The following is a 136,042-nucleotide window of genomic DNA, read 5'->3' as shown; positions in this document are numbered from 1 at the left end:
CTGCCAGACCTAGGCTCTGTAGCGTTTAAGTTCAGAAGCTAACTTCAGAGAGGCCTTGCAGAATTTTCTAGCACTCTTTCAGGTAGTGTAGTGCAGAGGGTATTCTTGACAGGAATTTTTCATCCCCTAGAGAAGGAGGTAACACATCGTTTATTTTGAAGAATTTCAGCATGGATTGACAAACCCAAGGGGCATACTGTATGGTAGCAATCCCCCAAATTGAAAAAAATGTGTTACGGTACGCCAAAACCAAAGATCAGCTTGTATCAAATGCAACGTTTATCAGTGTCAAATCGCTCATCCGGATCTCTCCTCATCGATTGTGACCTCACAGTCCTGTGTTCCGCTGCTGAGTTGTTCTTTCCGTCACTTCAAAGTCTCCAGAAATAGTCAGGAACAGTTCCAGATTGTCATCACCCACTCATGGCGGAGGAGAAGGTAGGTCACCTCTGGTACATGTTAGCATTTCACCCCCACATTAGCAAAACACAGGGCCTCTCAGTGACCTGACAGAAAGAGATTAATGGGGTCTAATGCCATTTGTTATTCTTTCCAAAAAGTTAAATCTACTGAATCGTTTTTCAGTATGCCATCAACTAGAGTAGTCATGAAGCTGGGACACCCCCAGCATGCTAGCAGGATACAATACTGGAGCCAGGAAGCCTTGAGGGAAACGACAGTTGAGCTGTGACCGTCTCTTCCCGTGCTTTTTCTCTCTTTTCAAGCGTGGCAGCCCTCGGCCAACACTGTCACTCCGGTTAGTTTAAGACGGAACAAAGAAAGAATTAAAACACCTGTATTTGACTTCCCTCCTCTCCTGAAGAAAAGAAAATGCCTAAAAACAACACAAGCCAGGAGAGGACAGCCTCATTACTCATCAGAAATGAGCTTTTTTTTCCCCGTAGCAGACAACCGCTTGCCAGAAAATGACAACTCACTTTCTCCTCTACATGTCTGGGCTTGCCCGCTGTTGAGAATTAAGTATAAGATTCGGGGGAGGTATACTCCGTGCCCTGGTCAAATAGTTTACTTCATCCTGTTTTCTTTTTAGACCCTGCTTGGAAAGAGGTTCACAGACCACATGGGAGGCGCTACACAGAGCTAGTCAGCCCTCCACTAAATGCGCCCTTTCTACAGAGGCATTGCAGGGCCGGTGCCTATAATCTACTTCAGTGATGTGGTCACTCGGAAAAAACCCTGGACGGGGTCAGTTTACTCTTTAATAGTAAAGGTTTACAAATTTAGGAAACCACCCTTGCCTAACGACAAGAGTTAGCCTCCTGAGGGGAGTGAAGAGTTTCCAGCCATTTTCAAATCAGCTTCTGGAAAATGTCAACAAAATGTCCCTCTTAATTAGCTTAAGTTCTCTATGCGGCATATAGTCACGGGTGATACCATCTGCAGAGGAACAGATTCAAAGCAAAATGTCTATTTATCTTGACATTTAATCTAACTATCCTGTTGACCAAGCCAGGAATTAGAGGTGGCCCTTAAATATCTTTTTAAGTCGGAGGCGATTCGATTCCTTTTTCCCGCTTAACTGCAGACAGGTATTTTAAATTCAGCAGTAAGTGAGGCTAAAATAAACGCTGTTATCACACAACCTGTTAAACCCTGGAGGGTCCACGGTCTGGAACCCGGGTCGACCACGGGGGCCTTTGGGGCAGACAGATCCATGTTTGTTTGAGCATACCATTGTTTATGAAACATCCTGGCGGGTAACACACTTTGAGGAGAAGCCAAAGTCAACACACACCAAGTATTTGCCAATCTCTTTAACCAGGTTTTATTCACATTGTTTTTCCCCACTCCATAGCACTCTTTGTCAAAAACATTTTAACATGTTTTTTTTGTTTTTCGGGTGAAGTTTCTCTCTACACAACTGTCTTATCCACAGAGGACTGTCTTGTCCAGGGGGGCTTTTACTTTGAAGAGAATAAACCGCCAGCTGTGATCCACTCTGCTGTTGCCGAGTGAGATGTGCTTACCTGCTGGGTCTGTCTGATTCACACCCACTGTTCAGATGGTAGAGGAGGCTGTGTGTGTGTGTGTGTGTGTGTGTGTGTCTGTGTGTGTGTGTCTGTGTGTGTGTGTGTAGATGTCAAATTAGAGGGATCTAATTTTATTGCAGCAATCTGTCACTCTGTTCTAAATGGCTTTGGACTGCAGACTCTGCTGCCTGTAACATTGTCTTTATCTTGCTCTGCAACACCTAGTTGAAGATTTCTAGAAAACAACTAAGTCCCACCTTGATGTGCTTCCTTAAATATATTTACACAATGTAAAATGGTGCTCTGAAGTTTTGCTACATTTTCATTATTTTTTTTATTATTATATTTTTATTTTTTTAAGGAAATGCACTGAATTTTGGTGAATAAGAGGACCTAGTTTATTTTGATGCACATATTTGTACATTAGCGGGAATGTAGCACAATATGGATGTGATCATTAATCGTGATCTCAATATTGATCAAAATAATCGTGATTATCATTTTGGCCATAATCGTGCAGCCCTACTTCATCCTCATCAATAAGTCTCAGGTACTTAATTGGCAATAATATTCTAGTTACAAGTAGGATATCATGGATGTGGGGTCATGCTGGATCTGCCCTCTAGAGGTTTTGACGATGAATTACACACAGAAACAACACAAGACTTTAAGAGCAGGGATTCATGTTTGACATTGACCTTTGCCCTCACTTGTTGACCTTACTTTGTTGCAGTGACCATTTGAAACAGCATGAAGCCTCGTCCTTAACCACACTCTCCTGTCCTCAGTTCATGTCACTGAAGTCAAGTTAGTTATCTCGATTCTTCGTCTGTCTTTGATGATTTCATGATCAATGTCGAAGGTACTCATCTTTTCCTGATGAAAGACAACGTTTTGATCCTGTGAGATATAAAAAATGGCAATTTCATTCTACGTACTTATGGAGTAGCCTTTGATGTAAAACATTACTTCAGTATATAACATTCAGAGCATTTATAGACCTTCTTGGTCCCTGTGGGCTCAGACAATTGAGTCGGTACTTAACGTACTGTACGGTCTCCAGAGCATATCAAACTGTGTTGTCCTCCTTATAAAAACGGCTTTGAAGTCTGTCTCGGATCTGCAAGATCAAACATTCCAATATAAAGCTGGACGCTACGTATGCCTTATCAAAAAACTTTTATCCTCCATTGCAGGGTTCTGTGAAACCTCAAAACCTCGGTGTTGCGTCCCGCGCGGTACGCTACTTAAGCAAGAGATGATTTTTAGAATGTGCAACGAGTGCTGGTCTACACAGATGTCTGATGGAACATTCCATTGTGGATTATGTTGTCATCAACACACGGAATAATAGCACAGCAAAAATAAAACGAATTTCTTTGGCCTTGTCTCGTAGGTCATTTATTCCTGGCGAGAGTGTTCTTCCATTTTGTGAATTATGATATCTTCATGTTTCTGACCATGTCACAAGTCTGTCAAATTGCATTATTTTCCTCCTTTTTTCTCAGTCATACATCTGTTGTTTATTGTCTGTTAAGCTGTTTGTTTATCCTGGCAGGATGTTTGTTTTAGTGTTCAGTGACTTCTCCAGATAGACAGGCTGTGTATGGCATATACTGTAAGCTACATGTTATAAACCTATTTGCACAACGAACCATTGTTTTAGAAATGGTGATGTCTGTCTGCTAACATTGTAGTGTTGGGACAACGCTTGAAATAAAAGTGGTTTTGAATTGTGGCCCTTAAAACCATGTTGGTTTCCTGGCTTGATCTAGCCATGGATGCAATTTTGAGTAAGTGCCCTCTGGATGAAAAACAAAAACCCACAAGTGTTGAAAATGGTCATTTATCCTGCCAGCTTTGTCCGCACGCACAGTAAAACTCACCCCCTGCAAAGAAACAACAAGTAACGTCACCTCTCACCTCGCACCGTGTCCAGACTCTCCAGCTTCAGACTGCCACTACACCACAAGAAGGATTTTCCCTTTCAACTAAACGCATCTGAAGTTAATGGGCCAAACAGGATGGTGGCACACACCTTAAATCCAGGTTGTAACTGCTTGAATTACATGCTTTTTATTGGCCTCAAAGTGCCTGGCTCATAGTGAGGTTAAGATGAGTTGGCATTGCTCATGGCCTCTTAAAGAGCTTGTGGTGCCGGCTTCCTCACCAGCTTAAGAAATGAGTGGCTTAGTAAACATCTCAACCACTCTGGAGTAAATTACCTTCAGCCCAATTAATAAAGCCTTCTCCCCTCTCCATTTTGTGGTTTTCACATTGATAAATCCCACAATCAACACCACTGTTGCGAACCGCAGGTCACATTAGAGAAAGCTGCATCACATTTGAAATATTATTTAAAATTAAGGAAACCATTTAGGTTTTGTTTTTATCTCTTCCACTACATGTTATGCTTTTCTCAAGGGCAGTATAAGTAAACTCTTATAGCCCTTAGAATTATTACACAAAAATGTGTGGTATTTACAGCCTAAAACGTTGTTTTTAACACAGGGTTTATTTAGCTTTGTAAAAATGGTCTAGATATTTGCAAAGTAAACTTGCCGGGGGCAGATAAGATCAGACTGTTTTCAAGATGCCAGAGGAAGAGAGGAGTGTCAGTCTGACGATCATTCTGGATGATTGCTGATGGGGGTTCTCTCAAAACATTTTGGCGTAGAGATCTCACTCAGGACTATGGAGAGGTTTATCCTTTGATTCAGCATTCAGGGCTCTGACGGGGTCTGCTAAACAGGGATTACCTTTCAGGATGTCAGTTTCAGATCCCAGGATGGAGACTGACAGCCATGAGCACTACAGCAGTCTGCCTTGTTTATCGTCAGAGTTTGGCTGGGATGTGGTGTTTAACGTACAATCACACCGCTCGTCCTTCATGATGAAAACCCTCAGAAACTTACCTGCTGAGAATTTAAATTATTAATGGATTTCGACTTTTCAAGGTATATTATAAAGTGAGTTTATGATGAAATTGTTATACTGTATATTGAACTCCTCTTATGATGAACGGTGTCATATTTTATGCACTTTAAATCATCATCTTAGAGAGCTTTAAACCACTCCTGTGTGGCAGATTAATAATATCACCTGGTGCAAAGACACCAGGCATTTCTAGACACTGCAGAGATGAGTGGGCCAGTGGGAACAGGAAATGGCTCATTTGAGACGATGTTCTGTTCTGTAGACTGTGGGGAGATGAACAGATGAAGTAAAGGGAGTAAGTGAAAGTAATAATACCCTGAATCTGAAATACCTGAAAGTATTTTGAGGTTCTGCGTCTGTTACAGTCCCTCTTAATTTTTAATAATAAAACGAAACTTGAACCCACTGTTGATGAAGATGTTTGAGGGAGATCTGGTTTCCAGATCTTGTGTGTTGAATATTATATATATAGTCTGAATATTATATCATTTAAACTGATGTGGTGTTACTGGCTGATACACTTTCAACTGGACGTTTTGCGTAACTTTTCGATTGTTTCAGGGAAATAGGTGTTTTACTACATAACCTTTTATTGTGTTGGGTGTTCTTTAACATCCAGGAAATGCATTGATTTCACCAGGCAGCCATGGTTCCTAGGACCCTGTAACATCCAGGAAATGCATTGATTTCACCAGGCAGCCATGGTTCCTAGGACCCTGTAACATCCAGGAAATGCATTGATTTCACCAGGCAGCCATGGTTCCTAGGACCCTGTAACATCCAGGAAATGCATTGATTTCACCAGGCAGCCATGGTTCCTAGGACCCTGTAACATCCAGGAAATGCATTGATTTCACCAGGCAGCCATGGTTCCTAGGACCCTGTAACATCCAGGAAATGCATTGATTTCACCAGGCAGCCATGGTTCCTAGGACCCTGTAACATCCAGGAAATGCATTGATTTCACCAGGCAGCCATGGTTCCTAGGACCCTGTAACGCTCCTCGTTGGGAGGAAGAAAGCAGAGAGAGAGAGAGAAAAACATGTAACTCTTCCAGCTCTGCCACATGTTGTTGTTTTTCTCGAGCTATGAAATGAAATTGCCGGAAAAGGGAACTAGCCACTGTAACAAGTGTACGCCAAACCCCAAGAGAACAAAGTAGAGGCAGGACTGCTTCATGAGGCTGGGAAACATCTGTACAGGACATCACCACTCACTGCCCCCTCCCACTCCCCCAACCCCGGCCCCCCTTCCACTCCCCCAACCCCAGCCCCCTTGCCCCCCAGCCTCCTCTCCCAACCCCCAACCCCCTTGCCCCCCAGCATCCTCCCCCAACCCCCAGCCCCCTTGCCCACCAGCCTCCTCTCCCAACCCCCAACCCCCGGCCCCCTTGCCCCCCAGCCTCCTTCCCCAACCCCCAACCCCCTTGCCCCCCAGCCTCCTCCCCCAACCCCCGGCCCCCTTGCCCCCCAGCCTTCTCCCCCTTCACACCCAGGCCTCCTCCCCCACATACCCAAGTCCCCTCTCCCACACCCTGGACTCAACCCCCCCCCCCACACACACACACACACACACCCTTTCCCCCACACCCAGGCTTCCATCCCCCCCACACCCTGCCTCCACAGCCAGTGAGGGGCCCCACAGGGCCCCAAAGTGAGGCCAACGCCACCACAGTCGTTTTACAAGTTTTAGTGTTAAGAACCTTGTGGGAATGGTGCTGGACTGCCGAGAGCTGGAACTGGAAGAAGATTAAAGAAACTAGTAGTTGATTGGCGTGATTCATGAAATGTTTTTATGAAGCCTTGATTGAACTCGTTAAAAAATCCCCATTTCGGTGAAGACTAATGACATTGTGTGCTGACACAGACTGTGTGGTCTTTCCTGGTTACAACCGAACACTGAAATCAGTTTAATCAGAGCTCTGTCTAAGACCTGTCCCACATGTCTGAAACACTGACCCAATACTTACATATACTCAATTTCCAGTCTCTATACCATCACTGTCCTTCCCAGCATCAAACCAGCAGTGAAAGAACAGTGAACTGATGGATGTTGACAGAAAGCAGGGGACGTAAAACGAATATCCTGAGGAGGAGGCAGGGAGGTCTTGGTGGTTGTGCACAGTTGGCACAGGGACAGGGGAGGGAGGGGAGTGGATGGGGGAGGAGGAGGGAGGAGAGTGGATGGGGGAGGAGAGGAGGGGGGAGGAGGAGGGAGGAGAAGAGAGGAGAGGAGAGTGGATGGGGAGGAGAGGAGGGGGGAGGAGAGTGGATGGGGGAGGAGAGGAGGGGGGAGGAGGAGGGAGGAGAAGGGAGGAGAGGAGGGAGGAGAGTGGATGGGGGAGAAGGAGGGAGGAGAGTGGATGGGGAGGAAGGGGGAGGAAGAGGGAGGAGAGGAGGGGGGAGAAGGAGGGAGGAGAGTGGATGGGGAGGAGAGGAGGGGGGAGGAGGAGAGGAGAGTGGATGGGGGAGGAGAAGGGAGGAGAGGAGGGGGGAGGAGAGGGGCCATTGGAGATGAGGAGAGGGGGTAGAGGGGAAGGTTTCCAACCGAGATGCCAAGTGGTCCTAGACTCAGCCAAGGCCTGGATGAATCGGGGTGACAGGCCGTGCAGTTCCCGGAACACGGATCACAGAAGGTACGGCTCGTGGGGAACCTCACTAAATCCGCTGGTGGGAAACAGTCCCAGTTTGGTCCCGGCCCAGAGAACCGGCTGACCAGGTCTGCATCATATCTGGTGTCTTTCATTCCAAATCAAACGGCCTCTCTCAAGTTCCAGTCAAGCAACAACACTGACACATCTGTGGCTGAAACCGTGATCCTTCCTCCGGGGGGGGGGTGATGGTATCCAAACAGATGCCCAGACTCTGCTCTGCCACACCCCAAACCACCAGACAGGACACTGAAGGAGATGATTTCCGATCCTACGCCTGCTACATAAACAAGTCCAGAGAGTTGACCGAGGCCTTTGACTCGCCTGCGCAGAGACGGTTCTGTAGATGTGAAGTGCTTGGGTCTGCTCTCTCTCTCTCTCCGCCCACCTCATCTCCTTGTCTAGACAGATGATGCTCTCAGAGCTGGAACAACACTGAAGCTCTGAACAGCCGTTGCCAGGCAGTGAACGAGAGTGCAGGGGTACGTCCACACAGAAGCGGGTGACCAACATACTGTACCGTAAACCACACGGGTGAAACACATTTACATTTAGTCATTTAGCAGACGCTCTTATCCAGAGCGACTTACAGTAAGTACAGGGACATTCCCCCAGAGGCAAGTAGGGTGAAGTGCCTTTCCCAAGGACACAACGTCATTTGGCACGGCTGGGAATCGAACTGGCAACCTTCAGATTACTAGCCCGACTCCCTCACCGCTCAGCCATCTGACTCCCTGGCACGGCTATAGAACAATGAAAATCACAGTCACATCGCGTCGCACATGAAAACACAGTGTTGGTCATGAGACCACTGTGTGTAGGACGGAAGTTGGGTTGTATGCTACAGGAATGCAGCCGCATTCTCCGGTCAAGTGGAGCAGAATGGGACCACGGGGGGTTTGTGCTGCTGATCACAGCCATGTTCAAGAGGCAGGCAGGCGGAGAGAGGCACCCACGTACCCTGCCTGATGCCGAAGCTGCTTCCAAGATACGGTTGCTATGGAAATAAGCATTCTGGGTAACACACAGGGGATACGGTCTCTATGACGAGAGTTATGCAAACAGCTCCTTCTAGCAGAGTGTGTGTGTGTGTGTTTGTGTGTATGCGTGTGTGCATGTGTCCATAAATGTGTGTGTGGTGCATGTGTGTGTGTGTGTGTGCAGCATCAGGAACATGCCTGCAAAACTATGTCACGACAGTGTGTGTGTTTGTGTTGCGTGTGTTAGAGCGGCTTGCATGTTTGTCTGGAGATGAAAAACCTGACACCACCTGATGGAAGATGGGCGGGGCGGGGGCAGGGAGGGGAGGGGGCGGGCGGGGGGGGGGGGGCGGGGCGGCGACCACATTCTGCATCAGATGATTGAGTCACAGTTTTTTCAAAGATTTCTTCACAATATGATAACGAAGGTTATTCATTATTTGTGATTGTAGATTCTATTTTTGATCAAAACGCATTTTCTTTCATCATGAAGTCATTTTCTTTCAATGCTAAATCATTTTCTATCTCAATTATATTGTACTAAAACGATCTTTGGACCATTGAACATATATTACATTTAATTACATTATGGGAATCCAATGATTGCTGTAATGGGAAATTCTCTCCCAATATGAAAGTTTTAAAACACACACTTGAGTAAGCAGCACTAACCTTCCAGTGTCACAATCAACTTTAAAATGTTTTTCTATTTCTAGGTAATGTCAAACAGCTTGGAGTTTAGTATACAAACCAAAAACAGAGCAACTTTTTAACAGTTAAACCCCCAAATGTCAATCAAGCCAACAGCAGAAAAAATGTGTTAAGTCTAACACCCCACTTACCCACATGCATGGCCTAGTATGTTGTTAGTCACTGCCGTCTATCGGGGTGAATCAGATTAAAGCACTCGAGGCTGCAGGTTACCAGGGTTCCCTGTGCAGGATTGTGAAGCACAGCTTTTCCACCAATATCCCCGTTTATCTCATCTCTAATGGTGACGCTGTAAGCAATCTGCCATTGTAAATAAAACTCACTTGTGTGGACACAAACACTTTGTAGTCACAACCAAATATATTATTGCAGTGCTCAGTGCGAACAGTCCCGTTTATGGATTCCACCACATGAAGCTTTACGAGACTAACGCAATAATCATCTACCACTGCCACTGTCTGGACACTGGCTTCAGCTGCCAAGCTTTACCCTGCAGAGCTGAAACGGGGTTATATAGTCAGTCTCCACTCTCTCTCTCTGAGCGTGTTTGAGACAATACGACAGGTTGCCAGGCAACCAGACTGCGAGCCCTTGGCACAGCGTTTACCAGAGAGACACACGGCTGTGTTCTATTCACGGGGGCGGAAGACGATTCAGGTCATCTTCGGTAAACACAGAATTTCTCATGGCAGGTTGTTGCCTATACTGCAGTGGGCCTACCTGCGGGAACATGGATGACCGTGGGTCAGTTGTCATAACGTGCAGTGGTAGTGTCAATGGTGTGTGGTGCCACTCTCATTTTGCCTATTATTACTTTTCCTCCCTAAGGCAGTAGGTGACCCCAGATGTGATATATGGACCTAATCAGTTATCCAATTTGTGTAAAGACAATATTTGCAAACAGGAATGTTGCCTCCTATCTTTATGTTCCACAAATCCCACATGAGAATGGATGGCAGTTTCAATATCCGTTTTGAGATTCCGACACAGGGAGATTGATCACACTGTTGGGTTTTACAATGAACCACTCATTTCCCTAGCCAGGGACATCATCAACACTGCCAGCATATCGGCGGTTGTTTACAGCCACCGGCTATTTCAGTATCATCGCTGCACGGCCATTTTCAACATAGCTCTTCGTGATATTAGTTTTTAAAGAAGAAGAATATAATGCAGGAATGGTAGTCTAGGCTACAACAACACTACCATTAATATCCACGTAAAAAAGGATCACCAATTTACTGTGTTCCTTGCCTTTGCTTGAATACAGATCTCAGACTGCTTAATTGAGGCATTGTGATACTTTTTTGTTGATGTTCAAAACAAGCTAGCCGGAACAATACCGCAACCTTTAACAGCATAACGCATGTGCTTACAGGATGTGTGTTTACAGATGATAGCGAACCGTGACTCTTAAACCTTGTCCCTCTGACCCCAATTACTCGTCGGGAAAAAACGTGCACACAGCATTAGGCCTAGCTTACATGAAATTGTGTTGGCCATTACGCACTATTTGAGCCAGCCCTTGAGGCACTATTTACAAAAATTGTGCATGATGACGTTGCGTTGGTACATTTAACCTACAGATTGACCGGTCATTCTGCAAAACACTAGAACATATAGCTAGGCTAGGCTATGGCTACAGAACAGTGGCACGGCGGCCTAAACGTTTTTAAATAACATAGCCTACCTTTGATGAGCTTTGGTTTTCTGCACAAAATTAAGTTCTGGTGTAGGTCTTCCTTTGCCGATTAACTCTAAATTCTCATTAAAAGTCAACTTTGAAAACGGCGCATATAACAAATGTGAAACAATGTCTTCCAAACTAGTGGGAACGTTACTCGCGGCTGAACTAACAATGTTACTGTACTAGCTAGTTTATTAGCTTGTGATCGCGTTCCCCACAGCGAGCGGAACGTGTCATAAAGTTAGAGATAACAAAGCCCACCCATTTAGAGGGAAGATATGATTGGTCAATTTTACTGTCAATGGAAATTAGTCTTTCATTGAATAATTAATCGGCCCTCTATAAATTCATAGCTGGACCACCAATCACAGATCTGCATAGCATTTTCCTCCCAACAACGGAGGCAGCAAAATTGTGATAGGGTGACAAAAGGGGATCTTTTCATTTAACTCTTCACATTCCAACACAAACTGAATAAGCAGGATATAATGGTTTATTTCAGAAACATTGTCTTTAGATTAGAACAGATTAGATTTAAAATATATATTTTTAGAATATATTAGGCCCTCTCTGAGTGAGGAACTGTCAGGGCCCTCTAGGCCTATATAGCACAACCTTGCCCGAGGACTGAACAATATGTTGTGATGTTTATCGTTCAGAATGCACAAAATGTTTCTCATGTTGTAATTTTATAGTTGTATTCAGTCCAGGATGAGGAGCTCTTATTTGGTTTTGTGGGAATATGTTGTTATGTTGGGAAGAAATGGGTAAAAAAGGAGAATGAAATGGTTGTCTGAAGGATGGACGTTCGAGTGAATAAAGAGTACGAACATCAGTTTGTTATATTGGAGTTGGAGTTTTTTCTTTACACATATTCTCAGGATGTTTTCCCAGATAGTTAATGAGATTATTTATTTGACTAAGCTCAAATCATCATTCACAATAACCCAAATTAAGTTATCACCGAACGAGCCCTGCTTAGCGTAGCGCTCTCAGTGAGCTGGTGGTCGAGGAGGAGCCAGGCAGGTGACGAGAGGAGGAGGAGGATGATGAAGTACCTCTCACTTCCTGTCTGTGTTGGTGGCCCCAGTCTTGCAGCAGTGCACCTGGCCAGACAGTACCTGGGATAGGGGCCGTACAGGCCTGCCCCGGGGGAACAGCACAAGAGGCCAATTAGGTTGTTATTGTCCCCCCTCCTCTCCTTCATCCTCTCCTGGCCTTCTTAACAAGCTGCAGGTTTACAGTGTGTTTGGTAGCTGCAGGTTTACAGTGTGTGTGTGTGTGTGTGTGTGTGTGTGTGTGTGTGTGTGTGGAAACTACAGGTTTACAGTGTGTGTGTTTCGAAGCTGCAGATTCACAGTGTGTTTGGTTACTGTAGGTTTACAGTGTGTTTGGTAGCTACAAGTTTACAGGGTGTGTGGAAGTTGCAGATTTACAATGTGTGGAAGCCCCAGGTGTATCATTTGTTGTTTTTTTTCTTTCTCCATGCAAGTTGTAATGGTGTCTATTCAATTCCATGCTTCCATTTCTGAAGATATTAAGTGATCTGAATAACTAAACAGATCATGCTCAACAAGACATCCTCACTAATGTTTTAACGCTACACTGAGACATGTGCAGTACTGTATGCTGTATGTTTGTGTTTGAGTCTTTGAACACACCCTTCTCATCCATCGGAGGTTGGGAGGGTCCATCAAAGACCCTGTTCTCCCTTCCTTGTGACAGTCAGCAATGAATAATACAGCTCTCTCTGAACCCAGCCTCTCCCGCAAACCAGGCTTCTGGATCAAAAGAATAACTGTGGGGATCTATGCATGAAAGACTAGAACCTAACTAGTCAGAGTGTGCGTGTGCTTGTGTGTCGTGTGTGTGTGTGTGTATATGTGTGTGGTCTCCTTCAACTACCCTTTGGGGGAACAGAAATCCCAACAAGGATAGTAAACTGAGAAACAAATGATCTTCTGAGGACATTGTCTTGGGCTCCACAACTTCAAGTGCTGTTTCTAGATGTTTTGGAGGGGGTTAGGGTTAGGGCAAGGGTTAGGAGTACTGTTAGGGTTGGAATTATTACCACCCTACAACCTCAAGGGTTAAGGTTAGGGGATAAGAATACTATTATTTTGAATGTGAGTTACTTGTTGGTCCTTACTAGGATAGTAAAACAGACCTGGGTGTGTGCAGTATGTGTGGGTGTGTGTATGTGTAAAGCGTGTGTGTGGGGGGGTGCATAGGTGTGTGGTTTTGTGTGTGTGAATGAATCACATCAGACAACTGGGTGGCATGGTAACGGTCTGACTCCGACTCTTTAATCAACACGATTGGTTCCAGTAAACCATTAACATCACCAGCTATCAAATTTCCCCAGAACTAGATGCATGACGACATGCATGGATAATGGTTTCTGCTGATGCCATCTTTCACATTCATCTCATCCCAACCCCTCCTGACCCGCCACCCACACCCCTCACCTCTACACCACCCACAACACTACTCCACCCACATCCCTATGTCTCCCTACCCCACCCCTCCTCCACCAACATCCTTACCCCACCCCACCCCTCCTCCACCAACATCCTTACCCCACCCCACCCCTCCTCCACCAACATCCTTACCCCACCCCACCCCTCCTCCACCAACATCCTTACCCCACCCCACCCCTCCTCCACCAACATCCTTACCCCACCCCACCCCTCCTCAACCAACATCCTTACCCCACTCCACTCCTCCAATCACCTCCGTACCTCACCCTTTCTCCCCACCCCACCTCTGCTCTACCCACCTCCACCCACCTCTCAAGAAGAGAATGCTGTGAATGCCATGCAGTCCTGAACTGTGCAGTCCAAACGTTTTGATGTGTTAGAGAAGGTACCCACACACATTATTGCTATTGGTTGTCAAACCTCTATAAAATTAAAATAAAAAATGTATCAAAATTATATATTTTTCATTGTTTCACACAGATGTTCCAAGAGTGCTGCAAATGCTCCAGTTATTCTGAAGTCTGAATATCTGGAGTGTTCCATCCTGTCACTTGCACATTTTTTGCTTTTATCTCTATTCTTACTGCATATCTGTATTCCGCCTGCAGTCCGCACCTCTCTTTATCACCAGCTGTCTCTGGAGGATGGGATCCCTCACTGAATATCTCCTCACAACGTTTCTATCCATTTTTATCTCTGAGTTTTCCTTGAGAGTTGTAGTTTGGTTTAGGTGCAGTGCTTTGGGCGTATATGAAGCCCTTTGTTATACGGCTTGCCAAAAAGCTATACAAATCAAATTTGATTTGATTTGTGTTTCATGTTTTGCCACAAAATGGTCATTTGAGTCTTGCAAGACTAGGAGGATGTATCAGATGTCATTCAAGCAGCAGCCTTGGCAACAAGCCCACACTTTTTCTTCATCCGAGGGTGAGTCATTTACAAGGGACAGACACATCTAAATCAGCTTTCACACAGACGCTAACAACCTCGCCTAGACGTAGAGGTTAGTTGCTGGGAACAGATCATTATGTTCTGGAGACTACTAACAACATCTTGGGATTGATAGCTTCTTGTCCTACATGGTAATCGTGTCATCATTTACATCCAATTAGAGGAATCACGAACAAATTAGCATGATATCAAGAACTACAGAGATTCTGAGAAGGACGCAAAGCGAATGTAAATTCAATGTATACGAGACCTCATCTTCCTGGTTCAATGTGACATGTAATTCATGAGCATCTTTGGGTTCCCTGCTCGTCTTCCCTCCTCTAGACACAGAGGACACATCCTTTTGATTTGGGGAAAGAGGTTGGGGGTCCTTCTGTTATAAAGGCCTCATCAAGTAGAGCTAACCGGAACAGAAGAAAACACTGCCACCTAGAGGGAACGTTAAAAACACGATTCAATTCTCAGCAGCCATTTTGTTTGAAATCAATATCTCTTTTTTTTTTTCTTTTCTTTTTTTTTTTAAACAAGCTATCTGCTCTGTCCGTGTTTCCATCCCACCGTTCAAATCCATCGACCGTGAATATGCAGGGTGACACTGTCCACTGAGTGAGAGTGTGACAGCGCATTAGACAAAGAGACGGCGGATGTCACGAATGCTGTCCTCTAGCCGTGACATCGACCCACGCCAAACGCCTTGGTAAGGTCACGCCGGTATCACAACCGCACGGCCCATTAAGGAGCCCTTCCTCCCCCAGAGGGGCCTCCCCGTTTGAAAGGTGCAGTGTACACCGTGCTCGTTTGATGTGGTAAATTGGCCCGGAGCTGAGAGGGGGAAGTGGCGATTGCGTGACCTCCGCCGTTTACGTAGATGAAACAGAGTTCTCCAGGATGTTTCCAGCAGAGAGGGTGAACAAGAAGGACATTCTTGAGGAGGTGTCGAGAGAGAGGTGTGTGGGGGTTGCCGGGGGCTGCCCTCTCCCCTCCACCATGTGTGCCGGCATTCATGCTGCTGGACCCTCCGTCCAAAATTAACTGTGGAACAATAATCAAATCTCCTCAGTCCACTCCCCTGTGTTCCTCGCTGGGACAGAAAAAACAATATGTACTTTATATGAAATGCACTTAGACACTCCTTAGATGTAGTCTGGGAAATCCCCTGCATGTGTGTGTGTGTGTGTGCTGTATGTGTGTGTGTGTGTGTGTGTGTGTGTGTGTGCTGTATGTGTGTGCTTGGGGAAGGTGTGGGAGATGAATGAGTATACGCTTCTACTCATTAATCCTGGGGAGGCAGAAACTGGATACATATTCTCCGTGATACACTGCCATGCAAATACGTATCATGATAGTACAGACATGAGGAAGGGATATTTAGCAGACATACAGTATTGAACTAATGCATCAAACGTGTCACCAATGTTCTGGAGCTCTTATGGCAGATGTGCTTTTGTCTCAAAGCTGGTGTCTTTGAAGGTATGTTTCAAACGATGTAGCCTTATTTATTTCAGTCTGGCAACTTGCTTATACCATCAGCCTAGCTTGTAGCTCTTTGTATACCTGTCTGTGTTCAACTTCTCTGAATTCATTTGGATGGTTATGTAAACAGCAATCAGGAACCATGGCAAACAATCATACTTGATTTTCCTGTTTAGACACATCAAAATAGTTATGTGCTTCTGATCATATTGATAGCAGTCGTTACAGGAATACTATACCTGACCAGTACAATACAAACAATCAGATGTTCCTTGGTGCCTATAGAGGTCCTGATTTCTGCTTGTGTCTTTGAAATCACAGTTGCATAGCAACACATATTCCAACCGCTATTCAACTGTCACTCCTGCTCAGCAGCCATTTTCCACAGCAACTTTCAGATGACAAACGCCGCCACTCTGCGAGGAGGAATCTGATTCATCCCTGAATCCTTTTCGGAGGTGTCACCATCTTCCCCACATCACGTCAGCAGTTTGATAGAGTGTATTGTACGTGCTCAGAGGCAAATCACACTTCTATCAGTGGGATCTGTACATGTGTGAGTCAAACTGGGAAGGTATTGCTCAGTGGTCAGAGAACTTGACCGTAAATTATGGAGATTAAAGGTTCAAATCTCCCGGGGGGGGGGGGGGAGGGGACAGGGACGGGGGGGGGGGGGGACATCTGTTAAATCAACGTGTCAGTAGTCTAGCTACTGTACTGTATCTTCTCTAGCTTCTCCTATCAACACTAACTACCAGCAACATTCTGAACAAGTCACAAAGATATCCCTTAATGTTCCTTCAAGAAAGGGACATTGCCTCTGCTTGCAGAAGATGTTACCTTAGTAAATTGTCCAAGTCTCCAGATGCTTCTGTAGAGAGTTGCAATCTGAGGACTCGCCTCAGACACGTGGTCTCATGCACCTGCGTCGCCATCGCTCATCTCTACTCTTTCTCCCTTCTGAGGCTGGAGTGTTTCCAGAGCCTGTCTACACGCCTGGTGACTCCATCTGGGAGAGGGACAAAGGAGACCTACAGATCTGGGAGAGGGACAAAGGAGACCTACAGATCTGGGAGAGGGACAAAGGAGACCTACAGATGTACAGACGCATGCAGCTCTGCTGGCCAGCTGGCATTGCTTTGCTGCTCCAGTGTCCTAGTCCTGTGCCTACCAGACTACTGCACCTCCCACAGTGATGTTTTGTCAGTGCTTGCGTAACAGACAGGATCGTGCCTGTCCGTGAATGTACCGTTGGAGGTACAGTTGCCCGGCGTTCGCCCGCACCCAGGATTGAACCCGTTACTTCAGACTACCCGAGAGCGACCACTACCAGCTACGCCAACAAAAAACTAGAGAATTACTGGCGCGAGTGGCCTGTATACATACCTGAGGAGTAAATTTAACCGATCTACTCCGGCTACACTTGAGTAGAAGTATGATGGTGTTGATCTTGCAGACAGGGGTAGATTATGACCCAGCTGAGAGACTATAGGGGTCACAGAATCGTTTTCAACACGTGCATGAGTTGGAGGATATACAGTACATCCATGCATTGTTGTTTACAGTAATGTTGGCGTCTGGTGGAGTGTGTGAAGGGGCATATTACACTGTTCTGCATCTAGGGATCAATTGCATTTTAATTGCCTCGAGGAGCCCAAGCTTCAAGTGTTCTACTTTCCCAACCCACCAGCCTTCCAGGGAACGAGGGAACATTTGAATATGAGTTATTGCTGAGTTTCGGATTTTTAGGAGAGGACAAGGTGGTTCACTTGGCTGGAGAACATGTATCAATTTTTTATCTGGCTCTACAGACCCTTCTGGTTGGTAAAACTGCAGCGCAAACATATTGCAGCAATTATAAAGGCAATTCGGGCAGAAAATCCTGTGACGTTAATACAACTTAAAATTCGTGTCCGTTTTTGGGATATAGGGGACGGCTCAATTAACATGGCGAGGTCGTGACAAATAACATGTTTAATTCATGAGAAGGTCGTCCTGATATTTAATTAAACCATGGGCGAAATATAGACTATGCTAAATCTACAATTGGTGTTTGTTCAGTCATAAATTGTGTTGATTATTTTGGCATCAAAATAGTAACACGATTTTGCAATTAATTCCAAAAAACTTATTGAATCTTCTAGCAAATTAAATTGATAGCATCATTCACTACTACCAACATATTGCCAACAGCGGGTTAATTAACGTGAAGATTGAACAATATAAAACGGTTGGCTCTGGTGTGGAAGGAGAGACTGAATCATAGTGGAATGTGCTGTAATTTTATTGAAGAATCCGGACATAATGAGACACCAAGAATGATGCTTTGGCGCCCTCAAGTGAAAAGAGTCTTTATCAACGCTGCTGCAACTGTCTACAAATGATCGTTTTTAACCTGGATATAAGGTCTTCATTTGGAAAATAGTCTGGATTCAAAAAGTTATTTACATGTCTGTTCAAAGCCCTCCCAAATACCCAGTTACTGTACTTAAGTAGATTTTTCTGGTATCAGCACTTTACGTCACAATTTATTTTTCTGACAACTTTTTACTTTTACTCCTTATATTTTTTTTAAACAAAAATCTGTACTTTATATTTCTTCCGTTTTAAAACCAGGTTTGTTACTTTAGTTTTAGAGATGGACGACTTGAGTGAAGGATGTGTGTACTTTTGCCATCTCTGTGCTGTTGTTACACTGTCATTACACAGTTATCATGTTGTTATTACACTGTTGTTACACTGCTGTTACACTGTTGTTACATTGTTATTATGTTGTTATTACACTGTTGTTACACTGTTAGTCAGCACTTCAACTTTTATTTTTTTTAAACATTAGTATCTGTACTTCTACTTGAGTGAAGGATGTGTGTACTTTTGCCATCTCTGTTCATAACAGTCATCCAAACAATGTAGTCCACCAATGGGCAGTTTGTTTCAGATTCAAACCTCTCAAACACTATGTTGGTGCAGTCGGCTAATTAACGTGAAGATTGAATGATATAAAACGGTTGGCTCTGGTGTGGAAGAAGAGACTGAATCATAGTGGAATGTGCTGTAAACCAATAGGTGGCAGCATAGCATCGTTCAGCATATTCTGACATTCGTTGCTAATTTCACCACAGAAACGTTAACATCAAGTTGCCAACCTGAAATTTGGTGGGGCAAGTCCCCCACAAAAAATTGCAATTTGAGAAAATTACAATATCTTGTCCATGTTATCATTTTGGAAAAATGTATTATACTTTACATTTACATTTTACATTTAGTAATTTAGCAGACGCTCTTATCCAGAGCGACTTACAGTAAGTACAGGGACATTCCCCCCGAGGCAAGTAGGGTGAAGTGCCTTGCCCAAGGACACAATGTCATTTGACACGGCCGGGAATCAAACCAACAACCTTCTGATTAATAGACTTACTTGTAGTAATAGGCCTACTAGTAATTATAGTTTGGTCTGTAATTCTCATTTGTGTGAGGTCATTTTTTCTTCTTCCACCAGTCACATGATGGTGTGACTTTAAAGGACTTTGTAACATGTCATATTTCACAGACAGCATCTTTATGTAAAAACCTGAGCTAAAAATTTACATTCTTGTGTGTCACGTGTATTTTTTCACGATGTACCAAGGTTAAAAGGGGCACGCTTTTTCTGTCAACATGAGTCAACAGACACAAATGGTGCAATAACACAGAGGTCAACGACACTTGTTCTCAAATTGCACAAAACAACACAGTCTTGTTTTTCCACTTTGCCTATTTTTTATCTTTATTTGATCTTTCTGGACAGTGGACATCCTTATTAATCTAGGATACGCATGACATGCTAACACCATTCCCTACTAACCGTACAATTAGATGGACTGTGACTCTAAACGTTATTCATCTAAAATGTACCCAGAGATAACACTTCACACCTCACCTTTGACCTGATCTGCTCTGCTCTCATGACAGGTACAGTCAGGTCTGGTTCAGGTAAACTTACCTGTCAAAGGTAAGTAAAAAAATATTAGTTAGCTTGCTTATGCCTGTCAGGTGTAGAGTTTTTGCAGTGTATGTAGAGCCCACGCTAACGGTATACGCTAAAGCTACTAATGTGCTTAGTGAACAAGGAGGAGGCAGTGGCTGAGTGGTGAGGGAGTCGGGCTAGTAATCTGAAGGTTGCCAGTTCAATTCCCAGCTGTGCCAAATGACGTTGTGTCCTTGGGCAAGGCACTTCACCCTACTTGCTTCGGGGGGAATGTCCCTGTACTTACTGTAAGTCGCTCTGGATAAGAGCGTCTGCTAAATGACTAAATGTAAATGTCTGCTAAATGACTAAATGTGCTGGTGGAGTCATGACCGCTAACGGTTGGCTGGATAGCGTTAGTGGGGTAACAGCGGTGTAACTCTCAGTACACTATGCTCACCCGCGCCATGGCAACGCGCCCTTTTCGGTCACGTAGGTGGTTGAAGCAATGTTTATCAAACGTGGTCAGTTTGTAAGTCAGAGGAGGGATCGAACCTTGCAGGGTTCAAGGAGGCCATGTTGACAAGCAACAGTGTGTCTCCTGGGACAGTGGCAGCGTATGATAGCAGAGAGCTAGCCACACCAAGATGTTCTCCGAGTACCAAGTGACATATATGAATACGAACATGTCATTTTCGTATTCACATACACGCCTCATCATAGCACTATGAAGATTATGTGATTGCACTGCATTACAACATGGTATCTTGTACATTTGTATTTTTTGTATTGTATTTTTGTATTTTCTGTAATATTTGTATTTTTGTATTTTCTGTAATATTTGTATTTTTGTATTTTTATATTGTAACGGCAACTTATATTTTATTGTATATTTAATTCTATTCTAATCCCACTTAGTACTGCTAGTTTATGTACCCTTAGTATAGTTAGTCCACATATTTAAATTTTAGGTATATGTTTATTGTATGCACCTTCCTGCCAAAGCAAATTCCTTGTCTGTGCAAACTTTCATGGCGAATAAATAAATCCCTTTCTGATTATTAAATGACATGAAGTGATTTGACATGTGCACCCTGAAGGTCACATGGAGGTAGATGCAGACTTTCACCTGAAGTGCTCACCAAGCAGTGTCATGGAAACCGTAGGCTAAGAAGGTCATGTTTACATTCTGTGTGTTTGCAATGTTTGTGCTTTGTCAGAACGTGCTTCAATGTGAACATGAACCCTGTAAGACCCAGTTTACAATTACAACATCACTTTTAGCTATCAAAAAAACACATTTGTAAATGTCTTTGTTTTTTTGAAAGACAACATTTACATAGCCAATGGGTTCTCTTGTCTTTTCTTGCAATGCCATTGGATAAATGTGGTCTTTCTAAAAAAAAAGAAATTATGAATTAGAGAGCTAAAAGTGACGTTGTCATTTTACAACTAGGGGTCTTACAGTGTATACATCTCCAGTATACAAACACATTTCAGTGCAGGAAGTGGGTGAAGGTTTCCTCCATCATAAAGCAATCACCATGTGACTGTCAGCTATCAAGGTTATGTTTGCATTCATATACTTTATTAAAGCATTTACACATTATAACATGCCAGAACATCTTTGAGGATCTCCGTTTCATAGAACAGTTAGTCCGTAATACAAAAAGCATTTCACCTTCTACAGTACAATAAGTAATGGAACAGTAGTGATCATCACAATTATTATGTATTTACAGCTATTATATATTTTCTGCATAAATATAGTAGAAAATCGTATTAACACTATATACTATATATAAACGGTATATATACTAAATAACACTTTTTTACATACACTATGTACATATTTAGTTCCTTTCACTTTGTTAGTCACACACGCCAGTACTGAACTTGAACAGTAACAGAGAGACAACAGCACCAGTGGGACTCAAGCTTTAGGAAACATCCCACTAGTCTAAAATGTCTTCTTCTCCATAAAACCTATTTTTTTGTTGTTTTTTTCCACCGAAAACCTGACAGGTGGAAAACAGTGATGGATGCTGTATGTTGGGCCCTCCAACCCACCACAAACACACACACACACACACACACACACATACACCTACACACACCTACCCACAAACACCTACCCTCACACACACACACCTACCCACAAACACACACACCTACCCACACACACACACACACACCTACCCACACACACACATCTACCCTCACACACAGACACCTACCCACGCACACACCCACAAACACACACACACACCTACCCTCACACACACACACCTACCCCCCCCCCCACACACACACACACCCACACACACACACACACACACACCTACCCTCACACACACACACTTACCCACACACACACACACTTACCCACCCACACACACACACACACCCCACACAGACAGACCTCTCCCCCATACACCTACATACCCCTCCCCCCCCTCCCTCACTGCTTTCCCCTTGTGCTGCGTTCTCAGATCGAGGACGGAGAAGAAGCCACATCGGACCACTGAGATGCCCCCTAGTCTGAGTCTTCACTGCTGCAGTAGGAGCTGTCGCAGTACTCGGCCGTGTACAGGAAGGTGTGGACGTTTGGGTTCAGCCTGGGCACCCAGTGACGCGGCACCAGGAACGTGGCCAGGTTGAACAGGTCCACAAACACTTTGTAGCGATCGCTGCATTGGGAAACAGAGAGAGTTAACGTCACTCGGGTCACAATCAATTCAATAGAAACTGTGGCGTTGTCGACTGTTGTGAAAACGAACAGGTCTTAGCGTGGTTTCCCTGGCAGTGAGTGTGTGCTGCTGTGCTGCTGTGCTGCGCTGCGGCGCTGTCAGAATGATGAATCGTTCCAGTAAAGCGTGAAGGACACACCTGACTGTGGAGCGCAGGTAGTGGTAACCAGATGATCCTCCTGTCCCTGCCTTGCTGCCAATCATCCGGTGCACCATGCATACGTGGTTATCTAGGACACAGGAGGCAAACGTGGTTATCTAGGACACAGGAGGCAAACGTGGTTATCTAGGACACAGGAGGGCGTACAGTTCACACCCCTTTGGATCAATGAGTGACCTGGGAAATACTTTTCTTGAGCAATCGAATGTCAAAGTGCGTTTTCTAGTCAGGTTTGTTGATTATGTATTTGTTTGAGGGAGGTTTAGTACTTTCAACAAGTTGGTTTTAATGCTTTTGCTCTTTACTTTCAGGAGGCACTTATGAGTTGCTTTAGATAATACTGTCTGCAAAATGACCGTATAATGTGGAAATTCAGGATATTCTCTTACATCTCCATTTTGTCATGAGCATGTCAATGTCCATCAGGGAGGTGAGGAGCTGGAAAGGCACTTGGAACCTGGGTTCCTCTCTGAGTCAAAGGAATGTTACAGAATGTTATTGGTTAAAGAACATTCTAGAACTGTACTGGTGAAAGGATGTTCCAGAATGTAAAGAACATTCTAGAACATTCTGTCTGTAGTGGTAAAAGGATGTTCTAGAATGGTAATGGATTAACAAATTAACAGTTCCAGAATAGTTTTGCCAACTAAAACTGTGGCAAAATGTAACCCTAAAAACAGTAAAACGTATTAAAAAAACGGTCACCTGTAGAAGTAGATCATCAGAGCTCCTTGGAGAGCCTTGTAAGACAGGCGCCTGTCACCTAGGAAAACACAGAAAACCTCTTGTATTTACTCACAGCATGTAAACCTGCCACTTAGATTATGGTGTTTAATGAATGCATCATTGGTTAGGAAAATTGGTTGACACCGGATAGATAGGAGAAAAACCTTTTTGCTTCAGAAACTTTGGGACTTTCCATTGATGTACAGTGTTGTATAACAATGGAACTGTAACTACCCATAATGCAACAGGTTTAAAACCTCACCTTTGCTCATCAAGTGCTCATGTATCTTCTCATCAAACAGAGAAGTGAAAAGTTCCTTCTTCTTGGTCAGTTCCTCCATCATCTCCTCCTTGTCCTCTAAATCTTGTACTTTCTGTCGAATTAAAAATATCTTAGTCTCGGTGCGAGCCACGGGTAATGTGAGGAGAAAAGGTGCATTCTTCTTGTCAATAACTTTCGATACCAGTATAAGTCAGGATATACCTCAATTTTCTCTTTTTCCAGTCGCAGTCCATCGAAAATGTTGATTTCCAACTTCTCCCAAAAGTTAAAGCCATCCTCTTCTAGACCTGGGGTCCTCTCGAGCCATTGCTGAACAACAATGAAAAGTATTAATCCCATTTTGAAAACACTGAAACTAAAGTTGTTGTTAAATGGTTTGCTAACCAACATAGTTGGAAACATTTACTTTTGATCATTGGTCTTCTACATTTCCTGTCTGGCTCTAACACTGACTGTCCAATAAAGCCATAAAAGGCAAAAAACAAATATTTTTAACAAAAGCTATGAAGTATGACAGAATATCTACCTCCACTAGTTTGAGTAGCGTAGGTTCCTTCTCAGAGCACAGCAACATCTCGCTTTCACGGCCTTTGAAGTTGTCCCTGTAATGGCGCCTGTTGTAAGGAACCCTCAGGTTGTCTGGGACCCCAATCTTGTTTTCCAACAGACGGAATTGTAGACTCTGAAATCCGGAAGCTGGGGTCAGGTACTCCCTACACACACATAAGCACACACACAGACATACGCACACACACAGACATTAAAATTGAGCTTTAAGTGCAAAATTGTAAAACTGTCAAAAAGGTTTATGGCATGATTATTTAGGTAAAGATTACCAAAGGTTATCTGTTTTCTCACCTAAAGTCAAAAAAATCCAAGGCTGTCATTGTCTCTAAGACTGAGAACTGGTCGACCAACAGTCTGAAGATCATTACGATCCTGTGTATACGAGTGTTGACCTTCAGCATGTTACGTTCATCACGGACCTGGAACATTAGGACAACCATCAAACAGTTAGGAAACAATTTGTTCCAAAAATAAGACCTTTGTTGTTAAAAAAAAAAACGACTTTTGAAAATGTCAAAGGTTTACTTTAGGGCTAGACTAACATTCTGGTTTCAGTTGAGATTTAATCAACTGTTTTTGAGGGAGGATCAGTTTCTTAACTCATTAAATTCTGCTAAACATCTTCAGACATCCAGTATTTATACACACATTATTGTTAAGCAACTGAAATTCCTGTGCCTCTATTGACATATTTCTCAGAAATGCCTTAGTATACACAACTCACATGTCCACTGATGAAAATTTCTCGTACTGAATCAAGCTCCCAAAGAATCTGTTTGAACCAGAGTTCATATGCTAAAATAGGAAAACATACTTGATGTTAATATTTTCACAAAAAAGAATGGATAGACTTGAAAATAGTTTCGTTATAGCAAAGTAAGCAAAATTGTTCTCACAACAGTAACATTGCTTCACCTTGATGAGTGACGATGAAAAGATGTTCATCGTGGATCTTGTTGCCTTTCAGTTCACTCTGAAGAACCTGGGCGGTCACCACCTTGTCCAACTGTAAACATACAAACATCAAACTTACTACAACTCTGCAAACTCGCTATTCAATCCTGTTGAATCCTGTAGAGTTTAGTAAAAGTTAGTTCAGGTCAACGGATGTTGGACAGGAAGGGTGTACCTGTAGGTAATCCCCGTAGATGATCCCTCCTTTGCTGGCGTTGTTGATACCAGCCTGAGAAGAATCATCTTCTTCATCCTTATTGGGAGGCTTGCTTTTAAACAACCTGTTGTGAGAACAGATAGGATTCATAGGTCACCTTGGTGTGTTTTCAGCATTGCCTCCTTCTACTATAATAACCAGTAAAGACGATGATTTGAAGCAAGTCACTAAAGTTATTGCAAGGTGTCGGAAAGCACCATTGATATTTTGTCAGAATTTTGTAATTATCAACAGTGAAAATGAGTTACTTCTTAAATAAATACAATGATTTGATAAAGTCATGATTATATTACATACAGGTGCCTCTTCTCCAGATATGGGCATCCACTCATGATCCACAGAGATAAAAGTGTTCCTTAGCCTTCGGTTTACTAAGGTCCTCTCAGAGACAAGTCATTTAAAGGCTCACCTCATCCAATCAGGCGTCGGAGTGTTCCACATCCGGCCCGCCTCGATATGCACCAACCACGTCTTTATTTGCTTTCAGGACATCCAGATGTACTTTGTTTTATTTGAGAAAGAGACACAACAGAAAGAAACTCTCCACATGCATCCAATGGCTTCCAGGTCACGCAGCATTTTTATACTGTATCTGAAATCATTAGTTTATCTGACTGGAAGATCAGACACTGTAGAGCAGTCCCTAACATGTTGATACCATGACAATAAACATACAAAATGACTGTACAAATAATTAATCTTATTTATTTTCTTATGTCCTCTCCATGTTTATTGTTTTCCTGTTTGGTCAAAAGACTTCCCTCTGAGGTTGAAGGTATTATTTTAAATATTATTAATACATTATTTTAATCCTATTTAATCAACCATAATTGAACAATAATTGTTTCACATGCAACAATCTTATTAACTGATAATCATCTATTTGTCAACAACAGGATTATATAATTCTCGTTTTTGATGCAAAGATAACATCAGGATCAAAGTCAAGAGTTGTCAAATATACTTATATAATGTCCCTTAGCCATGTCGTGTCTTTTATTGACTTAATCATGACTAAAACATACTCATTTGAGGACTATTGTGGACATTGGCTGTGTACGAATGATTTGCGAATGTTTGCCGTTTGGTTAATATGTATTCTTTGAGTCTCTTGACTTAGGAGGTTAACACAGTGCCTCCTTGTTTATTATGTTTTGTTTTCTGAGAATTGTCAAAACCTTGACAATGTTGCACCATCGACCCACTCCATTGATTGAACGCCACATTTTCAAATCATAACTTTCATATGAAGTTTGACACCATGTGTCATAAAGTACAATTAAGAAAATGTATGACCATGTTTCTTGTCATCGGCCTTTGGTAAAAAATGGCAGATCTGCCCCATGTACCAAGTCTCCCCTAGAGGGGGACAAGGTCTAAAGAATCACATTTGGGTCTCAAAACGGTCAAGACCAAGAAAAACGCTCCCAACTGTAGGTTAAGAAGGGATGCAACCAAAGTCAACAACAGTTTATAAAACACCCTCAGATTCCTCTTGCACGGTTCATTCCGCCAGTCAAACATCATTTAGTTTGAAAAGCATTTAACCCAGTTCCATCCGTAGGACACACATCGCACTCTAAACTCTCCCTGAAATCATTAGCTCTCTTGTTTTCACACAGTCTCTTTGTAGCACCCTTGGTGACGCGTCCCAAAGTCTAGACTGTCGTCAGAAGATCAGAGGGATGGTAACAAGCAACTATTTCTGGATCTGGACTTTGTGCAAGCTACATTTGATGTTGCAGAGGCAGCCTTAACAGAGGAAGCCCAAAATACTTTGTTCTTGTTCCTTTTTTGCTCCAGCTCACAAGCAGACACAGTCATTAGCAATGTGGGGTAAATTTTCAGACAGAAACCTGACTTAGTAAATTGATTGTCAACCAGGTTGTCAGATTATCCAGGGTTTGGTCATGCAGTGTCATTTTTGCTGTGGCATAATTGTTTACAATAGAGATAGGTCACCATGTTTGCACATATGATTGTCAAGGCATAAATCTGTCCCCATTTAAAAGAAAAAAGGACTTCAGCAGTGTGTCTCAAGGACGTGCGCTTCAAAGACAGCTTGCCAGCAGTGTGGCAACACCGTGTCAACACACGTCATGCAGCTCATGCTGTTTTGCTACCAGGTTGTGCTCAGAATACGTACTCTACAAAAACCTTCTGTGAAGTTTCTCTGGCCATGCAGGCTTGTTTCCAGATCAATGTGCTTCTTTAACATGGATGCCACTTGACAGATAAACACATGCTATGTGTGGGGACACAGAATTTGAAGGTCTCGAACGACAGGTGAATACACTATTTAGACACGTGTGTTGTGTTTTCAAATCACATGGAATATTACACAATTGTCCTTAAAACGATCCCGCTTCTGGAAAGTTCGATATCTGACAAAGCTCGCAGCTTCCCCCCCCCCCCTTGTGTTTATCTGTCATCAGTCAGAAACCTTGTCATCGGAATAGATGGCTTTCAGGACCTTGTGTTCAGACAATCACAAGGGTGGTCAGTATGTCAGAATGGTGGGAAAGGACCAGTGATTACTCTGCTCTGATAAAAGCTTTCAGCCGCATGCATTTGTCTCAGACGAAAATCATCCCTGATCTGATTATTCTACCAACAGGTCCTGGTCTAACGTTGTGTAAGCTTTCTGACAGTTCCACACAACTGATTTTGATCAGTGCGTATCTAAAGCGATGGGCAGTCTTTCAGATTTTTTCTGCATTCAAAAGGAACAACAGTCCACGTACAACAGCAGCTTAATGGAAGTCCGGGAGTTGAGTTGGGCTCCTGCAGAGTTTAAATAAAAAACGAAACTGCTTTCTAAAAAACCTTGATGGCAGTGAACCATGCATGCACTATACACCTTGTCAAATCCTGTGGTCTTTATTCAAATCAATAGGTGGCAGGTTCTATTGTGCGGAACGATCTCCAACGGTGCGTCGTGAATGACATCTGATTCCTAGTGTGCCTACCTTCGTGTTTGTGTCTGTAATGAACGCGAGTCAGATCAATAGAATTTCAGAACACGGGCGTCTCTCTGCTTATTGCATGATGCTGCCAGTCTTTGATGTTTTTGCAAAGTCGTGCCATTGCTTTTCCACCGCCTTTTGAAGTAGGCCAAGTCTCAGTGTTGTGATCAAATCTGCTGGTGCTTTGAAGGTGTCAGCTGTGGTCACAGTGTGAAACTGCAGTCGTTAGGATGAACTACATAGATGATAATTTTGGTGATGTCAGTTCTAGGACAGTTCAGCTATTCTCTCTGATGTTCACAAACATGTCCATAGCTGTAACGGTTTGATGTTGTGTCTGTTTGATTCTATATCTTCTGTGGTGATAGTATGGCACTGTAAGACTGGATTACTTAGGTTTTGGGCTGCTGTTAAATCAAAAAAGAAATCGATATGTTTCATTGTTTAGGGCAGTGGCTCCCAACCCTGGTCCTCAGGGAACACCTGTCCTGCATGTTTTAGATGTTTCTCTGCTCCAACACACCTGATTGCCCTGAGGACCAGGGTTGGGAACCACTGGGTTAGGGAATTAACACATTATGATACATAATGATTCCTAATATACTGTGCACAGATCATACCTGTCTCTTCTCACTAGTCTGTGATGCAGAGAAGAGAGACCGCTGAATTCCTCTCTTCTCTGAAGGTTTTCAAAGTAAAGTTTCAAGGGAGTCAGGTGGCTGAGCGGTGAGGGAATCGGGCTAGTAATCCGAAGGTTGCCAGTTCGATTCCCGGTCAAGCCAACTGACGTTGTGTCCTTGGGCAAGGCACTTCACCCTACTTGCCTCGGGGGAATGTCCCTGTACTTACTGTAAGTCGCTCTGGATAAGAGCGTCTGCTAAATGACTAAATGTAAATGTAAGTAATACCACCACTAGGGAGCATCAGAGCGCTGTTTAGCAAACTATCTGGGAAAAAATACAAATACAAATAAATGTAGATGCTCTAATATGATACATTTTGTGGATCAAGTACTTATGTGACTAAAATCTAGGGGGTTTCCACTAACAAGCAGAGCTCCTACTGACTGTTTCAGTCAGGGAATACTTTGGAGGTGACAATGTTGGATTAGGCTCAAGCACAACGACAGTTAGACAGTTTGTATTCTGTCATCTGATATAAACTGTTGGTCTTTGATCAACGGGTAATGACATTAGGGAGTGGAAGCAATTATTACAACCTCAAATGTAATTAAAAGTTCAGTTGGAAATTTTCCACAGAGAAGCTTATACCGCGAAACCCTGGGATTATGAGGATAGGCCCTCTTTTAGGAACTAGTCCTGTCTGAAATACAGGTTTGCAAATCGGTTCAGTCACAATTTACACATTTTAACTCAAAACAGCTTCAAGCCGCTGACTTCAAAGAATTCAAGGATTTTTCTTCAGTAGCTTCATAGATTTGATGACGTCATCTTAATCATTTTAAGTAAATTTTGGGGGATTTGGTCATGCAGAGCATTTTTGAAAGACACATTAGTAAAAGTAAACATGTTATTTTCCTACTTCCTGAACCTGTAGGAGAGACTTATTATAAAACAACACACACTCCCCCCTTTCACTTATAACAGGGTTTTTCTGAAAAACAAATCACAAGTCCACACTCTGGGATCCTCTAATAAAAAACAATGAAAAAAATTATGATTTTAATCTAGAAGTGCATTCATGATACAAAACACAAGCAATGGTAATAACCACTAACAATATACATATGGGTTCTATATAAGGACATCAAACACGTTTGTGTGATATGGGGGTCATGAAATATTTGTGTTAATCAATCATTCATCAGACAGGAAGCCAAGCGAGTGTGATAAGCATATTTAGAGTTTAAAGGTTCTTCTGAATGTTGTCTGACATTGAAATCTTACAGAACTGTCCACGGTACTTAGTTTGTATGTGTTGGGTTCTTGGAGATTGTATCTCGTACGTTCTTCCTCATCTTATGAGGGTATAAACACATTTCAGGCAAAAACTCTAGTTTTACTTCCCACTGTATATATCTACTATGCAGAATCAGGTGATCACAAATGAAAGGTAAACTAATCACTCTTGTATGTTTTATTTGTAACGTAAAAACACAACCAAAATTACTGCTTTTCTGACTAATAATGGATGGTTCTTCAGTATTCTTTTATATATATATATATATAAAAAAAAAAACGTACAAAAGCAAAATAACACACACTCGCACTTGCATAACTTACAAAACATGGTGTCCCTGTGCTCTGCATGAAAAATACTGTGTTGTATCTGAACTTCTGTCTCAGGGTGATGAGATCATTTAAAATGTCCTTGATTAGAAGGATCCAGACGATTTCTCATTAACAAAAGAGATACATTGGGCATACAAATCAAGTGAGTTATGTTTTTTTTTTAAGAAATTCAAAGGAAAATCCATCGGTTTGTATGTAGCCTATGGAGTGTTTCTTAAATTCATAGCATCAAGATTCAATGTCCTCAGTGAGACCAACCCTCAAAATCAAGGTTACTGAATTAAGACAAATATGTGTTACCTCTCACAGACCTACATTATTATATTTCCAGAGAAGTGCAGATATATGCATAATGTAAACATTTCATTTCATCCTTAAATATTTTCTTTTAAGTGTGCAACTTAAAAGACTGCATTTTTTTTTCGTAAAAAGAACAAACACCTAAATACTTAACTTTTCCTGGAAAATCCACCTATTTCTTCAGTCTCCTTTATCAAGAGTCCGTTTGTGTCCCTTTGTGCTACAGAGTGAACTGTCATGTCACTGCCATATTAAGCCTGTAGTAGTCATACAGGAACTCTGTAGTCTTTGCTAAACAATGCACAGCATTGCTTTCCTGTTCCATATACAAAACACACACACACACACCTCACTGGACACAAGTCACATGGACGCCTTCAACCGCGGCACAACCGCTCTCATTCAACCGCTGATCCTCCTTCGAAGTCGCCGCGTCGGTGTCTGCGGGCAGCGCATGCTCGAGAGTTCGTTACCTCTTCCCAATTTCACTTTGACGAAGGAAGTGAATGTTGTTGGCGCTGTCGGCCAGCTCAGGGTACTGCTCGATAGAGAGCACGTAGTACCCGTCGTAGCCCAGCACCTTCCCGCTGCTCAGAAGCTGCCTCTTCTCCCCCTCCGTCCATGGACGGATGCCCTCCTCCCCGTCCCGCACGCGCTGCTGTTCCCTGGCCCAGGCCCTCGCCAGCGCCCTCTGGCGGGCCAGCTCCACCACACGGCCCTTCTCCTCATCCACCGTGGAGCCGTAGCGCACGTGGAGAGCCAGCGGACCGCGGCGCACCTCCACGTCCGCGAAGCGGCGGGTCCGGCCGTCGACCACAGCGGTGGACTGAGACACACTGACGTTGACGCCGTTCTCCAGGGTCTTGTGGCCGCTGGTGAGGTGCAGTGCCGCCAGGTCGCCGTCCGGCAGACCCGGTTTGACAAAGTAATGCGTGTCGCGGCCCTCCACCGTGAAGTGAAGCTCCTCCAGATAGAAGGCGTTGTTGAGGATGGTGGCCACCTTGATGCAGTCCTCGTTGGCCACGTTGAGCGTGTGGGTGTGGGCGCTCCCTTTGTAAATGGCGAACATGACCGCCCTGCCAATGGGCGACCGGGCCGTGGAGAACCACAGCCAAGGTTTCTCCCCTCGGCGACCTGGACTGATATGGACCTCTGGTAGTCGCTCGAATGACAGAAGGGCTTTTGCCTGTCGGGTGACTTCCTGCTGGACCCCAGAGATGGACTGTGGAGAGAGGTCAGAGGCATGTGAACAAACACGGTGCCTCAGGACTCCTTTTAGGTGTGGCAGAAAGCTGCGTTTTCCCTCTTGAAAGAGGATGGTGCTTTCAAGCTGTGTATTCGTGAATAATATAGATTTTTTTCTTTGTCTGAGAATCTTGCATTGAGGGTCTGTGACATCACAGTAAGGTCTCAGCACCTTTGTAAGATGTCCAAAATGATTAACAGCAGAAAATGACCACACATTGCTATACAGTAAGAAACGAAATAAAATAAAAACAGAACTATTAAATAGATAGAGCCCACTACTTGTTTATCTGCAATGTTCTCTAATTAAAACTGCTGTGCTATACTATGGGATACATTGTAATCCAATTAAAAATAAGTGGTTATAGCAAAATATCGATCTAAGAGAAAGCTATTTTAGTGAAAAAACATTCTTGGCTTTGTTATCTCCTAGAAATGTATGTGTGTGTGTGTTATCACTTGTTTAAAAGTTTGGTTTCAACTATTAAAATAACCTAAGGTCTTTGATAACGCACCTGACATTCTTCATGTAACACAATCACACAGGAGTGATAAGTCATGTACGTTTCTTGATTATTACTAACCGGCAGATCATCCCAAAGTTGACTTTTAGTCAGTTCGTAGGAGGGTAGGGTCAGATCAAATTTCGGTACAGGAAATCCAGGGATGGTGTTGTGCAGATGGAATCCAAAAGTCACCAGCCAACTATTTACATCTGGAAGGGAAAAACATTGTTAAAATTTCAGTTGTAAACACATGCAGAGGCAAAAAAAACAATCTGTTTGAAATTCTCTGGCATCACGAACATCGTGCTGGTTACTCATCACAGCTAACGAGGCCTTACCTGAAACATACTCTCTGAGCTCATGCACCTTGCTGATGGGGTTGTTATTTCTGAACATGTACAGGTTGAAAGGTCCGGGTTCCTTGCCCACTTGTTTCCAGGTGGTGATGTCAGGGACGGTCCACCTGGCGGGCATGATGTCATAGTCCCGCTCCCCGAAATGCAACAGCTTGGTCAGAGGATCATAGAGGCCTCCGTGGAACCCCAGAACCAGCTGGAAGTCTGGGTTGGAGTCAAAGTACACTTCCCCGTAGGCGGTGTATTGGACCTGTTTGACCAGGAGCCCGTTACTGGTGAACACGGCCAGAGGAGTGCCTGTGTTGTCGCAGGCGATATAGAACTCCTCCCCACTGCTGATCTCCATGGCGAACTGGTGACCCTGCAGGTCGTAGTAGAGCGATGTGATCTCCGACGAGGAGTGATTGTAGACATGCGTGATCCGGCTCGGGTAGCTCAGGTCGGCGTAGAAGTACTGCAGGTGCTGTCCGAGGCTGGTTTTGGTGGACACTCTCCGGCCCAGCCCGTCATAGCGGTACTGGATGGTCCAGCCGTTGCCCTTGCTGTAGACGCGTACCAGGAGGCCCTTGGAGTTGTACTCAAAGATCTCAGACCCCCGCTGGCGGAGGAATCCGTCTTCGTCCATCCGGTACTGGACGTCTCCCAGACGGGTGATCCGGTCCCGCAGGTCATAGCGCAGGGGCAGCAGGCGGGCGCTGTTCCCAGGGTTCAGCAGGTGGAGGTTCCCGTTCAGGTCGTAGGTGTAGCGCCACGTGACCTTGTCGTTCAGGAACACCGTCTGCAGCTGCCCGTCCACGTCGTACTCGTAGCCGTACTTGGTGGTGTTGGCGAACGGGCCGATCTTGATCTCTCTCTTGGTGACCCGGCCCACGTCGTCGTACTGGAACGTGATCCAGTACATGAGCGAGCGGAAGATCTCGTACTGGATCTCCTTGATGCGTCCGTGGGCGTCAAAGTGCTTGGTGTAGGTCATGACCGCCGTCGAGATGATCTGGTTGATGTCGTAGTAGATGACGCCGAACTTCCCGAACTGTTCGACCTTCCCGGAGATGTCGTCGAACTGGTATAGGTCTATGGGCAGTGGGGTCTCGTTGATGACGCCCTGAACGCTGGTGACCCTCAGGCTGCCGTCGTAGGTGTAGTCGAAGCGGGCGTTCACCATCCCATCCTCGCTGAACCGGAAGATCTGCCGGTCCACCAGCGGGCCTACCTGCCGGTAGCGGATGGAGCAGATGAAACCTTCGCTCTGCAGGTTCACCGTCTTCAGCACACCCGCCGTCTCGTCGTACGTGAAGCTGACCCGCGTGCTGTCGTACAAAACCTCCCACAGCTTGTTCTGACGGCGGTACTTGTACAGAACGCGCCGGCCGGTGCCGAGGTGAGCCACGCGTAGGAGGAGGCCGTCCTCGCTGTAGTCCACGGCGACCGAGGCGTTGCTCTCGGGCGGGTGGTAGACGTTGCGGTAGTAGCCCACTGAGCGGATGGTCTGCATGGTGTAGCGCGCCACGCTGGGCATGGTGACCGCTGACAGGCGGTCCAGGGAGTCGAAGTCGAAGATGTACTGGCGCTGGCTGTGCAGCAGCAGAACCATGGACTGGAGGGGAGGTAGGAGGGGGAGGTAGGAGAGAGAAACGGGATTTGTAGGGGTTGGATTTAGGTGGCATCAAAGGAGCACTGACGTTTCAGAAATAGGTGTGTATACTCATTTCCGATATTGTGGTGATGGTTACATGTGAACAGATGGTGTTGTACGCTCTCTTGTTTGGTGATACAGGAAATGTACAGCAATGTTGTTTTATACTTGAAACTCAAAACGCCAGGGTTCAAATATACATATATACACAACTTAAATGTTTGTTAAAGAATTAAATGTTTAAATCAGTGTTTCTCTCCTAAACAGACATTTATTGGTTATTTAAAAGAGCCGAAGGCTGCATCTCAAATATATCAGACCTGATAAGAGTGTGTATACTATTCTTGGGAGACGTTTTCCATTAATTCATAATAAGCATTTTGGTCTCCAGAAGTGCTTCCAGTGGTTTGCCACCCATCCTGTGAAAGTGTCCTGGCCAGTCATGCGTTGTCACCGAGGTTAGCTCCCAGAGCTCTCACTGTGCCCCATGTTAACAATGTTGACATGGCATTTTACGGTCACGCAATGAGCACAAGGGCCAAGTGCTGAGAGATAGAAAGAGAGAGAGGGGGAAAGAGAGAGAGAGTTACAGAGAGAGAGGGGGAGAGAGAGAGAGAGAGAGGGGGGGGGAGAGAGAGAGAGAGAGAGAGAGAGAGAGAGAGGGGGAGAGAGAGAGATAGGGGGAAAGAGAGAGTTAGAGAGAGAGAGAGGGGGGGAGAGAGAGAGAGAGAGGGGGGGAGAGAGAGAGAGAGAGAGAGAGGGGGAGAGAGAGAGAGAGGGGGAAAGAGAGAGAGAGAGTTAGAGAGAGAGGGGGGGGGATAGAGAGAGAGAGGGGGGGATAGAGAGAGAGAGAGAGAGAGAGAGAGATACTTTGACGAGCTATGAAACACTCTGTCCTGTCACACTGGCAGATGTTTGCATGGTATTTTAAGTAATGAAGAAGTAAAAGAGTGGGCTATATGTTTGAGCCTGCCTGTGTGTTTGTGTCTGGGAAAGAGAGAGAGAGAGGAAGTGAAGAGTGGGACTGAAAAAACGACTGAAGGAGTGAAAGTGTGTCTGAATAGCCTGCTCTGAATAATGCACACCCCTATCCACATCTGAACGCTGGGTGCACTCTTTAAAGTTACAGTGGGCGCACTTTAGCACCACATTTTTCACCGCGAAGTGCTTGGCTGAGTGTTGATTCACGGACCCCCTTTCACAAAATCACTCGGCTGTAATCCACCAACCGCCCCTCACCTTTTCCAGGTAAGTGTAGCTCCAGGTCTTTCCGTCCGCAAACACGCGCGACACCAGGCGTCCTTGTGCGTCGTACTCGACCCTCTCCGTGGTGGGGCCTCTCTGGAGGGCGCTGATCTGACCGCTGCTGCTCCGGCTCACGTTGACCGGGAGCAGCTTGCTGCTGGGCTGCCACAGCACAGGGTGACCAGCCCCGTCGTACAGGATCTTCAGCAGGAACTTCCTGTGGTCGTCGTAGATCTTCTCCGTCCTCAGAGTGCGGTCGTAATCAACCGACAGGATGTTCCGGCCGTTCACCTGCTCGCGCGACGGGCGTCGTTTGGGGTCAGAACGGAAACAGAAACAAACATTAAGGGTAAGGGGGGGGGGGGGGGGGAACAAACGTTTGTGTCACAGAGGCAGGGCGGTAGCTTGTTTTGTCTTGCCACCTCTTTGAGGTGCGTTTAGTGTGACTGCTGCTCCCTGGCAGCCCCTACAAGAGCTTCATTAAACTGAGAGACACTCTGGCAATTGCTCAGGTGCTTTTAAATCAAACATCCCTAAATTTTGTTGGAGGCGAAAATTGCTGTGAAGGGAAAGTAAGTACCCATGTTAAGTTCATAACGTAAACCGTAAATTTATATGTCGAATTCAGAGGAGCAGCGGTAACATAAAAACGGGGGTTTGCTGAAGAAGCTAAGATTTATCATTTATCATTTATTTTGATTGCTCCTCTCACACACTTAACAAAAACATACACACAGTCCACATTAATAGCAAACAGATGCATCAGATTTAAAAAGAGCACAATAACTTAAAAATTAAAAATTAATACTCTGTGTAGTTGGATGACTCAGACTCACTCTAAGCTTGCGTCCGAACACGATGACTTTCCCCCGGGCCTGTTCCTTGCGGAAGCGCCACTCCACCAGGTTCTGCCCGCTATCCCCTGGCAAGCTCATGTTCCTCCGTGCCACGGTGGGGTTGGCGGCGCCCGACAGGATGTGCGGCTCTGTCTGGTAGTGGGTGTCCATCCCGTTGGCATAGGTCACCCTCAGAGAGTTATCGTAACCCACCTGGTAACTGCTCCTGCACTGGTCTGAAGACACGGAGAAGGCTCAGGATCATAACTCACGATACAGGGCGTTGTTATTGTGATGGAGCAACGATGCTCGAACAACTGATCAAACTAATCGCCTGCCGTGAGAAGCAGTAAAAGGTTACGGATGAAGAAGTGTCGTCCTCAACTCCACGATGCCGCGTAAACATTTCAAGTCTGCTACTTACCCCTGACATTCACCCCAGACGTTGAGGGCATAATCATTTTCCCTGTCAAACCGCCTACGATGATGCACTGCTTAAGCTTACTCAACATTGCTCCTGTGACCCCAGGGACGATGACAAACAACCGCCTTCGCAGGTGCTGCCTGAGCTGAGAGGTGACTAGGGGCCCAGAGTCGGATGGAGGGGAGAGCTGGGAGAGGCCTACCCTGAGCAGGATGGAGGGGAGAGCTGGGAGAGGCCTACCCTGAGCGGGATGGAGGGGATAGCTGGGAGAGGCCTACCCTGAGCGGGATGGAGGGGAGAGCTGGGAGAGGCCTACCCTGAGCAGGATGGAGGGGAGAGCTGGGAGAGGCCTACCCTGAGCAGGATGGAGGGGAGAGCTGGGAGAGGCCTACCCTGAGCGGGATGGAGGGGAGAGCTGGGAGAGGCCTACCCTGAGCGGGATGGAGGGGAGAGCTGGGAGAGGCCTACCCTGAGCAGGATGGAGGGGAGAGCTGGGAGAGGCCTACCCTGAGCAGGATGGAGGGGAGAGCTGGGAGAGGCCTACCCTGAGCAGGATGGAGGGGAGAGCTGGGAGAGGCCTACCCTGAGCCAGTGTGTAGAAGGCCCGGATGGAGGAGGCGTTGGTGGTGATGCTCAACTCCTCGTCGGTTAGAGAGCTCTCGATGTCCACCGTCAGAGCACTGTAGACGTCTGTGTAGAGGTTGCTCACCACTCCGGAGGGGAAAGTCACGTTCATCAGCCGCCCCTCGCTGTCATAGCTGGGGAGAGGACCGATGAGTCAGGGACAGACGGCACCGGCATGTCACAGGAACTGTCACTTATGTTCCCAGAGCATTCAAATCAAACACCCATTTAGTAATTTGTTATTGTATTATTATATGTTATATTATTGTACAATAATACATGAATATTAATTAAGATTACTTAATTATTATTTTGATTATGATTATTAATTAATTAATTAATAACATTAAGCTTAGGAACTAACAACTCTAAAGAGTGAGTATCCGATTTGCTGAATATAACTGGGTGAGAAATGATTGCTAATGCTTTTTCTCAGACCCAACACAAACCCACAGCCTTACTCATAGAAGGTGGTCCAGCCGATTTCCGACGTCTTGGTCGCCAGCAGGCCGTTGTTGCCATGGTAAGTGAGGAGAACCAGCTCCTGCCCTTGGGTCGTCAGAGTCTTCAGCCCTCCGTTGGTTCCCATGGTGATCCAGATGACCTGGTTGTCGGGGGCGACGATGCGTACGGGCATGCGGTTGGGGTCTCGGCGTACCCGCAGGGTGTTCCCGTTGCTGTCGGTGATGGCGGTGACGTCGCCCTCGGCGCTGTAGCCGAAGGTGTAGGTGAGGTCGCCAGTGAGCAGGCTGGCCGTGTGCTGGTGGGTCCCGTTAACGTCGAACACGTACAACTCCTGGGCGTCAGGGGACGCCACCTCGTAGACGCCGCCGCTGGGCGCCAGCGTCGGGCCCCGCCCGCTGATCGCCCGGATACGGATGTTGCCGAGGTCGGCTACGTAGAGGGTGTCGTCGGGGGCGACCACCATGGAGGACGGCCCGTTCAGCCGGGCGTCTTTGGCGTAGCCGTCGCCCGTCTGGTAACAGTCGCAGTTGTTGTCGTTCTTGCAGTCGCAGTCGGTCGGCGCCCCGGCCAGGTGGGTGATCTCTCCGTCGTCCGACACCTTTCGGATGCGGCTGAACTTCCTCTCGTCCGTTTCGGCGATGAAGAGCGCGCCGTGGTAGGACACGGCGATGGCCACGGCAGACTCCAGCGGGGTCAGCGCCGCCCTCTGGCCCCCGGCGACGCCGCGGTCCATGGCGGCCAGCGGACAGTGGACGGGTCGGCCCGCTGCGATGCTCACCTGGCCGTTCTCGGTGATGCGGAGCACGATGTTGTTGTCCAGCACGAACACGGAGTTGTCCATCGGGCTGACGGCCAAGTCTGTGGGCCACTCCAAGATCACCTGCACATTCAAACACCGTTCAGTATTTTTTCGTTGTTGCCATTTTTCCTGCTTTATTGGACAGTATTTAAGTGAAGTGTGACAGGAAAGGCAGGGAGAGAGAGGGAAAGATCACAACAAGACATGCAGCAAAAGGCATAATAAATCAGAGAAAATCAAGACAGCACCAAGGTTCATCCTGATGTTATATGGAATCGTACTGTGGTATAATCATGATCTATTCTGTCCTAAATAACGTACGGCCACTCATTCAATAGATGTCAATCCTTGAACTGACAGCGTTGCATAAACACACACCAACGATAGCCTTTTCTGTCTAACTTTAATCTGTGCTTCACTTCCTCAGCAGTAATCATAACAGACTTAAATCATTGAAGATTTTGTTTCCTTCAGAGGATATTCTGCCTTTGGAAAGATCCAGGTAATTTGTTCGTACACTGGCAGCACTGCCACTCCACGTGATGTGTCCAAGCTGACACGCTATCATAAGGATTCAATTAGAAATGACATTAGTGACAAAATAATGCAGCTGCTACAGATAACTACCGTCCGAGACAAACCAAACTGAATGTGTAATTTCTCCAGGAAGTGAATAATAATAAGAGTTGCCCTTCAGGCGACTCGCCACGTTCAGTGGAGCGCTGTGCCAGGCAGTGAGCCTGCCAGTCTGCCTTATTAATGGGCTTCTCTGCCTGGGGATCATGTGGTCTGGCCAAAAACACGCCTGTGTCGGTTTACACCATTGAAATGCCTTAATTAACAAAACGCGACATGCTTAATCCTTCGGCTTTCTTCGGTTCGAGGTTGTGTAGATGCTGTAGGGAGGCTGATAATGGCTAATGAACACGGCCAGTCTGGTCCAAAACGCTACTGAGCTGGTAGGAGGAGGGCTCTTTTCCCCAGGGAGAATCTGACTCAATCCCCATTCACTTCACATATACACCACTCAGACGCTCCCTAAATACACTGTGGAGTAAATGGCCGTGCATCCATTTTAATAAGATAAAAGCTTTTCATCGTTTTTATTTTCTTCATTATTCATTTTGTGCTGTGTGAGAGATTGGTCTGTATGTTAATGGAAGGTTAGAGAAAGCTATAAATGATTGAGAAGAGGAAGCCCGAGTTATACCGAGTCAGTGTCTTGGTTTCATAAGGCTTTAACGTAGCAGCGTTGGAGTGGTCCATTTATGAAACCTCATCAAGAGGCCTGGATTCATGTTCATGTTGGCCGAGCAACAATCCTCAATTTGACATACACATCACAGAGACGATGGCAGCTGGGGGGATGTAGAGACTGTAAATTATTTTCAGTGAAAGCTCCAAGTCCTCATTCTAAGAACTGGTGAAGTTCTAAGAAGCGGTTTGCAGTTCCATTAGCTGCTTCATTCTTCATGGATTTTTTGATGACTCAAAGACAGCAGAGGAGGAAGGCAGGAGGGGGGAGTCGTCTGACACCAGCACAGACGGAGCAGAGATGCTTTTAATGGGAACCTGGAAATATGACAAGTCACCTGATTAATGTCCATGCTGATGTCGCAGGTGAGAGGGCGCGCGGAGGTGAGGTCGTTGGACCCCAGGATCGTGGAGATTATGCCGTTCTGGTCGATCTTACGGATGGTGGTGCCGTCCACAAAGTATATTAGCCCATTCTTGTCCACGGCGATGCCTGTTGAGGAAGAGGAGAGAGGGGGAGGGGAGTTAAAAAATGGGACCCAACAGAAGTGATAACAGATAGACGCAGCTGATGCGAAGGTTCCTCACTTGCATGACTCAATGGACATAACACGATGGATACATGTGTTGAGTTTGGCTTCCCATTATTCAGGTCACTGCAGAAAGCACCCATCAATAATTCATATCCTGCTTTTCTGCTCCTAAATAATTTGTGATGGAGAAGTGGGAAAGGCTGTCTCCCTCCCTACAGTGTCCCTGGTCTCCCTCCCTACAGTGTCCCTGGTCTCCCTCCCTACAGTGTCCCTGGTCTCCCTCCCTACAGTGTCCCTGGTCTCCCTACAGTGTTCCTGGTCTCCCTACAGTGTCCCTGGTCTCCCTACAGTGTCCCTGGTGTCCCTACAGTGTCCTTGGTCTCCCTACAGTGTCTCTGGTCTCCCTACAGTGTCCCTGGTCTCCCTACAGTGTCCCTGGTCTCCCTACAGTGTCCCTGGTCTCCCTACAGTGTCCCTGGTGTCCCTAAGGTATCCCTGGTCTCCCTTCATTGTCTCTGGTCTCCCTACAGTGTCCCTGGTTTCCCTACAGTGTCCCTGGTCTCCCTACAGTGTCCCTGGTCTCCCTACAGTGTCCCTGGTGTCCCTAGTGTCCCTGGTCTCTGTACAGTGTTCCTGGTCTCTCTACAGTGTTCCTGGTCTCCCTGCTACAGCACTGAGTCTTCACAAAAGCGCAGACTCTAAAAACAGACCTCAAAAAGGTCCAGTGTCAATGAGTGGTGCGTTTTGAAAATTGCAGCTTCGACACCTGCAATCATCAACAATCTTTCCTCTATCTGTGAAATGGATGGACGGGGAAGAGGCGGGGTGGATGACGGCTTTGTCCAATTTCAGCGGAAAAGGGGTGAACGACAGGCAGTTTCCATGGTGACGGCGGCGGACTGATTGAGTGTCGGTCGAGGGTTCCAAGTTTCAGCCTCTGGTGAGGAGCTACCGTGGTCGTTTGTCCCTCACTGGGGACAATACATTAGCAAGCACAACCATACTCCACATCTCTCCATGTCACGCCACTCGTTAAGAGACCAGCACCTGTGGGGATTCAATTAAACCTCACATGAACTTGGGTTTAGCTTTTTTTTCCAATAACCACTTTAAAAACGGACAGAGAGAGAAAAAAAACTAGAAAACTGTTTTGATGATTTTTGTTTCGCATCAATTGAGGTTTATCACAAGTAATGTGCCTTATAGCATGTGTTTTAGTATTCTGTTCTTAGGACATTATGGCTTCAGAGGCTTTCCTACCTCTCTTCATCTCCAGAGTATGATTTCTCTTGGAATAAAATCTTTAAGAGCAGGCATGAGAGGTGAGTGGTTATATTTGACCTGTGGCTTAGTCTGCAAGATTGCTTTCTACTAAAACATTAAAAAGGCAGGGGATTTCACCATGAATTCTAGGGGACTGGCTATTTGACAGTCTGGGAAATTCAGACAGATAGAACGTGTCCCATTTGAGCATAGTTCAGCAAATGTCTGAGGGGGAAAACCGAGCCATCTGCTGTTTCTACGCCAACCTCTTCCTCCTCCCACTCGACAGTTATATTCACTCTTCCAGACTGCCTTCATTCAAAGCTCCTTTCAAATGCAGCTGAAGCCAAGCCCATTAAAGATGGCGTTCAGATCTGGCACCCAGCGGCTGAACTAAGAATCTGTTGCTCATCAACCAGAGACTCCTGAGAAAAGACAGCTTCTTCCCCAGAGGTTCCAAGAGCAGACAGACATCACTGTGGACTGTGGAGACAATATCCTCCTAAACAAATTGAAGACCCTAATTTAACTTTAACTAAAGTTACTTTTAAAAAGCGGTGTGTGTGCGTAGGTGTGTGTGGGGGTAGGAGAACAGGTGTCCCAATGCTCTACCAGGAAGTTTGTGTGAGTGTCTGTGAGTGTGTGTGTGTGTGTGTGTGTGAGTGTGTGTGTGTGGGGGGGGGGCAGGAGGACAGGTGTCCCACCACTGCACCAGGAAGTGTGTGTGTACAGTATGTGTGTGGATGTATGAGTGTACGTATGAGTGTGTGTGTGTGTGTGTGTCTGGACAGTTTCGAGGGGGCAGGCAGACCCACCTTTGGGCCCGGTAAGCAGTGCCTCCACAGCCTTGCCGCCGTCCCCACAGTGGCTCTCGTCGAAAGGGAGACAGTGCTCCCCGGTCCCCGCTACCACCTCGCCGTTCAGCTGCAGGTCCCGCCCCCCGCCCAGCGCCTTGGGCCGGTAGATGTGCCTGGAGTTGGTGTCCGAAATGTACAGCTGGCCTGATACCGGGTTTGTGGTCAGGTAGTAGCGGTGGGCGGGGTTGTTGCTGTCGGAAGGAGAACAACAGCGTCAGTCCTGTTGGAGCGCAACGTTTGAAGACGGGAAAGTAAACATGAATGGGTGGTGAATCTAGTTTAAAACACACTGCACGGACAGCAAATGTGACATTGGAAATGATAATAGAACCTGAGAGAAAAAATATAAAAAAGAAAAGAAAAGATGAAAAATGTATATTTTGTCATTGTGAATGTCCCATAGGGATTACGAGGGTGATGTTTGAGAATCGGAAGATTGACTGGAGGAAAAGAGAGTGAATTTAACAGGATACGACTGGATTTGGAACCGACAAAGCGCCGGCGACAACTTCCAAATGTGCCAGATCATTTCAATCATTATCACTGTGCTGTGAGAAGGAGCCTCGGGAAGTTACCGGAATGATGGGTTTATGTTAATGACAGTCAACAACTGATGGCATTTGATCAGGTTATGCTTATTTGCATCAATTTAAAATGCCTCAAAAAGTGTCTGTCTCCTTCAAAATGCATTAGCAGATGTATCGTCAAGGCTAGGGGGAAGAATTACACCCAGCTTGGAATTATACATGTGCACATTGGCTTCAAAGCCAATTACGCTGTCATTTCTCAACTTCACTTACAATTAAACCTGCCAGGTACAATAAAACATATTGAATCAGTCCACATCTTCTAGGAAGCAGGATAATACAGACACAGTACGAACCAGGGAGGACTCAATGAAACCACACACGTGTTCAATGTGAACAGGCATTCCTATTTCATTTAGCTTCACAAAATGTACTCATGTTTAAATGTTACGCTACTCAATATCATTAATCCTGACACTTGGGATCCAATGTTTTGTGTGTTAAAGTATAAATGATTAAGTTAAAATTAAAACACTGCTGTGGTACTAAAGTTAGACAACATAATGACTTTATGAGTGAAACAAGATGCTTGAATAATGCTCTGGAGAACATTTAGCATAATCATTCTCTCTTCCTAATACATTAGGATAAGAAAAAAACAACTCTAATGATGATCAAACATCATGGGTAACAGCTAGTGATACATGTATCCATTACAAGACATGCATGAACATGAATAAGCATTAAGACTTAGAGTAAGATGCAGGGCGGCATGCACTTCAGAACCATGCTTGTACCGTACCTGTGTCTAAAATCTTTATTTCTTCGGAGAGGGAAAGAGGGAGAGAGACACACAGAAGGATCAGTCACTTATGAAAAATGTTTAGACATTTTTTAAGAAAAACACAATCTGAAGTAGCGGGCCCTAAAGATTTTAGGAGCAGGGAAGGGATCTCTCATAACTCACAGAAACCATGCGCTAAAACCCTCCTACCGCAGGAATCCAATACTGCGAGAATCCCCCCACCCCACAAATCAGAATATCGATTTTGCCTCTTGTTATACAAGGCAACAGATAAATAATAACTTTTATTACCGAAGGCAGTGCACACAGGAACACGGGGAGAGGTTGTGAGACTGAACATCTGGTAACACAAATGTGCCCGATTTCATAAAGAGTGTTTTTACATGTCAGCCTGGAATTATTCAGAGGATTGAGCCTGTACCTAGGCAGCAGCTCATGTCATAATCTGAGAGGGAGAAATGGTCCCACACCCATGGGTCTACCACCCATGGATACACGGAGACCTTTCGTACGACTCCCAAATAAAAAACAATATTAGGGACGAGGCTAACTAGGTCTCAATCAGCCGCTATACAGGCTGATTATGTAGCTGGCCACGCCACCCAACTGAACTCAACGGATATGAAATGACTTCCACTGTGACTTGCAAATGACGATTTACAAACGTTTCAGAGTGGTTCTGGAAGGAAATGTTCCACACTCAATCAACATCTGCGGCGTCGTTCGTCTGCCAGTGTTGGCCAAATGAGGCTTATTAGTGAAAGAAGCAGAACTTGGCAAGTGTAAAGTAAATCATCTCTCATTACACAGTAAAGACAGGACATCTCATCTAATCATTGAGATAGATAGGGGAACCATGCCATAATAGTGACGTCTGTGTGTTTGCCAATTCGATCTCTCGTTCTACAATGTCTGAGTATGAGTTTTATGACATCCCTCTGAGATCTGAGTACCGCATATTCAAAGTTTAAAAAGACCCTTGAAAGTAATTTCACCATCATGTTGGTGCTCTGCTGGGTCGTGTAACGGGGCGCTCTGCTGGGTCGTGTAGCGGGGCGCTCTGCTGGGTCGTGTAACGGGGCGCTCGGCTGGGTCGTGTAACGGGGCGCTCTGCTGGGTCGTGTAGCGGGGCGCTCTGCTGGGTCGTGTAACGGGGCGCTCGGCTGGGACGTGTAACGGGGCGCTCTGCTGGGTCGTGTAACGTGGCGCTCTGCTGGGTCATGTAACGTGGCGCTCTGCTGGGTCGTGTAACGGGGCGCTCGGCTCGTCAGGGTCGCTTCCTCCCCATCCTTCCCTGGACTGGTACTCAAACTCAGGTCCCCTGACAAACGCGACCACCACCCCTTTACAAACACCCCTTTAACCAGCTACGCCACCCAAAAGATAGCTGTTCCGATGCCGCAGGTGGGGGGTACGAAGGAGCAAGTTTTTTTAAATCAACTCGGCTACAGTCGCATTAACGAAAAACGAAGACAAAAATGACTAAGCATAAAAAAATCTCTGCGTTGACATCCATATGCAGGAAGTAAAACAGGAAGTTAAACAGGAAGTACTGACCAGCTGACCAGACAGCCTCACTAACCTCAGCTCCATGACACTGGTCACGTTTCCGGACGGGTAGATCCGGCGGATGTAGTTGAAGTCTCCAACATACAGGCTCCCGTCCACGCCCCACGCCAGTGCCACGGGCGCCAGCAGCTTGTTGCCCAGGGCCTGGCCGTTGCAGCTGGGGCAGGAGATGCTCCGCCGCCGGCCGTTCCCCATGATGGTGGAGATGACCGGGGGCTGGAGGGAGATGAACTGGTTCTCCCCGCTGCCTTTGTAGAGAATCCCTGGGACACGAACACACGGCACACAGGAAATGAGGCGTTTAGCCTGCGAGGTTGGCGTTGACTTGGCGGCGCTGTGTGTTCTGTGGAAGATTTGTTTAGGAGGTGCATTCACTCATGTCCGTCCTGCTGCTACAGTAAGATCGTACCACGGTCACAATAGAATTCGATGGTGTTTTTCTATTACGTCTGCCCTGTTGTGTTTTGTCAGTCATCAATAAATATGAACTTTGTATAATATGAACTTCCTACTAACCCTCTGCCCCCCCCCAGAGCAAGGGAACATGAACTCAGCTCCACAGTGACACATTCCATGAGTCATTACTTATAAATATTTAAGCGGGTTGCAAATAAGGCTTTTTTCCTATAGCTCCCTTCGTCAGTTGGGCGCTTGTTTGTGTGTTTGTGTGTGCCGCTCCAAGAGAGAGGGGAAAAAAGATACTTCAAAAGGGCTGAAATGTATGCTGGGAGCATTTAATTTCTCACATCCAGCATGTTTGAATGCAGTCCCTCCTTCTGTTCTAATGACCGGATCGATGACAGTGCCGAATGCTAAAGCGACGCTGCTCCCAAGACATTGCCCCAACGTCACCGCAAATCTCCACGCATGTGACATCGAGCGCGCCGAGCCAATCGCCCATCTCTCTGATTGGTTTCTCTCATTGATTCATTGATTGAAGGGCGAGATCAAATGAAGACATTCTTTAGGGAGGCTCTTGGCAGGAGAACCCAAACGATCCGTCTTATGAAAACCACGAGCATCGCGAATGCTCGGCTAACAAAGACGAATTGGTTCTGGGGTGGCTTCCTGCGTGCCGCCAGTCAAATGCGCGACCTTGGGGCTTTTTTTAAGTGTGATACCATCCTTCTTCCCCGCTAGTGAAACCCACCACGCAGGGAAACTGAACACAAGCGTGACTGAGCAACCAGAATCTCCTCACGACTAAGCGATAACTGCCGCACGTAATCAGATCAAATCAATCAAATCGCTAAAAGCTCGACTTGCAATCAACAACAAACAACACTTTTAAGATAGCGCTAACCTACACGCCTGCGCATCAAATAAGACTAGCTGAGTAAACCATCGTGTGCAGTCCAACTTCCAAGTGAGAAAGTTAGGTCAGGTCTCAGCTAAAAATATCCATTTGATAATGAGGTCGTTTTGGCACGCTGCCCTTGCTAACCACCCTTACATTTCAATCTCAGTTTTCCTCATGAAGACAGGCCTTACCGTAAGCTATTAAGGTAGCATTCAAACACACAAATCAGTTTCAGTCTCTCCACCCCTCATTCTCTCACCCACGCACAATATCCTCACAAACAGTATGTAGGCTATGGACTACAGTAAATACCCTCTCTTTCTCTTCCTCACCCACACAGAGAACTCACAAACAGTATGTAGGCTATACAGTTAACTCTCTCTCTCTCTCTCTCTCTCTCTCTCTCTCTCTCTCTCTCTCTCTCTCCCTCCCCCACACATACTGCATTCACAAACTGTACATACACTATAAACCCACCCACCTCTCTCTCTCTCTCTCTCTCTCTGGCTCCCTCCCTCACCCACACACAATCCCTGTCTTCCATCTCTCCTTCTCCCTGATGCTGTATTCCCAAATTGTTACCTCCTCTCTCTCTCTCTCTCTCTCTCTCTCTCTCTCTCCCCCACACACACAAGCGAGGAGCACATACGGTTGACACCTGTGTGCACCCGGGCAGAAATATACCCATGACCTTTCTAAAAGCTCTGCACCTTCAGCTGGCATACTGAAGGCATTCATCACTTGATTAGCATTTGAAATCCCTGGGCGAAATAATGATATAACTTCCTTAAGTATAACTCAATTGATCTATGAATTTGCACCATTTAGAGGAAATGTACGGTTAGATATGGTAATAGTACCCCTCTCTCTCTCCCTCCTTCTTTCCCTCCCTCTCTCTCCCTCCTTCTTTCCCTCCCTCTCTCTCCCTCCTTCTTTCCCTCCCTCTCTCTCTCCCTCCCTCCTTCTTTCCCTCCCTCTCTCTCTCCCTCCTCCTTTCCCTCCCTTTCTCTCTCCCTCCTTCTTTCCCTCCCTCTCTCTCTCCCTCCTTCTTTCCCTCCCTCTCTCTCCCTCCTCCTTTCCCTCCATTTCTCTCTCCCTCCTCCTTTCCCTCCCTTTCTCTCTCCCTCCTCCTTTCCCTCCCTTTCTCTCTCCCTCCTTCTTTCCCTCCCTTTCTCTCCCTCCTTCTTTCCCTCCCTCTCCCTCTCTCCCCCTCTCTCTCTCCCTCCTTCTTTCCCTCCCCCTCTCTCTCCTTCTTTCCCTCCCTTTCTCTCTCTCTCCTTCTTTCCCTCCCTCTCTCTCTCTCTCTCCTTCTTTCCCTCCCTCTCTCTCTCCCTCCTTCTTTCCCTCCCTTTCTCTCTCCCTCCTTTCCCTCCCTTTCTCTCTCCCTCCTCCTTTCCCTCCCTTTCTCTCTCCCATCTCTGTGTCTCTCTCTCTCATAGCACAGTTGTGCAGAACCCAAAAGAAGAAGAGAGCTGGAATGAGGCCATTCTGAAGGTGTGGATTACTCTCTAACTTTTGTAAGCGACAGACAGACAGAGGGAGAGAGAGAGAGGAGTAGAGAAAAAGAGAGAGGGAGGGGTGGAGAGAAATGAAAGTGTGTCTGAGTGAGGAGTGTAGTTTGAGCAGAAGGCGAGCCGTCTGGCTGCGGGGAGACAGAGAGAAGACAGGGGGTAGAGAGGACACGACTGGGGCACAGACGCAGGAACATCCAGCTCGACAGCTTCCAGAAGGGGAGGAGAGGGAGAGGTGAGAGGACAGGACAAGGGGAGCTAGAGGGAGATGGAGACAGAGAGAGGTTGAGAGGAACAGAGAGATCAAGAGAGAGAGAGGGAGTTGTAGCAAGGGAGATGGAGAGAGTGGGAGGGGTAGAGAAAAAGAGATGAAGAGGGAGGGATTCAGAGACAAAGACAGATTGAGGGGAGGTAGAGATGGAGAGAGTGAAGGGTGAGGGGAGAGAGAGGAGAGGGAGGAAGTGAAATAGAGAGAGAGAGAGGGAGGCGGGAGAGGAGAGAGGGAGATGGTTAGACAAGAAGAACCTCTACTAAGCACAATCACAGCTGAGCCCTCTGACAGAAAGAAGGAATGAGGCGAACATGGAGCAGAGTCTCATGGGCACAGGTCATTATCACCTGTGTGGAGAAGACTGTGGATCTGGGGACCTTTCTTCACCTTCCTCTCAAACACAACAAGTCTACAGCCAGGCAGAATCAATATCTCTCACACATCGTGAAAAGTCCTTTTTTTAATATCTGCTGCTCACTGGTTTTATCCTTAATAAACGTATTGAAACGTATTTACTGACTTCATCTTGTCTGTCTAGTATGGTAGGGGTGTATGAGAAGAGAGTTAGCTGGCTGGATTATCAGGCCTGTTTCATTGGCTGAACCAGCACACTGCAGATATTTCACACACTTGTGTCAGTGTAAGCTAGTGGGACTGTGACACTTAGGACAGCCTCTGGGAAAATCAATTAAACCACAGTCAAGCAGAGGTACAGAGAGGCATATATATAGTTGAGCACTTACACTTAGATAGTTAATCACAATAATGATTTACACCAGGGGTGTGGGTTTGTTTTTAAATTAGGGTGGAACTGCTTTTTTTAAATAAGCAAAGATGTGGGAGTAAATAAATAAATAAATACAATTCATAACATAAGTGGGGGGGACAGATTTGAGGTTTTCAAAAAGTAGGTTTAATGACACAGACAGCCCAGATTTAAACAACTCAGATTGAGGCTAATTTTAGAATCTGCATTCAGTGGTGTCGTCATTTCAGCTGCACTCAGAATGTCATCTGTGTCCTTCAATTAAGTCTATCTCGCCGGTAAAAAAAGAAAGAAAAAATGAGAAATTGGTCAAAACAGTTCTGCCCAAACTATAATCCACTTTATTCGTCTTTTGACGAAGACAAAGACATGCCGCGGCTCAATCTAATGCAGGACGCAGCACCTATTTGCATACGATACATCCACAAGATGAAATAGGCCCTGCCTCGACACATCTGTTGATCTCAATGCCTTACATCTCAGGTCCCCCCGCTGTGCAGCTGCTGTTCTGAAGGCTGGGAGCTGAGGGAAGAGGGGATCTGGAGACAGGTAGGATAAAACAAGGATTCTGCAGCAGGCTACACAGCCAGCCTGGAACTCACTGTTCTCATCCGCGTTCTGCTAACTTTGTGGGGTTGGACGGGTTGACAGATTTGGTTCAGTTAAATGTGAGGTGTTTTCAATGTTTAATGAACGGGTAAGCAAAACAAAAATTAAAAATAACCGTGTCTCAGATAAACAAGGGAAAGTTTAGCTTGGTGGTTAAAGCGCTTGACTGCAGATCAAGAGGTCGGGGGTTTGACCCTCCCCCTGTACCATTTGTCACTTTGGATAAAAGCGTCTGCTACATTATACATTACCAAAAGACACAGACTGGTATGTGAACTGCTTCCTGCTTCGGATCTGTAGCCCCACGTGCGATACAGTAAGAGATGTCCATTCAATACGAGTTAGATGGCTCAGTTATATGGAGTCAGGTGGCTAGTAATCTGAAGGTTGCCAGTTCGATTCCTGGCTGTTGTGTCCTTGGGCAAGGCACTTCACCCTACTTGCCTCGGGAGAATGTCCCTGTACTTACTGTAAGTCGCTCTGGATAAGAGCGTCTGCTAAATGACTAAATGTAAATGTAGATATCAGGATACAGAACGGTAAACAGTACACTGGTGATGCATTGGAACATCCTTCTGCTAGCTACCAGAGTTCCTTTAGTGCATAATTGTACAGTAGTATGTCTGTTTGGCAAACAGGGAACTTTTAAAGTAAAGATTTAAATTCTCCAATGTACATTATAATAGGTAAAACAAACGGATTCACTGGCACACATTCACTTTTAGCAGCAATCTAACCCCCGCAAGAGAAAAAAAAGTTTTCAAAGAAAGTAAACGGCCAAATTCAGCAGTTAAATTTTAATTTTGCATATGTGCTTTCCCTTCAGAGTAGTGAAGGGCCATTGTCTCGCTGAAACACTGAAGAGCTGGGATCCCACTGAGGTCTGTACTCCAACATCAGTCACACTGATTTACTTCGTCGTTACTGTGAATGATTGGCCCTTCAAACCGTTCCTCTATTATCTGCAGATGGGATGACGAACCATATTTCATCTTCAGTTAAGTATTTACTGCAGCAGTTCAGGTTAGACACCACCTGTCAGTAACCCTTAAAGACCACCTGCCTTTCCTGCCATGTGAACACGCGTGTGTGCAGGCATGCACGCACACTTTGTACACACACACACACAGTACACACACATGGTACACACACACGTAGCTGAAGGGGGGGTCTCACCGTTCTGAACATCCAGTACGTGGTGTTTGTCCAACATCCAGCCCCCCATGTTGGAGGCGTCCAGCTCGTAACCTTGCAGCATGGCTGTCCTCTTCTCCCACAGGACGGCGTCCAGACACGACTCGTACTCGTACCCCACCGACACTGCGAACGCCGGCGAGACACAGGGAGAGAGGTCACCCCACCTCTCAGGGACCGGGGACGGTCTCAGGGACCGGGACGGTCTCAGGGACGGTCTCAGGGACAGTCTCAGGGACCAGGACGGTCTCAGGGACCGGGACGGTCTCAGGGACGGTCTCAGGGACAGTCTCAGGGACCAGGACGGTCTCAGGGACAGTCTCAGGGACAGTCTCAGGGACCGGGGACGGTCTCAGGGACAGTCTCAGGGACCAGGACGGTCTCAGGGACGGTCTCAGGGACAGTCTCAGGGACCGGGGACGGTCTCAGGGACAGTCTCAGGGACCAGGACGGTCTCAGGGACCGGGGACGGTCTCAGGGACCGGGACGGTCTCAGGGACGGTCTCAGGGACCGGGGACGGTCTCAGGGACAGTCTCAGGGACCGGGGACGGTCTCAGGGACCGGGACGGTCTCAGGGACCGGGACGGTCTCAGGGACGGTCTCAGGGACCGGGGACGGTCTCAGGGACCGGGACGGTCTCAGGGACCGGGGACGGTCTCAGGAACGGTCTCAGGGACCGGGGACGGTCTCAGGGACGGTCTCAGGGACCAGGACGGTCTCAGGGACCGGGGACGGTCTCAGGGACAGTCTCAGGGACCGGGGACGGTCTCAGGGACAGTCTCAGGGACCGGGGACGGTCTCAGGGACTGTCTCAGGGACAGTCTCAGGGACGGTCTCAGGGACCGGGGACTGTCTCAGGGACGGTCTCAGGGACGGTCTCAGGGACAGTCTCAGGGACCGGTCCACACACAGCACAACTGGGAGATGAATGATGTGCTTCCATATAAAAAGGCATCACGGATAATGCACTCTCTTTATGTACGGAGGGGTTGTCGTAAAGAGCGTTATTGACTTGTTTAGAATCGGGATATGTGAAGGCACGGCCATAAACTCAATACTCAAGGGTTCTATACTTCTGAGTAAGATTAATTATATATGCAAAAGAAAAAAAAGAAAATGTAAACTTAGTCAGCAAAAGAGAAAAGCAGCAATGGCCTTCAAAAATGCTGCTGTTTGGGCATTCTGTACCTCACACCACCTGCTCTACCTTATTACAAAAAACTAAAAGGGTGTCTCACAGGAAATCGTAATAAGACTGGGAAGCGAGAGTTCAACGCCAGGTCACTGCTCAGGACCCGACAAGGTCACCCCGCCGACGTCAACAGGATGTTTACACAACATCTCTTGGCAGCTGTCCAGGGAACTCACCCACAGCCACTGACAGGCCGTAGACCTTCTGGTTGTAGGCGTCCGTCTTGTCCCAGATGAAGGTGTAGGAGAGGTCAGGAGAGGCTGGGAAGGACTTCTGGAACTGCCGGCCCATCACGGCCACCATCAGGTGCACCTTCATCAGGCCGAAAGGCAGGCGCTCCTGGGTCAGCAGGATCTTCACGATGGGCTTGTATCCAGGAGCCCGGGAACTTAGGTACACCAGGTCGAGGTCACTTCCAGGGATGGCCACTTGCTCGTGAAGCACCTGTGGTTTGAAGGCAGGTGTTTGTAAGTTGAACATGGAAGATATTCACTCATGTGAACGAGACACTAGGCCGTCCGAACAAGGTTATAAAGTCGTCTGAACGAGACAGTAACACGCTTCAACCACTTTCTGCTCTACAAAAAACATATCCCTGTTGCCCTTTTGCCTCCGTAGGTCAGTTCAAACCTGTTCCTGATCTTACTGGTCAGTTCAAACCTGTTCCTGATCTTACTGATCAGTTCTAACCTGTTCCTGATCTTACTGGTCAGTTCAAACCAACCGCTGATCTTATTGGCAGGTGGAGTTGTCTGACCTGGGTCTCTGGGATGATGGGACTCTCCTCCGGAGAGCTCCTGTAGAAGGTGGAGAGGGGTGTGGCCAGGAGGAGGGGGCGGGGCCGGGCCAGGCCAGTCAGGTAGCAGCTGGGGATGTCGTTGTTGTCCCTCTTCATCACCACCGTGTCCAGAACGTAGAGCACGTTCCATGCGATCCACACCGTGCGGTGCATTGTGGGAAACGGAGCGCGCTCGTAACTGACAGTCAGGGAGGCTCCGCCGTTAGCCAGCAGGTCGAACCTGGAGACGACGTCAAACAAGGAACACAAGTTACACATTTACATTTAGTCATTTAGCAGACACTCTTATCCAAAGCGACTTACAGTAAGTACAGGGACATTCCCCCTGAGGCAAGTAGGGTGAAGTGCCTTGCCCAAGGACACAACGTCATTTTGCCTGGTGGGGAATCGAACCGGCAACCGTCTGATAACTAGCCCGATTCCATAACCGCTCAGCCACCTGACTCCCACAGTTGTTGTCTTATCTGACCCGTATCCTTATCACTTCTTATAACAAATATAATATAATTATGATATTATTATAAACAGGTTTAGTGTCGAGCAATAAAAAGATTAGATTAGATTAAGGTTACATTAACCAGCAATACCTATAGTATAAACATTTTAATAGAAATTAAACTGTAATTATGTCGGTATTATCAGTTGCTAAATATGCTACAGTACTAGTCCTACTTCAAAACTGTTTTTAAACTAACAATGTTAAGTGTCACCAAAAAGTATATATTCGCAAGTTCACAAGCCAAATCTTTGTTCCAATGTTTTTTCAATGGAAGAAAGATATTTTCCTCATCAGTCCTGTGACCCTCCCTCCTTCTCACATGCATTATCATCATTCACTGAATCTAATTTATTACTTCTGTTTAGTCAGCCATGATGCAGGGCGAGACACTTAAAAGTTGAATTTGGTTAAGAAGTCTTGGCTTGGTTTCTGTAGCGGGCCTGTTTTAATTAGTATCACAGCGCAGGGAAGACTTACTGGTTTGGAAATGAAGGGCGAGTCTTTGAAGTGCTGCTCTATATATCTGGCTAGCTCCACTACCCAGGGGGGAAAGCATCTGCATGGTGACATTGCGTGTAGGCTCCAACCCACACACACACACACTCACATCCACACACACGCACTCACACACACATCCACACATACACACACACACGTCCACACACTCACACACACACACACACGCACTCACACACACGTCCACACACTCACACGTCCACACACTCACACTCACGTCCACACACACACACACACGCACTCACACACACACGCACACACACTCACACACACGTCCACACACGTCCACACACACACTCAGGCACACGTTAGCACTCCAGCTGTGCAGCTGACCTGAAAGTGCTTCCTCTCTCCATCCAGTCTGGGCAGCGGAGCACCCAGCTGCAAGAGGCCAAGCTTTGAAGCCCCCTTCCCCCCCCCCCCCCCGCCCCTCCCCGACACCCACAGCGGACATGGTGGCTAACCAAGTGTGATTATCCCTTCGCTGTTTAGCATGCTCTCTGTCAGAGGGGCTACGGGGCGGAATATCTGAAGGAATCAGCTAATCCCCCGGCTATCTGAGGCCACATCCACCAAGGTCCTCCTGGGGCTGCTGGGCCCCGCCCATCCACGCGTCAAGCTGTTATCCCGGGCCCACGTCACACAAACAAAGCACCTTTTGAAGCGTTTGGATGAAGGGGACCTAGCGAAGCGGACAAATAGGTGACACTGGCGTGTGGACGGAGTATTTACAGCTTGAACGTCATGTGTGTGTTGTGTGTGTGTTGTGTGTGTTGTGTGTGTGTGTGTTGTGTGTGTTGTGTGTGTGTGTGTGTGTGTCGGGGTTCAGTAATGGTGAGCACCAGACGTGCTGGCAGGGGAGGATCAGGCAGGAAGCCGTGTTTAAACACACCGCAGGCAGAGTGATTCCACCCTCACTGACTTGATGCTTTGTAAACAGCCGTGGTCTAAATGCCTTCGACCACGGTGACATTTGCATTGTGAGCTGTTGTGGGGAACAACAGACAGACTCTTCGATTTGCTCAAGATTTGTTTGTGGCCGTGACGTGATAGCGTTCCTCTCCAAGGCGGGCAGACCTTACCTGAACCTGGACGACCATGTCTGAACTGCTGTCTAGACAGCACACACTGGACGTGCTTCTGCTTATTATAGAGGAGTTCTGTCTGGGAGTGTGTGAGTGTGTCTTACATGCCGTCCTGTCTGGTGACGGTGTATCTGTGTGTGTGTGAGTGTGTCTTACATGCCGTCCTGTCTGGTGACGGTGTATCTGTGTGTGTGTGTGTGTGTGCGTGTGTGTCTTACATGCCGTCCTGTCTGGTGACGGTGTATCCGTACTCCGGGTAGTGCAGGAAGGAGACGTTCACTCCTATCAGCGGCGTGCCGTCTCCCGTGACGACCTGACCCCGGATGATGGACGCCAGGCTGGTAAACAAACAAGAAGAGCCCTGAGTAAACACACAAGACGCCAAGCAGCTCCGCCAACCGGCCCCGACGTCACCACCGGTAACATCTGCCGTCCCCTCGCCAAGGGTACCGGAGCGGTGATTTACCGACAGTTAAAAACACACGTGTCACTGCTGGTTATTCATGGCTCGGCCGCCCGGAGGTGCCCCCCTCTCTTTACCCCCTTTTAAAAGGCCGTAGCTCAAGATGACGAGCTCTCCCAGACAGTGGAAGACTTCAAGATTTAGATGTCACCCCCCCCCCCCCCTGTCCCCCCTTCCCCCTTCCCCCCCCTCCCTCCTCCAGCTCTACATTTTCCCTGCGTTGATATTCCACGGACGTCGTTGCGATATTCCTAAGAATTCCAGGCGTCTCTTTCTGTGACTTCCGTCTGGCATTGTTAATTGTGAGGTAATTCGTTAAGGCGGGGCACAGGCGTGAAGAGGTGCGAGACAATAAGGGGATGTTTCTTCATCAGTGATTAATCAAGCGAGGCCCACGTGCGCCATTGAGTGGAGCTCTTTTTTCCCTCCAAGAAGTGCTTCCTTTGCGTTTGTCATTAGCAGGCCAGTGGGCACAATGGATATGGTTCCACAGTTTTATCTCCAGGTCATTACGGATATGAGGCAGGGATGATCAACAGCCTTCTCTTCCCCTTCTCTCTGCCTCTACATGACCAGAATAACAATCTCTCTTTTTATTTGTCGTCTTAGGGAGTAGGCTCCTTAAGAGCTCTCTGCTGGTTTGAGATTCCCTCGCAGCCTCTCTATTAATCTTCCGCTGGCAGAGTGACCCAACATGAGCCGACCCCAGAACAAACATTAAGTAAAATCACACAGCGTAACCCTCAGAAATGAGTAATGGAATTCATGAATTCCTATCCGTCTCTGTCTGGTGTCGGCCGTCCAAAGACACCGTTTCAAACCCAGAGGGAGAATCGTGTGGGGACATGTGATATGACCGTGACACTAACCACAACACATGTAAGGTATTATCCTCTGTGCCATAAGAGGGAATCGTTTACAGGAGTCGCATGAAATCCGACCACACAATGAAAAGAGCACTCTCTTTTAACCAGACACTCACAGAGTTTCTTCAAGTGCCTGGATGTAGAGGAACAAAGACGTGACCTCTGGAGAGCCTTTCCTCTCTGTACGTTGAGACAAAGGAAACAGTGAGTCTAGACAAATCAGACCCTCTTCACATTCTTTCTTCTCATTTGACAATTCTAGAGGATTTCATCTGTTGGGTATTTCAACACTGTAGGGCTGCAGAGCTACAAAAACCTTGAACAATAACGACGATAATCCATCCAAATTTAAAGCCCTCCTTTATAGCTGAACTATCTCCCACTTAAATGTACCCGTTTCCTGTTCGACCTTCTTTTGCATATTCATGGGTTCAATACAACGCATGTAACAAAGTTTTAAAGATATTCCCTTAGTAATTTAATCAATGTCATCAATTTGTATAGGAAGGATGTCTGCTCAAAGACTAAAAAGTACTGTTGTTCAGGGCTGTGAAACTAACTTGGCGAATGAGATAAAAAGAAATGTTTTTAGTAGAAGAACTAATATTCGTCTGCCAGACATGGAATCAACAGTAAGCTGAAGACAATAGAGATTATCCTTCACCCGGCAGAGTCACCTCATTCTATATTTGCAGTAAAGCGTGCTATTTACATAAAGATTACTTCAAAACTATTTGGTTGAGTTGGAAGGAAATCTTCCCAAAGCTTTATGCAACACAGCAGACAATGATTTCCTTCTCCATCAACCCCCAAACAAACTCTGCTTACGATTCAGAACAGATGTAAAGGTGCTCGGAGATCTCCAGAAAAACACATCTTTACATTTCTGTGGAGATGTGGAATTTGCGGCGTGATCTCTGAGCCTGGTAGTTGGGGAGTCTGTGGTTTGTTATTTCCATTATAATTATTCACATCTTAAGTCTACGGGCACAAAACCTTTCTTATCAGCCCAATGTCATGAACCTAACCAGAATCTCAATGGGGTTGTGGCTCCAACTGTATAGTTTTCAGTTCACAGTCCAGGGTGTTGTTATTGTGACGGTGCAAGACAGTATGGTAAATTGGCCGCATTTAAACAGCACTTTTCTACCTCAGCGGGACTCAAAGTGCTTTTTTGGCCCCTCCTTCATCCACACCTTTCGGGAGTCCCTTGGGGTTCAGTGACTCACTCCTTCATCCACACCTTTCGGGAGTCCCTTGGGGTTCAGTGACTCACTCCTTCATCCACACCTTTTGGGAGTCCCTTGGGGTTCAGTGACTCACTCCTTCATCCACACCTTTCGGGAGTCCCTTGGGGTTCAGTGACTCACTCGAGGACACTTCCACACATGACCAGGAGGAGTCGGGGTCCCTCTCCACCTCCTGAGCCACGGCCGCCCCTCATGTGTGGAACAGATGTGTACGTATGTTTTTTGGTTGAATTGTGTTGTGTAAATGTGAATTGAGTGTTGTTGTTATGCTGCTTCGAACTGCACCAGAGACTTTCACCAACTGTTAGACTAATTTATAAGATTGAGTCACAATATTTAATTTTAATTGACCCACATAACAATAAAAAGACGACCAAGCCGTCCTTGTTGAAGTCCCTGACCTGCTGTTGAAGGGGTTGTCCCCTGGGAGCACGTGAGTGCCGCCGTGCCCAACCAGGAAGCTGACATGATCGTAGAAGCTTCTGGAGGCGGTGTGAGGGGAGCTGGGCACGGCGGGGCCTCTGGCGGCGAGCGTGCCGGGGTCTGGAGATCCCTGGCAGTAGCTCTGGCCGTGGCAGGCGCTCTGGGTGCAGCAGTCGGGGTCCATGCAGTCCACCAGCCCATCTGGAGGAGTTGAGAGGCGTTTCAAAACAAAGACGTAGAGGTCGGATCGTTCAAACATGCGGCGGTGTTGGAACAGACGTGAAGGGATTGTCGTTCGCAATCTGGCAAACATCTCCTTATCCTCAGAGCACACACAGCCCCCCCCCCGTGAGAGAGGCACGTTCAAACACACCTGCCACTCATTTACATGTCTATTTTTGTTGTGAGTTTGCCGCCCCTTACCCCCCTCGTTGTCCTTGCCGTCCGAGCAGGCGGTTTCCGTGGCGACGTCGCATCCCAGCCCTCTCCATCCTGATTGGCAGATGCATCTCCAGCCGTTCTGATCTAGAACGCACCTCCCGTTGCTGTTGCATAGACCCGGACATCCGTCTGTCAAAACAACCATCAGCAGTCACTCACTCTGACCAATCAGAGGGGGGGATCAGAGGGGAGGAGGGGGTGGGCTGTGGGGGGAGGAGTGGACACAAGACCCGGTCATTCAAACTGGACAGGGACCGACCACTGTGGGACAACATGGATGTGACGATACTGAGGTGGATGTACAGAACACTGGATTCTGACAGAACTCGGGGTCGGGGGAGGGGTGAACCGCACTGCTGTGATTTCACACGAGTTTCTCAAACCAACTATTCCTTTTTTGTTTTGTTTTTTTCCCACATGGAAAGGTCACAAAATAGTATTGCAGATGTCAGCTGTTTTATGAAGTTTCAATTCCTTTCCGAAATCTCCTACATTTTACTGCAGCACAAACGTCTCTATCTAGTTACCAACTGACCATCATGTGAAGTCACAGCACATTCAGGGAGGGATAAAAAAAAAACAAGTGGAAGAAGAGGAATGTTTCTCTGTCAAAACAACTACACTTAACTTACTGCCAGGATGCATTCCTTGTTTACAAGGGTGAGAGGAAACCAGAACGTGAGAGAAACCAGATTGTTCCAGCGTCTTATCTGACACACACACACGGGTTCAGACAAGGGAGCGGGCCGAGGGGTGCTTGACCGGTCGGGACAAACAGGAAATGAATGTGCGTACCGGGGAGTAGGAGCACGATAGAAACGTTATGATAGACTGGTACATAAAACAGTGTTGCCGTGCTTGGAGGAGAAACAGGGTGCAATCTCCCTAGGGACAGTCGTTCCATTTACCTTTATATCCTATCTTGACTGCTCCTATTACCATTGAGGAGAGGGAAACATTTGGAAAAGAAAATTACTTATCTCTGTGGCACAAAGCTACCGTAAGACTGACAATCACATTTGCTGACCGTAAACGCATGAGGAATTTAAGTGGGAGAATGTATTCTTGGCAGAGAACATATTTACTTAGCATCATTTGATACTCCTAAGTCTCAAAATAGGTAGGCCTCACAATGCTAAGTAAACAGACTTAGATTATCTTTGTCAATATGGATGGCAGTAACCATTTGTCTTTTGTTATCACTGCCAGGCAGTCTTGTGTTAATAGCTATGTTATGATTCTGAACAAAAAAACAAAACATGGTGTTGTCACTGATACTGTTGAGGCACAGAACGGAAATCTGTTTGCCTCTATCTATAGAGGGGTTTTCATTTTCAATAAAGAAAAACAAACTCAATAGAAGCCCTCACACAGGAAGCCCTCACACAGGATGTGATAGAGGAAGGACATTACCTGATACTCTTGAATCCAGAGCTTGACAGGTAAAGAAGACAGGAAGAGGCCAGAAAGAGAGCGGGAGAGAGAAGGAAGAGGAAGAGAGAGGGACACAGACAGGGAGAAATAAGAGAGAGAGAGAGAGAGAGAGAGAGAGAGAGAGAGAGAGAGAGAGAGGAGAAAGGAAGATCAATAATCAACAGAGTTACAGTTTGGAGAGAGTAAATTGTTGTGCAACACAGAAAGACTAGCAAACAGATTATGCGTACCACTTAATGACACAATAGTGTCAGTAAACACAGTAAAAATGAGTAAATAATGCACATCTTGGATTTAGTTATCACCCCGTCCCCTTAAACAAAGGTAGCAGACACTAAACCCTTTTCATCTGTATGTTTTCCACTGTAACACATTCCTACTGTTCCTAAAGGGACTGCGCGCTGTCTCTCCAAAGCACAGTGCCGTTTAGTAAAGCCACAAGAGTTATATTTATGTCCAATATTGACCAGGAATGAAGTTGAGTCATCATGTAATCAACCATGGGGCATTAAGCACAATGCATGTTCCTGGCATTGAACTCGGATTCAAAAATACATCTGGTTGACGAACCAGAGAGAAGAAAATGGAAAAGCTGAGAATGAGATGATGGAAAATTCTGAGTCGAAAATATGAAGGAAAAAAAACGGGTCGTGATGTGTTCAACAATAGAGCGTCCAAGCAAGTGGTCTATTCAGGGTGTAACCATGTAATGTGATTAAAGACGCTTTGTGCGAATGGAAGTTATTCACAGCCTGAAAGGAGAAGTAAGCCCCTAGTTTTCAGTAAGAATAGGTAAATTGCTGCCTATTCATCCATGGAACATCCACCAAGAGGAATTAGTTTCCTGATGGGGCTCTTCGGAGTGAAAGCAAGTGAAAAGGGGGGATCTCAGTCTGCATTGAGGAGGGAGAGATTAATAAAATCAGGAATGTGACCCCGCAAATCACCCCAACTGCATTATCTTCCTCCTGCCTCGGGTGGGAACAGCTGACGGGGGAGACATGTAAATACATAATTAGGGTTCAGGAGTTTGGAGAGCGAGGTCCTTTTGTTTCAGAGAGGGAGGCGACGTCACCCAGAGGTCCGGGCATCTCCGGGGACCGAGGACTCAACGTGTGATGTCAGGGTTTAACTGCCTCTCTTCTGACAAGGCCAGAGTGGAGAGGAAGCAGGGGTCAAAAGGTCAAGAGGGAGCAACATACCAGCTCTCATTATCCCTTCTAATACACCCCACAGAGCTGTCAGGCGGCAGACAGGCTGCTCCAGAGAGACACAGCTGAATGAGGCTCTCTGCTCCCTCTATACCTGCCCTGGACTAAGTGGTAGGATTTCATATGTAGCTCAGGCAGTGGTTGTTAAATGGAGGAAGAAAAATGGGAACTTTAGATTAAAATCAGGGACTTGTAAAAAAATTCAGGGGCTCCCCGGTAGCTCATCGGGTAGGTGCGTACCATGAAGGCTGAGGCCTCACCGCAGCGGCCCGGGTTTGAATCTGGCCCTTTTCTGCATGTCTTCCCCTCTCTCTCTCTGCCTTTCCTATCACATTTCATGAAGCACACTTTCATGAAGCATGAAAAACACCCAAACAATATATATATTCAATAAAAAAAAGAAAAAAAAAAAAGAAGAAGATGAATCTGAGGAGGGCAAGGTTTTCATGTGGTGTGGTTCAGACTCACCGATGCTGCAGTGTTCCCCGGTCCAGCCCTGGTGACAGTCACACTGGCCCTCACGGCACACACCATGATCAGAGCAGCGCGGGTGACAGTCCCTCTGGTCGCACTCGGACCCCACCCAGCCCTCCTCGCACTGGCAGGCTCCGCCCACGCACGCCCCGTGAGGGCCGCACGCCACCACGCACACCTCTGCAACACTCACAACCAGACATGATGAGAACCACAACCAGACATGATGAGAACCACAACCAGACATGATGAGAACCACAACCAGACAAGACAGAGGTGAGTATAATAATGTATGTGGTGATTCTGTCTCTGCAAGCACAAAATATGTCATTCTAATAATGTATTCATTCAGCAGATGTTTCTTTTCCAAAGCAACGTACACAGGCGGGAATTTGAACCTGCAACCTTTTGATCGGCTGTGAAATGCTCTATTGCTGGGCACTATGCCCACAACGCTTGTTATATCTCTTACTGCACCAGAGAACAAACACCAGAGGGATGACCCACACCAGCTCTGGGCAGGACAAACAAGGACACACTAAACTGTGGAGGAACGGACAATATCAGTCAAAGTCGAATTAGTATTCTCTGGAGAGACTAAATATGACTCGCTAACCAATTTAAGGTTCGACACGTTTCAGATGTGTCGTCACAGTAATATCTTTGAGAGATTTAAGAGGTTTAAATGCCTGCAAGTGAGACAGGCCTTTTAATATGGAGAGGATAAGGTTGACTACAGTGCTATACAGTACATCCCAAACTATTTAGTGAACAACACCCTGACTCTGTTCAGCAGTACTCTGGGATAGAAACTGTCATTACCGAATCCACAGGTGACGTTAAAGTGCCCAGGTGCCTTCAACAACACTAAAAGCCCCATTCTTGGAGGTAAAACACATTCAAAGACTCAAAACCTTTTGAGATTGCAGTCTCACTGGGCCAATAGTTTACGCCATTATTAAAAAACATACTCGAAAAATAGCTCAAACTTTGAGAATTACAAGGTTGACACCCAATAGACATCTTACAAAACAGGAAGAAAAAAATATCAGCTCCAAAACGATTACTAGCTACTTTTGTGGCTGCACTTAAGCAAGGTCACTAAACAAAACGTGTTCAGAGATATGAAACTCTATCTACCTCCTCTTCTCGACAGCAGTCTTTTACAGGGGTTATTCCCATCTCCCTTTGAATGGAGTTTTTCTTCAATTGAGACCTTGGAGTGTACTGATTAAGCTTGGACAGCCCTATGGAATATCAACCGACCCACCTGTGGTGAAGCACTCGATCCCCCGGCCTGGCCTCTGCGAGAATCCATGTAATCAATTTTTCATTAGCGTAAAGGTGTTTATCTGCTTTTAGCACGCCGACGGCTCTGAGGGAGGCAGGGGCTCGATCCATGCCACGCTCATGTTAATTAAAGTTGATTTAATTGAGGATGAGCTGATGTGATAATTAAAAAGAGAAACCCCTCTACTACCCAGGTGGGCGGGTTTTTTGGCGATGGGGGGGCAAGGGACCGCATTGAGGGCAAGCTCGCCCTTCAACCTTCACTACTGGTATCGACAGGCGTGGGGTGTGTTCTGCTGAGAGGGGAAGGTGAGTGGAATTCTTAAACCTGAATCTGAGTGTAACAAATGACTGTGCTTTTAAGAATGTGGTTTAAGGGAGAAGGAATGGCGACGAGAAACTCCCTGTTCCTCAACACAATCACTCTTCCTTCTTGGGGGCAGGCCAGGTCTGGAGATAACCCTCTGCTTCATTTACATTTAGTCATTTAGCAGACGCTCTTATCCAGAGCGACTTACAGTAAGTACAGGGACATTCCCCCCGAGGCAAGTAGGGTGAAGTGCCTTGCCCAAAGACACAACGTCATTTGGCACGGTCGGGAATCGAACTGGCAACCTTCACATTACTAGCCTGCTTCCCTAACCGCTCAGCCACCTGACTCCCTACTGCTTCAGAGAGCCCCATGTCTAGCCTTCATCTCAAACTTCAAGTCCAGTAAAACATCTAGCACAAGGCTAGCTTTCAGATGGATTTCTGTAACGTTCTAAATTCCTGAAGCCTTACTACACAGAAACGAGTAAAATATTTGTTCAAATTCACCACTGTTCTCCAACCATAAACTGTGCTGTGCAGCACTGAGGAGACAGGCATTAATCACCTGAGCCTTTAAACAAGAAGCAGAACAGCTTTTCAACGTGAACTCCCCCTCTGAACTCACAAATCATCTGAATAAAAGATATATGACCTGAATGTATAAAAAGCCATCTACTTGTATGGCAATGAGGTTGTTTTTCAAAGCATATATCACAAGTACATATGAAGAGCTGTGATTTGACTACCAACAGTACAGCAGTAAAAAGGTCAACATGTTTGATTTAGGTAACACCGGCGCGTACCATGTACCGACACAGCAATACCATTAGTAAAAACCTTGTGGTTGCATTGGAATGGCTCTGTACTTAGTGTTAGTGGTATAGGTTATCACAAAGTTTGAGAAGGCTCAGTATGTGTCAGGGGTGTAAGTGGATGTTGTAAAGAGGCGCTTGAAGAATGTTTTACTAAACAAAACTGTTATTATTCTCATTATTATTATTATTATTATTAAGGTAGTGGAGACTGACCCACGGAGCAGTCGACTCCTGTCCAGTCCGCCTCGCAGACGCAGGTGCCGGACTCGGTGTGGAAGGTGCCGTGGTTGGAGCACTGCTCTGGGCAGGTGCTCCTCAGGGTCTCACAGCTGCTGCCCGCCCAGCCGGGGTTACAGTGGCACTCCCCGTGGTGGCAGGAGCCGTGGGTTGAGCACTCGGGGTCCACACAGTCCACTGGAGAGGGGAGAGACAGGGAGACAGGTTTCAGACAGTCCACTGGAGAGAGTAAAGACAGGGGATGTGAGACAGGATCCAGGACGAGGACCAGGGTTGAGACCCACCGCTCCAGAGAGAGCAAGGACGGCGAAGGTGTGACGAGAAAACAACCACTCACACCGCTGCTCTGGCCTTCACCCCAACTGACTGACTAAGACCCTTTATTTCAATGATTTTTTGGGGTAAGAAAGTTAGGAGTTAATGGCATGTTGTTTGAAGGAGGGAATTGAGAAAATTACTTTAAATGCCTCTCAATCCAAAACTGGAGGTTGTCCAGAAGTGGATCTATCTCTGCTGTTTCTCCGCCGAGGTGCGGTCCCACTACTGGAGCTATAGGAGACGAGCAGACCTCAGGCATCTTAACAGCCAAGCAGCTTCATTCACTTTACAATGAGAGCAAAAACGGGATTTAATTACTCAGCTCACTCAATAACTTTTCTTACACGCCAGGCCACTGACCCCGTGATGTAAATCTGAGCAGTTAATTGCTTTGGTGTCTGAACGAGGATCAATGAAGTTTAACTGATTGAACAGAGAGCAGAAGGTTGAGGAGAAAGTGAGAGGTCCTTTCAATAAAAAGGGGAAAGGGAATCCAATGTTCAAATTGATTCAAACAGGTGTCTTACACGGAACGAATTGCAAAGCTAATTCACCAGCGGAAAATCATCGAGTCAATTCCGTAGCTAAACAGTAACAAGGATCTCATTTATTCCCAACGTATCGATGTGCACATTCCAGGAATTATCCACTTGGTTGAGTAGGAAAACAGCAATTGTTTGAGCAGAGAACTGTGCCTGTGACAACCTAATCAATCCATCAACCCTGGCTGTGCTAAGAGTTCCCAGGGGCAAACAGACCGCTCACCTTGCTCGCAGGCGACCCCCCTCCGGCCTGCGCCGCACACACAGCTTCCGGCCACGCAGACGCCGTGGCCTCCGCATTGGGGATCTATGCACTGGGACGAGGGGACGTCACACTCAGTACCCTTCCAGCCGCTGTAGCACTGACATTGCCCCCTGCTGTACTGGCCGTTGTCACTGCACAAGACCGGGCAGGCAGCTGGGTGACAGAAATTCAGGCCGTTACTGGACATGAAACATTCGTTCAGCAGACACGTTCATCTAAAAGCAGAAGACTACGGTGTTACTCAATATGGTCAAATGTTTTGATTGTTATGAATTATGTGGTAGGTATCAGGGGTGCAGGTTTGCGTTCACATGTTTGTGGGACAGCTTTTCTCTTATTTTTATGACTGAGGAAAACTAGCATTATTTTAATAAAAAATAGGGGGGGAACAGATTTGCCTTTTTCAAAAAGTGTGTGTGGAGGGGGTCCTGCCCCACCCATGTATATTGAAATTTACACCCCTGGTAGGTGTACCGTGTCAGTCTCAGTTTGTGTTAGTTGCTAATCTGGATTAATTCAATGAGGGAAGGAGTGACAAGCCGTGCTGCACTGTTGCTTGCCGGCTGTGTTTGCTGGTGTTAGGTTGGGCTGTGTTAGCTGGTGTAAGGTTGGGCTGTGTTAGCTGGTGTAAGGTTGGGCTGTGTTTGCTGGTGTTAGGTTGGGCTGTGTTTGCTGGTGTAAGGTTGGGCTGTGTTAGCTGGTGTTAGGTTGGGCTGTGTTTGCTGGTGTAAGGTTGGGCTGTGTTTGGTGGTGTAAGGTTGGGCTGTGTTAGCTGGTGTAAGGTTGGGCTGTGTTTGGTGGTGTAAGGTTGGGCTGTGTTTGGTGGTGTAAGCTTGGGCTGTGTTAGCTGGTGTAAGGTTGGGCTGTGTTTGGTGGTGTAAGGTTGGGCTGTGTTTGCTGGTGTAAGATTGGGCTGTGTTTGGTGGTGTAAGGTTGGGCTGTGTTTGCTGGTGTAAGATTGGGCTGTGTTTGGTGGTGTAAGGTTGGGCTGTGTTTGCTGGTGTAAGATTGGGCTGTGTTTGCTGGTGTTAGGTTGGGCTGTGTTTGGTGGTGTAAGATTGGGCTGTGTTAGCTGGTGTAAGATTGGGCTGTGTTTGGTGGTGTAAGGTTGGGCTGTGTTAGCTGGTGTAAGGTTGGGCTGTGTTAGGTGGTGTAAGGTTGGGCTGTGTTAGCTGGTGTAAGGTTGGGCTGTGTTAGGTGGTGTAAGGTTGGGCTGTGTTTGCTGGTGTAAGGTTGGGCTGTGTTAGCTGGCCATAAGAGGACAGCAGTGCTGAGCGGGACCAGGGCCTTACCTCTTGAGCAGTACGGGCCTATGAATCCTGGGAAGCAGTCACACGAACCGGACACACACTCGCCGTTGCCGTAGCAGTTGTAGGAGCACTCCATGACTGATTCTGTTGGGGGGGGGTTGAAAATGGTTTCTTGAGTTCAGGTTGTCATGGCAACAATAGTCTGGGTTTCTTAAATTAATTTGTTGGTTGGTACAAAATGCACTTGAGTGGGAGATGAGATGTCTCTCCAATGAAACCTGGTCCTACTGCGTTTCAAGCTTCTGTAACACTGAATCTGCTGTGACCTGACTGATTTAACATTAACCATGCCCCCCCTCAAAAATAAACAGGAAAAGGAAAAAATGCTATTCAATCTGCTCTCAGAATATTTCTATTTTCTTGACACGTTACATTTTCCTGTCAGGAAATTTCCACTGAGTTACTGATCATGCCTAGATGCACCAGAATCTCTCAAGTGTTTACAGCTTAAATCCTCCAGAAGTTGAAGTTAATCTGACATATCCCACAGACAGATCTTCTGTTCATCCAACAGACCATCGCTCATAAAAGCCGCCAATCCCCAAAGGACCAGGGCTCATTTCGATTGTGTTAAGAGGGCAAACTTTTTTGTTATTGCTTTCACAGACTCGTATTGGATGTTCACTTAACTTCCATGAGATCGGGGCAGGAGATTCTGACCCTTACAAACGTCGATAACTTAATATCTTTAAGAAACGCCTCAAAGGAATGCTCAAAGGATCGCAAAATGTTGACTAAACCTGAGTGCTTTCTTACCCCAAACCCATGTCAGAGAGAAACTTCTAACCCGCTCGAAAAGCCTCACACTCACAACAACAAAAAAGCACATTCAAACATTTTCCCAGTCCTGCGGCAACACAGTTCACAACACACAATCCCTCCTCACCGTTCCCCCTCACCCATCTCTGCTCGGGTCTTACCCTGGACGATGGTGTTGTAAGACACGGTCTCCAGACCGCGACCGTCGTTGTAGAAGGCCAAGTGCCACACCCCGGCGTCCAGGTACTGTATGAAGCCGGCCTGGTGGAGACTGACTTGCCGCTCCGCTCGCGTCTTCTGCGGCTCCGACCCCGTTTGCGCTAGCCTGTCTTTAGCGATTAGCCGGCTGCCATCCAACAACTCCACAAAGTCATACTGAAAGACACGGCAGCGAGAGAACGGCGGCTTATCAAACTCGAAGAGAGGTGAATATTTGATCGGTAAGGTGGGAAGTATTGTGTTCCGTCGTATTGATGTGCAAGGAGGGGGAACGTTTGAGTTTACGACGGTGGTAGAACAGAGGAGGAAAAAAAACACGTTGGTTTGGCGCCAGGTAAACGCATAGCCCAACCGCCATCGCCAAACTTGATTCTTCACAGTGCGTTGTAGTACTGTCTTTAACATACACAGGACTAAAACAGCCTTTTATAGGGTTGGGTAAAAAAACACGTATTAAAGACGGATTTAGCAGTCTGGAATGCGACACAAGCTAACCCCTCAATTGACTCACCACTGATAGGAAATAAAGCATTAGAGAAAGAGTGAAAGGAGGCAACACTGATTTAAACCCCTTTGACAGGAGCAGACGGGTGGAAGGGGATATTAACCTGGCGGAAGTGGAGTTCTTTGTGTTGTCGGCCGGAGGGGTAAGTAATAAAACAGATCAGACCTCCAGAGTAAGTAAATACATCTCGATTAGCTGCCGTGAAAGCCTCCTCATCTCATGCTCACCATCCCACATGATAACAGGCAAAAGGCCAAATACGGCAAGGCCAAACAACAACTCAGATCGCTAGAGGAATACTTAAGAACTTGTGAATTACAATGCGAGTTAAGGTTTGTCTCCCAGAAACTTGTCTATTAAGACATTTACATTTAGTCATTTAGCAGACGCTCTTATCCAGAGCGACTTACAGTAAGTACAGGGACATTCCCCCCCGAGGCAAGTAGGGTGAAGTGCCTTGCCCAAGGACACAACGTCATTTTGCACAGCCTGGAATCGAACCGGTAACCTTCAGATTACTAGCCCGACTCCCTAACCGCTCAGCCACCTGACTCCCTACAGACATTATAGAAGTGGAGTCAGACAAGTATTAAACCGTGTAAGAGGTCTGTCCTTGGTGGAGGAGACACGGGGGAAATGGACCTGCTTCTTCATAGCTGCTCTTTTTGTCCCGAGCTGTGAATGTCTCAGTCAATATCTCTCATTGGGGTCTTTCATGCTCAGTTAGCTAAACGCATCAATGCAGCCTCTCACTGTCCCCAGAGCCACTGAAGAGACAGTTTTACAAAGGCGATCTGGGCGGTCTAGGCGTCAGGCATTGACAACCTTCGATGCTCAACAATTGATGCAGACGTGCTTTTTCTCTTTGGTTTTGTCAGATTTTGTTTCTTTCAGCAGCATTATCACACTTAGCTGTCGTCACACGCTATTGAACTTTTCTTTGCATTTTTATCTCCCAGCAGCCTCGGCTGCCTGCACTAAAATACCTGTGCCAAGAGAAAAGGTCAAGGAGGTGGGAGCTCCTCTGATCAGGACTGAAGAGCGTTGGCTAAGACCCTGCAGGGGCCCAGATTCAATTCTAGCCCGGGTCATAACCTGTACGACCTCCCCTACATTTCCTGTTTCTATCACAAAGCAGAAATGGCAAAAGATATACCTATAATTTTTTTATATATATATATATATATATATATATATTATTTTGGGTGGAAATGACGTGGAAAATAAGAGTCTGATATCTGATATTTACCTGAGTGTGAGTTGGAGGGAGACCCTTCCTCCCATACACTCCAATCAGGGCGTTCTTCTGGACAGAGATGTTGAACTTGAGGAAGTGAGGTTTCTCCATTGCCAGCCGAGAGCGCCAGAATACCCCAGGAGGAATGCCCTGAGTCACCCTCCGGCCCACTTCCACTTGCCCGCTGTCAATAGAGTTGTTCTCCTGATGGACCAAACCATTCTTTCCTGGAGGGGAAAAATTGGAACCAGTTACGACCATCATCCCAAAATAAAAAAATACAGTACGGTAGATTTTTTCGATTGCAGGGATGCTACTTAAATGTCATATTTTAATTTACTGTATTGCTGGACATCATGTGTTTCTTCGTTATCAATATTCAGGCCAAAGACATGTTCCTGGCAAGAAAAGGACCACATTTAATCGATCCATTGTGAGGGCAGGCTAGGAATGTATTGCTAAGCCCTTCCGTATCCTTTTTGAGTGGTCCCGATCACTCATACGGCTTCTTATTAAACATCTAAATGTAATATCCACCATATGTGCAACCCTTAGTGCAATAAGAACAAATGAAAAGATTGAGTGATTGCTTTTTAAACTTTATTCTAGAAGCAAATCTAGATGCCCACTTAAAAAATAGCTAATTTCCACACAAACCAAGGCTAACCATATAAGCAAAATAACTTGTGATTGGATGGATGTGATTAAAATATTAATACAATTTACTCTTTAGTCATTAGTTTAAGCAATGCATCAACTCATAATTACACCCCTAAAAATAGAGTTTTTACAAGGAGACGACACCCCACTTTCTGGATCAACAAATACCAATCTCAGTGGATAAATGACCGGAGGTTAAAAATGTCTTTGAAATTATTACATTTCATGGTGGTTGTCTACATTACTAATTATTTAGACCTCTGAGCGAGGTCCATGCATGCTTTTAGTTATTTATCAACGTGTGTGTGTGTGTGTGTGTGTGTGTGTGTGTGCTTGTCTTTCTGTGTCTGTGTGCATTCTTGTGTAATGAGGTCATTCCCTGTCACTTTACCTTTACTCAAAATGAAGCTACAGAGGCAAGTTTAGCTCCAGGGAGAAAATAGCCTGCTATCGATTGCCTTTAAACAGTTCAAAACTGTCTTGACGTGGTGTCTTAATTACCAGTACTTATGAGGATTTAAATCTACCACAGTTTAAACAATTGAGCTTTCCCCTATCTCCTCAAACCCAATAGATGGCCTCATGGTCATGCATGTTAAGTACCTCTGTGTGCTCTAGGGTTAATTCATTGGCCTTTTGCTTTAAAGGTGAGGAAGGTAGAGAGTATTCTGCAAGACACTGAATACAAAATGATAGATAATTATGATTAGGCTGACGAAAGCTTCCTGAAGTGGGAGAATTAGAATTCTGGAAGCAAAGACACTCAAGACTCCTGAAATTATCATACTGACCAATTGAGATATTTAGCCTAACCAAGCCTAAAAAGTGATGTGACAAATACCATTTTCTAAAACCAAGTGAACGTTCAAACCAGCAGATTGACCAGGAAACAAGCACATCATTCACCCAGAAAAGACACCTTTCCACAGTGCATTATCTCCACAATTATTATTATTTTTAAACTGTTGCATCAAAACTAAGAAAAAAAGGACAATGCTGTGTAAAAATGGTCCTGAACTATATGACTTCCTCTTTCCTTTCTACTAATATTTTTCTGAAAATAAGTATTTACTCATATTGCATTTCATTAAACCCATTTGAAACAAGCTGATTCAAACAACATGCCCCCCAAAACGTAGATAAGCTTAAAATTTATTTTTGGAAAACTGGCTAATAAATTAAGTTTGGTGGAAATGGGGTTTGAAACATTTCCAATTGATACTATTGTCTAGCAAGTAATTGGTTTGTTACCTAGGTTGCCAGAAGGCAAGATATAAGTACTCGCGCACAAATTCAACAACCGAGAATTTGGCCTTGCCAAAAGCAACAAACCAAAAGCGAATACGTTATTATGAAGTGGACTAAAGGATATTGTCCGCTACACTACAGGCCTGCTGTGGTCTTCATCCTCCTTACCACTGTCGGCTGAGAGGGCCGTCACCACGCTTGGCATCGTGGGCCGTGGCTGCCCGGCTCCGTTCTCGAACGCCGGCGGGTTCTCCATCTCCTGGAGCTGCCAGTTCAGACCTAACAGGTGCATGGCTGTGAAGTTAACAAAGCAAGGAGTACAGCGTGGGTTTCCAAACATGGTGTTAAAAGATGAAAAACCTGCAGGACAACATATCCAGGTCAGCCGTATATAAGAACAGGACAACAACCTGTGTGGAACACCTTCTTTCAGTGTTTGCTTTTTGTAGGTTTCATTACCTTTCCATGGGGCTGCCTATATGTAAGCACAGCTGTCTGTACAATTGAAAGAGGCCAGACAAAGCTAGTTCAATCCATAGAGGAACACTGTTGCGTTTCCATATTTCCTTGTGGAGAGCTTGTCATTAACACACACACAAGCATGTCTGAAAACAAACAAGCAATGCATCAAAGCAAGCAGCAGGTGTAATCCTTTTTTACCCCGGAATCAGACTGGAGAAAGAAATATTCTATTCTCCCTGGCTTTTACAAAACAGGGTGAAATGAGAAGCAGTCACGAAAACCGTGTGTATGAACATGTGTGTGTGTATGTATGTGTGTGTGTGAGTGTGTATGAATGTGTGTGTGTGAATGTGTGTGCGTGAATGTGTGTGTGTCACGAAGACAGAGAGATGGAAACAGGGCAGGGCAGGAGCAACACCAAGAGTTCAAGTTTCTTCAAGCCTCCAGTCTTCTAGTCATCTTACATAACAACACAGTGTCTTGCTTTCTTTCTTCCAATCTCGTCCTCTCTCCTGTGTATTGGGGATGGCATCAAACTGTTTCGGGAAACCGTGTTTTATGAGTGTGTGGGAAGACCATCAGAGGGCCAACCTTTGTCAAAGTCGCCAGCCGGGGAACATGCTGAGGAGGCACACCTGCCCCTAACTCTTGATTTCCCAACATTTGATCTGCTGGGGGAACTTTTTTCAAACGTCTTGCCTCGCAGGGCAGACTGGAATATTGACTGCAGCAAATAACTCAGCGGGTGGAAGGGAGCGATTCAGCAGAATCAGAAGGAATATAAAATACGATCAAACAAAAACAACACGTTGGAGAGCGGGCATGGACGCCACGCAGAGCGCCAGTTAGTTACCCGTTCTTGTTTGTAGGCTAATTCACAACTTACAAGTCGTTCGAGGCTAAACAGGGAGTTGTAAAAATGTGATATCTGTTAGCTAATTCTGACATTTACCGCAGAGAGCTAGCATCTACTTTTGTCTTCCACGGTGTACTCATGCCCACACACACCTGTGTTGGGGTGTGTGTGGGTGTCTGGGGGAGAGCGCATGCTCCTGTCTGCGGGATGGCTCAGAAGGTGTGTGTGCCTGTGTGGTGCAGCTCTTTAGGACATGGCACCTGGCAGGTGAATTGGCCCCAGATGAAAGAGAGAGGAGGAGAGGTGAAAGACCCAGATGCACCTGGGTCCTCTGGCAGACGAAGCCTGCATCTACTTGACTCACACTCGGGCACAAACATTTGGAAATTGATGGTGAGGAACACACCTGCGTTGAAAGGGCTCGCAACAAGTCTCACAGGAAAGCAGGCACACACACACACACACAAAGAATATGCACCGGTTGGCTCACCGGTTACAGGTGCGTAGCACAGAGGCTGAGGCCTTGCTAAAGGGGCCCCGGGTTTGATTCCACCCCGGGCCATTTCCTGCATGTCCTCTAACCTCTCCCCTGTCACTCTACACTGTCTCTATCCCAAAAACAGAAATGGCCTCAAATACATCTTTGATAAACAACTGAAGCACAACATAAACATAATCTCACGCAGCATTTACAACACATAAGAACACTGGAGTTCTAGTCTGTATCAAGATCACGAATTGTTAAAATCAAACCCAGGATCAAATAATAAAGTCAAGACATGCATCAGTAATAACGATAAGTAACTTCCACGACCTTAGAACACACTCCTATCTATGTCTCGGAATAGATTATTTCCTTTGCATCACCTCCACACAGCAATATTTCTCTCCGTGTGATCATGGTTTATTATGCTCCTTTGAACGCAGTATGAATCCTTTTCTGGTTGTGGGGAAAGTCACACAGCTTAAGATTAAAGGCGAGTGTGACACAGGTAGACAGTGCGGAGGGATAAATCTCCAGACGTTTTATCGCCATGGTCAAGACACCAAAGGTTAACAAAGAGTGAGCTTTGATGCATTTTAGAACAAAAAAAGAAACGGCCTCTTCAGGGAGAGTTATGCCCTGACGGGTGATGGGCCTGTTTACAACTCTTCTCCTTCCTGGCAAAGATAAAAGCACTTCCTGTAAGAGGCGATAGACATTTGGCTGCACTACAAACTGTTCATGTACGGCTCCTTTAAACTTCAAGAGCTTTTGAGTCCCTCTACGTTTTTTAAGGGGATCTCGTTTGTTTTGCTGTAGTTGGTCCGTGTCATTTGGTCTGTTCAGAGGACTGTTTGAACTACCCAGCGTGTGTCTAGCAGGGCTCCTGTGGATTTGAATGAGTGTGCCCCTTCTGTTGGCCTGTTATGAGAATAGTGAGATGATGCACTGGCCCTGCCAGGTATCTGAATCGGCATCAACTGTCTCATCAGAATCCACTCAGGTGAGGAGCCGCCATGCAGACTGTTGGGGGCACAGTGAATAATATCACATACTGAGTCTGTGCAAGAGGCCACTGGAGGGAATCACAGCAAAGGTGTGTTTATACTGGCGGAAGGACAGAGGGTGTTAAATCAGGACGCCGAGCGCTTTCTGTACACCGGCTGAGCCCTGGTGACGGCTTTGGCACAGGGACGGCCTCGAACCTCGCAGACGAGGCCAGGTTCCGTAAAAAAGCCGTCACGTCAGCAGCCGGCGAGGTGTAGAGGATGACGGTTCACCGCTGATAAGTGCGTTTGTGAAAGATACCGGCGCGGCCGTGGTTACCGTAGTTACCTATGCAGTAGCAGAGGAGGAGCGACAGCAGGACGGCCACAGCCACGGCGCTCAGAGCTGTGCACCTCCAGGAGCAGTGTTTGGGCGACTTCTTGAACTTGAACGCTCCCCTGGAGAGGGTGTTTCTGGGTAGCGGGCGGGCCGGGGTGGAGTAGACGGCGCCTGTTGCCATGGTGTAACCTGGGGTCGCCGTGCCGAAGAACGGAGTTGTCCCTGGTCCCGTTTTAAAGAGGAAATGTCTGAGGAGGGGAGGGGGGTGAAAACAAAGGGAGAGAAAAACAAAATTACAAAAGAAAAGTCAACAAGGTCCTGCCAACCCTATAATGAGGTGTTGACAGGTTTAATAAAATACCACACGTCCTTTCCAATCCTGGCCCAGAGCTGGTGCCAGTTCTCTACATGCGTCCTTTGACGAAGCTTTGATATCAGATGCATGAGTCCAATCGAGAATGTTCTCCAACATGGGCCAACACCTCTGGCCACCCTGGACTGACGTTGACATTGTTAAAGGTGAGCCAGAAGTACCTCATAAAAACAATCATCTCCCACTTGCCCTTTTACAGCAGGGACTGACTAATAGGCCATTATACCTGTTGTAATTAAGAAGGTTTAATCAAATGTTCTACTCGAGATCGTCCTATTAACTTTTTTTAAACCCTTGTGAAAACCTCTTAAGCAAATGAATTAAGCCTCGTTGCTGTTCTTGTTTCACTTAGGGATGAATGGTAGGAACAAAAACCTTTAGGGTTTCCAACAAGACAGAGGGAAATCTGAGAGAGGAAGCATTCATCTCCGGTGTGCCGGCGATCCACTTACAAAAGATTACAATTTTACAGGCGTAACAAAAACACTTTATAATCCTTGAAGTACAGCTTTCTGTTTTGGAAGGCAGTCAGGAGGCTTCACATCTATAAATGTTAAAAAGCCTCCGTCTCTTTCCAAATAACCGGTATACGTGCACACTTAAGACAAGCGTCTTAAACATTCAATTATGCAAAATTTAAATCCACAAAAAATATTTGCTGTTATGTAAAAGATGTTACAGAAAATATGTCATATGTCACTTACAGGCTGCGTTTCATCTTTTTAAACCAGTGTTTCTTTACACATCATTTAGGCACCTTTTAAAGGCTTTATAAAACATTAATGACGCTCACTAATGTCAGTAGAGAAGATTTTTATTCCACAGCAGAGACACAAAATTAGAGCCCCTGCTTGTTTATAAAAAGTAAAGACCACAAAAGGTAAAGACCAAAGATAATCTGTTGTGCTTTCAAATCCATTCATCGTATTTCTCCACATTCTGTCCTCTTCGGCTATGTTCTTCTGTAAAAGCATTTGATCAATGTCTGACTAGCAGGACAAATGTCAGATATGGATTGCTCGGCATCTCTAAAGACCAGATTGACACGCACAGTCATGGACAGATGGAGGATCTTAGTTTAAAAGGTTACAAGATGTCACTCCAGAATGGCAATGTCTCCCGTGCAATCTAGATTGGCATAGTCCAAGACGTGGTACAGTTTGGTTAGGGGAGACAGACACTATTTTAGTAGGGTGCTGGTGGGCTTTGGGGTCAAAGTATTAGTTGCTGTCACAGTGTGGCAGACACATGAGTATATCAACTTTTAAAGTGTGTGTGTGTGTGTGTGTGTGGGGGGGGGGGGGGGGGGGGTCTTGAGTATGCTCGGTGTGGGGTTAGAAGAACAACGGGTTGCCAGGGTGAAACTATTTTAATTTACGACTCACTGAGTCCGAAACAAAGTTCAAAAAAACTTTTGTCATCTGTGTTATGAATGCAGTAGCTGCCGTACTGTACAATGGATGTGCTGGATGTGGTATTTTCCGACGTATGGTTTTGCAAAATAGCGGAAAGGCAGCGTGAACGCTGAATAGGTCTGGTGATGAAATGCTTCTGGACGTGATAAACAAACAGAAGGGCAGTTTGCATGTCTGGGTCCCTACATGCTGGATGACCGTATGTAATTGATTGAAGACAATGTGACACAATGAAGCACATTACTATGCTAATCCCAACAGTCCTATTGATATGGATGAGGAATATGTGTTTTTTTGGAAGGGTGTGCGTGTATAGCACTCTCATTGACGAGGCACTAGCCAGACAATAGCCACACTGGACGCCTTCCCTTTCCTCGCCCTCCTTGATGGAGGTGACATTTCAAAAGCACCCTTACAGAGGAGGAAAAATACAAAAACATCCAGTAGGCGGATTTGGACCCAGCTAAGCTCCCAGAGTACGCGGTAAACGAAAAACAATGAGACTCGGTGCTCCTCAGTCTGTGTAATCGCACTGCTAGCGGATGCATTGAGTTAGCGATAGCATTCCAAGGTGAAAAGTGGAAGATGACGACTATTAAATCCACGACTGAGGCAGTCTACTGATGAGTTCTGTTCTCCTCTCCTTCAACGCTCCTCCCTCCCTCGCTCATATCCCCTCTTTCTTCCCCATAGCGCCACCTGTCCTCCCAGCTGGGAGTCTGGTAGCAGGTGCTCGTCTAGCTTTGCGTGTGTGACGGTATTTTGAGGGCGGATCCCTGAAGTTTGTGTGTCGTTGTGCACACAGAGAACAGCATGGCGCCATTTTCACACAGTGTGCTGGGGTGGTTTGCACACTGTGCCAAAGGATTTCATGAGTTTGATTAGATTTAGGAAGAAAAGAAAATATGTTTGGATTTATGCATATAGATCTCCAGCACAGGTGGTACATGTTGGGCAGAAGGGTTTGTGTCGGGTTCCTTACATAGGCCTGCCGAAACTATACAGTATGAAAACTAACTTTGTAATTAGGTAGAAAAAAAACAATTGAGGAAGGAATGTGTTTTTCTATATTGTCCATATAGAAAACCTATTTAACACGTTTTTTTTTCAGAAGAATTTCAATGTCACAAGTTACATTACACATCAAATTGTGTTGTTAGATCTCCAAACAACATTTCTATTCACAAGAAAGTCTTCTTGATCCAATAAGGTCAGGTTTACTGTACAAAAAATTACAATTACAGTTAAGTGTCAAAAGAGCACTTTAAAAGCCTTTAGACGTGACACAATTGCAGGTACAAAATGTAATTTATTGAAATATATAACAAATAGATTAAACAGATTCGATTGGATGCTTTTGCGGTGGTTCAATGGCATCCTATCAAGAGCTGTCATTTTTTGGTGGGGAATAGTAGGTAGCAGAGCATTCTGGAAAAATCAAAAATCAATTTCACACATCCAGTGGTTCACCATACTGTAACTACAGGATGGAAATGGAAGTATGAGCCTATTTATTCTCAAGGGCCATGGCATTCACACAATAATGGAAGTGAATAGAACATTCTTAAAATGCTAATTGAAAATATCTGTATTTCTATAGAGAAGGCAGTATGGAGTGCGACCTGAGAGGCTGATTAAAAGCATTTCACACCCTTTTTAAAGATCTGAAAGTATCCGTGGTATAAGAGAATAGCATGCAATAACAGGTTTCTATTGGCAACTAATTGAGCACTTTACTCTGAAGAGTTGGAGTGGTCTTGGCATAAAATGGAACAAAAACTCAAGTGGAATAATTTCAGAAGAATATCTCTTGAGAAGGAAACGTGAGTTTCTTACTTTAAAAGCTGTAATTACACTCATTTCAAATGACAGCTTGCAGTCCAGACCTTTCAAGATTTTCAAGTTGTTTAAGGTCAATTAGCTCATGAATTGTTATGGCAAAGTTTTGTTTTACTAAAATGTTACACTTTTCTTTAATTAGTAAAGAGTTAGACTTTTCAAATGAATTATTTAGCGTCTTTATGCTTTCCTACCTGTGGCTGACGCGTGGAGCCCAAATTGACGAGATAAACAAGGGATTGTTGTGGAAACGAAAAGCTGCAGGACTGAACAGATGAATGTGGGTTGGAGACTGCAGTGTAGTTACTGCATAAAACATGCAGTATCGGGGAATTTTACCTCATTGTGCTTTCTCTCACAAACAAGTGGTCCCAAACAACCTAATGTGTCATTATACTGCTTTTAAAGGATCTCAGAATCGAACGGTTTCATTCGCTATGTAATTAGAGAAACTGATAAATAATACACGATGGATACATCAATCTCTTGAATAAACAGAGCCGTAATTGAGAGCAGCTTTTAGAGTTCTGAGAGCATTCCGTTTTGAAAGGAGAGTAGAATTATGCCAAATTAGCATGCAAATGCTTTGAAGGTCAACTCCTTAATGGGGCCTTTTCAGATAATCAATGTATTGCAATTAATCATAATAGCTTGTGTGGTCCATAGGGTTGTGATTATTCTTAAAAGTCAGAGGACAGAGTCAAGCATCCAGGATGTAGAGGGACACAGGTCCTTATTATTGACTCATTTGCGGCATTGAAATGCCGAGATAAAAGATTACTCAAATTCAATCCATAAACTGACAAGATATGCAATCGGGATTCTGTCTGAAGTATGTCAGTTTGAAACCAGCAGCCTACTGTAAAAACGGTTAAGGCTATGAAATGGTTTCCATGGCTTCCTGTTTACATAACAGAAGGAAGGAGTATAAGGATTTGGGGCTATCCCATTGGCCCCATGGGGTTACCATGACACCCGTCTTGTCCCACCATGACTTGTATGATATAGACTGCTGTGTGTAGATTTAGACTGCTGTGTGTAGATATAGACTGCTGTGTGTAGATATAGACTGCTGTGTGTAGATATAGACAGATGTGTGTTGATAAAGACAGATGTGTGTAGATATAGACTGCTGTGTGTAGATAAAGACAGATGTGTGTAGATAAAGACAGATGTGTGTAGATATAGACTGCTGTGTGTAGATAAAGACAGATGTGTGTAGATAAAGACAGATGTGTGTAGATATAGACTGCTGTGTGTAGATATAGACTGCTGTGTGTAGATAGTGATTTGCGGCAGGTGTGATGATAGGTGTGCACATATTGTTCTGTCTATACCGCTAAAACACTCCCAGGTCACTGTATTGTTAGTACCGGCACACTGTCTTCCTCAACTTGAGAAACTGTTGCAACATAAATCAGTTGATTTGGTCAACTGAGGAGGTTTGGTTTTTTGCATGCTGGGCTTATTTTGATCCAGGCTGCAGACCGGCACTCTAATATCAAACTTGAATGGATTCAGCCTCCCGGAATATGTTTTTTGCACCTGATTTTATAACCCTACTGGGTGCATTTGAACAAATTGAACCAATATTGATTGAGGAAGGAAATTGTATGATGGAGGGGGTAGGTTAGATGGTAAAGCTTAGCAGGAGAGTCTTAGGCCGAAGTGGAATCTTGCTTGCTCATTTCTATTAGTATTTTGTGTGTTTTGAAATTGTATCCTCTTGATGCCAGATGCTACCCATTTGTGTTCATTGTCCTCCTTTTAAAATATTTACCTGAACCAGTGAGTGCATCTAATAGAATAGAGGACTAAATATATTGATGCCCTCTAACAATCTCATGGTGTTTTTTGTATCTGTTTCAAGTGTTATTTCAAGACCAGAAAATATTAAAATGTGAAACAGACATGAACACTGAAATTAGATTCAGACAGTGTTTTGGGTGGTGGGGATCAAATAAAGTTATCAGGTGTCAAGTCCCCTGAAATATCAATTAAATTTAACCTAAGTAACCTAAAATTATATCAAGTCACATGTCAAGTCATCTAAAACAGCATCAAGTCACCTAATACAGCATCAAGTCATGCATGAAGTCACCTAAATGTGTATCAAGTCACTAAGTTGCCTAAAATCACATCAAGTCACAACAGAACACAGTTCCTCCCAGGGTCTTCACCTGCTCTCCAGGGCCACATTGCTGCCCAGAACCCAGCTGTCCTGCAGCTGGGCACATTCTGCCGTGCCCTGCAACTCTGCTGCCAGGCCTGCTGAGGGGGGAGGGCTGGGGCTCCTCTGATTGGCCAGCGAACCACTGCTCAGGGACGTGATGGATGGCTGCTGTTTGTGAGGGGGCGGGGCCGGCGGGTGAGGGGGCGGTCCTTGCTGGCCTGACAGTTGGTCTCCTGGTGATGGAAAAACAACACACATTTTTTTTGATTAGTACTGAGGTACTATAGGGATTTCACGTACGGAAGAGCTGTCGCTGGTAGAGGGTGCTGTTCCTATTTTCACGACAGTCTGTCGCTGTTTTGGTCAGCCTATCCCTGCAGGCTCTCTCCAAAACCACCAAACAGAAGACATGAGGTGTGCAATCACAGCAAAAAAAGATCATAATTGAGATATTTTCGTGGCGACACGTGATAAGTGCTGCAAACATCAACTGGCTGACTGTTCAGTATTCTTAACCAGAAGGTCATTGACAGAGGCAGCTGTTCCTTTATGGGTGCTTAACAGAATGCTTCACGTTTGATTACAGCCTGAGAAGACTCTCAGATAACTAATGACCAGAACACCCATTAGAGCGCCGAGAGAACAGGTTTTCCAATTTCAGTCAAAGCTGGGTAATTGGCCCCCGGAATGACACACCATGATTATCTATCCATCGTCGCTGTTTAAAAATAAAAGTGAAAATGCTGACATTTCGTATTTGCTTCACTAAATTCATTTTTTTCGGTGCGAAACTCAAGGAAATATCAACAAGAGGAAATGGAAGATACGAAATAGCTGCCAAAGTGTTGGAATTATTGAAAAAGAAATGTTGAGGGTTGCTGTTGGGTTTGCAGTGTGCTGTTCTGGTGATTTACTGTTTGTCTTTGTCATTTGGTAAATTTACATTCTCCTCTTGACAAAGACTGTGTTCTGACAGGAACGGCCACAAAAACAACAATTCTGGAAGGACTGTCTGCATCGTTTGTTCACCCCTGATGGTGAATATGCAGATTTTGTCCTTGTCGCTTTGCATCCGCCTCTGACTGTGTCCCTTTCAAACAAAGTGAACCTCCAGTGTCTGACTGAAAGTTCCACATCGCTTCCACAGGACTGTGTTTGTGCCTGGGGATCGTCCGGAAATGATCTGGTACACAAATAATGGCTCCAGGTTCTATTATAAAGGGCAGGGCGCTGTTGACATAACTGCCTGTATCTCACATCCCACAGTTATAGCTTTTCAAAACTAAGTGAAAATATAATCCTCTTTAACAAAGTCTATTGTTCCAAGCAATACATGTGTAGCACAGATGTGCGACACGTTCTATACGTAGAACGTTCTATACGTAGAACGTGGGTCAGCAATTACGGTGATTGGTGTAATATTTTATGAAAGGTCTCTAACCACAATTGAAACCCCTGGTCTGATGTCATTGGCAACAAGCCAATATCTGCTAAATGACTAAATGTAAATATGATATCTCTAGGCACTGCAAAAATGCAACATTTCTAAAGTTAAGTGCAAAACTAATAGTTATGAGGATGTTTATGCTTAAAACAAGTACATTTGGCTGCCATTAAGAATATTTCACTTGAGATGATTTGTAGAAAAAAATGAGTTGTGTACTTAAATTAAGTCACTAGATAAGCCTTAACAAATAAAAAAAAATTAAGATTATCACTGATGTAGAGTTTTTGCAGTGTGGAAAACCCTTGTTGACTTCATTATTTCACCTTGTCTAGTCAAACACAACATAAAATGAGTTATTGATTATCTGATCATGTTGACCCATAATAAACATGTCTACTTGCAGGTTGCGGTATCAATATATGTGTTTGTGTACTGCATTGTAGTTATCCCATCCAGCTATGCCAGGGGTGACTTCAATACAAAAGAAAATCCATTCCCATCAACACTTCACGTTTAGTACAATCTGAATTTGACAACTTATATTGACATTCATGTCTGGCTGTTTGTGGTTTTCAATGAGGCTTTGTAGTCCTTAAGTCCTACAGTAAACATCCCAGGTCTCTGAGAGGGACACAAACCAGGGTGACCAACGCCACTAAGGAGAGGTCTGAGAAACATGTGTCCAGTATGCCGGTGAAGGGGTGAGGAGGTGTGGGGGTGTGGGGGTGAGGGGGTGTGGGGGTGAGGAGGTGTGGGGGTGTGGGGGTGAGGAGGTGTGGGGGTGTGGGGGTGTGGGGGTGTGGGGGTGAGGAGGTGTGGGGGTGTGGGGGTGAGGAGGTGTGGGGGTGAGGGGGTGTGGGGGTGAGGGGGTGAGGAGGTGTGGGGGTGAGGAGGTGTGGGGGTGAGGGGGTGTGGGGGTGTGGGGGTGATGGGGGTGAGGAGGTGTGGGGGTGAGGGGGTGTGGGGGTGAGGGGGTGTGGGGGTGATGGGGGTGAGGAGGTGTGGGGGTGAGGAGGTGTGGGGGTGAGGGGGTGATGGGGGTGAGGAGGTGTGGGGGTGTGGGGGTGATGGGGGTGAGGAGGTGTGGGGGTGAGGGGGTGAGGAGGTGTGGGGGTGAGGGGGTGTGGGGGTGAGGAGGTGTGGGGGTGATGGGGGTGAGGAGGTGTGGGGGTGAGGGGGTGATGAGGTGTGGGGGTGAGGGGGTGAGGGGGTGTGGGGGTGATGGGGGTGAGGAGGTGTGGGGGTGAGGAGGTGTGGGGGTGAGGAGGTGTGGGGGTGATGGGGGTGAGGAGGTGTGGGGGTGAGGAGGTGTGGGGGTGAGGGGGTGAGGAGGTGTGGGGGTGATGGGGGTGAGGAGGTGTGGGGGTGAGGAGGTGTGGGGGTGTGGGGGTGAGGGGGTGTGGGGGTGAGGGGGTGAGGAGGTGTGGGGGTGAGGGGGTGTGTGGATTATGGCGTATGCTTCGTATGAAGGAATGAACCTCTCGGACAGCTTGACCTTTCCCCCCAGTAGGACATGGGAGCAAAGACTGTCCTGGACTGATGAAACAGCTGTGTGTTTTAAAGAGCTTTGCTTTGAAACCAGATCAAGATGGATGCCTCCCGTCCACGATTCCTCAATGTCAACTTGTCATCTCCTCCATCAGAGACATGCTTTTAAGACTGTTTTTGATTAATACTGTATGGCAGCGCTGAAACGACAGCCTCGTTCAGATCCTAATGGGCCTTGCAATATCTATCAAATGCTTCTTTATGGAGCTTCAGATTTCTTTTCTTTTTTTTGTGTAGAGTCTATTACCTCCTTTGAGTTTTTGGAGAAACATGCAGTCCGCATCTCCCCGATTGTAACATGGAATAGTAACATGGAATAGTAACATGGAATAGTAACATGGAATAGTAACATGGAATAGTAACATGGAATAGTGTGTTTTCACAAGCAGTGGCGGTGTAGGGGAGTCAGATGGCTGAGTGAATCGGGCTAGTAATCAGAAGGTTGCTAGTTCGATTCCCGGCTATGCCAACCAAATGACGTTGTGTCCTTGGGCAAGGCACTTCACCCTACTTGCCTCGGGGGGAATGTCCCTGTACTTACTGTAAGTCGCTCTGGATAAGAGCGTCTGCTAAATGACTAAATGTAAATGTATTGTGTTAGCTGTGCTCTAGATTGTTGTTCAGAGGATATTACACTCTTAAATTCATAGTACACTGCTCCAGATCACAATGTATCAACGGAGCAAAAAGCTTAAGAAATGATAGGCTTCTTGAATGATCTTTAAGAGGCTTGAGTAATTTTTGTCCATGAAAAACACAGAAATACAACGTATTAAAAAAATTAAATCGTTTTGATGTTAGATCCATTTTTGAAAAATAGGTCCTCGACTACACACACTCATCTGGAACATTAGTCTTGATCAAGTCTTTGTTATGTCTCTTTCACAGTCAGCCTTTAATGTCTCCTTAAAATCCTCCTTCTTCAAATATATAATTTTTATGAGACTGCTGCTGCTCTGCACTGAAAAATCTTCCACAAAGAATCAGGAGATAATTAAAAGGCATTCTGCTCTAACTGACTCGAGGCAGTGGGGTGAGAGGTTTGGCATATTCAATGTGTACAGTTAGTACTGAAAAGGCATAATGCCACTTTACCTTCCATTAGAAGTGTGATGCAACCGCTAATGGAAATGTAAAGCCATTACTGTGACTATTGTGCCCTCCACGAATTGGAAAATTGAAGGATTCATGTATCCCAGCATTCCTTTCAAATGAATCTGACCCATTGTTATGGCACTCCCACAACATCCATGAAAAGCATCCTGCTCCAAGAGAAGTAAAAATAATTCATATCTTCTGTATAACTATTTACATTTTAAATACATATGAAATATAATAAGTTACAATGTGTATATGTATATTTATACATACATATAACCTTACATATATCATCAAATGACTTTTCATTGCAGGTTCTGGCCTAGTTTAGCACCCTGCAGCAGATGAAGAAGGTGGCAGCTCTTTTAAAGTGTGCGTGGGGGGGGGGGGGTGCCTTGGGGAACGCTGATCTCTGAATTGTGGGATCCAGGTCCATTAGAACAACCTTGCCCTAGGTGAGTTTTGGGGATTTATTGTGTAAAGAGAGAGATGTGGTGCTTTGAACTGTGGTGGCCTGGGGTTTGGAAAAGCTACTTTTAAACTCCCGTCTTACTTTCTTTGGTATCGTTGCTCCTCAAACACACCTGCCAAGCTCTCTGCTATCTTTGTGTCAGATCAAAGAACAAAGTTTATTCAAAATAATTTTACTTTAGGGTGTTTAGTCAAGCAACATTTAAAATGTATTGTAATTATTGCATTCAAAAAACACACAATTACAAGTGTCCAGTTTTTAAAAATAGTGTGTATATATATATTGTATATTCAGTATATTCGTTTTTACGTGCATAAAGCGTAACAAAATATCAAGTATAACAACACAGCTTATATCAAATAACTTCCCCTTTGTATTGATCTACTGCAGGACCTGCAGTCTAAATATTTTGAACAGTAGGTTTCTATTCCTCCCAAAGGAAACTTTCAGATGACAGATCGTCAAACACACAAACACTACTTAGTGGATATTACTGACAGCTCTCTAATTACACAGTGATTATATTCATCCACAGTTGTGCTTTGACAATTAGTCTGTTGACAGGCTTTTATTGTAGCTTTTCTGTTGTTGACCAAGTTTGCTGCCTCATTTATTTGTCAAGCTTGAAGGGTCATTCTTAATTAAAATAAAACAATTGTTTTTCTATTTATTGAATCTTCCTTTGTAGCAAGTAAACCTGTTGTTCACTGCAGAATGATGTCCACCGTTAAAAGGTTTTTGTGAGTTCTCTCTTGACCTATGGAATGGCCAGAAATAAGAAGTTATTCGGTCTGTGCCAATTAAAAGTAAAATACATACATGTAAAAACTCGCGTCTGCGCATATAGTTTACAATTACGATTGTGTAAGCAAGGTCCAGTCGATGTCATGGTGATAGGTTGGAAAAAAGAAAGAAACATTTATGAGTATATTTCACCTTCCGCACCGTGTATAGCTACTCGTTCCACTGCGATTGTTTAGGATAGTCTGCTTGCATAGTGGGAACCAGAGACCTTCATCATCTTGGCATGTTGGTAGAGTTGCATGCAGACATATGCTTCGTATCTGTATCCATACTCCTGTTACAGCAGCTAACAGCCACACTTATGTGCCGTTCATGGCTGTTTACTTTAGTGTTCAATTGTGCTCTTTGATGAATTGCAACAGTAAGACAAATAGCTGTGCTACCAGGTTCTCATCAGGACGAGAGACACATCCTGTGAAAGGGAACACAGCTGACAGATACAAGTCAGTCTATTAACAAGTATAATAGGCTATTTAAAAACAGCCCAGCTCGTCAAGTCTGAATATACAGTATATTCTGGCAACATCAGCATAGTTACAATATTTTGAAGTCAGGGGCCGAGAGTAATGTGGTTTTATGGTACAGTAGCCCCCCTTCTCCTTACTTCACTCTACAGTGTGTTGCTGTGTCTATCCCTGAACTCATCTGGCTCATCACAGTGTTCCAACTCTAACATGTCCTACCACTAGTTTGGTTCAAGATTATTGCAACAAACAGTAGTACTATATTTAAAACAATGCTTTTTTTAAACCTTAAGTGAAAACGGAAGTTACACAAGCCACATTCACAGGCATATAAATGTCAATGCCTCCTGTCAAAAAGTTAAAACGGTTGCTTTAAAGTAAAAAAAAATATATATAAAAAATGACTAGTGACATTTCATTACACAATGACTCGTCTACCAAAACGTTCACCCTACTGGCATATCGTCTTTGTCTTTTCAACTGCCATTTTGTGTGTCAGTTGTCCAGAAACGCCTATACACACCCCTCTTATTCATTTAGAGGTACACCCTCTAAATCACTTGAGAAAATGGTTTGCAGGAAAACAGGCCACTTGTGTTTCTAATAGCTCGGCCTGTCGCTATGGGTGCTGTAATTACATTTTCTGAGGCAAATCACTTAGTGCAGGGTACCAAGCAGGAGAAACCTTCAGTAGCAACAAAAAGAAAAAAACAAGCGGTAGTACTCTCTGACGTGATTAATTGCATGCATGTTGTTTACAACTGGATGTGCTTCACCTCCAGAGACGACTCACATTTATAACAATGAGACGTCGCAGAGCGATTGTTGAGGGGGGTACGAGGTATCTGCCAAATTACAAAAGAGTTACTAGTAAACAATCAAGCTTGTGTTGATGTGGAGAAAAGGTGCATTGCTGTAGTAACAATACATTTACAATTTCGCTTAACAGTAGACAATTGAAAGAAAAGGTGATGGGTGCCAATGAGTGGATACGATAACTTTTATGGAGGGAGTGAGGATGGAGAACAATCACGGCCGTGACTAAGGAAGCTGTTTTTTCACGCCAATACAGAATGTAGATTGTCCAGCAGCAGGGTTGGCAGATGCTTTGACCAAGATTAAATTAGTACAAAAAGAACTGTTGTCGCTTAAGGGGACGGAAGATCGCTGATTTGACTAGTCTTCATGATGTCATGGCATGCAATGAACAGATTCTGCTCCAATTTGATCAGTCAGCAGCACAAGAGGAACTACTATCTTCTGTGTGCCAGGTGCTTCATTCTCCCTTCTACTACCACTAAGTGCCTATGGTACAGAAAGGCTTAATGTTTGATACTGCTGTCTGCACTGGAGAAGAGAAAGGACTGAACTACACAGGATATTAACTGAAATATGTTCAGATCACTTCCCTAGCAGTAATGCTAGTCAAATGTAGACATACATTTGTGTAATTTCCTCATAGAGATGTGCCCCTAGTTCACATGTAGCACATTGATTTTTAAGACAACACAGATATACAAAGATGTTCTACTATCCAAATGAAAACTCCAGTCACATGGCCATGACCAGATACCTGTGAGACAGAACCCTTGGTCAGAGACACACTGTACAGTATGCAAATACAACAAGCATCCCATTGCAGAGGTGGATTGCAGGGTCAAATACAAATCAATAATTAACTTTTTCATACTGTGCCTTAATCCACACACACACACACACACACACACACACACACACACACACACACACACACACACACACACACACACACACACACACACACACACACACACACACACACACACACACACACACACACACACACACACACACCACATGGCTGCCTCCTTACAGTGTTCCTGAGGTTTCAAATTAAGCTCTGTACCAGTTCCCTTCATTCCCCTCATTCAGTACAGAATGATGAAGACCCTCCAGTGCTTCTTCCTGGCTGATCGGCAACATGATGCGGTCCAAGGCTCCAGATGACACTGGTTAAGAAAATATTGCAAGGTTTGTGGTGCAAACCAAATATGCTGCTGGTGTTGATCCACTGGGCCTAGCGAGCTAGCTCCAACTGTTCAGAATGATAGCCTGCACCCTCCAGTGAGAGCACACTATGAAATCTAGGAGTTTCATAGGATGAAAGTGTTCTGCCCAACATGTTGAGTATCTGGAGGTGGAACCGGGTGCAGAACAGACATTTCATTTTTATACAGTTTTTATTATGTGATTATTATTTTGCTCACTTGTACAAGTCTGAGTCAGATGTTCATATCTCATGATTCATTTAGAGCTTTGCCTGCTTTGTAATTCAGAGAACAATCCGGTAAATGATCAAGGATAATTGCTTGATGAACGACCTCAGAGAAGTCTGAAGGAACAATATCTTGCCTGGCCTTGTGTCAGGGTTTGGGGGGTGACCTAGTGGTCACCCTGTGTTCTTTTCACAGCAGCTGAAGCTCATCTTTCCATCAACACCTTTTTCCTCCTCCTCACCACCTGTTGTGCGCTGATTACGCATCTTATAAATATCCTCTGTTTCCCTCCTTCTTTGCTGAAGAGTTTTTTGGTATTGTAGTGTTCTCTATCGTGCGTGTTTTTTTCTGTTCCAGCCGCGGTGAGCTGCTTTATTACCCTGGATTAACTGGACTGCCCTCCCTATCTTGGACTCTGCCTGTTCTTGACGAAGTATTACGGATCACCTTTTGGATATACTTTCTGGATCTATTTTCTGCGGCTTTACTTGCCCTTTTGTTTCCAGAGCCTTCTGCTTGAGTGATTTCAGTTTTTCATTAATAAACTTTCCGTTCCGCACTCCGCATTCGGGTTCTCCTTGTAGCCTTCGGTTTTAATCGGCCGAGAAACATCTATTCACTCTGCTCATGTTTTCCGATTTCAGACCTTGTACGACATCGGCTACAGAAACTGTGACTCAATCAAAAGGGGAGTCAGACTTGCTGTCCTTCAAATTGTCTCTAATGTAACTTCAACTGACAACAGCAGGCAAGACAGTCGGGGTTCCAGACTTCATTCACCTACGAAAATACCACCCTAAGCCTCATCTGTCATGTAACAGCCGCAACATAACATTTAACTTTGTCTGGCAGCAATTGATTTTCCCCTTGACGTTGACATCCAGCTCATACAAAATGTCTTTCTCAACTCGACTGGTCCTGCGATTTGAAGAAATAAAAACATGGTGGACAAACATCTTTAGTATACAATTTAAGACGATTCCCAGATTTACAATAAATGTGTCGATTTCTAGATAATTTTATAAGATTTGTTTCTAAATTTAAAAAAAAATATCTGTGCAGACACTTGAAGTCGTATTGACCAACCTAATTAAATGTGGGAGTGCCTCTAAGACTTGTCTAGAGGAAGGCTGGTCTTAACTCTAGGTACTTTCAATTAAGCCTCACTCACAAGACAGGATTCCTTACCACATGCTCCCTAAAAGGAGAGTGACTTACATCTGTTCCAAGAGATTTAGGCAATCCTCCATTAGCCCATTGGCCGATGCTAAAAGGATTTCTTTTCACACTCCTATCAATTGGATTGGTATTTGATGAATTAAATGAATTGTAACTCAGATTGGGTAACTTCTAGAGTATTTCCAACATATCTGTGCGTTTTCACAGATGACACTAAACACCAAGATGTCCAAGAACAACCCTACAACTACAAGAAGTTCAATACGTGCCCCCCTGTGAAGTAATCACACAGACCCAAATCTCCCCCACCTAAATGGCTGAAACAGCTATGATCTCACTCGGTGGACTGCATAGGGGCGTCAGGTGGCTGAGCGGTGAGGGAAGCGGGCTAGTAATCTGAAGGTTGCCAGTTCGATTCCCGGTCATGCAAAATGACGTTGTGTCCTTGGGCAAGGCACTTCACCCTACTTGCCTCGGGGAGAATGTCCCTGTACTTACTGTAAGTTGCTCTGGATAAGAGCGTCTGCTAAATGACTAAATGTAATGTAAATGTATATAGTGTATTTTGGGATATAAAATGTATGTAATTTGAATGCTGCCGCCGTGCAAACAGAGACTGTACAGACTGGCATTTATACGGCCAGTTTCCCTGCAGGTGAACTAAACTACAAACGCAGAATGAGAATGATAAAGCCGCGTAGTTTAGTACCCATGGCCTCCATAGTCTTTCATTGTCAAAGTAAATTCAGGAAGGACAAATAAAGTATGCTGTACAGTACATGCTATGGACATTTTAAAATCTATCCAGCCTTGATTTTATGAAGAAGTCCCTCTGAATACATTCTTCCTTCTACATCATTGGCTGATATCTGACAGCAGACAGTTTTTGGAAGTCATCAACCATGTGATTATATCTTATAACGTGTTACCATGCTCGTTACTAGCCATACAATAACAGGGACATAGGAACATGCCTTAACCGGGTTTTTACTCACCAATCATACACATATAACAGCACTGTCTCCTCGTCTGACATGTTTCTAAAACCGCGACCCACTTGTCAACCCAAAGGGAACAGCTTTGAGATTCGTCGTCTGCCTCCCTAATCTTGCTCGCTTCGCTTCAATTAGATAAGGAAACACATAACCAACACGTGTGCTATTTCCAGTCACTTCTGATAGGCCCCAAGTTCTCTTCCTGTGCGCCACATGGCAGTCGTGGGAGGTGGAGGCGGGTGCACATTCGCACCCCGTCGGGCTGTTTCACACCCAAATCAGCCCCATCTCACTCGGGTTCATTAGGAGCACAAAACGAAAACTAAGGGGAGAAATCGTTGAGAAAACGAGTAGAAATAGGCAACATATGGTCCGTTTAAACAGAGACTCAGCTTGGAGGAGGAGCAGCTGAAGAAGTTTTTTTGGCTGTGGAATGAGATGTATGGAATCTGGGCCCTCGCTGGTGAACAGAAAACGTTGGCGTGGCGTGCGTTGTGGCGTGCGTTGTGGCGTGCGTTGTGGCGTGCGTTGTGGCGTGCGTTGTGGCGTGCGTTGTGGCGTGCGTTGAGGGCAGAGATGGTGGTGTTTCCATGGAGAGGACACACGTGAGAAACTTGGGGCGTCTCCAAGGGAATGCGTGGCGGATAATGGCTAGAGAAACCTATTTTACCTCCGACTGTGTCACGGAAATTGACTCTGCTCTGAGTGACGGCGGAGTCCAGACCGCATCTTCTGGAACATCAACCACAGAGATAACGAAGCCGAAAAGAGATGCAATGGAGAGAAGATATGGTTTATAGCTCCCAGAGACATCACTGACTACCACGGACAGAGGAGATACTACCTATGTTCAGTTTGAGCAGGAATCCGAAACAAGGTTGGTTGTGTATATAACTTGCTAGTTTTTAAATTGGCGCCAAGATGATTCATTTAGTCCAAAGTGTCATCCTCCCACTTGTGAAATCACACAGGGGGGGGGGGCAAAGCTCGGTGATGAAGGTCAATAACAACAAAGGGAAGGCCCTTATCGGAGCAGTTGTGGTCCGCGAGTGACAATGGAAACCTCATTGTCAGGTGTTTAGTCAGATAAGGCCCCACTCCCTGGGGGATTACCGCCTGCTTTTCATCAATGTAATGCTTTAAAAACAGCTTTAGCAAACGTATGGAGGATCAACCAATTTAAATGCTAAATCTCGCTCTCTCAGGAGATTGAGGCTAAGGGCTAAACTCATACGGGTAAACAAATCAAATCAGCCATAAGGAGTCCGGAATAGGCATACGATAAATGACCCCCACAACTCGGAGTGTGAGGCGAGTCCTGGGAAAACAGGGATATTGTTTACAAAGTGGAGGGTGAAAATCTGATGCCGCCACACCCTGTCAGATATCCTGTTTTAATATTCAAGGTGAGATGATAAGGCGCTTGTTGTATTGATGGGTTAGCCGAGTGCTAGCACTAGCCAAGCGCTAACACTAGCCAAGCCATTTGTTTCAAGACATGGTAACAAATTACCCTCATTTATATGAGTTAGAACACAAGTGCCTTTGTGGGTTGTTTGTTCCTCGTGTACTTGCACGTGTAGCATAAATCAGACTTTACTTTGCAATTTCAACACTCTTTCCACGGGAGCAGGTACACAGAACAGCACACACACAAAGCTATCATCCATCTGTCCTCATCCATGGCAGTGGTTTGCACTGGTAGAAGGCCAGTGTGTGCAGAGGGCCTGCGCTGCTCTTTCAGAGCCGCGTAATGATCGCTATCAATCTCCTCAGTGTCGAGTCACGTTAGAGAGCTATCAAGGAGGAGAGCTGGCACAGACAGAGCAAGAGAGAGAGAGGGAGAGAGAGAGAAAGGGAGAGAGAGGAACAGACACAAAGAGACAGAGGGACAGAGAGAGGGAGATAGGGACAGAATGAGAGGGACAGATAGAGGGACAGAGAGAGCGAGCCCTAAGACATCCTACAGAGCAGTATGGCAGTGCATTAATCACAGTGGGTCTCTTGGTGTCCAGGATAAAACTGTCAGTAAAATGTTACAGCCAAAATAGAGATGCTACTATAACGCCTGAAGTCCAATCCTGGTTTTCCTGGCTCGCTCGGGCCTGTGACTGAAACACATCACTTTCACTGCCACATTGTGTTGCAATTTCTTTTGTTTGAATTCAGCCGTTTTTTTCTGGCAGTCCCCAAACAGATAGGAGCGATCTCGCTGTCACAACGGGCATTTTCGTCTCACTCACAATGAACAGAATGTGAAACAATAAACTGTGTGGGACTGTGTGCCAAGGCAGCAGAATATGGTAGAAATCAAGCTGTCATTTGGTTAATTAGCTGTTTGTCATGGTGCATACACTGCTTTGATTACATTTACATCAAGCTGTACAATGTAATGAAACTCATACATTCACAGAACATAATATCTGATTTACATTACAGCTCTGACCTATCCCGTTCCTGTTTATCGTGGTTAGGTTCTTTGCGATGTCCGTAGTAACACTTTAACGGTTCCAGCTTCAGTCTGAGGGAACAAGATCTTACTGTACTGTCTATGTGTCTCCTTGCCGGCTGTGAGTTTCCACAAGTTCCATATCTGGGGAAAACTATTCTCAAAGCACAACTTTTTTTTTTTTTTTTTTTTTTTTTTTTTTTACTCTTACCATCTACCATAGTGGCACACATGTGACAGTCAAGCGGGTTATGGAACCACCATTTCCCCTACTCCACTACTGCCATCTAAATAATGAATACTCTGCCACTTGCAGTAATCCTCCAGAAGCCAGACCCTGAAATAGAATGCTACCAGACAGCACTAGTCTTCCTTCACCTTTCAAAACACATAATGCTGATTCTTGACATCCTGTGAAAATTGCCCACGCACTTGTATTGCCAGTCAGTAGCATACGTACAAGTTTACAAACACAATTCGCTTAGTGTTGAGCTACTGCGGTTAAAAAAAAAAAAGACTAAATGTAAATTCAACATGATAAAGCTGCATCTGGGTCAGGAGTTGAGAGTTTGCTCGGCGTTCATTTGAAGACAACATCAAAGAGAGTAAGCCAACTATTTCAAAAGGCGTCAAGAGCAAGCCGAAATGGTACAGTAATGGCAAAGGGCACCTCTGGGTTTGATGGTTGATGGAGAGAGAAGAAGAGAGGGAAAGACACAGAGAAAGAGAATAAGACAGACGAGAGAGAAAACAAGAAAGGGAGACTGGAAGAGACACAGAGAGAGAGAGAGAGAGAGAGAGAGAGAGAGAGAGAGAGAGAGAGAGAGAGAGAGAGAGAGAGAGAGAGAGAGACTGAAAGAGACAGAGAGAGAGATGGTTGAGGTGAGTGAGAAAGAGAGAGTTGAGGTGAGAAAGAGAAAGAGAGAGAGAGAGAGAGAGAGAGAGAGAGAGAGAGAGAGAGAGAGAGAGAGAGAGAGAGAGAGAGAGAGAGAGAGAGAGAGAGAGAGAGAGTGTAAAACGTGTCCTTAATTAGATGGAATGTTTGGCCTCTTCAAGGAACTCCTTCATGTTAAGCCAGAAAAACAGACCAAAGCAGATGAACCTGTGAAGAAATATCTGCTTAAGTGGCCTTTTATTGGAGGATCAAAGGGGCCTCTCTCAGTCTTCTTCCCATCCCATGTCCCTGATTAATGCAAAGGGTACTGGGACGTCGAGAGACTCCGGTGAGTTCTGATGTGTCCCATTGTATGCTGATGTGTTGACAGCTTTGCCATTTAGAGGTGCTGCATTCAGATTGCTTCCTAACTGCACATCCACAGCCAATTATTCCACCCAAAATCATTCTGAAGAAGTGTTGAGCCTTACTCAAAAGGATGCTTGCTACCGAACCAAATTGGCTGGTGTTTCTTTTGTGAGAACCAATTTGAGGACTGTAGTTTGCAATGTTTCTATATACATACACTGTATTCGCCTACGACTGATAAACCCATGATCGATAAGGTGTTTTTGTGTGTGTATATGTGTGATTTGAGCTTTTTTATTATAATAATGAAATACAAATGTTTTACATTTGTCAGTCAGAGAAGTGAACTGTGAAAATACTTAGTTATCGGTTGCACACAAGGTTGATAAAATACAGAAATTCAAGAGAATGGTTAAACAAGTTTCTTTGTTCAGAAGCGATGTATCCTTGGGCTCCTAGAGCCACTGATTGATGAAGTGGTCTAATGGAAGCAGCAGGTCGACGGGGGATGAAGTCCCTGCTAATCCTTGACCCCGTATGTGAAAACAGCATGTGTAGGAGTTTTCTATTATAAAGTAGCTAAATAGCTTTTTTCACCTCCAGCTATGTTACCCACCCGCTGGCTTGACTGTTGGGATAATGATGCCTGTAAATGTCCCCTGGTAAACAACCCATAAGCAGACTGGTGCCCTTTGCCAGGATCATTACATCATTCACAGGGATATTTCAACCTCGTCAATCGGTAGAATGGGGTAGAATAGGGTAGTATGTGGTGCAGTGAGATTTGGGTTCTCACCGACGAATGAGAGACAAGGAAATGTGATCTTGGATTTGATTGGCTGGCTCATCGTTCAAAAGAAGGGGAAAAAAACGTGACCTTGTTTTTCTTCACAGATTATTTTGTGTCTTTTTTTTGGTTGGTATTGATGAAGAAAGTGTTTTGTCCGTCTCTTCATAAACGGAGTGACTAAGTTCAGTTAAGTTCTGGATTTTAATACGTATTAATCTGCAGATTGGGAGAGAAAACCAGTCTTCTGACCATAAATGACAACACAACACCAAGCTTAGGTCTCAACCAGGTCTCTCTCCGCTCCGAAAGCCGGAGGACCATCTTTTATAGGGCACAAGAATGTAAACATAGATTGTGACAGTCAGGCAGGAATGACGTTACAACAGTCTCAGAGAAAAAGATTCACTGCTCCCAACACATGACAACTCTCACACTAGAGAGTTCATAGTTGGAGCTCTCCTTGTAGTCATGACAAGGACCGTTTAGCCAGTACTTTCTCCTGACCCCGAACATCTATTAACCTGACACATAGACACAATATACTGTTATTAATAGCAAGCTTACATGATAAACGTACTAACTAGTATCCAATGACTACTTCTATTGATTAGTGATTAATGTAAGCACACAGGAAATCCCAATTTCTTCCACAGTATCATTACAGGATACTTAAAATAATATGTATGGAAGCAGGGGCCCAATCACATATTATCTCTGTGCTATGGTAATACAGATGTGGTTGATAATTAAGAGAAAAATACATTAATTAAATTATAGTGTATATTGTTTTGAGAGGATTTTGTGGATTGTGCCAAAACTGGCTCAGTATTAATGTTGAAAGAAATCTCTAAACAGCATATTATATTACACCATAAGAAATCATATATTAAAATTAAACATAAAAGAAAAAACTATAGTGTGCTGGTTCTTTGAAGACTTCTTACTGCATTATTTCATCATGTAATACTTGAGCACACTAATTTCAAAACACATCCCAAAAAAAATCTATTAACTAATTTCATATTCAACACAAACAACAAAAGCAGTTGTTCAAAGGTATTTATAAATCCAAACTCTTACGCATCTTGGAGCACATTATGCTTATCAAGCACAAATTTAATGCAGATGGTTCACATTATGACTAACCTTGCCAGAGGCCTGAATACTTGAAATTACTCCCAAAGCCATGAGAACTGAATGCTAACATGATATTTCAACTGATTCTAACGGTATGCGTATTGTGAGAAAGTGAAAGATGTTGCGTGCTTTGTTTTCCAAACCTGACCTGCAACATATATTTGTTCTCGAAGATGACCCCGGCATTCACCCTGTGAGGGGATTTCATAAATTCCGAAAATATTCAGCTTCTTTGTTCTGCGCAGGCAATTGTAGACGGCTAGGCTTGCTTCCGCAGTTCCTTTTTTGTAGGAAGATCTCTCTCTGTGTCCCTGACTGAATGTTAGGACAACGCTTTGTGGTGAACAGAACTACAATTCAGTTGCTTTTTTTAAGTGCAGAGATCAGTTTAGGAGTTTGGGGGTTTGTGGAGTAGTGACGTGGTTAAGAGTGTCAGATGTGTGTCGTTGGCTCCTTAACTCAAACACTGTTTGACCTGTCAAAGGCTTGTGTTAGCTCCCTAGCTAAGCACTGGTTCAGAGGGTTGCACACGTAGCACATGGGTAGCTGTGGCAAAATCACAGTTGGCCACATGCATAAATCAAAGACATGCAGAGGACTTACAAAATTACACATTCAGAAAAAACTAAAAGGGAAAAAGAAACGCAAGGCGCAATTAATCAGGCGACTAAAAATACTGCTACCTTGCTCTACGATTCTCACCTTAGCGGCCCTTGCTATAAATCATCATGCTAACTCTGAGGTGGACCTCGTGTGATGCAGCGCCCAGAGAGACAAACTCGTTGCATTTACCTGCTCGCAATTACCTGTAAATGTACACAGAACCAAGGCTGAGTGACCCAGCGCGATGCCGCAAAGTTTCCCACCATTGTTGATGCATCTGCTCGGCTAACGCTGGTCACCACTTCCCAGACACCCATTACTCTCTCTGTCTTGGCGCTCACTGCTCCGCTAAGCACCTCAATCTGTCTCTGTCGGCCAACACAGAGTGTGGAGGCAGCATGGTGAATGAAGAGAAGTCAAGACCCCCCCCCCCCATAAGAAACAGCAGGTACAGTTATGGGTAATTCCAATTTCCCATAATCCTTCAGGTGTTACACTATATGATGATACTGTTTGTACCTGCAGTGGCTGCTGGAGGAATCCCCTAATGTGACATATGGAGTCTGTCTTCCCCTGTGACACCATTTCAAAGGCTTAAAGGCATGAAGCACAATCATTGGATTAAATATTTAAGTTATAAAAACAAACGCCTGTTTCAAAAAATTATGAATTCACGTATGGGGTCCTAAGAACCATCTACTGCACTACTATGTTTCAAACAGAATGGGGTCCTAAGAACCATCTACTGCACTACTATGTTTCAAACAGAATTTTGCTCCATAACTCAAAAAAGAAATTCTGGGCAACTGTACAGTAACCTGACTCTGTCAAATTCCAAGCAGCAATCTGTTTCCAATTACTTGCAATGTAAATATTTCCAGTTCAGTGGACTTGATCCCTGTCAGAGGAACACTGCAGATGCAGCATGATCAATTTCCACATGTACAAGCTTGTGTCAGCCATTGTTTAGTATCCAACAACAGAAAATATCATATCAGACCAAGTGCAAACCGACCAGCTCTTCATAAAATGAAGATCCTTGGGAGGATTGAAGGAGATGTGGAGAAGGAAATCTGTTAGGAATCATGCTGCAATATCACTAAGGCCCAGGAAATGGTTGAGCAATTGTACTACTCAGTAATATCCATCTGACAAAATCTGGACATCATTTTCATTTACAACACATGACAATAACCCAAGTTGAGAGCTGCTATTTTTCTTAAATGCGAAAAAAAAATTCACCAATGGTAAAATGTGAAAGGAATATAAAAAAGCTGAATATATATACGAAAGCACAGTTCATGTACAATATTTTTTCTCACCCAGGCGAAGCAAGAGAAAAGTTCAAATGTTACCTTTGAAGAAGGCTGAAGCTATTCCCCCTGGGTCTCTGGTCCACTTCTCATAATGATATTAAAGCATCTTCACAGCAGACAGACACGTGCTCTGGAGATCCTCCACTCTCTAAACGCAGTCACACCACAGCTCAGCCGCGCTGCTGTTTGAGACATCGGTGGCACTCAGGCAAAGCCACAAGGGTTAAAAACCAGCGGACCGGAAAGCCACACAAGCATCGTTCGTAGTTTCCAACCTCCCCTGCCGCACTCACTCACTCTCGCTTTTCGCTCCCGCTCTCTCCTCCCCTCCTCCTCCTCTTTTAACTGGATCTATCTCCCGCTCCCCCTCCTAACGTGCGAATGCAGACGGAGTGCAGGACGATTTGCAGCACTCTATCATGGATCGTGTTACGCTGTCGGGATGGTGCGGCAGTCACACATGATAGGCTGAGCTGCGTGTGTGTGTGTCTGCGTGTGCGTGCGTGCGTGTTAACCCTCCAACAGAAATGAAAGGATTGGAGGTTGCCACCATAAAAGCTAAATCGGGGAGAGTGGGTTTGCCCTAGAAACACATCGCCCAGACGATCTGGAAATAGGTGAGAAACAATGACACCAGACATGACACGTGTTCACAAGTCTGGTTTTCACTGCATGCTGATCGAATCAACATAATTGTTCTGACCTCAAAGTGTCTCAAGTAAATAGCATCCTGGAGGAAGGTTTTATATATAAGCAGTTCTCACCCATCAGTTATCCATCATGTCGGCTTTGACATACTAGTGTGAAACTCAAGATTTTTGTCAAATGCCAGGACAAGGAGATATTCCAAGTTTTTATGTTGACAAATTACTCACAAGAAGTTGGAAGAAAATACAGATGGTCCAGATATACACGAATAATAGGAGTCAGCATTCAATCCACTACAGTAAACTATATAGTTACGTATACGCTTCTATGATCATAAATCATAGTGGATGTGTAAGTCCAGTCATAAAATACATACATAAATAATGCAGGTAAAAAAAACAACAGATTGCTTTTATCTTTTCTCTGTCAAGGGTAGACGGCCTGTCATGTTTCCTGTGTTTTATTGTGGTTAAATGTTTTATCTTGCGTCAAATATTTTCCGGTTTGTTAATGTTTACATACTTTGAAGAAAATAAAAACTAAGAATGTCTTTTAATCTTTTAAGAATTGTACATTATTTAAAGTAGTGTGTTCACTTGAACATTTTCAATAATATAAGGATATATGGTGTTTTTAAACTAGTAATATATACGTCACAGAAGAATTTGAGATGAAATCCTGACATCTACAACTGAGAACCTGTTGTTCGACATGCTCCCTACGACAGTTGATACAAGTCTGGTAGAATCAGTGATGAAACCCTAGTTTACTGGGATCACTTCAGCCTTGGCATAGAGCCTAGATGGAGTAAAACATATGAGTGAAGGATGCTCCTAAATGTGAGCACATCCAAGTTGTTCATGTTAGAAGTGTTTGCCCCCAACAAATCTGTAAATATTTATGATAACTTATTAGCCCTTGCTTCCAGCTTTAATTGTGGACCTTTCTGACACGATTACTGAATATTGTCACTGTATTAAGTACAGCCGTGGCCAAAAGTATTGGGAGCCACATATATTTTGTGTTAGCAAAGCTTGCTGGGCCTTGGCATAAAATGACTGCTAACATAATTTCAGTAAGTCATATCATCAGCACAGGGGAAGTGTGAACTAGTTCTAGCCAGGTGAAATCCCTCTATCATTCTGATTGGCTTTTAAGAGCAGATGGACTGCTGTAAAAGAGGGGACTATTTGCATATATTGAAAATGTTCACCCCAAAAAAGCTTTAAAAAATATAAAATGTGCCTTATTGTATTCCAGTATTCTATACAAATATGTGAAAACATTTTCCTCAAATAATGAACCAGCAAACTTTGCAAAATAAATTTTTCATTGCCAAAACTTATGGCCACGACTGTACAGTAATGAGGCCTTTAGTAAGATCATTTTTCAAATAAACAGTTTTTAAATGGTAGGTGTGAAAATGCAAAGTTTACATGCACAAATAGCACTGGTATCAGCCAATATTTCTGATACACTGAATATTAATTATTTCAAACTGTGGAGACAACCTATTCGATTCAACATTAAGAAATGCATAATGTGATATTGATCTTGAATACATAATTTAAAAACATGCCACAACTGCAGACTAAAATGACTGCTTATGTGTTAAAGATGCATTGTCGATATGGGTACTCATTAAATCATCAATTGGAGAAACATAATATGTTGCTTCATCCAACAGCATAAGTAGGACTGTGTTTGGGTACTACAACTGATTATGACACCAACAGTCAACAATAAATGTAATGTCTTTTAATCAAACCTCTTCCTTTATATTATAATAATTTACAAATTATGTCTAAACTGAGACTACCTTCATCACAGCGCATTCATAGTAAAACTGTGTGATCTGATTACCACCTCACCTTAAGATTAACTCAGTCCTGACAATAGTTGAACAGGCAAAAATCTTGTGTGTAACATTTGCCTTAAATATCACCTAAATACCCAAACTAATCGGTACATTCTGTGAGTAGATTCAGTTTTACAACAAAAGAGCGTTCTTCCCAGAACTGGTAGTCGAGGGAGTGCCCCAGTTACCCGTGCGATGAGGGTTATCCACACGGGTTGTTTTAATTATTCTATCCATCATCGAAGTTCACAAAGCGTATTTGGGACCCAGGAAAAGCAGTAATTTCGAGATAGGCATTTTCATATCTGTCCTGTTTTAACACCCTGGGGATTTTACATTTTGTGATAACATCTTCCTTTAACGTTATTTATTTATTTTTAACATTATTTCCAAGTCACATAAATTGAAGGACATAGAAGTGGAACAACGAGCCTGTTAATGTGCGTATCCCTCATGTCCCATTTCAATGTAAACGCTCTTTATAGTCACAATTGACCCAGATAGCGCAACACATCCTCACAAGACATACATATGGATATCAACAATTATCCCCCTAATTGTGTCACATCAACAACAGGTTACAGCTTGCCATGATAATGGGCTTTTCAGGGACTCTGTGGATTCATCGAGTCAAGACAGCCTGGTTAGATTTACAGTTCCGTACAGTAATTGTGCTTGTGCAGTGAAGACAGAGGTGGTGAGAAAGGGCCATCCCAGGAATAAATATCAATCTCCAAATATGCCCAGCCCAGGTCAGCAGCCCGAGGTGAGCCATCCTCTGTCAAAACAGGCTTACCCCTAAAGCCCTTGGATATACAGCCACCTACAGCCAAGCGGCCTGTTCTCCCAACAACTGCATGAACAAACAAGAGAAAGAGGCGGGGGGAAGTATGCACTGGCAAAGATACTGCAGTGAATTTCAACTGAGTAAACAATATAGGAGAGGGGCCATGGTTTATTTTTTTCCGTTTCTACTTACACACTTCATTCTCTAGCAATAAAAACGGGGGGGGGGGGGGGGGGGGGGAACGGTCTCTGTCTCTCACTAAATGGCGGGTATTCATCGAGGTGTTTGAGTGGTTTGACATGCCGAGGGCGCCTGAAATGCTGATGTTTATTATATAGTGAAAAGACAGAGGGAGAGGGAGGGAGAGAGAGGAGAGAGAGAGAGTGGATGCCTCTGTGCTCTTGAGGACATCTTTGGTGTCCATCCAGCTGGCCTTTAGAATATGGATTATTTGTCTGAAATGGCTGGGGCTCACCCCATGGGGGGCTGGCGGGGGTGGGGGGGCTCGGGCCAGGCACCCCGCAGAGACCCCTGGTGGGGGGACGCTGTGAGCCCCCTGGTCCTCCAGACTGGTCACTTGCAACCCCCAGACGCTTCCCACACCAGCTCCTTGTGTCCGCGTGTGAAAGGAACCCAGAGAGAGGAGGAAGGGAGGGATACAGTAGGAGGGACAGAGAGAGAGAGAGAGGGAAGAGAGGAGAGAGCCAGATAGACAAGGAAGGGAGGATGAGAGAAAAGAGACAGGTGAGAAAGAGGAAAGAGAGAGAGAGGATCGACAGCAAGCACCAGCTATTCTGCGCAGATTCTAGTCACCCTATCAAAGCAACATCTGAACCTGCTCCTCTGTCAAAAAGAAAAAAAAGGTCCCAGGGTGCAGCTTTCCCTTTCACACCGTCAAGGCGACAACAACCATGGGGTCGACAGCGACACAGCACCGTGGTAATGACTGAAACGAAGCAGAGGTCCAGACGGGAGAATGAGGGGCCCAGACACAAAAGTCCAGAACAGTGGGAGGTCTGCCTTGCTGTGGATAAATGGAACTGGTGATTTCCCATCTCCTCTAGTGCCCTCCAGGCACAGCCAATCACTGCCAGGCAATAGTGGCGCCCCTGCCAGCCAGCCAGCCAGTCGACGAGCTAGCAGAGGGAGCTGAAGTCTATCTGGGACCATGCATTATTCACAGGCACCGCCACGGCGCTAAGACCTCCACAAAGGAAAGGCCTCAGGTTCCATCACTGCCGACTTGTTTTCAATCTATTATTGATGGCAACCGTATACCCAATACTTTTCCCTGATTTACTGGATATTATCACTGTTCCCTTAATAAAAGGCTATTTCTGGAATTCCTTAGCAACCTTCTGTGATGGATATTGTACAAGCTACAGTTAAAGGAGGAATCTGAGGAGAACATTTAGTCAAACATTCATCAAGACGGCCTTTTCATTCATTTAGTAGAATTAAAACTCTAATGTTGAAGACTTTCATTACTTCCAGAACAACGTCACCCGATGGCTGAATAAAATAACCCATATGTGAACAATTATAGTTTTTCAATGCACACAGAAATGATTAACACACGATGATCTCAGGTCAAGTTGTAGCAAAACCAAAAAATTATCCTTTAATCATTTAAGGATTTCATTGCTCATAGCAACTTCTTCACAAATCAGATTGTACAAATGCATCCTCCTATACGGTACATCTAAGTGAACTTTGTAATCGCCAACCACCAACAAAGAGCCAAAAAATATCAACCACATCCAAGACTGTTCTCAAATTATCTATCCCTGAGGGTTAAGACGTTGCAGCTTTTAACTGTAAGGCAATTGCCTTGCATTTCATGGCATCCAAACCTAGATTATTACTAGCCACACTTCAAAGATTTCCTCTCAATCTTGCCTGGAAACACAATCAATCTGCTCTGTATTCATGGTCGGAACGGGCGGCCATCTTTCTCCTTTGAGGATGCCCAACGTCTTTGACCGATCTGCAGTCGATCCCCTAGATTGTGGCTAATCATCATTACTGGCTGCTGAAACAATGACTTTCCTTCAGTGGCAAGGTTTCAGAGAAGACACTTGAGATCCCGAGGTTTTCTTTAGGTGTTTTGCGGCTTAAGTCTGGCTTAGAGGTATTAAGACCGACATGGTCCTAACCAAATGTGCACTCAGATTGTCCATCACGTCAGAAACTGACTCTTAGGCGGTATACTTGATGCTAGGAGGTGATGCCAGGGTCCATTGGCTTTTTACAGACGATAAATCTGATCACAACTTTCAATTCGGCCGCAACAGAATTTATGATCACGACACGTCGCAAGCGAGAGATGAAGAGTTCTGACAGTGGCAGGGCGTTGAGCACAGCCGACGCGTCGATGGACACAAGTTTGAGAAAGCTCCAGAATGGACGACCGATTATGAAAAATGACTTGTTCCACACAGTGCTTAAAGGTTAGGTCTCTATTACACGGAGAGCCAAATGTCAGCAGTATCCCTTGAAAGAGTGGACTCCGATATTAATGGAGAGGCTGGGGATTTCGGCTTCCCCTGACTGCGTTTCCCCTTCTGCCAGACACATTATTCATTTAGTTGTCAGTAAGCACCTGGTGCATGCAACACATACATCTACAAACTAAATGATGGAAAGAATATGTCCCCCGATAACCAGCCGGTAGAGAAAAACAACGTAGTTCACACTTGATTGGGATAATAATAAGAAAATAAAAGCTGGAGCTGCAAATGTGCTTGCTTGCCAACACGAGTGGAGTTGTCGACCACGGCATATTAGCATAATGCTCAATTTTCTTGCTAATGTATTCCTCTTTTTTGATCTTTCAGCTACATCTGAGACTGAATGCACGGAGCAAAGCAGGCAAAGGGTAAATTAATCATTGTTTAATCAAATATTTTACTTCTCTGCACTAATCTCAATGTCCTTGTTAAGGATGACAATCCTGAACAATCCTTCTGTAGATTTAATTCACCTTCATTTTAACAGGTCATGTTGAGTCCAAGTTTTTTGTAATAGAGAATAGCTATATAGCAACTGCTATATGAATGCTGCAAATAATTTGTCCAGGTTTTACTTTAAATAGATAATATTGTCCCTATACTCCAGAAAGCTGTTCAGGTGCTTGGCCTGTACAGCAATGCCACACTGAACTAATGTATGACGGTAAGGCCTGTATCGTGAAAGGTAATACCCAACATTGCGCCGTAATGATAAGATGATGTAATGTATTATGTAGGATGTCATCAGTCACTTAATCTAATATGTAACAAAGCTACTGTGTAGGGCCAATTCTGTGGTGTGCCATTTGTGAGTAATGACGTTACGCCGGCGTAAATATATTGTGTCATGCGGCAGAGGGGTGGAAGAAAAATTCTCTCTAAAGCCGTTTTAATGAAGTCCCAAATGTCATCCTCATACTTCTTTTGAGAGCACACTCTTAAGGATCTACCGTAGAAATATGCTATCCCTCGGTGCCCTCTGTCTTCAAGTGATTTATAAACAAACAGCTTGTGTGAGGGAAGCCTGTAGAAGTGAAATATGCCATTCGCGAGATGAAGTTCAAAGCCAAAATGCTGCTTGTTTAACAGGTGTTCAAATATACACTATTAACAGCCATCGTCCTGATTGGAGAGGTTGGATTGCACACTGAGCATCTGATTGGCTCTGATTAGGGTGGGCTTGAGAACTGCTCTCCAAAGAAAGTGACCAATTGTTGGTGTACAGTATTTGACAGGGTGAGAAACCACAGAGAAAAGGCTATAATCATAAAGCGGGATAATTATGTTTGATTTACCCATTGTTAATTGTCACACAAACACATACATATAATGTTAATAACCTATAGCCATCAGCAAACAACCTCCTAGCCACTTTAAATGCTGATAAACGCGGGACTTTTGCAGCACAGAGCACCATACTGTAGCAAGGCATGTGTCCAAATTATGGAGCTTTGTTTGACAGCTATAGAACAGGGGAGTGTGTGAAACTTGAACTCAAATGAGAAGAAACACAGTCCTCTGAATGCTGCAGGATAACACAATCCCCCAGTGACAGATCTACATTTATTATATTTCCACAAAGTCTGACACTTAATTCAGTCTGGGGGGGGGGGGTCAGATGTGTGGGGTGAAAACCAGATAAAGCTCATTGGTATGCATCCTTGATGAGGCAGAAATATATTGAAGCCTTCAAATGAACAATGATACTGTGTTTACAATTCAGGTATCCATCCTGACACTGTCCTCTGCTGACAGGGACTTCACTTAACCCTTGTGATGCCTTCGGGTCACATGACCCAAAGGTTCATAACGAACCATCGTTGTGTTTACCCAATTTTACCCAATACAAAAACAAATAAAAATAACTTTCTTTTAACCATTCCAATGTGGGGGGTCTGAGACAGCCCGACAGTTAAAAGAAAATGCTTCACTTTGTTTTTGTATGAGGTAAATTTGTCGCAATACGACGGTGGGTCACAATGACTGATGGGTCAGAATGACCCGAAGATAACACAAGGGTTAAGACAATCTCACTGAAAACGATCTCACTTAAGACCATCTCAAAGAAATAGATAGATAAGACACGCATTCCTTTTCCTGCGGTCACGAAAAAAATGACCACATCAAGACATCATCCAAACCCCATCAGACAGTCCCGATTGATGCCCCCCAAAAAAACAAAAAACAATAGCTGGCAAACACTCTAACCTATTCGCCAAACGCTATGTCATTGAATGCCCCTGCACTGGCCCATTGTCTAATGCCACTATTGAGCCCTCTAAAAGGATAGAGTGGGGTAACAAGATGAATGGGCTTTGACCTCTGAGTTGCTAAAAGGCAACCTAACCAATTTATCTGAGTGACCTCCACAGTTGGCAGGGAGGACCCCTAGCCTCCTTCAGGCCCCTGGGCTGGATCAATACCAGGCAGGACAGCAGAGCCCTCGGCAGGGACACAGCCAGCAGGGACACAGCCGGCAGGGACACAGCCGGCAGGGACACAGCCGGCAGGGACACAGCCAGGCTTTCAGGTCCTTGCGATGGCTCACTACCGCTTCCATCCTTCTTCTAAACCACCAGGATGAGCTGTAACAAGCCAAGACACGTTCCATGGGTGGCCGCACTCATAATGGTGCCTAAATATATATGTGTGTTGACAGGTTAATCACACAGCACAGGTAGAAACAGCGAGGTAACTACCCTATCTCCCCCCCAACCCCACCCACATGATGTGGCATTTTAACTGGCATTTTCTAAAATGGCAACCCCATTTCTATTTGAGATACTGAAGACATCTGGATCTTTTTTGCGTGTGAGACAATGTGGAGGAGATACAGCTAGAGTACACCACATTTATATAAGATTGCGAAATTAACTCACTCACTCCAGTGTTTCCCCTACCATTATATTACGGGGGCGACCCGCCCCCTCAACGGCACTCCCCGCCCACCCTGGAACGTCAAGGGAATAAAAAAAATACAAAAATATTTTACTTTATTTTTTATTTTTTATAATACATATATATATAGCGCCCCATCACAAAATAAGCCCCCCCCCCCCCCCCCCCCCCCCAAAGATGTAAACCTAGGGGAAACACTGCACTCATATAAATAAATAAAAAATCCTGATTAAAATGCATCCTGTAAATGTTCCGTGGCTTGAGTCATAGTTGAAATGCTACAATAACTTCACAGGGAATATTCCTTACAAAAGCTGACATCCTGTCTCATGTCCATTGTGTTTTAGGGTTGGACAAGTGCACTGCTATAAACCCATCGTATCAAATATGATGTGGTTGTCTTTGAAAATAAAGCAAAGACAAGACAGTATGGTTTTCTCTGAACATTCATCAGTTTACGCAATATACAGTTTCAATCGTTCAAATCTATATTCTGTAAAGTGCTTAGGCTTGCACTGGCGATGAGATGAATTGAATTGAGAACAGCCTGTTATTTGAGCATGCCCTCAGTAGTCATGACATCCAATGCCTCGGCTTGCCTCAGAAGTGACCACATATTCAGGATACTTCACTCTGGGAAGCTGGGACAAGTGCTTTATGTATTCTGATACCATTCATTTTTAATCACGACCAGAATATTCTACCTAACCACTTCCAACTCACTAGCTGTAGGCTGAAAGACTTCCCTGTCCTCGTCTTACACAACTCTGAGCTTCAATGCAGAGAGACAAAGGGAGGGGGAGGGTACCACTGCAAATTTATTACAATGATTGTCTTAATTTATCATATTTATCTGTATCCCATCCGAATACTTTCTGGCTTCGGAAGTCTTTACCGAAAGTACGGTTTAATTATGATGCATTTCCTGCCTCACATACAGACGTATCTACACAAGTTTGCTCTTGTATGTTTAGCATGAGAGAGAGAGAGAGAGAGAGAGAGAGAGAGAGAGAGAGAGAGAGAGAGACAGAGAGAGAGAGAGAGAGAGAGAGAGAAAGAGTGAGAGAGAGAGACAGACAGAGAGAGACAGTGAGAGAGTTGTTTTCGTATTTTGTTTAAATTTTACTGTAATTTTTCAAAATTTCTAATCTATTATTTGATTATTACTATTATTATTATCATTATATAACCTGGTGTATGTGCGTATGTATGGATATATACGTGTGTATATATACGTGTGGGTGTATGTACACGTGTGTATGTGTGTATATATATATATTATATGTGTGTGTATCTATTTACTTATTTATGTATTTATTTCTACCGATTATTTGGCAACATTAATAATATACCAACTTGAATAATAATAACATGGATACAAGTTGTACACCTGTGTGGTGTAGCTACACGTATGTATATGTTAAACTGCCATGTGTGTCTCTCTGTATGTAAGTGTATGAAATATAAGTATATATAAGGCCATGATTTACATTGATGAATATTTCTGTAATTCTACCGTTGCTTTGGCAATATGAACAATTGTTGTTTTCATGCCAATAAAGCCCTTTGAACTGAGAGAGAGAGAGAGAGAGAGACAGAGAGAGAGAGAGAGAGAGAGAGAGAGAGAGAGAGAGAGAGAGAGAGAGAAAGAGGGGGACAGAGAGGGCGAGAGAGGGAGAGAGAGGCTGAGAGCAAGGAAAGAGCTCTCCACACGAGTGCAGTGGTGGAAGGACGGTGGAGAGGAGAGGGAACCTTCTAGACTCTAATGAGTTTGACAGTGAAAGTGACACCATCCTCCCTGGCCACTGTCATGTGATCACTCATCACAATGGCTCACCACTTCCTCCTCTGTGTGTTGACCTTTCTACCACGTGTAAAATGTGTGTGCTTAGTTTGTGTGTGTGGCGTAGCTGTGTGTGTGTGCGCGAACAGTTTTATCTTAACACAGTATATCAAAGACGATCCTATCTGTTTGATGATGAAATTAAATCACCCAACCATTTGAAATACCACTGCATGACTATTCCCTCCATACATGTTCCCTCCCTATCTGACTTATCTCCATGTGACTAAACCACGTGAATCATGTTTAATACCATGCCATGGTATTATCTTCACTGCTTTAATGCTTCTATAAATTTCCATCTTATCTACAAGACATAGATAGGCCTACACACAGTCCTGTAATGGCTATTCAACAACTTTTATTTCCAATCAATATCTTAGCTTGTAGGGGTGGTGTTGTGACTGAAATAGGAAAGCCAACAGCAAGACGTTCAATCAGCTTTGGTTATTTCTGGGTGTTTGACAAGAGGGGATTCGATTTGCTTTCAGGTTTTCGACAGCGATGATTGCTGGGCGATGAAACAGCACGATGGGGGAAACGTCTCATCGACTGAAAGAGAGATCTAGAAACCGGTGCTGGATTACTGGATTGATGTGGTTTCCTTTGTGGAGAGGGTCATCATGATCAGAAATCAAGAGTATACAGCTTTGGACTTACTCACTGCCAGGCCACAACACTTGATTAACACCCGATTCACTCTAGTCCACTTGTAGACCATGACCAACACTGGGTCAATGACATGGATCAATTACTGGAAAGTATTTGAAAGTAATTGAGTTGACACTTCCTGTAAGGGACTGCTTTATTGGTTTAAGGGCAGTGGAAGAGATGAATCTAAGCCCCCCAGGTAACAGACAGCAGTAAGAGGACACAGAGAGCAAGGTCATTCAGCACTGCACCGTTTGTCAAACCCCAGTTCGAAACCCCTCCACAAAAACAAGCTGGGAAAACGTCCACAAACACTAACAATAGGCTCCAAGAATATTCAATAGTCAATTTCTAATACAATTACTCAATTAAACTGACTGATGAGAGGCAATGAGGCATTCTCTCTGGAGGACAGTTAATAGTACAGTGTGGTAATTGACAATGGTGGAGTAAATCTTAATCATAATAGCCTTTTCCTGCTCTGCGGCACACAACACAAGCACACCGATTGGTTTGCCGGTCTGGACAGAAAGAGTATGGTTCCATTACATTCTGCTCTCAAGAGTCCGACTGGAACCTAATTCAAAACTTGGAAAGAAAAATCCCCTGAGGTAGACAATGGTGGAACATATAAAAATGCATGCATTGGTAATAAAAGTATTCCCTGCATTAGTAGAGTTCAAATGAAATTGACTGTTCCTCTGGTGAAGAGCTAGGAACCTATTCCCAGCACCCCTGTCGTCTTGTACCGGAATAGAAAGTAGAAAGTATTTATGTGATGGATGATCTCACTGCCCGCTATGACACCTCGCGGCTGAACACGCGTCACATGGTGTCCCACATACTTCGCCACCCAGCGAACCACCGCGGCAGCCCTAACTGACAGCACCGAGGAGGACCAGAGTGAAGGGGAAATAACGATGCAACATCAAACGTACAAATCGTCCAGCTTTCAGTTTGAAGGGATGAGAGAATGTTCCCACAAGGACCAGAGACTCAAAGACATGGAGCCGCTATGGAACTCTCTGGAAAGATGGGATTGCTTGTGTCTCAGCCAGTTTCTGAGTTTTCCTCAAATGCATCACAGATGGTCAGACCCTCTGACCGAACGGGTTGATTTATTCCGTAGATGTTCGACTTGGTTCGTATTGAATTATGAATGTGATGAGGGAGTATATTTGTCTTCCCACAATCAATAGACTGATTCCACTGTCACATAATGTGGCACGGATCTGTGACAGGAGTTTGACAGATAATGTGTCACTTTCACCTCTTAGGAATCCAGCTGCATGTGTGTGTGTGACAGGAAAAGATAAATAAAAAAGTGAGAGAGGTATGTTTGAGAGAACGAGAGAGAGACTGAGAGAGAAAGAGGGGGATTGAGAGAGGGAGAGAGAATATAAGGTGCTTCCATGCTCCATCTTTGGAGCATGCTGTGCTATACTGCACATCACACTTCCTTCTCATGCGATTCAATTAACCTTTTACTGGAAGGGTTCACACAAAAGGAGCTAAGAGTCATATTCCGTCCTAGAATTGGTGTGTAAAACTGCCAGGTAACCCAGCTAGCTGTCTCGATTGTTTGAATAATTCGGACTTATTTTGAAATCAGATCACTCATGATATGAGTCAAAATGAAAGAAACACCTAACACATCTCTTTGAAAAACAGTGTTCAATTCAACACGGTACTACCTGTAGATATAAAAGACACTAACTTGAACATTCTAGTCGTTCTAAACCCAAGGTTAACCGTTTCGGTTCAAAAGGATTGAAGACAGGGGCCTTTCTGCTCACCTGGCCACCCGACAAATGTTGTCACAAGAGCGACATCTCACAGTCAACGTTGTCGAGCTTTCTGTCATGGCTGTTGAGCGTGTGCGTGCATTAGCTGTTTTATGACGTTTGACGCTGCTGATGAAGACTGCTGCCGTTTTCTCCGCCAGCGATGGGGCGGTGACAGCGTTGAGAAATAAAAACAAACTGGGCCTAGCTCCGTTTCAAAGCCGTACGGTCATTCATGTTTAATGAGGGGTATGCACACAGTATTGATAGTGAGTACACACGGAAGCCAACCTTGGGGTGGGGAGATGGAGAATGTGTTTCCGTGGGTGCGTTCAGGACACTTCAACTGCAGTTCCTCTGCTCTGACTTGACTTACATTTAGTCATTTAGCAGACGCTCTTATCCAGAGCAACTTACAGTACAGGGACATTCCCTGATGCAAGTAGGGTGAGGTGCCTTGCCCAAGGACACGGCGTCATTTCGCACGGCCGGGAATCAAACCGGCAACCTTCTGATTAATAGCCCGATTCCCTTACCGCTCAGCCATCTGACCCCCCATCAGACTTGGAGCTCGGACAGTACCTTGTCTGGGGAGTCAGGTGGCTGAGTGGTGAGGGAATCGGGCTAGTAATCCGAAGGTTGCCAGTTCGATTCCCGGTCATGCCAACTGACGTTGTGTCCTTGGGACTTCACCCTACTTGCCTCAGGGGAATGTCCCTGTACTTACTGTAAGTCGCTCTGGATAAGAGCGTCTGCTAAATGACTAAATGTAAATGTCTGTCTCGGAAGCTCCTCTTCCTGCACGCTCAACCTTGAGTGATGTTGACGTTTCATCAAGGGGACAGAGTTGTATCATTTTATTCTTAATAAATCATAAAAATGGGCTGAACCACATGTTACATGGTGCGCTCTGTAGAGCTGTTCGGGTCTATTTAGTGTAATTTCTCTAAATTCACACTATGAGTAGGTGGAACCTGCCTTAATAAACAGTCCTGTTTATCAAGTCTCACTCTGATTTAATTCAGATTAATTAATCTACTAGGTTTACTGGCTAAATAAGATGTTGACACGTGCTCACGTTTGGGTTCTGAAAGGATGTTAGTGTGAAGAGAAAACAAACCAAACTCCTTACTATTTGTTCAACTTAAGCTGAGCTGACTTGAATTGAGAGCCAGTTAAGAAAATAAAGGTGTCAACCTGGGTATCAATTCTCGGAACAGTTTCCAACTGTAAACCAAGGTCTTTAAAAAAAAAAAAAAAAAAAAAAAAAAAAACGGGCACATCTTAAATCTTTGTCTTTTTCCTTCTCAGATCCAGGAGGTTACCAGTTGCAGATGCTATGCTCTATCAGTCTGCCCACACTCCCGTTCTCCTCTGTGTCTGACACTCTCCAGAACGCGGCAAATTAGAATGAAATATTGAGTTCATTTATGAATAAGTGGGGCTGAACGGCCCTTTGTCTGAGATTCAGAATGCATATTCAGTTGATGGAAACCTTTGGATGGGTCATTTCTCTTAGCTGCTTCATTAAATAGTGAAAGTCGAAAGTGCAATACTTCATGACTAAAAAAGGGGGCAAGATATATGGCAGGGAGACAAGAGCTTTATAGATAAAAATGAAAGTCATGTTGAATATGAGACACGCACTCAATAAGTAATCAGAAACGCTTTGTTGGTTATCTTCAAAATGTCTTAATCCTTTGCGGTGAAAGACGAAGAAAAAAATATGCAAAGATACAAACTAAACAAAAGACATGGGAAAGGTCACGGTTCCATCTTAAGAAATAACAACAACAACATAAATCCGGACACCATTTCTGGTCCCTAAATGAGTAGTTCCATACCTGTGAACAAGACGTTTACGGAATGTATTGTTTATCTTCCTATGACTAAAATAATAGGGGGAATAGTGGGCGAGATAAAAGCCTCAGCGGGGAGTCAAACTAACAAGACCCAATCAACAGCAGCCCTCCAGACTCCTCCAGAAGAGACTCCAAAGGAGAGAGGCTGTGGGGGGGGGGGGGGGGGGTCGCAGCGCGGAGGAGAGTTTTTTGAAGACAGCTTCTCGGTAGCTTCAGAAACTCTGAGATTGGAGGTTTTGTTTACACAATGCATGCCTAGATATAAATACATAAATAAATAAATAACAAAAAAACATGGCTGCCAGAAATAGGGGTTGAGGAGGTGCCTGCAAATTGTCCGTTTGGTTGAGCGGTTTGACTCTATTTGCTTTGAATTACATTAAAACGGAGCTTAATGACGATAGGAGAAAAAAGATGGCAGGTTTCTGTTTTGAGGGCAATCATAAGTAACACTGTGATTACTTTATTACAAATTAGTTGCCACAGTTCTTATCCGGGTTAGGGTTAGTATTTATCCGGTCTCCAGCACGGTCTTGAGCATATAAATATGTCAAAACAAAAAGGCACACAAATGGATATGCATGTATAAATTATACATCTAAATTCACCTAAATAAAAAATAACACAGCATCTAAATATAATGCAGGGCTTTCAATTAAATTGCACTAGACTGACAAGTATATACACATCAAACTTCTCGCTACAAATAAAACTGTGACTCTGTAGCAACAAACACAAAGAGAATACATTCAATATATCTTCGTTCAAAGCACAATCCAAAACATTATCATTTAAATCACTGTAGCAGACTGTTTTTTCGTGAATTGTTTGAGGCACCAACAAACTGCTTTTAAGACTACCCCACATCTCCAGTTTCAGGTTTTGTGTGTGATCAAATTTGCACTTCAAACCATTGAACCCACTTAATCAGCCATTGTACGTGCTCGTTGGACCAATGTAGAATTTCGAAGCTAAATCTCTGACAGAGGCTTACAATCTAGCTTTGATTACTTGCTGGCCTGTGGGGAAACTTTATCAAACTCCCTACAGAGGGGCCAGGTGACCACCCGACGCTCAATTGGAAGACCAAATTCCTTTCCACAGGAGGCCCTGAAACACGCCTTTGATCCACAGAAAGCAGTCACACAGCTGGCCTCCTCCCTTATATACTATTCCCACCAACCCGCTTGTTACACACACGGCTTTCACCAATGATTTTCTATTTCCTGTCGCCCATCCAGGCCAATCAGCCACTGGTCTGCAGTGTGTGTGTGTTTTATGTGTTTATTTATTCATCTTTGAAAATATTTTTTAATATTCCACATGCATGAAAAAGCGTATAAAAATACACAAGCGTCAGACTTACCGATCTCGGTGTCCGATTTATTGTCCATTTCCGTGTCAGTGAGGGTGAGGACGGAGTTCGAACGGCTTGACAGGCACGAGCTTTGGCCCGACTTAGCCCCCCTACCCCAGAGATCCATGGTACGATCCAGGGCTGTGGGCTCATGGTTTTCTGTGGGGACTGTTCCTCTAGTGTAGCTGCTTAGGGGGTGTGACAGACCTGTCTCTGGGCAGAGTGCCAAGCCTCTGCGAGAAGATGGTTCACATATCCCAAGTTGCCTCAATGAGAACGCCTGCCCTGTAAAAAACATAACAGGCAAGATTAAATAAGACGCTTCTTCACCAAGCCACAGTTTGATCTTACTCTAAACATTTTAGTTAAAAGCTGAGACATTTTTATAAGTTGTACAAGGGTGGAAGGTTTTTGTTCAGTTGTAAAAGGCTGAACTTGAGGTCACTGAATCAAAATGTATTGACATCTTAACAATAGGCAAGAACTACCTTTGCTTAGAGGTTATATTGGTTGACTTCCCAATACAGAGCATCAGAAAACAATTTTCTTTACAGGATTGTCTTGATTTTACAGAAAATGAATTTTGAAAAAAGCAAAACACCATTTGACTTTATCCAATCACACAACACTGTCTAGTTGTCATGGCGAAACTGGACTTTTGTAACTGGTTATCAAATAAAACGTCAAGGTTGGATTGAAAATGTGGATTCTGATGTTAGCAATAAAATAAATTATGGGTTTACAAGATTATATCTCATGTCAGGGTAACAATAATACCGTGGACGGCGTATTTCTTGTAGATGGGAAAACAAATCTGATGGATATTATCTAATAAATACAAATGCTTTAGTGTCAGGCTTTTTATGGTATGGTCTTCATAAAATTTAATAATGAATTTAATATCAAATACATTTTTATAAAGACCCAATGTGCAAATATATAGATTTGTACTTAGAAATACAAAATAATAGATTATTGGAAATGTAATGTATGACTGTAATTACGAAGTAAATTGCTTTATTCCTGACATTTTATCAAATAATTCCTACAGAAAAACACAAAACATAAAACTTTACATTTGGACTTATACTATACATAGAAAATGTACAGTAAAATCAAGCATTATACAATCATAGTGTGCTATTCTGTACCTAACAGTAAAGATAAATAGGTACTGGTAACTGATATGAAGATGTTTTCCTCTCTCATTTCAGAGCTATCGAAATAGAAGTCAAAATTATATAATTACATAATTATAAAGTAATTAATATAATTTAACAATGCTAATTATAGCAAATATGTTTAGTTTATTTTTTTATCTGATAGATGATAATAACACTCATTCACTGCCATGATCAAATACTCTTTCAAAATGATTTAAGCATTAATTCCTCCCACAATGTCATTGTAATCATTATTTTTCAAGTGGGCGCCAATTAACTAAAATCTTTGTGAATTATGGAATGACATTGAAATAAAATGTTTATGACCTGTTCATACATAATCAACATTCCATAAAAATTATTGAGAAAAAATGACTGGGTTCTTTATACGGGTCATAAAGTGGGGTTGCTTTCTAGGTGTGTTCAAAAACCTGCAGATGTGTGGCGACTGATAGTGTGTGGGTCGACTGATAGTCTGAATGTCGTAAAACGATGAGTACTTGGAAGACCGGGAACACCTCCCTTAAAGGGTGTGACACTCTCAAATCATTCAGTTGGCGAACACCAGGGGATGTTATTAGGAAACGTAACTCGACTCTGCTTTGCGATCATTGATTTAGTTTACATCGGTTTTTTTCTTCCGGCAAAACCACTCCTCCCTGCAAAGCTACCACATCGAAATTTGGCATTCGGTTTGTACATGCGGTCCGTGACCTGTCGACCCACTCTGATCCGAGTCTAAGGACACCACTAACCTGGTCTGGCGTAGTCAATGGCCTCCTTGAGAGCCATCTCCTGGATCCTGCCTCCAAACAGCATCTGAGACGGGTCATGGTCGTAGGCCTGGATGGTCTCGCTGGAGCTGTAAGACTTCTGGGTAGGCACCCGGCAGGCCTCCTTGTCTCTGTAGGCCAGGGAGGCGGTGTAACGCCGTTCTCTCTCTCTGTCTCTCTCTCTGTCCCTCTCCCGTTCCCTCTCCCGGTCTCTCTGGCTCTTGGACAGCGAGCAGAAGGGCTTCTGCTCCTTCAACTGTTCCATGCTGCCCGCATGCTGGGTCTCCCCCCGTTCTCCTTCTCTCCTTCTCTCCCACCTGGACGCTCACCTCTGTGGACGTTCCTCCGCACGCCTACCCTGTCCGGAAGACGCCTTCTCCTCTTTCCTGTCCTTTTCCGGCCGTCGGCTAGACGGCGCTGCGTGCTCTCAGCCCTGTTCCAGAGCTACCTGGCCAACTGAGGAGAGGGTAGAGGGAGACGAAAAGCTCAGATAACACTAATCCGGACACTTAATCTTCAAAAGCTCACATTCACCCCCCCCCACCCACCCCTTCCGCTTCAACCTGCTACCCCTAACTCTTGAAACCCCACCCGCACTCGCTTACATGCATGAACTCCCCTTAAGAAGCAGATCCTGCCCCCCCCCCCTTCCTCCTTGTTATTTATTTGATTCTTTGAAGCCATGTTTTCAGACTATAATTGTCACGAAAAGTATCGCTCACTTCTACGACAACACATTTTATGAAGGTTTGAATACTGTTGATTGAGAGATGTTTTGTAAAACTTTTTTTAAAGCTTGAAAATGATGGCTGAAGAGAGAACTCGAGAGAACTCGACTAATCCCCCCCCCCCCAAAAAAGTGGTGGTGGGGTGCCCTAGCGTGAATCTCAAGTGTTTATAACAAGTCTTCTCCACTGCCTACAGATAGCCACACTTTCACGTCTGTCTGGACTGAGTTGGGAAACTGCTGTCTCCAAAGCCCCATCTTTCCCCGTCTGAAATCTCCAAGCTATAAAATGTTTCCACGAAGGTATGATAGTCTTAAACAAGACGCCATTGGCCCCGGGAGATTTACAAAAGTCCCGAGCAGTCCAAGGCTAATCAAGATTATTTTCTGTTTCAAGGACCATTGCCGATTCTGCTGAGAATTGTTGTTCGTTTCCAAGGTGCGTAATTGTTCATTCATACCAAAGGAGCAGTCGGACAATGTTACAGCCAACAACCTTGACATTCTACTTTCAAAAGCTCACACAAAACCTCCCATTAAAACCCACCAAACACAAAACTCAGAGGACAAACCACAAACAGCTCCTGTACACAGAAACAGACAAACAAAACCACTCTAGCTCACATATCTGTCTGTAGTAAGAGACGCAACCAGAAACCTGCATCACTGTGCTTCCTGCTTCTGTCTTAAACCGTACAGATATTGGGGACCCACAGCCGCTAATGCTAAGACCCTTCGCGGGCCTGTGCAGATACCCCGCTAAATCCTTACGCAAAGGTCCATGTGTGTCGAGCCGGCAGCCCCAGCTGTAGGGAGAACGAGATTAGTGTCCTAATCAGCTCTAAGCCCCCCAGGGTTCGTCATGTGGAAATGTTGCGGAGGATGGATTCACACAAAGCAAGGTGAACGACCGGACAAGTTCCCGTGAGGACTCTCCTGCTTACCTCAGAGGCCCTGACGCCACCCTGAACACCGAACCTTCCCCGGCTCATCAAAATGTCTTCTGTGAAGATGGATCCCACACACGGGAGAGCTGTGAGGACACCAGTGGGATGCTTATTAGAAGCTCTCACTGTATAAAAGCTTCCCAAGCTCTTGAGGGAGTCTGGATTTGTTGTGCTGTACTTTGATGTAAAAGTTATATCCAAGGATAGAGCCCACTGCTCTGTATGGATAAGAACAAAATACAATTTCCCTGCATGGTTACTGGGCAGTGACTTGCATCGCATGAAAAGCTGGCCTTAACATAAATCCAACTCGATTCAAAGTTGTATTGTACACAGAGTCTCATTAGTGGTTATTAAATGGATGGGTTAACACCTACAGCGGGAACTACCGACGAAGCCTTGAGGTGTTTTTCCCTTCAAGAGAATCCTGCGTGTATCTTCATAAATGTCACCTGGTCTGTACCTGTCACCTTTGATCACGCCGGCAATACGAGACAGCCAGTCACCCATGACCTCCGGTGAGAAGAAAGCCGACTCTGCAGAATTAGCGGCACGCTGGGGCCTATTGGGCAGCCAGTGATGCACGGAGGAGACACTTCCTGATCTATGTAGTGTGGCGTGTATGACTCCCTCGCTGGTAGCTATTGCGCCCCTGACACATGCTTTGGTCGCCTCTGTCCCAAATAGTTTGAAGCGCAGAACAATACAATTTATGTGCGGTAGGGCGTAAAGGAAAGTGGCTGTCATTGCACTGTCCACTGTGTTTCGGGGCACAAGGTTTGTGAGTATGAAGTCAGCTAGGAAGACTTTAGGATCCGTAATGGACTGGACTGTAGTACCTAGTTGTCTTTCCCCCGTCTGTACATCAAGCTAGAGATCCATATGACTAGAGTGAACAGACCTTGGAGTCTAATAAAAATATTTAGTGAAGAAACGTTTTCTCTTTATTTTTTTTAACAAAAACATGAACTTGGTTTCATCTGAGGTTCCTGACATTCCTGACGTTAGCACAAGGGACAGCCGCCCTCCACCAACCTGCTGAAACTGCAATTCTTCACCAGGCCATTGTTTGGTAATTACTCTCCCGAGAGGCCTGCTCTAAATATTAACTCCCACCCTCTGACCCCCTCGATCTGTAAATAACGACAATAAATCTCGTTGCTAGTCGCAGCTGTCGCATCTCTCCATCGTGGTTGACTTACACAGTTTGGCTGAGGCCACACCCACCCACCCACCCCCACCCCCACCCCTGTTCTCTCTCTCTGCTGGCTTCTCTCTGGACAGGAACAGACGGTTCTTCTTCACAGACAAAGTCTTGAGAGTAGTGATGGTGGTGGTGATCGGGGCCGTCTCCTTTTAACACAGGCAGCTCCACCAACAATAGCATTGCATAATTCATTATGTAGAGTCACTTTCCTCATCTCCCCTCCTCTTCTATTCTCTCCTCTCTCTTTATCTCTCTGCCCTCCACTATTTTTCCATCTTCCCTTCTCTGCTCTCCTCTTTCTCACTCTCTTCACTCTTTTCCTTTCCTTTTCTCTCCTCTCTGGCCTCATCTCTACTCTCCTCTTCTTCACCCTCTCCTTTCTCCTTTCCCCTAATCTCCTCTCCTTTCTCCTATCTCTTCCTCTCCTCAGGAACAGGGAGAGGTGGAAGCAGGGCTGTCTCCCCCAGAGACTGCCTGTTTCCTTCCGACACCCGTGGTTCTGGACACACAGACGTGTTTGTCTTCAAGTCAGTGCCTGAGCGCTGCACGACATGGCAGCCATCAGACCTAGACTGTGCTGTTCTTTATCACGGTTTTACAACAAACACCCCACTCGTGCTCCGGGTTCAGGTCTGGTGATTTACAGCCAATTTGATCAAATCAGGGTTCAGCTGATCCATGTTTTTATACATAAGCTTGACAGTAATCACAGCTGAAAAGCATGTACCAACAGACCGAACTGAACTGTATGCCAAAAGTCTCTGATGTGACTATACGTTTCCAAGCATCGCAACAATCACAGTATCGCAGCAATCACAGTATCACCCCAATCACAGCATGTGCGTGTGTGGTGGTGCGTGTGTGGTGGTGCGTGTGTGGTGGTGCGTGTGTGTGTGTGCGCGTGCTCAACACAAGCAACCTAATACACTTCTTGTGTGCTGGATAAACCTAAAATCCAGCAGCAGCTACATCGTTACTGTAGTTAGTGAAAAATCAGCCGGCTGAACTAAATAAGACTGGAGGTGGATGATCAGATGTAGTTCCGTGGCAGGTCTGAGAGCACACCCAAGACAACATTTTACATTAAGTCATTTAGCAGACGCTCTTATCCAGAGCGACTTACAGTAAGTACAGGGTCAAATTCCCCCGAGGCAAGTAGGGTGAAGTGCCTTGCCCAAGGACACAATGTCATTTTTGCACAGCCAAGAATCAAACCGGCAACCCTTCTGATTAATACCCTGATTCCCAAACCGCTCAGCCATCTGACCCCCCCAGCCTTATATGGCTCATAAGGCTACCTCTCCCACAAACTTATATTCAATGTAAAATATAAGCTTAATAATCTTTCCCTCCTAGTTATATAAATGGAATAAAATTGAATAAAAATTCAAGACATTTCTCAAAAGTTTATTTATTTTTGCCTAGTCTGTCTTTAAAAACCCAGCTTTCTTTGCCATTCTCCAAAGTGATGTTACGTATTCTCCAGGGGTATCAAAATAATTATCTACTGTGCATAACAATCACAAAGTCTGCATATGTCGTTTACTTTGTTTTTGTTTACCATTTTTCAAAGTCAGGATACTTAAACAAAAATATTTGTAAATTCAACAAATCCCTCTTTCCCACCAAGAGACTCATCTGTCGTGTGTGAACTGAACACGAATACAAAACAATGGAACTACCAGAGCAGCCAGTCTCAATGCAACAGAAGCAATTGCTGTTCTTCTCTGCACGCAATAACGACAGTATAAAGTGTTACATTCACCTATACGTCAATATAAATTCTCTTCAAAGAAAGATGTAAATAGCATGTCTCCCAAACCAATTTTGAGACTCTCCATTCTACACCAAACCACACTGTTTCAGACCCAGTTCACTTGACACTTTTATTTTACACACAATCATGCCTGCAGTTCAGAATCCCACACCCTCTACAGTTTTCATCTCCTCCTCCTCCTCCTTTTTATCAGTTGGGTTTTATTACGCCTTCCAGAGTCTCAAGGGTGATGAGTAACTCCAACAGCTACTTAATTTATTTTAGACTTGTGCAGACGCCGAAGAATATCTACTATAATTTCAAATCGATTAGGCTTGCTTGCATGAATTGTCTTTAGAAAATCTGTGTGGATCTGCACTATGGTATTTGATAGTAATAAAACATAATGATAAACACTGCAGTGAATTAAATGTGGTTTATGTTAGGCTAGTATAGTAGCCTCAATGCCACAACCCAGACAGATGGCCTTACGCACTGGGAGTCAGATGGCTGAGCGGTTAGGGAGTCGGGCTATTAATCAGAAGGTTGTTGGTTCGATTCCCAGATGTGTCAAATGACGTTGTGTCCTTGGGCAAGGCACTTCACCCTACTTGCCTCGGGGGGAATGTCCTTGTACTTACTGTAAGTCACTCTGGATAACAGCGTCTGCTAAATGGCTAAATGTAAAATGTAAATGTAAGCACTAATACAGAGCTATGAGGAAGTCAGGTACACTAAGAAGTCCCCTGTCCATTTCCTTCTAATAAATGTAATAAAATCAGGACTTGGACCTCAAATGAACCTTAAATTGAAAACATTATTTCAGCGATACCTGGCTGCATTATTGAGTAGCATAGTGAAGCTTAATCCATATTTCTCAAAAAATATAGGTTACATTTTTGTCAAACCATCTGTTTTGGAAGCCTCAGTGATGAAACAGAGGTGCATGTTGATGGTCATAGCAAAAAACACCAGACATAAACAAACTCTTAAAATGGATGAAATAGGAATTCAAAGAGAAGTGAGATGGCATGGCATGCATCCACATACTGGGGGCTGGACACATTATATTCAAGTGCTGACTCTGTAAGTATTTTAAATGCATCTAGAATGTTTATTTCGCAGACTAAACCTCCCCCTTAGCTCTTGAGATGATGATATATTATGACACAGAAGTTGCTTCCTATATAAAATCTGCAGAAGAGCATAAACCGCTGAAATTGATGTAAAACAGAAAACCTCGACAGAGCAGATGCTGAAAGATGGTCTGTACTTCACAAAGACAGGCTCAAAACATATAAATCTGGGACAGTATCTGTCATGGGGTTGTGTTTGCACTTAACAGGGAAAAATGAAATGAGAATGAATTTTCCATTTTACAGCCATGGGCTCTAAACATAAACCTAACAATAGATAAAGAAACTAGAGGGGTTTTAATTATTGGTTGTCAGCATTTTAGGAAATGGGGGTCACAATGACACACTATCAGAGACTGCAGGCCTTAAAAGAGAAACATAATTTTCAAAAATCCATCCATGGCAACCGTAGTATCTCAACTACCTGCGGTGACCGTCCAGCTCCTCAACACAGTCACACAGCCACAGACCCGTGTTTCATTCCTCTGTCAAAAGCGCAATCCCCCCCCCCCTCACACTTATGCCTGATACTCAAGATTGTCTCTCCTCAAAAAATTCACAAGACATTTTATTGGAGGGGGCGGGGGTGGGGCGTTAAGAGAAACAGAAAAACGTTGAAAGAAACTAAAGTTAAAGTGTTACAGCTGGTCTCTCTGTAAGCGTGTGAGTCACTGCCTCGAGTCACTGCTTCAAGTCACCGCCTCGAGTCACTGCCTCGACCTGGCCTTAGCGTTGGTGTTCAGCGCCCGGCAGACTGGGGGCTTTAGCGTCACAGAGGTCGAGTCAACTGAATTATTGAGGCCTTCAACTGGCTCCATCGACAAGCATAGCTGACGCGTAACATCCCACTGGGCTGTCCACGGGCCACAAAAGACCCTGACCTGAAGGTCTTGGCAGGTCCCTCACTCTCGGCGAAAGCGTGCAAGGCCCAGCGTTGCATTGTGAGGTGTTGTGGCACAAGAGTAATAGATCTGAGGATTTGATGCTTGAAAAGGCCTGTCATGGTCCGTGAAAAGGAGAGATCGGGAATTTGTCGTTGACACTGCGAGACCAATACAAAGATCGGTGGAAAAAATATATATTTTCTAGTTTTGTTGCCTTGTTTTTTTAAATTATCTTTAAAAACAAACACCAGTATAACGTGTGATTCTCATATCACGGACCAAAAGACAACGCAGGACAACTACAGCTCTACAACAGATTTGGCTTAACCTCCAGTCTCCCTGTGAAATAACTAAAATACACTTTTGTTTGTTTCAAACCCAGTCCTGTATCTCCAGCCTGCTCCTCAATCCCTTTGTGAGAAGAGCCAAAAAAAAAAAGCTAAAGCAAAGCATGCTGGGATATGAATGTAAATCTGCTGGTTGAAGGGACGGGCTCCAGAGTGAGCAGTGTTGTTCCTGCAGCCTGAAGTCAGCGGGGTACCATCCTGTGGCTAATCGCAGGTGGCTTTCAGCCCAAGCTGGATAGGCAGAAGTGAGTGTTCAAAAAAAGGAAAACAGAACTAAAAGCTGCAGAGCTTGCAGCTCAGTGACCATACTGGAGAGACGCCTCGATTCCATCATGAAACAATCACTGTTGTTTTCCTCCACTGTTGTGTGTCCCAACACACCCCTTCTCATAATCCCAAAGTGTTGATTACAATAGCCAATGAACAGCTCAAACCCAACATGTCACAAATCCAAGTGAAACCATTACATTTCAGAGAAAAGGCCAGTTTTATAAACTTCAATATCATTAAGAAAACATGTAAACTTTGCAAAGACCTCAACTAGTATTGAGTTCTTGGAAATATCTATTCATACGTTACCACATCAATGACAGACTGACCTAGATACCAAGTTATACAACTAGAAATAGTTATACAACATTTAATTTTAATTATTTTTCCCCTCAAAATCATAACAACAAAAATAGACAGAAATTCAGGGTTCTCTTTCACCCTTGTGAAACACCCATGGTAGCTAACTGGCCTTGCTATGTCTTTTGTGTCTGATTCTGAAAAGCATACTAGTCTAAAGACCATGGGGGCCATGCATCAAATTCTGTCCTCAAATATCCCTGCCATAAGCACATTTCAAGAGCATGCAATCCTTCTAAATCCCTGGGTGACATTCAAAGCAAAATTCGGCAACTTGCGAGAAAACTTACATGAGAGTAACCAGATCACCAGCCAGAATGTGTAATTATGACTTGCCATATTTTCAAAATCTGCATTGTAACTGGTGAAATTTCACATTTATCGTTAAAGGTCAAATCAAGGGGACAGTTTCTGTCAATCTGTCTATTAAATCAAGTTTCAAAGGCCACTGAGTGTCAGTCTAACTGATTTCCAAACACTTTCTGAAATGCTCGCCTCAAAATGTCAGACGTCTTGCTGATGACAGACATTACATTCATAAAAACTATCATGACTGCAAAATCCAAATGGGCTGACAACAAACTAAAACAAAACTAGCTATTTTTTCCAGAAAGCTAAGTAAAATCACGTTTATTTTGATCATGCCATTACAGTGCAGTACAGACGGTACCTGCGTGTTAATAACAGTGGATTGGAGACAGCAATTATGCAAAGTAAATATGACATAAAACCAATATGCTGAGGCCAGGACTCTGGGGCAGTTTGACAGGCTGCATTAACCTTTACATGTTTGCTTTAATGTGTTGAAACATCCATGCAAGTTGCCACATCCAGTGTGAAATTTCAGAAGGTCAATTTTTGAACAAACAAGACGATGGCCAGTATGTTATGAGGTGAGGTAGTGAGTAAGATGGAAATAACCCTTTGATGAGATGAGAGAACTGTGTACACGATTATTGTATCCCACATAAATATACTAAAAATGCTTCCATCTTGCCTATCCTATCCAGTGTTTGAAGATCGACACAGCCTTCTATAGTGTGAGGGCTAGAAGGTTTCATTGGTTTCGGTTATACAGCTGTACATGAATGAGACAATTACTCTGTATGTAATTACTTATTATAAATGCATTGTAATTGCCTAAATTAATAAAAACACTTCAAGCTTTAAACCATATGAGATTGCCTTGGGTATTACATTGTCTCCACATTATCAATACATGTAATTGCACCCAGTGATTAAAGGATTAAAAGGCAATAAAGTTTGTAGTCCAGGTATTATGCCTCACGTATGAGCTGGGTTAGGCTGAAACTTCTCAGCAATAGATACAAGGGACACATTATACATGTTTTGATCCATTTTCTTGTGAGCCATTGTTCTGTAAGACGATTTTCTGTGCAGAACATATTTTACCACTGGTCTGACATCTCACTGGTGCTGTGCCAATCTACATTATGAAATGTTGAATATATGTTACACTGTCAATGAGAATATATCTGCCTTTCAGTCTACCTGGTAGACTAAGTCAATCTAAGAAAATAGGAGTTGATTAGTTTAAGAGAAAGACTGTGGTAACATTCAAAATGTTTTAGTTTACCTTGATTTGTTCTAACTCTCAGTTTCATACAGAGAAAGAGCTTGATTATCCCTCCATTATAAAGAATTGCCTGCATGATGATGTAAGAATGTAATGATGTTGTTATTCTCTATTCAACTTAATCAATTCCTTGTGACATTGTTTAATGGGTTTTGGTCAAGCGGACCCCATGATGCCATGTTATTCTAATAATGGAAATGTAGGTACTCAAAACAAGCCCTGAAACTAAACTAACTGGAAAAATTTGGAACTACGCAGATGCTTAAGGGAATTGGAGAAAAAAAATTAAATGACGTTTTGCAATATATTCTGTTTAAATTTAACGGCATTAGCAGATTGTTGAAAGCGACACAGTCTGCATATTTCCCGAGTAGAATGATGAGACGATGACAATATTTAATCGAATGTGCAGTGGACCATTTACCGGATCAGTAAACTTGTCCCAACTGTGTCAAGTTATTTTCAGTGTCAAATGTTTATGACATTGAGCGTTATCCCTGTTACAAGCGCATAACTGAATTAATTGCAGCAATATCACACGTGCACTCATCAAAAGCAGTTATCAATTTAGCCTTAAGACAGGTGCTAAGATGACTAGGTATGCAGTACTTCAACATAGAGTTTTACGACGAATTTGCAAATATCTCGGAATTCATGGAGAACAGATGTCAACACACGGACTGGCTTTTGAACATGATTGTCTCATATTGCTATGCTGTTTTCTCATAAGCGATTGGGTCTATGCTGCAATAGGCGTATTGGTTTGTGAGAGAAAAAAATTCTGGTAGGCTACGTCTTTCTCTAGTCGGGTCGTTAGCACGCTAGCTGACTTTGTGAGCATGGAAATTCACTTTTGTTTCGCCTCTTACCTGGTGTTAACTATTGTAATATCCTTTGTCGGTGACCGCAGCGAAACTTAATGTTGAAACATCCAAACTTATTAACTGTACCACAGTTTCGGCAAAAGACTAGGCTACTCTTAGATGGTAAAGATGTTGAAGAAGGTGATAAATAGATATTCCGCACTCAAATCTTCAAATCCTTCAGAGAAAAAAAAAAACCTGTGCCAGACTATCTTCGGCGGTAGATAAGTGGCAGATGTGAAGCCGTCTTCGGGCGAAATGCTGTGTGGTAGGCTACAGTTCAGATTTCACATTTGAGCGCCTTGTCAGATAAAACGTGCTGCTGCCAAAGATTCCCTCAAATCATTCCGACCGCCCAGGGGTGTCTCTGAAAACCTGCCGCGTTTGGTCTCGGTCAGACTCCTGTCGTTCATAAACTGCAGATACCCAATAGGCTACAAATTGGGATGAGAGAACGATGCTCGACACGTGCTGTTTTTTTTTTTGTTGTCCTTGTAAGCAACGGAAATGCGCCGACGGAGCCTCGGCATCCACGAGGGTATGGGGTTGTGTTCATTTGTGTTGGACTGCTTCATGGGTCGTCCTGACTTCACTGTAGTTACCCCTGGGTGTACAGTTAAAGTAACCCACCAAATATAGCGTATTTACTGTAAGTAGCCTACATTTAATAGCGTATTGCAGATAGTGCGCTAGATGCTGTATATACATATATGGAGAGGGTATAAACGTAGCCATATGGCTATAAGCTATAAGCCACAGGTTCAGGTCAAGTATCACATCAAGTGTCACCTTTTCCAACCTGCCTCAGGACACATGACTGGTGAGTCATCAAGATAAGGTCAAGGAGATCACCATTTAAATATGACCTTGTACATTGATCCTTTTTGTTTGATAAAATAGGTACATTATAACAGGTTGTCATATTTAAATATTAAATTAAAATATGATCAGTTAAAACTATGATTGCTGCATTTTGCTGCAAACGCCCTATCTTGATGAGTGTCTTCACAAATATAATCGCTTGGCCCCTGTTCATGTGTCACACTTTCCAAGCTTTTACCCAAACTTGAATATATAACCTGCTCATTGATGAAATAAAATTGAAAAAAAACACAGGAACAAAAAAGGACTCATCTGATGTTCTTCACATGATAGCATTATGCTACCAACAGGAGAAAATTGACTCATTAATTACAAAAGCATTGGCCAGCTAATCCCTCTAAAAAGCCAACTGGAGGCTATGGGATCCATGCTCTCATCTTCTAAAACAGGGAAGCAGTCCAACATTACCAAAAGCAGATCAGAAACTCTGAGCTGTGGTTTGCGGCCCTACAGCTCCATAGGGGCCCTGGCCACTGCAGCTCTGACTGGGCAGTTTCTTTCTTAATCCCCCTCCTGAATTTTCCCCACGTCGGACCGCATGCTGCGATGAAGTTATCACGGAGGACAGCTTCTCTCTCCTCAACCAGTCCCAGCCCTGGATCGGTATTATCCACACAGCACATCAAGAAGCAGCCTCCATCAAATGGCATTATCTACATGAAAGGGAACTGCCCAACAATCTATCTCCAACTCTGCCATTCAATCTTCATCCAAGGGCACACAAGAGAGAAGGAACATGGAAAAAGAGGAGGGGAGAGGAGAAGAGGGGTGGGGAGAGGAGAAGAGGGTTGGGGAGAGGAGAAGAGAGGAGAGGGGAGAGGAGAAGAGAGGGGAGAGGAGAAGAGGGGTGGGGAGAGGAGTAGGGAGATCATTCTTCTTGGAGCTATTGTAGTGAGCAATCTACTATTTCAGCCTACTCTGAATTGCGATCGTGTTTTCTTTTCCCCCCACAACCCAACAAATTTACATGAAATGATGAAAGTGTTTATAGGTTTTCCAGGCAGGAGAATGTGTTGAAATTGATACCTGTTCTCCTGGAGAAGCTTCTTCAGCTCATATAATGTATGGAAACATCTTGGATTCAGTCTTCATATGAGGCAACGACCAACAACACAGGTAACCGGTCCTGATAAACTACTGTGCCTATATGAGATCCATTACTTAGACATATTTTAAGAGCATTATGGCAAATCTTTAATAAGCCCTTTAATACAGCTTTGGTTTGGCCCCATGCACGTTGCTGTAAACACATGCAGTCTACTGTGCCCTCTGTTGGACGAGTGCCCCTTCAACAGCTGCAGAAATAATCCAAGTGTGATAGCTGCAGCTTAATGTGTGGCACCTATAAATACTCTGTTATTCAACCACCAAGCAGGTGAATTGTTTTTTTGTTTTTTTCCTGAGTGGTAATACCGAAATGAGACATCGTCGGTTGGTGATAGCCGTTCTGTAGGTGTGGGTAAACCACTCCCCTGCTCTGTGTAGATGGTGCCTCCTTAGCTAGGAAGGTGTGCTGTATGCATATACAACTATATGAACCAGAAACTTCAACAATTTGAAGCCCAGGAGTATAGCAAACATTCAAGAATAAAGGGTTGCAGCTATATCTCCCAGGATCCATCTGTGATGCACTGTAGATATACTGAATCACAGGAGGACACAGCTTGTACAACATGAACCCTCCTGTGTTTTTTTTTCTTTTTGTGGACAGTATAAAGCAATGTTGACAAATTACACAGCCGTTTTTTTTGTCACACTGTATTTCAGAGTGAATTTGCCACGGTGAAATCAAACCGGTGGTGCGGATAACATCATGTTCAGAGTAATGTCTTGTTTTGTCTGTTAAAGAGCAATATCAACAATGGCTATGAACTCCCGTATATACAGTGCATTATCCAGACACTGTGCAGAATGTTGTCCTTTGTCAGTACAGTATTGTGCTCCGCAACTAAATGGAAGTGTATAAAAGGATTGGACAGAACCTCTCCTTTCATGTGGAAATGAATTCCGTCCAGAGAACAAAAAAAGCTTTCACCTTTGGTCACAGAGAGGGGATTTGAATTTGGCCCTGAGGATGAATCCGTCCGAGTTACGTCACTGATGCTAGGATGTCGCACAACTCACAACACAGTTTTCTGAACCTAAAAATTGCTTTTTTTTCCCAGAGAGTTGCCTTTCAGAACAGCACACAGCAGTATGACAGACTACTGCCTGCACACATCTCAAGTCTCGTCTTCGCTAAATGTTAATCAAAAGCATTGTTACAACTTTGGTATGATCCTGTAACTAGTAAATAGTTATCTGCCTTCCTCGGACATTTACATTTTACATTTTAGTCATTTAGCAGACGCTCTTATCCAGAGCGACTTACAGTAAGTACAGGGACATTCCCCAGAGGCAAGTAGGGTGAAGTGCCTTGCCCAAGGACACAACGTCATTTGACACAGCCAGGAATCGACCCAGCAACCTTCTGATTACTAGCCCGATTCCCTAACCGCTCAGCCACCTGACAACATCTGATGAGAGTGTGTGTGTCTGTGTGTGTCTATGTGTGTGTGTGTGTATGTGTGTACGTGTGTCTATGTGTATGTGTGTCTGTGTACAAGTGTATGTGTGTGTGTGTGTGTGTGTGTGTGTGTGTGTATGTGTGTCATAGATGGCAACTGCAAACCATGGCAGGCCTTAGGACTTACACTTGACCATCTGATGGGGTTCCAGGATACATGATACACAACATGGTGCTTTGAAGTGAAGTTGAGTCAAATTAGAAAGAACATGATTTGAGTTAATTTAAGTTTATTGGAAAATGTACAATAAATCCTGACATTTAATCTAAGAAATTAAAAATCCAGTCATGGTGCAAGCAATGCTTTTAGTGGTTTTAAAACCAAAGTGGTCTTAAAACTATTAATAACAATAACAAAAAAAAATTGTACATGAACCTTTATTCAAATATGTATCTCTCCCCTGAGCCAAGATATGTTTTGTGTGTAAACCTTATCAGGACATGTGATTGGCACTGACCACTCCATTTAAATGTGGATTCCAAGGGCTGAATCTCCACAATGACACTCTACTACTGTATAAATAATTAAACTGCAGTGAAAAGATGTACGATATAAAGAATAACACTGTACACCATGAAAGAAAAGCGTGAATTCACATTATTAAAATAACTGATTATTTTTTAGATGTCTTCAACGTCTTGGCCTCCTTGTTCGAAGACTGGAAACACTGTGAATGAGAAGGAGGCCAACTGGGAATTAAGCGAAAGAAACGATTCTTCGGATTTAGTGGTCCAATCCGTAATGGGGAAATCTGTCAATAAGTAAACGCATGGCTCAGTGAAAAGACCTTTGCATCGGCAAGAACGGTTGAACCGGAGTCTCGCAAGTACACGCCGCACGTGACTGCTAATAGAGCACGAGTAAAAAGGGAAGAAAAATAAATAAATAAAAGATAGTGAGCTGTTCCGTACATTACGGCCAGAATGAACTGTACTCTTCTCCTACCACATAGCTAATGAAGAGATATGTCCTCCATTATGATCTTCTGTTCTTGCAGCCGCGATTAGAAAGTCTCCAGAGAAAGAGTATCTGAGGCGAACACCGAGTATAGCTAGACCTTCGCAAATCCTCATATCCTGCTCCACGTTTTCATAAATTGAAGTCTAATGAGCATGGTTGACATAACCATGATTTATTTTCTCGCAGGCTTACCAATTTTGCCATGGTGCTGGAAATTATAGATGTCAAGGGTGCAATAATATTTAAATATATTTGCAACACAAGCAATATCGTATTCCATGGTATAAACTGCATGGCTTATATGTATTTAACCTTTTATAGCCAAGTGTACAGTACAGTCACATAATACTAACATACATAGCACTAACAAGCTCCCTGAGGTGAATGAAAACTGTAAACGCTAAACAATAGTGTTGTGTGTACAACTGGATTTCCATTCCATGGCAATTTATGTGTAATGTTACAACCTATGCTCAAGGAAACCGCCAGTGTTCAGGAAAAAGTTAATACATAAAAATGTAATGCTGTGGACATTCTCATCATCTAGTTTCATGTGGATAATTATTAAGATATTTGCATCCAATCCCTGGCAGATCCAGGTAAGAAATAAACCTTCATGCAGACAAGCCAATTGGCCAATTAGCACCTCCCTGCCCATATTACCCATCTTGTTTTCCCACTGTTAAGTATTGGATAGCATTGGATGGTGCCCAGCCGACCTACAAAGAAGTACTGCTGTAAGGGCAAGGAAAGCATTGACAACAGCCTGCGCCCCCACTGTCATGATAGGGTTTCAGTCCGGGGCCATTGCGGCACTGAGCTACAATAAATTGAGACAGATGATCAGTCGATGACGATTTCCATAATCGTTATACCTCCCATAATTCATCAAGGTAATGATACTCGTGTCCCTAATGTCACATTTATTCCATTTTCTGCAGAGCTGTAAGAGCACTGTGCCGTTTTCTCTCCCTCTGTCTCCCTCACTCTCTCCATCTCCCTTTCTCCCCTCTCTCTCTCTCTCTCTCTCTCTCTCTCTCTCCCCCTCCCTCCCTCCCTCCCTCACTGCCTCACTCTCTCCATCTCCCTCTCCCTCCATCTTCTCCCTCTTTCTCTCTCTAAAGGATTGATTACACACCAACTGCTTTTTGCCTCTGCCTGTGAGTGCAGGAACAATCTGTTATTCGACCTAAAATAACAATGAAGGGATGGGAAATGCAATCTAATTCCACTCATAGAACTTCCTCTCTCCTGCTGACAGGAAAACAGGACGCCATTACAGCTGGGAACATGCACCATGGCTGAACCAGAGTAGAGAAGGACAACTGTTCGTACTTTGGTTTTAGATAATTCGAAATCCCAGTTTTGTACGTTTGTAACAGTCTACTTAACATCGGTGAGGTTTGGTGGAGGTGTAAAGCAATTGTATATGCATTCAAATGAACATTTTGTACCAACAAACTCGGGGTCGAATCATCTTATTATCACCTGTTATTATTGTAAACAGTACATACACACACACACACACACAGTACATACACAGAGTACATACACACTCACACACAGGCCTTCTACTTTATCTTCCTGTCCTACCGTTTGAGGTATGTGACCTTTATCAGGTGTGAAGAGCTGTGGTCCATTAACACCCCAGATGGTCACGTCTCCCTGAGCCTCCCTGACCCATGCAGAGCAGAACCAGAGAAACCTTCAAGGGACTGACTACTAGACAGTAGGAACAAAGACACAATGTTGGAAGTTGAATAAGCGAAGAAGAAAATAATGTGCTTTGATTCTAGGTGTCATTCGATCTGAGTACACAGACATGAGAAGGCATTCTCTTATACACAGTGTGTGAAGATTTTACCTTAAATAAAACAAACCTGAGGAAAGTGCAGTAAAATAACATCAGCGAATAATAGCATATGATAAAGTGGTCTATAATGCTAATAAATGTATAGTATTTATTCTTGTTATATCAGCTACGGCTTACCATACCTTCATCATGGTGCTAAAATATCCAAGAAACAACCGTTGAAGTCTGTGTTGCAGGTAAACTCTGTATCATCAGTGTCATCACACGAAGAGCTCTTTCACATCCGTCCATCGCTGTCTCGAACGCATGGAGAGTTCACCAGCTTTGAATGGCACATGGTATTGACTTACTTCTCCAAACCTCAAGACACGTTGTCATTACGCTTGTATGTTTGATGTCAGATGTCAGAGCGGTGAGGGAGTCGGGCTAGTAATCAGAAGGTTGCCAGTTCGATTCCCGGCTGTGCCAAATGACGTTGTGTCCTTGGGCAAGGGACTTCACCCTACTTGCCTCGGGGGAATGTCCCTGCACTTACTGTAAGTCGCTCTGGATAAGAGCGTCTGCTAAATGACTAAATGTAAATGTAAATGTTTACTGTGACATCTGAGGCCACAGGCTGAGCCTTCTGGAATGACAGACAGGTGTCTCCAAATGACTGTCGCAGGCCGCCATGCAAAACAACACTCCTCTGACTCCCCAATGGCGCCGTAAAAGTTTAAGTTTGCAATTAAGAACATAATTATCTGGATATCTTTTAAAGATGAGAGGATCTTCACATGGCGACTTGGTCGAACACTACAGAGGCAGAGCAGCAGGGAGTGGAGATAATTGAGTTTAAATTGGTCTCCCATGGCAGTAAAACTTTGTTCAATACAAGACAAGTTTCTCTGTGATTGGAGGACCGAGTTGAGCATTCCGACCATCTATTAGCTTTCCTGACATTATAGCGGGAATATTAATACATCATCCAGGCTTTGCAGGGGGGAAATGATGTGTAGATGTGACATTTCTCTTATGTGTGGATCTTCTCTCCTTTGAAACAGCCCTGTGATATGAAAGTAAACGCGTTTTTGATTTGGACATCTTCATTAAGTGGACACCTCACCCCACGGTTTAAGCCGTATACAATAGAAACGTCTTTAAAGTTCCATAAATGCGCCTGCAAACTCACCAGTCGTCTTTAATTAGCCTCCTCTTCCAGAGGAAATTACCCTCCACATGAAACTAACATTAAAATTGGGTGTTTTACAGTCCTGCAGATTTAGCACTTCGATGCTGCTTGAACAACATTGGTTAGATGGGAGCCAGAGTGAACACTGTTTCCAGCTGAGTTGAAACATTAAACATTATTGGTTACACATTAATACCTCTGTATAGATTTTTGGTTCTGTCCTAGTTTGGGCCCTATCGATGTGTTATGAAACATATTAAATGAATCGTGAATCGATATCCTTCATAATGGTGTAAATAAATGTACTTACGTCAGTTAGAAAATACCCAAGAATGCTAATCTAATTAAAACACTCCACAAGCAAGTTTGTATTCCGAAAATACTAACATATATGAAATTAAATAAAACATGACTGTGCTATTACACAACCGCATGTCCAATGTGCTTATCACAGAGCATGATATTCATTAAATTAGCATTTCAGAGTTGATTAGATGTTTGGGAAGTTTTTCATGGATTTCATGGATCAAAATCCACATGTTGTGGAGCAGAGGGGGGTCTGTTCCCAGAGGGGGGACCCCAGGGGGCCTGCATGTGGATCCAGAGATAGAAGCAGGGTGAAGGAGTGATTATTACACATCTAAATCCAGGAGCCGTAATCACCTTTTAAAAGCCAATCAGCCCTAACAAATGTGACCATAGAATTCCCTCTGACATTGTGATCCTCTTCTAGGCGTTCTTTTATCACCAAGAGCCTGAAGGCAGAGATATCTTGTATTTTGGCTCAACGGTATTTATGGTGGTGAAAAAGTATTATGTAGAAGCAGAACTAAAACGATTAGGATTAAAAACGACGCTATTATTAATACGAAGGATGAGAACCACTGCTAATAATACAAAAAAAAAAATACTAAATAAGAAGCAAAGTTAGGCTGGTTTGTTGGACATAACGAACAAGTATCGGTGTAATCCTTGTAAACTTTGTGAGATTGTGTGTTGCATATTGTAGTCTCATGCTACAAAACTGATTTGGTTTGATCATTTCTTTTTACCACTAAAGTATCTGCAGAAGGTTAAGAGTCAAAGGAGTTCAGGCAGACCAGCTGTATTGTGGAGTCTGCAGAAAGGGGAATGAAGTTCCTCATGATAAATTCATAGAAGTGACAAGGTTGAGTGGTTCTCTGGCTGTGGGTTAATTTGTCAAGAGGCCTTCAACTTGTACACGCTGTGGCGGTATGACAAAGCAGAACATCATCCATTTCACTGTGGAAGGAGAGAAATAGGCCATAAAATGGCTGCCACTATCGATGACCACGTACAGTATAACGGTGGAGATAAGGTGTGCCCCATCATGTTGTTATCTAAACAGTGAAGGCAAGATGTTCTATTTTTTTCCATGAATTTCATTTCAGCTAAATTCCATTTTCACACCTGAGTGTATGTGAGTGTGTGTGTGTTTGTGTGCGAGTTGTTTTCCGGGATCAAGGAAGCGAAACGTTTCGATGCAAACAACGGACAATCCTCATCACTAAAAAAGCACTTGACTGTGAAAGAAAACTTTTCGCCAACCACAGGCGTCAGGGAAAAGACCGAAAGGCATGTCGGCACTCGGCCCAGCAATCAAAGGTAAACTAGAGGTTGAAGCTGGGACAGTGTCTCTCCGGTTATCTCACATCAAAGGAAGTCATGACGGGCCTGATTCCATCAAACTGCCATCACTGGAGTTCAGCAGAGATAGAGAGCAGAGGG

At 44.5% G+C, this 136,042-nt stretch overlaps 2 protein-coding genes across 5 annotated transcripts; both read right to left on the bottom strand.

Moving 5' to 3' along the window:
- Positions 1–22,283: 22,283 nt before the first annotated feature.
- tdo2a (tryptophan 2,3-dioxygenase a) lies at positions 22,284–25,833 on the bottom strand. The gene is made up of 11 exons (XM_067247983.1): positions 25,422–25,833; positions 25,208–25,298; positions 25,017–25,087; positions 24,584–24,711; positions 24,252–24,438; positions 23,927–24,034; positions 23,705–23,816; positions 23,422–23,479; positions 23,106–23,185; positions 22,696–22,786; positions 22,284–22,496 (listed from the first exon to the last, which is right to left on the bottom strand). The coding sequence occupies exons 1-11, from the start codon at positions 25,551–25,553 to the stop codon at positions 22,343–22,345; spliced, it is 1,212 nt and encodes a 403-aa protein (XP_067104084.1). The 5' UTR covers positions 25,554–25,833; the 3' UTR covers positions 22,284–22,342.
- A 5,617-nt stretch (positions 25,834–31,450) lies between these two features.
- On the bottom strand, positions 31,451–116,867 carry si:dkey-237h12.3 (teneurin-3). Of its 4 annotated transcripts, XM_067248399.1 has the most exons (28): positions 116,789–116,867; positions 114,880–115,155; positions 80,880–81,102; positions 75,082–75,320; positions 72,113–72,238; positions 70,049–70,263; positions 68,237–68,450; positions 67,299–67,400; positions 65,965–66,159; positions 64,858–65,058; positions 62,222–62,407; positions 59,091–59,237; positions 58,646–58,868; positions 55,884–56,003; positions 53,524–53,785; positions 52,943–53,210; positions 51,556–51,699; positions 45,936–46,185; positions 44,351–44,371; positions 42,980–43,212; positions 40,707–40,861; positions 38,312–39,195; positions 37,809–37,984; positions 36,803–37,038; positions 35,961–36,257; positions 33,071–34,682; positions 32,811–32,941; positions 31,451–32,203 (listed from the first exon to the last, which is right to left on the bottom strand). In XM_067248399.1, exons 1-28 carry the CDS (start codon positions 116,850–116,852, stop codon positions 31,451–31,453), a joined length of 7,953 nt encoding a protein of 2,650 aa, XP_067104500.1. In that variant the 5' UTR covers positions 116,853–116,867. The 4 variants fall into 4 exon arrangements, with proteins under 4 accessions (XP_067104500.1, XP_067104499.1, XP_067104502.1 ...); XM_067248398.1 differs by lacking the exon at positions 44,351–44,371; XM_067248401.1 differs by lacking the exon at positions 114,880–115,155.
- Positions 116,868–136,042: the final 19,175 nt, after the last annotated feature.

The sequence above is a fragment of the Osmerus mordax genome, chromosome 12 (genome assembly GCF_038355195.1).
Source record: "Osmerus mordax isolate fOsmMor3 chromosome 12, fOsmMor3.pri, whole genome shotgun sequence".
Taxonomy (NCBI): domain Eukaryota; kingdom Metazoa; phylum Chordata; class Actinopteri; order Osmeriformes; family Osmeridae; genus Osmerus; species Osmerus mordax.
Note: the sequence above shows the minus strand (reverse complement) of the source record. Positions and strands in the feature narration are given on the sequence as shown.

What these genes read in the sequence shown, in the direction of transcription:
- si:dkey-237h12.3 (XM_067248399.1), bottom strand. Translation starts at nt 116,852, where the DNA reads ATGCTGTTTGGAGGCAGGATCCAGGAGATGGCTCTCAAGGAGGCCATT. An exon ending in AATGTGGCCCTGGAGAGCAG is followed by an intron (nt 75,321 to 80,879) that starts GTGAAGACCCTG and finishes TCCCCTCCTCAG; the next exon opens with ACATTTCCTCTTTAAAACGG. An exon ending in TCAGCATGGACATTAATCAG is followed by an intron (nt 39,196 to 40,706) that starts GTGACTTGTCAT and finishes TTGAATGTGCAG; the next exon opens with GTGATCTTGGAGTGGCCCAC.
- tdo2a (XM_067247983.1), bottom strand. Translation starts at nt 25,553, where the DNA reads ATGAATCCTATCTGTTCTCACAACAGGTTGTTTAAAAGCAAGCCTCCC. An exon ending in TTTCATCGTCACTCATCAAG is followed by an intron (nt 25,088 to 25,207) that starts GTGAAGCAATGT and finishes TTCCTATTTTAG; the next exon opens with CATATGAACTCTGGTTCAAA. An exon ending in CGCTACTCAAACTAGTGGAG is followed by an intron (nt 24,035 to 24,251) that starts GTAGATATTCTG and finishes ATTGTTGTTCAG; the next exon opens with CAATGGCTCGAGAGGACCCC.